We start from the raw sequence: 144,179 nt of genomic DNA, 5'->3' as shown, positions 1-144,179 counted from the left end.
TAAGAACAAATTTAAAATTGTTGAGTATTGTTTTTATTCCTGAGTGGCAGGGACTTCCGGTTTGGGGTAATGGTGAGACCATCGTGATCCGGAGCTCCGGACCATCCGAAGTGCTGTTTTTGGCTGGTGGGGTGCATTGATCGCCCACAGCCCCCTGATTTCAGTCAGAAATCAGGCTGGAATGCTTGAAGCCCCAAGAGTGAAGGGTCTCGGCGGGTGGGAGGCTCTGAATTAAGGGCTTTCCTCCCAAGCCTTGAGATCCTCCTCGGAGAAGGGTGGCTAAAATCTCTGCAGCAGCTTCTGGAATCATTAAATTGGCATAGGCTCATCGTACCCCAAGCCTCAGGAACAGAATTGGACAGAATTGGACGTTTGAAGCAGTGAGTACAATCCAAGATGTTTGTGTTAAGTAAAGATTACTATCTCCCCCAATGGACTGTTTTACTGAACAAAGACCGATTTTTAAAAAAAATGAAGAACTGAGATACTAAGCGGAAAAAGCATATTAAAGAACTGAGTTGTTTAATTTGAAGTTTGAGAGCGAGAAAGAGCTAAAAAGAGCAAAGAAAGAATATTGTTTTGCATACTTGCGGTTGGGGGAGATAGCGACGCGGAGGGAGGATCGTGGGAATCGGAAGAAGCGACGCGAGGCAGGAAGTGGTTACAGCAGAGTATAATAGATGGAGAGGAGACAGAGCGGCAAGGGAGAGGTCAGGAAGAGCCGGAAGAGCCAGAAGGAAAACAATGTTGGAAGAGGGAGTGAAGCGCCCACCATTGAAAGTAAGGGAAGAGGAAGAGGAAGTAAAGTGCCCACCATTGAAAGTAAGGGAAGATCATTGTGTTGTCATCATTACCATAGAGAAAGCTCGCCTGACATTTTATACCATAGAAAAACATCGCCCGACATCTTGAGGGTATGGGAAGCCTTAACCGCCATTTTAACTGAGGGTAGATGGCTGAAATTTTGACATAAAAGAATTGAGACGTGATTTAAAAGGAAGACAGTTAAGAAAGAGAGCAGATTCGTGGGGGTCCAAAGCAAGCCCGACGGCTTCAAAAAAAGAAAAGGATTGGCAAGCTGCTATGGAGAATTTGGACAAAAAAATAACGGAGGGAAATAAAGAGATTCGGGAGACTTTCCTAGTTCAAGTAGATTATAATTATGGAGTACAAATTAATTTCATGGAATGTTAATGGACTCAATTCACCCTCTAAACGAAAAGCTGTGTTACATTGGCTATCTAAACAAAGAAGTAATATGATCTGCTTACAAGAGACTCATATTAGAGATCAAGATGTTAAATATCTATTTAATAAGAAGTTAGGAAAACAATTTGTTTCAGCAACAAAACAAAAGAAGAGGGGAATTGTTATATATATTAAGGAAGAATTGCAGCCCAAATTAATAGTTTCTGATAAAAATGGAAGATACCTGGCTGTGGAATTTTTATGTAATGCCAAAAAAACATTGATACTTGGAGTATATGCACCGAATGGTTCTAAGGATTTATTTTTTAAAGACTTAAGAGAGCAAGTGGAACAATGGACTTATGATCATATAATTGTAGCTGGAGATATGAATGGAGCTGTGGATTTACAGTTGGATAAAAGCTCATCATCAAGTAAAGTAAGGGCAGGGAAATTACCAAAGTCATTTTTTGAAATTCAGGAACAAGAAAATTTAGAGGATATTTGGAGAAAATATAACCCTAAATTGAAGCAATATACTTTCTTCTCAACTAGCCATCAATCCTTTTCTAGAATAGATATGATCTGGGCATCTAAAGAATTGGCAGTATTTACTAAAGAGATTGATCTTTTACCGAAAATTAGCTCAGATCATAATCCTGTGATGTGGAGATTTGGAATAAGAAATAAGAAACGGAGATGGAGAATTAATGAGGACCTTTGGGGAGACCCAGAATGTGCGGAGGTGCTTAAAAAAGAAACAAAGTTTTTTATTCAATGTAATGTTGATAAAGGAGTGTCAACACATAAGGTCTGAGATACATATAAAGCAGTAATTAGAGGTGTGTTGATGGATTTAAATGGTAGAGACAAAATGAAAAAAGAAATGAAGTTAAAAGAGATTCAGGAAAAAATTATTCAAGTAGAACAGCAATTAAAAAAGAGGCCAGGTAAAAAGAAATTGTTTTATGAAATAAAGTTATTGCAAGAACAAATTAGGGTTATGGAAAATAAGGAAGTGGAGTGGGAATTGAAGAAAATGAAGCAAAAATCATTTGAAGGAGCCAATAAACCAGGGAGATATTTGGCGTGGCAATTGAAGAAAAAGAGAGAAAAAAGAACAATAAGTAAAATTATGGAAGAGGGGAAGGAATTATATGATCAAGGACTGATTGAGAGAGCATTCTATAAATATTATGCAAGACTATATCAAAAGAAAATAGTGGACTATGAAAAGATAAGAGACTATTTTGACATGATTGATTTACCTAAGGTGCCGGAGAAGCTGAAAGGGAAGCTTGGTGCTGAAATAACAACAATGGAAGTGGTGCACCGTGCAAGCAATACAAGCTACTACAGTTGGTAAAGCTCCGGGACCGGATGGAATTACAGCAAAATTTTATAAAGTGATGGTAGAGGATTTAAAACAATTGATGCAAAAAGTGATGAATGAGATATTGGAGGGGGCAGAGATGCCAGATACATGGAATGAGGCTAATATTACATTGATACCGAAGGAGACATTAGATTTAAGTAATGTTAAGAATTATAGACCAATATCTCTAACTAATAATGATTACAAAATATTTGCTAAGATATTAGCGGAAAGACTTAAGGTGTGGTTAGTGGAATTTATAGAAGAAGACCAAGCTGGTTTTTTACCAGAAAGGCAAATAAAAAATAACCTACGAGTGTTGCTGAATGCCACTGAGTATTATGATAAAAATCCAGGGAAGCAGGTTGGGTTTTTCTTTGTGGATGCGGAGAAGGTGGTTGACAATTTGAACTGGGATTTTATGTTTGCAACAATGGAGATGATGCAGTTGGGAGAGAAATTTATACAAGCAATAAAGGCAATATATAAAAACCAATCTGCAAATATAATTGTTAACTCGGATGTAACAAAAAAGCTGGAAATAAGAAAAGGAACAAGACAAGGGTGTCCGCTTTCCCCACTTCTGTTTGTAATGGTATTGGAGATTTTACTTAGGCAAATAAGAGAAGATAATTCAATAAGACGACTGAGGACAAAAGGATTTGAATATAAAGTGAGAGCTTTTGCTGATGATATAATGGTGATAGTGGAGGATCCAATAGAGTGCATGCCTAAACTGATGAAGAAAATGAAAGACTTTGAAGATTTAGCGGGATTTGTTATAAATAAGGTGAAGTCCAAAATATTGTGCAAAAATATGACTAAACAACAACAAAAGGAGTTGATGGATAAGGTAGAATGTGAAGTAGTGAACAAAGTTAAATATTTAGGAGTGGAAGTGACAGCGAAAAATATTGATCTATATAAGAATAACTATGACAAGTTATGGCAACAAATAGACAAAGATATGATTAAATGGAATAAAATGAATTTGTCATGGTTAGGTCGTATTGCAGTAATCAAGATGAATGTTCTTCCAAGAATGATGTTTCTACTACAGACAATACCTATTGTTAAAGATAGTAAACAATTTGAAAAGTGGCAGAGAATGATGTTAAACTTTGTTTGGGCTGGATAGAAACCCAGAGTTAAATTGAAAGTACTGTATGATGCAAAAGAAAGAGGAGGTTTACAATTACCAAACTTTAAATTATATCATGAAGTGGTATGTTTGGACTGGCTAAAGGAATGGTTGACATTGAAGCATTTGAAGCTGTTAGCATTGGAAGGATATAATAAACTATTCGGATGGCATGCATATCTATGGTATGACAAAGTAAAAGCAGACTCTATGTTTTTACATCATTATGTAAGAAGAAGCTTGTTTGCTGTATGGACTAAATACAAGAAATATATGGAAGAGACTATACCAATGTGGATTATCCCTGCGGAAGTAGTAAATCCAAGAACAGAATATGCAGGGGAAGAGTGGTTGACATATAAAGAAATTCTTGAGATAAATCAGAACAACTATTTGCTTAAAGACAATGATGAATTGCCATTCCAATATGGATGGTTTCAATACATGCAGATAAAAGATCAATATGAGAAGGACAAAAGGAAAAATGGTTTTAGGCTACAAAACTCTGAGATTGAGAACTGTTTGCTTCAGGGGGGGAAGAAAATGATTTCTAAAATATATAAGATATTATTGAAATGGTTCACAGAGGAGGAGGTTGTTAAAGTTCAGATGGTTAAATGGGCAATAAATTGTAATAGGGAAATCTCAGTGGAAGCTTGGGAAAAGGTATGGAAAAATACAGTTAAAATTTCAGCATGTACCACGGTGCGAGAAAATGTTTTTAAAATGATGTATAGATGGTATTTAACACCGAAGAAGTTGGCCAATGGTAATAGTCAGATGTCTGATAAATGTTGGAAATGTAAACAACATGAAGGTTCATTCTATCATATGTGGTGGACTTGTGATAAGGCAAAACAGTTCTGGGGGGATATAGTTAAGTTTATGTCGGATATTTTACAAAGGAATATAATTAAAACCCCGGAATTGTTGTTATTATGCATGAACCTAGAAGACTTTGATAAAATGGACAGAGTTATGGTATTTTATATGATTACGGCGGCCAGAATGTGTTATGCACAGTTGTGGAAGACTCAGGAGATACCATCTATGGAAGACTGGATTTTGAAAGTTCTGAATATGGCAGAAATGGACAAGTTAACGAGGAAATTGAAAGAGCAAGAAGTATTGGAATATACTTGAAGGGGAAATTGTGGTCTTTGGATAGTTGTTAAAGGGAGATAGAAACTTACTTAAGGTTAAAAGGGGGTATATTATTATATTTTATTGGATTAGTATAGAGTTATAGTATTATAGTATTATAAAGTTAAGAGTAAGATAGTATATTCATATGGGAAGGCATAAGATTGAATAATAAGGTTGTATAGGTAATAGGGAGCATATATGATATTTTAGTGATGTAATAGAAGTAATAGATTTATAATATAGACAATAGGTATTTAAGGAATAGTATATATATATATATATATATATATATTTTCTTTTAGCTAGTATATGTACCTACTATATACTTATATAATTTTTATACTCTTAATTTAGATAAGTATTATATTAAGATAGTTAATACAAGTAAATAGATTAGATTAGTATGTATTATATAGATATATATTATTTATATTATTATAGACTTTAAGAATTTATATGATATATTCTTTAGGTTAAGTTGGGTATGGAAAACTGTTGGGAGTCACTAGAAAAGGGGGGGGAAGGATGGGGAAAATGCAATGGGGTGGAAAATGATAATGATTTTTATGTTTATGTTTGTAAACCCATCCAATAAAAATTCTTTAAAAAAAAGCAAAACGCTCTAATCTAGATGCTAGCTGCAATGCAAGTGAGATAGAAGAAATGCCAAATACATCATGCAGCTTATACTTGGACTGCTTTGAACCAATCACAATGACAGATCTTAACAAGATCTTGATGTCTATGAAAACCGCTACTTGTGCGCTGGATCCTTGCCCATCCTGTCTGTTAACTGCAAGTAAGGACCACATAAGTGAGCCACTAACGTCTATTGTAAATCAATCACTAACTCAGGGCAGCTTTCCTCGACAGCTCAAACAGGCTCATCCCTTCAGCAGCAAATCAGTGGTGACTCCCTGCCACACCCACCTTCATCTACTCAAATGTGGCAGCTTCACCTCTTCAGCTGGACGCTGGAGGTAGGTGTTGTTCTGTGCTTGTGCAGACAATGCTATTAGGTGGGGGGTGTTTAACCCCCCCCCCTATGTATTTCCGGTGGTTTTCATATTTTTCTGCAACCTTCAGGTGTTCGCCAGGACTGCAGAAGCATCTACTTTGTAACCCAGTGTCTCTGATCCACAGGTTTAAGCATCTACAGTTCGGGGCCACTTGGATGGTCTATTAGCACTTGCATGAGATACATTTGTATGCCTGCTGGATTTTAGGCACCTTTTTTTTTTGCTGTTCTTAAGATAATGAGTTGGTATTCAGAGGTTTCAGAGACAAACAAACAGCATTAGCTGCCAGCATCAAGTGATTCTGATAATTTTGTGCCAAACCTTATCTAAGCTTCAGGATTTGGATGTGCAGCAACTGGCATGTGGCCTTTAAGATGGCATATGTATGTTGGCCCTTACATTTCCACTCAGCTATCACCAGTGTTTTCATGCTTGTCCTGATGCATTATCTGAATGTCAGACAAACAATATCTGTGGAGAACAGTGCTGATCATAAGTGATAAAACACCTCAGTTCATAGCTCCCGGCCTAACTTCATTTTAGAAAAGAGGGTCACCTTGCCCTATGAACAGCATTAGTTCAAGACAGGAAGAAAGCTACATTTTGCCTAACCGTTGTTGCTCCCCCCCCCCCACCCCCAGGGAAATGAATCTCCCTCATACACACATAAAAGAACATGTATCTGTTTGGACACATCCTTGCCTGGTTCTAACTGAAAAACTGAGTGGGTTTTTTTAATTCTTCCAATGCCTAGAATTCTATCTCTGTGTAATTCTGAAAACAATTTCCCCCTTATCTAATTGTTTCTACAGCTGACTAGCCAGCACACATGAAACAGTCTGGAGGGTGGGAATGGCAATTTCAGTGGCCAGGCAATTTTTATTACTTCTATATCTGTCATTGTTATCAAACAACTGTAGATGGTTTGAACTTCTGGCTTGATTATAATTTTTTATCTATAGGGTGCAGCTGAAGGAACTTAACCAAGTCTAACCTTGCTTTCTTTAGGCAACTTTGGACATTCCTCTGTCATTTTGAAGTCTGCCACTTCATATAAAGGGATGTTTTCTAGTGGTATGTTACTTTCAGTGTATTACTGGAAACAAGGATTTCTTATTTATTTATTTCATTTATAGTTTACCTTTCTTGCCAAGACATAAAGTGGATTACAAAATTAGAGAATGCACTAGAAAATGTATAATACATATGGTAAAATGTGACTCCAAAACTGAAGAACAAGAGTCCTCATAAAAACTGGACTTTTCAGTATAGCAAGTGAACATCTATGCTCACCCTAAATTGGAATATACAGGTGAGCAAAAGTGTATATAGGAAATCTAAAGTAAAACCCATGTAATGATCCATCTGGATGTTAGAGAAAATCCAGAACAGCTCTCTTCAGCTGCAGCTCAAGCCAAAAGAGTTGGCAGGTGTGGCAAATAGCACTGTTAAGAGAACTTGTCTTAATTCTTCTTTTCTCAATTTCTGTCTGAAAGCCAACAGTCTATTTCTGTTCCACTTTTAGGGAATTTGAGGTCTGTTTCTAATCAATTCTGTTTTGATCAAAGAGAAATTTGAAGAGAGGAGGAACAGGAATGGAGGTTCTGCAAAGAAAATTCAGAATTTTACTTAGTGATTTAAGTGAAATTTCGTTCAGAGAGTGAATTTTACTTATGGGTCTTCAATGTGGTGCCTATGGGTGTCATGGCTCATGCCAACATCTTTCCTGGTGCACGCAAAATATTTTTAGAAAGTGGGTGGAGCAAGGTGTGACTTTTACCTAGCAGGGCCTCTGATTGGAGATTTGATCATCTATGCAGATTTTTAAAAAGTTTCTTCAGCAGCAGCAGCAGCTACCTGCCACAGCACAAGGATCCTCACCCCATGACTGCAAGTAAACTGTGTATATGCAAGAAAATATTTTAAACATGATCATTTTAAAAGGTAGAAAAGAGCAAGAGTCCAATAGCAGCTATAAGACTAACAAAATTAGTGGTAAGGTATGAGCTTTTGTGAATCACAGCTCACTTCTTCAGATACAACTAGAATGTGAGTCCATCTGTCCTTATGTGTTGAAGAGTGGAATGATAGCAGAAGCTGAATGATAATAGTTATTGAATTGCAACTGATAACAAAGCTCAAGACAATGCATCCACCTCAACTGAATCAAGACATTGGCTTCCTGGCCCCATTACCAATGCTAATTTCCCCACACCGCTACCCCTCTGCATACCCTATTCAATCATGCCTGCCATTGTCATTCACTGGCTATTATTTGGCTTCTGTAATCACTCTATTCTCCAAGACATAAGTACAGATGGGCTCACATTGTAGCTGTATCTGAAGAAATGTGCTGTGGCTCACAAAAGCTAATACCCTACCACAAATTTTGTTAGTCTTATAGCTGCTATTGGACTCTTGCTCTTTTCTACTGCTACAGTCAGACTAGCACAGCTACCCATCTTGATCTATTTTAAAAGGTATCTTGTTAAACAGAGCTTCTGCCTGACATAGGAAGTTACTGTTAGTGTTATGACCTCAGACACTGATATTATGTGGTTGGCTTCACCTTCTGTGGCAGCTATTTTGTAGCTGCACCCACAACCCTGAGTCAGAATTTCAAAAGTGCCTGTAGGCTCAAAAAGGTTGCCCCGCCCCTGCTGTAGCTACTCAGAGGCAGAGACATCTTCCCAAACCTTCTATCCTATTATAGCACCTGTGGTGAGTAATATAAACCAGTTGCAAGAGATGAAAGTTAGCAAAGGGTACATTGATTTCTCTTCAAGGAGAAATGAAAACAGAAAAAAGCAAATAAGAAAAATCAATGTCTACATTAGAGATGGGCACGAACCGCATTATGAACTTCAAAAACCCACGAAAATGGCGATTGCGATCCGGCGGTTTGTTATCGGCCACGGCCAATGAACCAGCAGTCGGCAAAAGCCTAGTTCGGTGCATTTGGCCGCGGTTTGGGAAGCCAGACAGTCAGGCACCAGCAATCTATTCCCCTGGCAACGGAGCCAGGGGAATGCCTGAACTCTGTCTGCGCTCCTTCTGTCGCCCTGGAAACTCGAATAGAAGCCCAGCTTACCTTGATCGGCAGGTCTTCCTTCCAACCACGGAGCTGCAAAGCGGTTACAAGTTGGGAGAAGATACCCAGGGGAGGGAGGGGGAAGGGGGTGCCCAGTAGCCACAGGCACTCCAATCTCATCCCTGCAAACCCTGATAGGCAGCTCTGATGGCCAAACACAGACCTCCTGTGTTGCTCAATGGGACCACCTGTGCTTATAAATAGCCGTGGGCTTCCAGGCTGGGTTTCACTTTCAGCGAGCAGTGGAGTAGGACAGAGCTCTTGCTTGCTACTTGCTAGCCTTTCGGGAAAGAGACTAATTCAGCTTGGATTTGGGGGATAGGGATCTATCTCCTCTGGTTCCAGGGCTGCTGCCTGGCTCTGGGGCCAAGCTCAGTGGGCACCTCGGCTCACGGCTCACATTGATTATTGATCAGTGCCTGATTGGGTCAGGTCTGTGAGAGTGGTGGGCTAGGGCTCTAGTCCCTCCCTCCCTCTGGTGCCAGGGCTGCTACCAGGCCCTGGAGCCAAGCTCAGTGGGTATCTCGGCTGAGGGCTCACATTAGTGCCTGATCTGTTCAGGTCTGTGGGAGTGGTGGGCTAGGGCTCTAGTCCCTCCCTCCCTCTGGTGCCAGGGCTGCTGCCAGGCCCTGGGGCCAAGCTCGGTGGGTACCTTGGCTGAGGGCTCACATTAGTGCCTGATCCATTCAGGTCTGTGGGAGTGGTGGGCTAGGGCTCTAGTCCCTCCCTCCCTCTGGTGCCAGGACTGCTGCCAGGCCCTGGGGCCAAGCTTGGTGGGCACCTTGGCTGAGGGTTCACAGTGTCATCTCCGTTCTTCTTCTCAATTGTTGTTTGCTGGCATGATGAGGCTTTGAGTGGGGAACAAGAGTGGTCATAGGGGGAAGTGCAGAGATTGTCCCAGTTGCAGCATGGGAAACAGTGCTGTGCAGGACTCTGGAGCAGCAGAGACTCCCGATCCCCCAAAATCACCAGTTGCGGCTGTGGAGGAGGCTGAAGAGGTCTTGCTGGCGGCAGAAGAGGAACTTCTGAAAATTTTTGGGGAGGAGGAGGCTGAGGGATCCTTGGAGGAATGGTTGGGGTTCGAGGAAACATCCAGCCTGTCCCCATCCCAAACTATTGGTGGTGCTGTCCCTGCCTGCAGTCCACCCATCACTCCGTCTTCCATTTCCAGCTCCGTGGCACATCCAGCAGCAACCCTTCGTCCTCCCTCCCCTGGAACCATTAGTGGGCCACGGTTCAACAATATTTGGAGGCACTTTTGGTCCCTTCCTACTGATCCCCACGTGGTTTCCAAATTTGAAACTATATCATGAAACTATATCATGCTTAGTTTGGGTGAGGGATTGGATGTTTTTAGAAAATCATAAATTATTGATATTGGAAGGGTACAATAAAACCTTTGGATGGCATGCATATTTATGGTATGGAAAGAATAAGGCTGATGTGATGTTTTTGCATCACTTTGTGAGGCAGAGTCTATTTGCAGTATGGACTAAATACAAGCGATATTTGAATGAAAGAACACCAATGTGGATTATACCTGCAGAGGTTGTGAATCCAAAAACTGACTATGAAGGAGCGGAGTGGATGACATATCAGAACATTCTTAGAGTGGATCACAATTTATACAATATTAACAATAATGATGAATTGCCATTTCGATATGGGTGGTTTCAATATCTGCAGATAAAAGATTTGTATGACACTGATCAGAGGAATGTAGGGTTTAGAGTGGAAAATTCAGAATTGGAACAATGTCTACTGCAAGGGGGGGAATTGATATCTAAAGTGTATAAGATTTTGTTGAAATGGTTTACAGAAGATGAGACAGTTAAAGATCAAATGGTAAAGTGGGCAATAAATTGTAATAAAGATATATTGATGGAAGCTTGGGAGAAATTGTGGAAAAATACTATAAAGATATCAACATGTACCACGATAAGAGAAAATGTGTATAAAATGATTTATAGATGGTATTTCACGCCAAAAAAGCTAGCCAATGGAAATAGTCAGATGTCAGATAAATGTTGGAAATGTGGAAAGCATGAGGGCTCTTTTTATCATATGTGGTGGATGTATGAAAAAGCTAAGCATTTCTGGGGGGAAATAGTAGACGCTATGTCAGAGATATTGAAGAAAAAAGTTGTTAGAAACCCAGAATTGTTATTGTTATGTATGAACCTAGAAGACTTTGACAAAATGGACAGAATAATGGTATTTTATATGACTATGGCAGCTAGGATAATTTATGCACAGCTGTGGAAGACAAAAGAGATACCATCGGTGGAAGATTGGATTTTAAAAACATTGAGCTTGGCTGAAATGGATAAACTAACGAGGAAACTTCGAGAGGAAGATATGGAAGAGTATGTAACAAGTTGGGAGAAATTCAAGAACTATATAGAAAAAAAGTGGGACATTAAAGGGAAAGTGTGGTCTTTGGATACTTTCTGAGGGGAGGGTAGTGTTCTGTTACTTTGAATTAATATAGAGGTAGTAATCATTATATTATATTAGAGGTAAAAATCTAGTTTGTGATAATATACCATTTTATTGATATATGTAGGTACAATATGTTATAATTTACTAGGTTATAACATCATGAATTGGATAAAAATATAAAGGATATTAATAATTTTGAACATTATAGATATGATAGATATATGTAATAGTGCTATCTAAAGATATGCAATGGTATAAAATATATTACTATGACCCATTCTTAGAATGTAGTATATAGCTATTAATATAGGGGACATATTATATTGTAGGTTATTGGATATTATGGATAGATAGTACTAAAGGATATGGAATGTTAGATAATGGTATTTACCATTAGATAGGTATTATTATATTATATGTATTTTAGCTTGGTTAAGGTTTTATTTAAGAGGTAATAAAGGGAATGGAAAACTGTCGGAAGTCAACAGAAAAGGGGGGGAAAGGGTGGGGGGTAGTACAATATGATGGAAAGTTAACTGTGTATGTTTTTATATTTGTATAATGACCCATCCAATAATTTAAAAAAAAAACAAAACAAAACAATATTTGGAGGCACTTTCGGTCCCTTCCTACTGATCCCCGCGTTGTGTGGTACTGTGTGTGTGAGGGCCTGGTACGCAGGGGCAATGACCCAAAGCACCTGTCATCGACGGCCCTGACTCAGCACCTGAAGAGGCACCACCCGAGCCTGTGGTCTCTATTCTCGGCCAGCGTAACATACGTTGGGGGGAGACCGAGGGCCACCAGCTCGTCTGATCCAGGATCGATGGGAGGGTATCCGGAATGCATCCCGAGCAAGAAGCCTTGCCTCGAGGGTGCGGCTGGTGGGAGTGGAAGGGTCAGGCAGGCTGCCCTGGGGGAAGTTGTTCCATTGGGGTCAGGGGTGGCTCCACTGAAAAGGGTGAGGTCAAGGGCTCAGGAGGCAGGCATTCATGTGGTGGCTCAGACGATTGCCCTGCAAGGCTTCCCCCTATCAGTCATGGAGGGTGTGGGCTTCCAACTGCTGCTCCAGCACTTTGCCCCATGATTCTCTATGCCATCACGGCGCACCATTGGGCGCTGAGTTGTGCCCGCCCTGTACGAGGCAGTGTGAGACATGGTGCACAGAGACCTGTCGGCTGCCCAAGGCAGAACAGTGCACTTCACGGCCGACCTGTGGAGTGGCTGCCATCATGGGTACCTTGCCATCCCTGCCCACTCGTGGCAACCAGAGGACCTCCGCCTCCCCAGGCCAAGATCTGGCAGCCGTAAAAAGGTGCCCAGCTTGACACTGGGCTACAGAGCAGTTCTTCTTCAGGCCCGGGGGATGGATGAGGTCCACACCGGGAAGAACATTGCCACCACTGTCAAGGCGGCTCTGAGGGAGTGGACGTCTGAGGTGGGTTTGTCCATGGCTTCATGGTCATGGACGTGGGAGCCAACATGTTGGCAGCCCTCAAAGAGGCATCCCTCCCGGGCCTGGTGTGCATGGTGCACAAGCTGCACCTCGTGATGAGAGATGTGCTTGGGCTGGGGAGCAAGCCGACGGACAGCTGGCAAGAGGGAACCTTGCAGACATGCAATCTGCTGGACAGCTGCTGTTGCATCACTTCCCACTTTTCCTGCAGCATAAACTCTTCCTGCGAGCTGTTACAGAGGCAGGGGGAGGCAGGGGACCCCGAGCACCAACTCTTCCTGGACCTGCCCACCCGCTAGAACTCCACCTATGACATGATATGTTGTCTGGTGGAGCAGAAGGGCATGTTGGAAGATATCCTGTCCTCTTCGGATGTGCTGAGGAGGGGAGAGGAGTTGAGCCTCAGCTCCATGGAGTGGAGAGTCCTTGCCCAGATGTCCCGGATCCTGAAACCCTTCAAGGATGCCACTGAGCTCTTGTGCTCCTACCAGGCCAGCCTGGGTCAGGTCCTCCCTCTGTTCCATGGCCTCGACCAGTTTCTGGCCCAGGAGCTCCAGCAAGGGCAAGAGCTGCTCCCCATGGTCCAGGACTTTGTCTGTAGGATCAAGGCCTGCGTCTCTGAATGCCTGCATCCTCTACGCTGCGAGGCGCTGTACCAACTGACATTCCTCTGTGACCCCCGCATCAAGGGCAGCATCACCACACAGGCGGGTCAGATGCAGCACTGGAAAAAGGATCTCCACATAGCGGTGCTCTGTTTCCAGGGACAGAGGGCAGGAGAGAAGGAACTGGGCAGCGGCGAGAGGTAGGTGGTGGAGGAGGAGGAGGGGGAGGGGGAGGAGGTGGGAAGAAAGCCAGGCCAGGGAATAGCCACCCCAATGGACACATTTGATCTCTGGGCCTCATTGGTGGGCTGCGTGGTTGGCCGCTGCATGGCGGGTGCGTCCCTCTCAGTGGAGGACTCAGCAGGGGCCATGGTGCGCGAGTACCTTTCTGAGCCCACCGAGCTCCCCCATTCCAACCCGTTGCAGTATTGGGTGAGGAAATTGGACCAATGGCCGTACCTGTCCATCGTGGCAACAAACATCCTGTCCTGCCCTCCCACCAGTGTGCAGAGCGAGAGGGTGTTCTCCCACCTGGGAGACCTCCTACGTTCCCGCTGCGCACGTCTGCACCCGGACATGGTGGACATGTTGACATTCATCGAGGTGAACCTCAACCTACTGGGGCACCCTCCCGTGGACCTGGACCTACCCGGGCTCTGAGCCACCCTGGGGTTGTTGCCGGCCCAGCTCGTCCACAGCGGGCCCAAGCCTCCGTCAGTTCTCGGGGCTGCTTCCATGGCTGGTGACCCTTTGCCTTCCTCTCCCAGACAAGTTCCCGTTCCCTCTTCACACCTCTCCCTCTCTGGATCTGCTCAGATCCCTCCCAAGCTCTCCTGTCTTTCCCATCCCATCCCATCCTTTCCGCGAAGGCAGGAAGGTGTGGTGCTGCCAGCTTATGCCACTTTTGGGCACGAGGAACAGCTTTGCTGCTGTTGCCAATGTGAGAGTGGCACCGTACGGTACCCCCCCCTTCCATGGCACCTGGTGTGCCCACTGAGCAGGGGGAAATGGGTCCCTCCCACTCTTTCCATGAAGGCAGGAAGTTGGGTGCTATCTGCTGCCACCACTTTGGACCCTGAGGGGCAGCTCAGAAGCTTTTGCTGAGCTTGACAGGTTTGAGCTGCATGGTGCACCCCTATCCATATGTACCTGCTGTCCTCTCTGTGCATGAGGGAAATGGGACCCATGACCAGTCACGTGTCCTTTCCATGAAGGCAGGAAGGTGGTTGAGGTCTGCCGCTGCTGCTTTTAGGCACGAGGGGCAGCTCAGGAGCTGTTGCTGGTGTTAGTGTGGTGCCGCACGGTACCCCCCCTTTCTGTGGTCACCTGCTGCCCCCTCTGAGCAGGGGGGAATGGGTCCATCGCCCTCACACCCTTTCTGTGAAGGCCAGATGGTGGGTGCTGTATGATGCTTCGGTTTTGGGCCACGAGGGACAGATCAACTGCTGTCGCACATAAAATTGCACGTCACGGTGGCCCCTGCCAACAGCAGCGGTGGTCCCCTCTGGGCAGGGGTGAATGGGTAATGCCACCATGACCAGTCACGTCCTTTCCACGAAGGCAGGAAGGTGAGTGATGCTGGCGACAGCCTCCACTGTGACATAGGGGGAGCAGACAAGCCTCTGCCACAACAGTCTGCGCACTCCTTCAGGGTGGATGTGGGATCCCTCCATCTCGGTCCTGCTGCGCAATGCAGCCAGGAAGCCTCAGGCTTGGCCCTCCTCTCCCACACAAGTACACAGTCCCTCTTCTCACCCCGCCCTCTGCAGAACACTCAGTCCCCTCCCAACAACCTCTCCGGTCCTGTCCTATTCCATCCTTTCCACAAAGGCAAGAAGGTGGTTGATGCTGGCTGCTGCCTCAGAGTTCCTCAGTGGGATCCTCGGAGGAGGCCTCATGGCTGTTAGGATCTTATGACTTCACAGACCCTCTTTCAACCTGTCCTTCTCTGGAGCACTCTGACCCCTCCAAACGACATCTCCTCTCCCTCCCATCCTTCTATGGGGGGTGCCGCTGGTGAGCGGCCAGACCCCCCGCCCGCTAAAGTGGAGGTGGTTTGTTGCTGCACCCCCGTGGCCACCAGGCCCGGCAGTCACTGTCATCACCCGGCCTGCGCCGGGAATACCAGCGTGCTGCACTTTGGACTGGCGGTTGCAGGGGGATCTTCCCACTTACCCTCCACATGACAGGTCCTCTCCCTCCCATCCTTTCTGGCAAGGCAGGAAGGTGGGTACTGTTGGCTGCTACCACAGAGTAGCTCAGTGGGAGCTTCGGAGGAGGCCTTGCGGCTGTTGGTGGATCTTCCCACTTCTCCTCCAAATGACATCTCCTCTCCCACCCACGCCAGGAATACCAGCGCGCTCCTCTTTGGCCTGTCGGGCGGGCACATGGGGAGTGCCTTGGGCAAGCGGCCAGACCCCCCCATCCCCTAAAGGGGAGGTGGCTTGTGGGTGCTTCCCCGTGGCCGCCAGGCCCAGCGGCCACTGTCAACACTCACCTTCTGTATACTGGGCCAACATCAACCGGTGGCTCTAATTGTGTCGAGTGGGAGTTTCCTGGGGGCCTTGGATTGGAGAGGGTATAACTCCAACATCCCTTTTGCAATCTTGTCCACACTTGGGTGATGGCTGTAGGGGAGAGCCTGCAAAAGACTCCCCGGGAATATGGGCTGTGTAAGTGCCACTGGGGCTGTTCCGTGCCCAGCAAACCGCGAACCCGTTTTGTTACGGGAAATCTTCATTGCAGTTTGCGATCTCAGGATCGTCATCGGCACCGAACCATGAACCGCTGGTTTGTTAAATTTTTTTGGTTCACGCCCATGTCTAGTCTACTTCTGAAAAAAAGTGAATTTTTTGAAAAGAAAATCCCCTCCACATAACAACACTATTGATACTACTGAAAGGCAGAGTGGTAAATCAGACTCAGGTGGGGAAGACAAAAGTCTGTTGAATTGAAGGCTTATATTGTATGTGGCAGGGAACAACCCAGAGTAAAAGCAAGGCTGAAGGACATCCTGATGAGTGGTAATGATAATCGTTTCGTCACTAAAGAAGGTTAGGCAGGACCATTTCCTCTGTTTAATTAGAAATTCCTCTGCACACCTTAGTGTGAGGCCAGTATCAAAATAAATGGGAAATGGGAAGACTCTTCCTTAGTGAAGTACCATCTCTTAAGAAGTATTGTCAGGACCAGCTCTCTGACCAAGCTCCCTAAGTGATTACTTGGGTTTGCACAGGAAGAAGGCCACTGACAGCACAAGGGATTTGGTGACTCCCAGCCTTGTGAAATATTATGGGTAGGGAGACTTCCGGTTTGGGATCCATGGAGGTCTAATGCAGCTCAAAGTGCTGAGCTGACCGGGCAACCGTTTTAACGGCCGGTGGGGCAAATCAAGCTCGCGGCCAACTGTTCTCAGGCGGGGAACAGGCATAGAACGCTCAAGAACCTCAGGGCGCGTTGATCTCGGGCGAGGGGGGGTCCTGCGCAATGGACTCTCTCCCGTCCCTTGAGGTCCCATCCGAAGACAGGTCGGCTAAAATCTCTGCGGCAGTCCTGGAGCCAATGCGGTTGGCATAAGACCCCCATGCCCAAGCTTCAACAGGGGCAAGAAGAGTTGATGGGATTTTGAGATTGAAACAGCGATTACAACCCGTGAAAAGTGCTGGAGAAGGTAAAGATCACTATCTCTTGAAACGGGACAAATTACTTAAAACAAGGAAGTATTAAAGTAGACTTTTAAACTGCAACAGATTGATTATAAGGAGGGGAGGATCCGGCAAGAACTATATTAGAAAAAGGATTAAATTGAAAGGAGTTATAGAAGAAATTGGACTATTGTTTTGCATACCTGTGGTTGCAAGGAGATATCAGGCTGTGAGAAAGCTTTAGCATCGCGAGAGCTGTTTGTGGGAAGTCGGGAAACAGGAAGTTCGTAACAGTGATAGAGTTGCTGGAGAGAAGCGGCCCTTACCGGAAGACAGGAAGAAGGGAATCGCCATCTTTGAAAGGGGAAGAGCTGCTGCTTCAGCGGAAGAGGAAGTAAGCCATATTGGATTACAAAAACCATAGAGGAACCATAGAGAAAAGACGCCCGACATTTTGGACTCTTTAAACGCTTTTTTTTCTTTTTGCAAAAAGACCGGGACATTTAAAATAAAAGGACACTAAGCCAAGCGCCACGGAGTTAAGGAAGCGAGCGGATTCGTGGGAGCGAGGTAAAGCGAGCCCCACGATGTCGAAAAAAGAGTGGTAATCAGCCATAGAGAACTTAGATAAAAAGCTCTTAGAAGTGATTAAAGAACTCAGGGATATGAAACCTGAGCTGGTGAAAGAGGTTAAAGAGGTTAAAGAGACAGTAAAGAATGAGCTGACAGAAGTGAAGAAGGGAATGGAAACAATACAAAATGACCTGCAGACGACACAGCAAAGAGTCAATGTAGTGGAAAATGCGGTGGAGAACCTTGCAGACACGCAACGAACAGAGATGAGGGTGATGAGGGGAAGAATGGCAGTTGCGGAGAGCAAGCATATGGAGAAGCAGCTGAGGTTTCGCGGCTTGCCAGAGATAGAAGGAAAGACGGCCCAAGAACAGATCACTGAGGTGTTAGCTGAATACCTGGGAAAGGAGGAGGAGGAAACTGTGGCTATCCTAGATGTGGTGTATCGAATAAATTCAAGATTTGCGACCCAGAGGAAATTACCAAAAGACGTGATTGTGCAATTTACGACTAGAAACATAAGAGAAATGATTGTGAGCAAACAATTTCAAGAACCATTGGAGGTTGATGGCAAGATGGTTATTATTATGAAGGAGGTACCCAGATCGGTGTTGCTAGATCGGAAAAAATACAAAGTTTAATCCAGATTCTGAAGGACATGAAAATAAGGTATAGATGGGAACTACCGGAAGGAATAGCCTTTGAATTTGGAGGAGCGAAAAAGCGCATCAGATCTGAATTAGAAATGGAAAAGTTTTTGAGGGACAATGAAAAGGACTTACCAGCAACAAGGTTATGAATATGGAGTGTAAAGTTTTATCTTGGAATGTAAATGGACATAATTCACCGAATAAGAGAAAAAGTATTTTCCACTGGCTATTAAAACAGAAATGTGATATTGTGTGTTTGCAAGAGACTCATATTAGAAATCAGGATGTAAAATATCTTAAATTGAATAAATTGGGCAATGACTATGTAGCGGCCTCAAAGAAGAAAAAAAGGGGAGTGGTACTGTATATAAAAGAGGAGCTACAGCCAAAACTAGTGATGAGAGATGCGGAAGCCAGATTTATAGCAGTGGAATGTACATGGAATTTAAAGAGAGTGTTGGTGATTGGAATTTATGCACCTAATGGAGCAAAAGAAAGCTTCTTTGAGGACTTGAGGAAGCAATTAGATAAACTTTCTTATGACCAATTAATTCTTGCAGGAGACTTCAATGGAGTTACAAATTTGGAATTGGATAAAAAATCAGCAACTGTACAAAAGAAAAGAGGACTTTTACCAAAGACTTTTTTTGCACTAACGCAACAAGAAACCTTGGAAGATGTATGGAGAAGACAGAATCCAAAAGGTAGACAATATACGTTTTTCTCCGCGAGACATTCTACGTTATCATGAATTGATATGATCTGGGCCTCAAAAGACTTAGCGCTTTGGACTAAGGATGTGGAAATAATGCCTATGGTAGGCTCAGATCACAATCCAATTATGTGGAAGTTTGGAAAAAGAACTAAAAGGAAAGGATGGAGAATAAATGAGGACTTGTTACAAGAGGGAGAAAATATGGAGATGTTGAGAAAGGAAACTACGTTCTTCATACAACATAACATGAACAGAGAAGTACCAACCAATAAGGTCTGGGACACTTACAAAGCAGTAATTAGAGGCATACTAATGGACTTAAATGGAAGAGCCAGGAAAAAAAGAGAGGAGAAGAGACAGGAGATTATGGAGAAAATAAAAGCCAAAGAAACACAACTAAAGAAAAGACCAGGGAAAAAGAAAATATACCAGGATATTAAAATCCTTCAAGAACAGCTGACGGCAATGAATAATAAAGAACTGGAATGGAATCTTAAGAGAATGAACCAAAAGTCGTTTGAAGGTGCAAATAAACCTGGGAAATACCTGGCATGGCAACTGAAGAAGACAAAGGAGAAGAAGACAATAAATAAAACATGTGAAGACAATAAAGTACATCTGGAACAGACGGCTATTAGTAGAGCCTTTTACAAGTTTTATGCTAAATTGTATAACAAAAAAGAAGTGAACAAAGACTCAATAGAGACATATCTGGGGAAAATGAAGCTCCCAATAATTTCGGAAGGATGGAGAGATAAATTGAATAGCGAAGTAACGGAGGAAGAGATAAAGAAAGCAATACAGTCAACAAAGTTGGGAAAGGCGCCAGGACCTGATGGGATTACAGCTAAATTTTATAAGGTACTGGCCAATGAACTGGTGCCATTCCTAAAAGAAGTGATCAATGGTGTTTTGAAGGATCAAAGGATTCCAGATACTTGGAGTGAAGCCAATAGATCATTGATCCCTAAAGAAGGACAGGATTTGACTAATGTGAAAAACTACAGACCTATTTCGTTACTTAATAATGATTACAAAATCTTTGCGAAGATATTGGCGGAAAGAGTAAAGGGATGGCTTTCTGAAGTTATTGAGGAGGAACAAGCTGGTTTTTTACCAAATAGACAAATTAAAGATAACTTAAGGACAGTTATAAATGCTATTGAATATTATGATAAGCGTTGCGACAAGGAGGTTGGTTTCTTCTTTGTGGATGCTGAAAAGGCATTTGACAATTTGAACTGGGACTTTATGTTTGCCACCATGGAACAGCTACAAATGGGGGAAAGATTCATAAGAGCAGTGAAAGAAATTTACAGAGACCAGAGTGCAGCAATTGTGCGGAATGACGAGGTGACTAAGAAACTGACTATAGGTAAAGGTACAAGACAAGGTTGCCCGTTGTCTCCACTGTTGTTTATTTTGGTTTTGGAAATATTGATGATACAGATTCGAGAAGATAATGCAATCCGTGGAATAAAAATAAAAGACTTTTCCTATAAGGTCAGAGCATTTGCGGATGATATAATGTTAATTGTGGAAGATCCAATTGAGAACATGCCAAAGGTAATAGAGAAAATTAAGGAATTTGTAGATTTGGCAGGATTCTATATAAACAAAAAGAAGTCAAAGATTTTATGTAAGAATATGACTAAACAAAAACAACAGTTATTAATGGAAATAACAGACTGTGAAGTAACAAGCAAGGTGAAATATTTAGGAATTGAACTGACTACAAAGAATATAGATCTATTCAAGAATAACTATGAAAAATTGTGGACTCAGATAGAGCAAGACTTGATTAAATGGAATAGACTGAATTTGTCATGGTTGGGAAGAATTGCAGTAGTTAAGATGAATGTATTGCCAAGAGTGATGTTTCTGTTACAGACAATACCAATTATTCGGGACTCTAAGCAGTTTGAAAAATGGCAGAGGAAAATATCTGACTTTGTTTGGGCAGGCAAGAAGCCTCGAGTGAAAATGAAAGTATTACAGGATGCAAAAGAGAGAGGTGGAATGCAACTGCCCAATCTAAGACTTTATTATGATGCAATCTGTCTGGCGTGGTTGAAAGACTGGATGACGCTGAAAAATCGCAAATTGCTAGCCTTAGAAGGATATAAAAAAATATTTGGATGGCATGCATATCTGTGGTATGACAAAGTAAAAGCAGACTTTATGTTTTTACACCATTATATTCGGAGAAGCCTCTTCACAATTTGGAAGAAGTATAGAGATTACCTACAGGAAGGAATTCCCTCCTGGGTGGTTCCTTATGAAGTAATAGATCCGAGAACTGTCGATAATGAACAACAACGCTTAACGTACAAGGAGATAATACGAATAGAACTTTCTAAAGTAAGAATAAAGACGCAAGATGAGCTGTCTCCAAGTTACGATTGGTTTCAATATAGACAGATTAGAGATCTTTACAATTCGGACTGTGCGAAGGGAGGGGTAAGAATGGAGAATTCGGAATTAGAGGAGGTAATTCTACAAGAGGACAAAAAGGAAATTTCTAAGATTTATAAAGTGTTGCTAAAATGGTACACAGAAGATGAGATAGTCAAAGTGCAAATGGTGAAGTGGGCTATAAATTTTAATAAAGAAATAACAATGGAGGCGTGGGAATACTTGTGGAAAAATACATTGAAGATTACGACATGTACTAATATTAAAGAGAATGTCTACAAAATGATTTACCGTTGGTACTTGACACCAAAGAAAATTGTGCTAGGGAATTTGAACATGTCTAATAAATGCTGGAAATGTAAAAAGCATGAAGGATCGTTGTACCACATGTGGTGGACTTGTGAGGTAGCTAGGCAGTACTGGGGGGAAATAATAAGAGTGATAAGTGAGATTTTACAATTTCACGTTAATAAGAACCCAGAACTCCTGCTACTGAACTTGGGAATGGAGGATATTCCGGCACAACACAGGACATTGTTATTTTACATGACAGCAGCGGCTAGACTGTTGTATGCGCAAAAGTGGAAAGTACAAGAAGTGCCAACTATCGAGGACTGGATTTACAAATTGCTGTACATGGCGGAAATGGACAAAATGACAGGGAAACTGAGAGACCTTGATCCAGGACAGTTTAATATGGATTGGGAGAAGCTGAAACAATACTTGGTGAAAAAATGGGAGGTGGGAGGAGAACTGTGGCAGTTTGAAAATTACTGAAATACAACAAATGAAGAGGGAAGTGACTTTACCGGGGGTAGGAAAGTTAAAGGAGAAATTCTAAGCAATTATATTATCTGACTATTAAATATAGTATTAAGTAATAGAGGTGTTATTATAATAATTACAAAGAACTATAAGGATAGAAATTAATTAGTTTTATTTCTGGCAGATAACTGATTAACGGAGAAAGTATATAATTAAAATATAATCAAAATAGAATGAATATAAGAAAGGTGGAAAGAAATATATAGTAATATACTGAATAGGAGTTAAATTGTTTAACCTGTGCCGAATGTATATTGTGTTCATAGAAGTACTCAGAAATATGCAGTGTATGGATCAAATTGTTTGACCATTGCCGGAAGATAATTGTATAATGGAGAAATTATATAATTAAAATATAATGAACATAAGATAGGTAGAAGGAAGCAAAGAGTAACGTATAGAGTATAGGTTAAATTGATTGACTTATTCTGAATGTATATCATGCTTATAGAAGTACTTAAAGTCATGTAGAATGTGAGACAAATTGTTTGTCCCATATTGATGAGACTAGAATGTGTAAGATAGAGTATAGAATACAAAAAATAGATAAATGATTATTATTATTAAAGGTTATACGCCAGGAATGTAATGTCTAGTTGATAAGTTAAGTGGGAACAGAGATAGCACGGTGTTACAATAGATAAGCTTAGAAGAGAGTGAAAGTATATGTTTATTAGAATAAAATAAGTATGAAATGAGTAGGGGGAGAATGGATAAGGGGTTGGAAAAAACTGTTGGAAGTCAACAAAAGGGGGGGGAGGGAGGGGGTTAGAACTGGAATATTTAAAGGAAAAGGATTGTAATGAGTATAATACTGATCGATTTCTAATCCAATAAAAAATTTTCAAAAAAAAAAAGAAATATTATGGGTAGGCATAGCCTCCTAGGTCCATGCTATTCCCACTCAGTTCAGCTGGCAGCAGTTTAGGAGATGCCAATTTTTATAACTTGCTTGGAGACAACAAAATACTTGACCTGGTTGCGAGTGCTGTCACTGCCTTGAGTGAACCTGCCACTGAAATTTTCTTTTTTTTACAAACCAAAGATAATGGTGGACTTTTTGTTGTTGAGAAAGGAGTGACTTTTTAATATACATGAGTTTGAACATTCTCTCCCAACACATTTTTGAGACATTTCTGCAAACTCCTACACATTTTTCTATCACTCATTGTCTAAGTTGTGACTGCTCAACAGGTTTATTTAGTTGGTAATCTAGTTTTATTTATATATATATTTATTTATAATCTGCCTTTTTCACTGAGACTCAAGGTGGATTACATAGTGTAAGTAAATATGGTCAGTGATTGGTACATTCAATAAACAATACAATAGGGTAGGGATAGCAGTAATTTGAAAGCAAGCAAATACAGAGCTGGAAGAAATGCTGAAACATTTTTATTAAGCTACATAGTGCTATTTTGTAGGTTCATACTTACAGCAACAGGCAGTACACTGTAATATACAGAACCAGTTGTAAACTGCCTTGAACACTAAACATGATGGAGAGGTAGTATAGAATGTATTCATTTACATATATAAATAAGATATATAAATAAATAAACTTATTCCTTTACCAATTCATTTCTCTGAAATATTTCTTACAGCTCTCTGAAACATTTCCTAACTGCAGAGCCCTATTACTTCTGTAAGAAGACCTCCCTGAATAATTCAGTTTTGCACAGTTTGTAGAAAGCTCAGAGAATTCAAGCTTTTTAGACCTCTTCAGGAAGGCCATTCCATTAATGTGGGGGATACTGCAGAGAATGCACCTGTATGGGCAATTGTTAACATATTCATGAAACAAGACAAAGGAACAATCCATCAGTTATTTGGAAAGTAACATTTGAAATACAAATGTTTTAATCTATTGAGTCAGAAATATCTCTTAGTTAACAAATCAATTTATCTTTCTGTGTATTTTTAAAAACAAACTACTCTATATCACATTTCCGCTTCCAGTAAAATCAAAATATAGGATCTTCAGTTGAACTCTCAGGAACAGCTGATCAGATCCTGTAGTATCTTCACCAAGATTCAGGACCAAAATAGACAAGATGAGTCAAAATAGGGTTTCTTGACCTGACACTCATCATGTCACTGTCAAAACCAGGGGCCCAGTTGGGCTTGTGATTGTGATATGTGGTGAGAAGGGTCCCAGAGACATTTTCCGAAGCCAAAATGGCCCCAGGGGTTTTACTTGCTTCATTTTAGTATTCAGGGCACATGCAGCCTCAAATGGGGACACAAAAGAATCAATGCATACCGTTATAAAGTGCATTCCAGTACAAAGTGTCTAGAGCTTCTAATAAATAACTCAAAGTTCCCTATACTGATTGCATTATAACCACCCTGCCGGCCTGCCATGTAGGCTCAAAGTGCTGAGATGTGGGGTGCAATATGAGCTGCCTTTTATGTTTAATGCTGTACCTACATGATTGCTACCAATGTTTTTAATTGTTCTTAATTGTTTTTATGTATTTATGACGTAAATCCACTCTAAGCCCACTTGTGGGGAAAGCAGACTATAAATTGAATAAATAAATAAAACTTGGCACAGCCTCTTCCATCGAAATTCCTTCTCTGGGGCTTGTCTCCAAGCGTGATTCCCTGGGATCATGCACCCTCTGATCTCTTGCAAAGATCCAGTTGGAAAGGAGAATTGCCACTGCCCAGCCAATTCAGAGAATTGAAGAAAAACAAGATGTTTGGCCTTCTCCTGACAGTAAGCACCCGAACATGAAAAACAACATGGATGGGTGTGTGTGTGTTTTTCATAAGAATCCCAGACTTATTTTACCATTCCAGCCTGAAACAGTGATTTTGAATATATTTTCAGCTCAGGTATTTTGGAATGCCCACCCTTACACCTTTGCATGTCCATGGAAGGTATACGTCTGTTTAAAACAACACGGCCAATTTCCCTTATAAAACTGTACACATTTTCAACACTTTTTGTGTCAACAGCTCAGCATCATAGAAATGATGTACATATAAATTACATATTATTGCTGCACAAAATTTGTATACTATATGAACGAATCCAAGAGTGAAAAGCAGAAGAAGAAAAATGTTCACTAAACTAGAATTGAATGTAAAAAGAAATGAAACAGGGAACATTCAGTTGTCCCTAGACAAACCAGTGTGGCAACTAATTGTGTTTTAGGGTTTTAATATTTTCATACTTGATTTTGTTTTCTCCATTTCTCATGCCTGTAATTTGAATGTAATGCCTACATTTCCTAGAATGTAGACAATGTAGACAATATGACAATGTAGGCAATGTAGACTGTATGACAATACTGTCATATAATTGTGTGCAGGAGGCTAAATGCTTAGAATGGAATTTTTGAAAATGTCCTTTGGCAGAACAGTTTGAATATGCCCTAATCATCAGGGCCAGATAGCAGGTCAGCAACAATGGTTTTTACTTCACAAAATCTGCAAATTTATGTGCCTGCTGGAGAGTTACAAGAAATAAAAAAGCATGTCCCTTGTTTATATGATCTAATCTTGGCATAAATAGGATCCACATGACCACCACTTCTTCTGGGGCTGCCCTTGGTCATCTGATATGCCCGTATATGGACTCCCAATATTTGTCTAAATAGCCTGCTCCTCGACTATTTTAATGATTTTTAAAAAATTATTGTTGATTTTATGTTTTTGTGATTTTAATGTATTTTTAATGTTGTTAGCCGCCCTGAGCCCATTTGTGGGGAGGGCAGGGTATAAGTCGAATAAAATAAATAATAAATCTGCAGTAGCAACATTAATGGTACAAAGGCTGACAGTATCTGAGAACTATCTGATAACTACCTGTATCAGGGGAGAAACAGCAGCACTCTATGAAATATTGATAAAGGCTTTAAAATAAAATTGATGACTGTTAAAACAGTCATGAGAGGTATTACTATAGCTAACATGTCTTCTAGAGACCACCATTGCTCTCACGTACCAGAACATGGAAATTCTAAAGACAAAATACCCCCATAGAAGGCATTGAAATGCCATTTTCACCACAATTATTTACTTTCATTTGTAAAATTTTCTTATCTCACCCCACACATCTCTCTTCATGTAACTCTGAGACAGTAGTTATAAAATGTGTTCTTCATTCAAGTTAGAATAATGCAGCACCAGTTAGTGTAACTGTCAGTGAAAAACTTGAGTATAAAAGAGCTGGAAGATGGTATCTAATTGTGTGGCCCATAAGACATGTCCTAAACCAAAGCCTGGTTAATTTTTAGTTCTTTATAAGGATATACATTAATTTCCAAATATAAAAACAATCCCCTAAAGTCCCATACATTGCATTTATTTGGAGCACAAAAATGAAGGAAAATCATGATGAATGAACAAATATCTTCATTCATTTTATCTCATTTTGTCTTCTTCCTCTCAAACCACAGTACTTGCTCCTATGTACCATTATGGTACAGGTCTGACTATATTCTCCATGGCCACTCAGATATATCAGGAAACAATAGAGTACTGCAAGAAGTGAAGAGCAGGGAAAAAGAGATCCCGTTTCCATCTTCCCATATCTGTCAGCTAACTGGCCGAACGCCTGCTGGCTTACTACCATTGCCATCAGTTTGGAACTCCAGCAGAGGCAGCCCTGTGGGAGGACAGCAGTGGAGAACAATGCGGACCACATTCCCATTTACTTGAATACAAATGAAAATGAAAAAGTACATCTCTAAATTTTGTGAAGACAAAACTCTGAATATCAAACTATTCTTCCCTTGATCTCATATGTAGAATGACTAATGAAATGTCAGAATGTGTCAAATGTCCTGGTCAAGTCAGGAGAGCCATCTACATGTAAGTGATAAATATTTCTTATGCTTCTTCTTAACTTCTTTTTGTTCTTCTTGTCTCCATTACCTGCTATGCATGGTTTTTCTGGGCAATTATTAACATATATAAAAATTCTAAAGACACTTCAGAGATTTATTGTGCCATAAACTTTTGTGGATTTAATGAGGCCACAAAAGCTTCATGATATCATAAGACTCCTTTATGGATGTGAACTTGTTCTGACATTCTAACAGTTCAATCCTATGAAGTTCTCAATGAGCAGACTGTAGTAACTCTGCATAGGATTGCAATATAACTCAGCTAGTCATTTGTTATTTGCTTATAATAATGTTTATTATTATATTAATAGAATGTATGAGTCATGTTTAGAGAATTCAAAGTAAGCTTAACAGATCTCCCACTGCAGGAGGAGACATCCTGCCATCCACCCATTGTCCCTGCTACCACTCAGCTGGGGAAAAGGGGGGAGTTGTCATACAGGTGTCACATGGATTTTGTTCTTGTTTTTTTTTTATCACAACTAGTTATTTCTGTGATTTTGCTTTACTGTCATCATTCTTCACGCATGCTTTTATTTATTTGCTTAAGAGTTCTAGCCTGCTATGCTGCTCTAAAGGTTAACCATTTTAGGTAATTTCTGCCCCTCCTTTCTGTTTTGCCAAACAAAAAAATCACTTCCTGTCACAATTGAAATCTAGATTGTACAGCTTCACTATGTTCCTTAATTTCTCTAAACTGGCACAGGATCATCCAATACTGAATGTAAAGCCTGCACAAAATCTGGTCTACCAAGTTCTAGACAGTCCACCAGCCATGTATAGTGGCCAACCAGGGGGGTCAATAAACTGCCTGGTTTCATTGCCTGCCTGGAACAGCCAGAATAGGAGAGAGCTTGGCAGGTCACGGACTGTAAAGACCCATAATACAAACTTAATTTGATTGTGCCAGGACTGATGGGTGACCATGTTAGATTGTTCACAAAACTGTTCTTGAGAGCCTCTAGTTTACCAGCCATTTTAGGATAGGTCGTAATGTTGACTCTGTTGTTTCCCTCAGGAAGGATGTGGAACTAAGTATATTTCTGACCAGGAATCCCTAAAAGTGAATGTTGAATCTAAATTTAAAGTGCAATCCTATGATGAGATACGCCAGTCTAAGTCCATTGGACTTAGACTGAAGTAACTCTCCGTAGGATTGCACTGTTAGTGAAGTTACATTTTTAATGCATAAGTTGTCATTTTGGGAGAGAGGAAAACTTCACTTTTCACTTCCATTCATGTTTTCAATGTTTCTTTGCAGCAATTGTTTTCCTGATCTGCTGCTGCTTTTTAAATTTATTTTTATTTATTTTTACTTGTAAAGGCTCCTTTATGCACACTCAACCAGTTAGGGAATCCTATCATAAAATAATCACATCACATTACTGTGTAGCCAATCAGATTTGTCTATGTGACTATGTCAAGGAGATCTTCCCATTGTTATCAGTCTGAAAGGGAAAAAGGGAACTGGTCTCCATTGTCCATGGTTTTACATCCTATTGAAGTGACATAGTGCTGATGGATGGCATCTTCAGGAGAGTGTGCATGACCATCCATGTTCTCCTCCAACTGTCTCATTTATAATTTTTCAATTATGTGCTTATTTATTGAATATAATCAACCAAGTGTAACTGAACTGGAGTGAGAAAGCATTGGATCGGTTGCTTCAATAGAAGGAATATCTTCCCCTACCACGTACCCCCTTGCAGGCAGTTTTTTTTAAATGAAAGAACACCAAAAATTACTGAAAAGAGGTGGGGCATTTTGTGGGGGTGAAAACGTTTGCAAAATGCACCCTCTCGGATTGGTTCAACATTCCCTTAAACACATGAATCCTGATTGCTATATTGTCCCTCATACCTAAGTATACTTGCCAATAAAGTGCAGTAAGCTAAAAAGTGGCTAAAGCCAGATAGCTGAAGGGAAATAAATATAGACCATGCTATGAGCAGTGAACATCATGACTGTATACAAACAGAATTTGATCTAGTTCAACTATGGCCATTAATCAAGGACATCCACCCACCCACCTCCAAGCTCCACAGACCAACACAAATAATCCAGATCCCAGTGCGCCACTGAGACACTGTACAACAGAAATGTGTTAACATAGCATCTCTCCCTCTCTCCCTCTCTCTCTCTCAAACACACAAACACACAAAGAGAGAGAGAGAGAGTCATTATTGCAGTTAGTTAGGAGACTGCAAAGTGCTTAGTGGATATGGGTCCTTAATCCTATACTCAATAGCTTGCTTTGTAACTTTTGTATTTACAAACTGAAAATCATTAAGCAGCAGCACAGGTCAGATAGAAAGGAATGTTTTGGCTTGCTGGCTAACCAAGAAATCTAAAGATAACAAAGAAATATTAATGCAGAGAAGCAGATAGGATTTAATTCCCATTCCAAATATTTCAACCTTTTATTGAGGGTTACTTTCCTTATCAAAAAAAGGGGAAGGAGGGATAGGGAATGATGAGATTTTAATGTGAAGGTATAATAGTTTTATATTAAGCATTTATTAAATACAAATACAAAAGAACCAGTGGAGCTTTGTAAGTGGTAATTAAAAATAGCTGATGTGTGTCTAATGCCTTTCTTCAGAATCTTTTAAGCAGAAATGCATGATAATGTATGTTTAACTTTTCTGCCAGAGGTGCAGAAATGCATATCTCAGTGGCTTGTCAGCGATAGCTGCATTAAGATTAACCATCTAGTAGGCTGTCTTCCCAGAATCTAACACAGAGCGATAATGTCTGTTTAGTGATTCACTCAGTTGAAGAGGAAATATACAAGGTACAATTAACCAAAAATACATTCTATATATTGTATGCTTCTAAGATCATCAAAACATTAAACCAAAAGCAATCACTTAAAAGGAGAGATTTGTTTCCTTTTTGTTTTATTCTTTGTTGTAGATTGATACTTATGAATAAGATTTTTTGACGTAATGAATTATTCTCAATGTAGAAGTTAAACATCAGACATTTTATCCTTCACATTGCCACATCAAGCATCTGATACTGACAGAAATGAGAAATTTAAAATTAATTGCAATTCCAGTTTGTATTGGCTGTAGCAGCTACTCACTCCTCCATACCCCTTGCTACTCAAAGGCTTATGCTTTCTCCAACATAGGGGCTGCCAGGTCCCCTTTCCTTCTCAGTGGGAGCGGAGACCCAGCACTTACCTTTTCGATGCAGTGTAATGATGTCACTTCCAGGAGAGACATAATTGTGCAGGCCGTGGGAGTGGTCTCAGGCTTTGCACTGGGCCAATTTGGGCTCCCAAACATGCCAAATTGGCTGGCACAAAGCCCAGGAGCACTCCTGGGGCCTGCATGATGATATCACTCCTGGAGGTGACATTATCATGCCCACTGGGAATGCACCCAGGAGGTCCGTTCCTGCACCATTTCCCCTGCCAGCCAGGTGAGTGGTAGCAGGGGAAGGAGTTTGGGAGTGGGGAATCTCCCACCCCCACCAGAGAATGCAACCCTAGGAAAGGGGAAGATTTTCTAGATTTTCCCTACTCGGTCAAATAGGGAGAGTGAAGAGATCCCTAGTTGGGTGTGGTTGGAAACTGCTTGTGGAGACCTTCAGATTCAGTTAACAACTGAAAGAAAGCACTGCTGAGTGCAGAGAAGGGGGCTGAGGTACTAGAAAGTGGGTACCAGCATTCCTAACTCCCAAAGTGACAGAGAATACTAGAAGAAAGTATATTAGAGCATTGGGGGAAACCAAGGGAAGAAAAACCTCAAAACAAAAGTATTTTAAGTACCCACGGAGAGCATAAAAACTGAAATCTGTGCATGTTCTGATTTTATCTCAGAGATATATTTGTTGAATTACCTCATAAATTTTAAACCCCTAATTTACCTGATCTTTCACTTCTAAAATAAATAAACTAGTTAGTTTTTTGAATTTTAAAAATGCTTCTGGTGCCATTTCCGCTGTCTAAGGAGAAGGGAACATCATAGCTGCAAACAAGATAGACACATTGTGTAGGTACATTGTGTAGAATTGTTTTCAAAGGCAACATGTATTTGGTTCTACTCACACACACACATGCCCTGCCTCTGCAGAAAGCACTGTACGGTGGTCTATGAATAATTCAGTTCCTACCATGCATTGTGCTCTGTTGCCAGTTCTCACGAAAGGGGAAAAAATGAGGGGATGTATATGACTCTCCTTTTGGGTGGTTGATGTCATCAGACAATATAGTTTCCACCCATGAAAGGGTGGATCCAAGCACCAGACCTGGATGGACTAATGGTAGTGTATTACAAATGCTTGGAAGAAGAGTTAATAATTTGCCACTCCAAAAAGTGATGAACAAAATAAGCAAAAATAAGACCCTGCCCCAAACATGGCAAGAGGCACATATAACACTGCTTTACAAAAAGGGTAATGATCCAATGCTACCTTAATCTTCTAGGCCCATCTCTTTACTGAATGTGGATTACAAACTTTTTACTTTGGTAATGACAGAAAGGCTAAGAAAATGCATAACAAAAATAATTCATCCTGACCAGACTGGCTTTGTACCGAAGAGATTTATGAAGAAAAATGTTTGATTTATAATTGATGCAATGGAATTTGTGGAAGAAAACAAGACAAAAAGTGGAATTTATGCTTTTAGACACTGAAAAGGCATTTGACAATCTCTATTGGTCTTTTCTACAAAAACTATTACAATATTTAAATTGCAGGTCCAAATCTAAGAATTGGATACAAAGAATTTATATAAAGCAGAATGCAAAAAATTAATTAATGGAGTATTAACAGAAGGATTTCAAATTGGAAAGGGGACCAGAGTGTCCATTATCGCCACAGTTATTTATCCTTGCAATGGACATTTTTGCTTCTAAAATAAAATAAGACCCTTAGGTTGAAAGACTAAAAGTAGATGGAGAGGAATTTAAATTGAAAAGTTATGCTGATGACGTTGTTTTAACAATCTCCGATCCACATAAGTCACTACAACATATTATAGAACAAGCTGTAAGATTTGGATCTTTTTTGAAATTTAAAATTAATCGAAAACATAATTTCCATTTTTTTAACAAAGCAAGAAGAGGAAAGTATCAAAACAATTAGGGGATGTGAATTAACAACAAATCCAGTTAAATATCTAGACATAAATCTGACCAGGCAAAATGATACACCATTTAAGGACAACTATGATGCAGTCTGGAACAGAATAAAAGGACTTTAAAAGATGGTCTAAACTAAAACCATCTTGGCTGGGAAGAATTTCTCCAATAAAAATGAATATATTGCAAAAAATATTTTTTTATTTCAGATGATACCAATTAACATACAAAAGAAGACTCTGAAAGATTGGCAAAAGCAAATAAACACATTTATTTGGAATGGTAAAAAGCTAAGAATCAGATTCAAAGTGTTACAAGGTGAAAAAAAAAGAGAGACAGTCTAATGGTACTCAATATTTGGATCACAGATTGTATTAAAAATCCAAATGACAGATTAATGAAATTAGAAACTGCAGATTTGACTGAAGGGTTGTATATAGAAAAGAAGCATACGGCGGGGACTTACCCATGCCAGCGTTTGCTGGAGCCTCTCGGGGCAGGGAGAAAAGGCAGGCCGGCATCTCGGCTGGCCCAGCATCAAAGCCCAGCCCCAAAGCATGCTGGGCATTGTAGTCCAGCAGCCCCGCCGGCCAATCAGGGCTGCTGGCCGGCCCGGAGGGAACCTATCAGAGGGAGCCTGGCAATGCCCGACCTGAGAGGGGAGGGCTTCACCCAGGTCCTCCCTCTGGAGACTTAGGGCTGGGCCGGGCCTCCATTGCGCAGTTGGAATTGGAACAGCGATTCCCACCCACCCTCCGCTTGATCTACAGTTGGGGTATATGCATTCTTTGGAAGTTGTGTTTGGTATGCTGATGTTAGTAGACGGACGGTTAGAGTACAGTCATTTGTTAGCTTCGGTTATGATAATGGTTGAGTTTCTGAAACTAGCAGCGTTTCTCGTCACAACTTTTGGTGGGTGGTTTGTGCGTAGGGCACCGATCCCGTTGGGTAAAACAGGGCCTGCTGGCACTGTTTCCCCATAGAAGGGGATCCCCATAAGGGATCTTGGACCAGGCTTTGCAGTGGGAAGCCCAGCTCAGGGTGCTGACAGAACAGGCCTGCGTCCAGGTGACGGGGGAGCCACGCAGAGGCGACCACCCAGTGTGACTCCCTTAACTGTCATCCCGTGGTTTTCCCCCTGCAGCAGGCGTGCTGCAAGGGTGAGGAGTCATCGGTGGGCAGGCGGGCCTGCTGATGCTGGGATCCATGCCCTTACGCAGCCATAGCTCTTTAACTCTGTAACCAATAAAGTTGTGGCCAATATTTCTCCAAAAACAAGCGTCAGTGTGGTTTTTTCCTGCCTTACGAATCCCTTAGGGATGGCACAGCAATCCAGACTCAATATAAAAATCATGTAATTAGAGATAACCTGCTCAAAATCTGGGATTCTTTAAGAATGAGGATTAGTCTACCAACCTCACCAGTAATGTCACCAATAGATGCATTCTGTGATAAATATGTGAAGAAAACCAAAATTTTTATAATTTATCAAGACACAATAAATCCACAAGGAGAAATCAAATTGTGGCAAACAATTAATGAAGAAGGAAAGAAGATACAATAGTTGGTATAGTTCCAATTAACTTTTAGACTTAAAGAAGCTGCTCACACTTATAGCGGTCAAATAAGAGACTTAACTGATTTTGAAATGGAAAGACCATTTATTGGGATGAATTTACAAACTTTTACTTCAATATAACAGAACAAGTTAAAATGTGTATGCTGAAATGGATTCAAAAATTTGGAGAAAAGGTAAAATTTCAACAGTGGAAAAACTTATGGATGAAAGACATAAAATTCACTGCAGGTCAAGCATTAAGAGAAAATTAGTAAGATGTTTTACTAATGGTTCATGACTCTGAAAGATATTGAAAATATGGATTAAAAGTATATAGGGACATGCTAGAAGTGCAATGAAGCAGAAGGTACATTTTACCACATGTTGTGAACATGTACAAAGATTTTTAAAAATTGGAAATACATACTTGTTGAGATTCAGAAAATTTTAAAAACTGACTTTGCTATGAAACCTGAGACTATGCTGTTGGTTAATTTTGCCAGATAACACTGAAAGAACATTACACAAACTGTTTAGATGTGTGGTTGTTGTGGGTTTTCCGGGCTGTATTGCCGTGGTCTTGGCATTGTAGTTCCTGACGTTTCGCCAGCAGCTGTGGCTGGCATCTTCAGAGGTGTAGCACCAAAAGACAGAGATCTCTCAGTGTCTCAGTGTGTGACACTGAGAGATCTCTGTCTTTTGGTGCTACACCTCTGAAGATGCCAGCCACAGCTGCTGGCGAAACGTCAGGAACTACAATGCCAAGACCACGGCAATACAGCCCGGAAAACCCACAACAACCATCGTTCTCCGGCCGTGAAAGCCTTCGACAATACATGTTTAGATGTATGCCTATGGCAGCCAGAGTAGTAATGGCAACCAAATGGAAAGCAGAGGAATGCCCAACTAGTGAAAACTGGAAAGATAAAATGGCAGAATATGCTGCAATGGCCAAAATTATCAAATTACATAAACAAAAGACTGAGTAAGGAATTTGAAAGGAAATGGGAAAGTTATTACACCCATTTAGATGAAGATGGGAGATAAGTAACATAAACTACTTCTATTGGTTTTGATCTGTATGAATTTATTGAAATGCTGATTTCTGTAGATTTTAATATAGTTTTAGTTAGTTATGTATATTAGTTAATTGATTAATATAATTATAATTACAAATATTTTATGATATAAATATTTTTTAGATAATCAGTTTTTAGATCTAAGTTTAGATTATTATTATAGCTTTTTGAAATATCTTTAAAATGCAGCACTCGCCTCTTTTAATTGTAGCAATTATATTTTATAGAAGTGTTAATGTTCTAAAATCATCCAAGTATTAATATATTGTCATGTTGACTTCAAATATTCAATATGTGATAGTTAATGTTTCCAAGCCTCTTTCTTGGCCCAGTATTCCAAGGGATCAGTCTCGGGCAATTTGCAGGGCTCTGCAATGTACCCCCCAACCTCTGTCTAATCCTCCCTTCTGTGCCTCCAGTTCCCTTTGGACCCATGAGCCTGCCCAAAGGCATTCAGGAGGAATGCCCATGAGGCAGGGGTGGGGGAAATCTCATCCTGGGAAAGAGGATGCTGCACGTTGGCTGCAAAGTTCCACACCTTCCTCCTCCTCCTCCTCAACCCTGGGGAGAACACTCTTTGCTGCCTGCATTTGCCTCACCTCCTTGCAGAGTATACTTCTCCACTGGGAGAGATCATTTGTTGCAAGGGCAAACACACCCTTGAAGGGTCACACATGGTTGCCAGAATGTAGACACTGTCTGTTGTCAGAGAATGGAATTGGTGCTTGATGCTCTCTTTCAGCCTTCTCACCAGGCCATGCACTGAAGGAGGTAGCGGAGCACAGTTTTCACTAGGGAAACAGAACTCATGTAGGTTCCCTTGGAGCTCCTTCACCAAGGAAATGACATGATCCAAGGTACTTGTGTCAGTGCAGAGTGTCTTGGTGAAGGCCCTGAAGAGCTTCAGGACTAATAGCATTTGGGGAAGTTTTCCACTGTGCAGCGGACAGGTTCATCCCCAACTGCGTGATGCCAGTCTCACCAGACAACTCATGCAGGGCATTCCTTTTCTCCATCAGACGCTCAAACACGGCATAGGTGAATGAGGCAGTGCCCTGGCACACCCCAATTCTCCTGCTTTTCACAATGTTTGTTGGTGGCCTTCACACTGCATGAGAAGTAGCCTGAAATCTTCTGGCAAAGGAGGATGAAGTGGTGGAAGGCCACAACACCCATGTTGGGATTTGTCTGCTTTTCCAAGCAGAGGGCATCTTTCATGACAAGGTGAAGGAGATGGACCACACAGTACATTTGAGTGAGTCCCAAATCACTGACTGCTGCTCATCTGTCACCACAAATCCAGAGGTAACATCACTGCCTAGCCATTCCTCTATGCTCTTTTTGAGGGCAGCAGAGATGTTGCCTGTCATGTGGTCCTTGTCTATGACCTGAGTGAGGAGGAGAGCCTGCCAGTAGCCGGCCCAGTGGGACCTCTCAATCTCTGTAACTGCAGTAGGCACCGCCTGAAGGTCTGGATTGCCACCAATGTGCAGTTAGTGAAACCTATACTACCTATACTGCACATTGGAACTGGTCCATAGGTCTGATGTAAAATGCACAGTTCTCCCTGAAGCTCAGAACAACTGTGTTTTCACATACTCCCTGGCTGCCTTAGAAAGGGAAAGCACAACAGTCTTGCTCAGCCTAGTGCAAGAAGGGATCTTGTACAAGGGGTATGCATCATGGAGCAGCAGTTGGATACCAATGTCCTTCACTATACTGAAGGGTCTGCTATCCAGAACCAATTGTCTGGGCAATGAGCCGAGTGACCCTCTTGCATGCTTGTCTGAGTCCACCCAGAGGCACTCTACTGCCTGCATCACCAAACATCTCAATCAGTGATGTCTGTCTCCCCCTGTCTAGCAAAGTTGACCCACAGGAAAGAGAAATTGAGGTTAAGATTGGGGGGGTCATCCTCCATGTGGCTAGAGGCAGAACATCCACTTGACCACCAGGATGCCTCTTTCCCTGAAGAAGCACTGCATTGTGATGCTTCTTCAAATGGCTCATCAACCCAGAATGAAGAGATGAGCAAGATCATTTCTCCGGCTCACCCTCGATCGGCAGAGGTGGCACTGGGCATAGAAGGGCTTTTCCGTTTTCTGAAAATATTTCTATACAACAGAGGTCAAAGTGTGCCCCCCTCACTCACTTGTGTAGAAAGGCTTCTGTGGAGCTTCAAGTTGTGATGTGGCATTGTAAGTAGTTGGCCTCGGCCATATTTAATAGCTGTTTGATAACTGCCTATGATATAAAAATCACAGGGCTCTTGGATTAATGCAGACTGATCTGCAGCAGGGGAATTCCAGCCAGAGTTGCTGAGTCCCACCTAGAAGATTAAGGCATGAATAGAATGCCATGCCAATGCAGAGGACTGAGGTGATCTGATGTACTGCCTCCCCAGCTGCAGGCGTGAGCTGTGATAAGAAAGGGTCTCATTGTATCACCCACTTAGCACATTCTGATGCCTTCCTTCCATGATGAAATCCTCACCCCACGATTGATGATCAATCAATCAGCACTGATAAGTTTATAATTTGTTCCTGGGGAGATTCTATCCCTATTTAAATTCATCAACTCAGCTCTGGGGGAATTCATTAGCAAACTGCCCCTTTGTGAGGCAGCAGGAGAGACTTTGCATTTCCTTTCACACACCCTGGCAGCAAGTAATTAAAGTAATCAAACCTTTGTAATTCCCAGGAACTGACCTTTAAGGCCTTTGTTCCAATGGCTGAGAGGGCTCCCCAGCCTCAAGACATGTTTTGCCCTATACGATCCAGGGCTCTTGCCCCATTTAAACTGTGCATGCTTACTGGATCCAAGCACTGCTCCCTTCGGGCCACTTTCCTAAGTTTCTCTCTGGCCGAGAACACTGGACATTTGAAGCTCTCTTCCTCCACGGACTACTCTACTCTCCAAGATTGGCAAATATGCTTCCATTCCCTGACTCTATTCCAATTTCTGGCTAACTTCCTAGGACTCTGTGTGTGCGTGTGTGTGTGTGTGTGTGTGTACACGTACATGTACCAACCATTAGTTGCCTCTTGTGTATATGTTGGTTTTTCCTCTTTAAATAAAAATACTCTTTGACCTTAAAGCACCTGCTACCTTGGGGAAACAACCTCGTAAATACTGGTGGAGTTATCCTGTGTTACCCCTATCACATAGCCTTTCTCCTTGCTGCTAATTCCCCCCACTTACTCACAAGGAGCCCTATTCCGGGTAACAGCGTGGGAAAAGACAGCTTGTGTGATAGTGACATGAGGTTTTGCCGGGGTGCGGTTTGAAGTGTGACTCCTGAAGGAACAGCACAACCTCTTCCTCTTCCACATGGCCATGGCTCCCCTCCCTCCCCATCTCTAGACTGCTGGACCCCACAGTAACTTAATAAGGGGTGTCAGTGACACTTCCTCTCTTCAGCCCCTCTGTAAGCCTCTGCATCACTGTGATGACTGCTGGCTTGACTTCCTCCATGTCAGCACTAAGCAACACGCCATTCAATCACTCCCCCAGTCCTCTAGCAGCTGCTAACAACAGACAACAGAGGTACTGGAGAAGCAGCAGCAGGCCCATGCCCAGTCTCACCAGCTGCCCATTGAACCATAACAGGTGACTCAGTTGCAGGCATGGTTAAGCTTGTCACAGGGGTGCCTGCAGGCTGCTTTGCTGCCAACCTATGCAAAGGGGGGCGGTAGAAAACCACAGGCCTACCCCCACTCCTCCATAAAGCTATTCTTTTCATTCTCTTAGGCCTCTTCAGTACTTGCTGCACTCCAGGGCCCTTCTTAAGTGGCCTACCACTCATAGTGTCACAGAGTAGGCTATGTAGAATCATTTCAGTTTGATTGAACCAAGTCCTCCTAGTAGTATGTCACAGGACAAAGTGTCCAAGGACTAGTACACAGTCCTACATGCACTTCAAACACAGCCAATTAAAACACTCCTACTTCACACTCTCTAGTTCACCACAGGAGTTAAAGCCAAGAGTTCTGGTCAAAACCCAACTGAACCTATGGTTCCACACTTTCTTTCAGTGTCAGGCAGGCCTTCAGAGCAAGAGAAAAAAATGTTATTCCCACAGACACACACACACACACAATCCAGAGCCCAAGTCTACGGCCCGCTGCTGTCAGAGACAGTAGACCTTGTCTTCCAGCCTCTTGTCTGGAGCCCAGATCTACCAAGCCTGACTTCCAACAGAGGTCTACTGCCCCCATTGCCATCCATGGAGGTAGAGCTGGCCTCTGAACTCCCATACAACAGGCTAACTTGCCATTGCTCTCCATACAGATATACTTGTCCTTGGGGCTTCTTTTGGCCCATGCTTGGAAAGGGAATTTTCCACCCCAAGGGGCAGGCTTCCATTGAGACCCCAGGCACGAAACACCCTTTTCTATCACTTTCCCATTCCTGCAGCAACCTCTTGCCCAGGCTTAATTTTCAACCCTGCCCACCCTCCACAGCAGTGCTCCCTCTCTTCCCAGAGTTAATGCTCATCCCATCTCCCCCCCCCCCCAGGCTGATTCTTCCTTTCTGCAGCCCGGACTCTATTTCCCAGTATTATTAGGCCTGGCCCCTTCCAGGAAGTTAGACGAGCCATCCCACAGGGGTAATCTTAAGACAACAAACAACAGTACCACTGAAGAAAATGGCTGCTTTGGCAGCTTCTCACAGGGCAAGCCAGCAACTTTGCTGATTCCCTGAATTTCCATTGACTGAAACAAAATGCTGTTGCCTTGGAACCAGAAAAAAAAAGTTAGGCTTCCCCCCTCCTCTCCAAGCCAATGGACTGGAAGGAGTAGAGTGGCAGTTCTCCCCTGATTTTCCATTGGCTGCTGTTGCCTGGGAAGCAGCCAAAAATTAAAAAGGTTCACCTTCCCCCGCTCCCCTCCAACAGATGATTTTGTTTTCAGTTGCTTTATTCCCCTTTCCTCCACAGTGACACTGGCCTGCCTGCTGCCCAGCCCACTGGTAATAACCAAACAAAAACACACAAAAGCACACAAAGAGATCATGTTTATGTGTGTTCCAGATTCAGAATTCCAGAATCTGCTATAATGAGCCAAACCAGCAAAATTAGTTTGTAATTTTTGCTTGTTTTTCCTGTTACACACACCTGTAAGGATCTGCCAGTTGAATCTCAATAACTTCACTGCAAGAGTCCAAGACTGCATGAGTTAAAGATTTATTGATAATCCCTAGTTCAGAATCCAAAAACATTCTTTGTTAGGAATAAAGTCTGGTTCTCAGTACCCAGCATATATAGACATTTAAGCACAGCCCCATTCTCCCCTTCTATCTACAGCAAAACTATCTACAGCAAATGGAAAGGAATCTAACTACAGTAGATATCTACAGGAATGTGAGCTAAGAGGATGTTTTTATAAAGTCAAGGCTATGTATCTATGGCAAAGGCTCTTTTCTGGCTAAAAGTTCAACATAGACAGATAACATAGTCTCTGCTGTGACAGCTAACCCAAGAACCCAGGATGGGTTCTTGTGTGTAATCCTTTACACACAAGATTTTACACAGCATGTCAATGAATATCAAGCCCCAACATAATAGTTAACATTAAGTCCCTAAAGTATGTCAGGGGCTGCTAGACCATGAAGCTTGTAAAGTATAGCTTATGGCAGGGGCCATGACCCTGACATCCTGCCCCCCCCAAAAAACTTAACTTCCCCCCAGCTTGTCCGGGTATTTTTGTGAAATGCTTTCACCAATTTATCAGCATTAACATCAGTAGATTTGACCCATTCTGCTTGACTTTTATCAAACTGTTTCTATTGAATCAGGTAAAACAACATGCCTCCCTTCCATTTAGAGTCCAATATCTGGTCAACCTCATGGTGAGGTTGGCCCTCAATCATGATAGGTGGCAGAGGCACTGGTTCTTGATCCCACTTGTCGGGTCCAGAGTCTTTCTTCAGAAGGCTGAAATGAAACACTGGATGAACATGCTTTAGGTTCTTTGGCAGGTCCAGTTCCACTGTCATATCATAAATTAATCTGATCAGCCTGAAAGGTCCTAAATACTTCCAACCTACCTTCTTGCTTGGTTGTTCTCCCCTGAAGTTCTTAGTTGACATGTACACTTTGTCACCAGGTTTCAGTTCCCAGAGGCTGGAGCTTTCTTTATCCACCTGGATCATATAGTCCTGCTTAGCCTTCTCCAAGGCTTGTTTCACCAGCTCCCATTGATCAGTTATTTTAGTCCACCATTCCCTCAAATCTCCCTCCCCTCCCGGGGATTTATTCTCCAACATAAGTATCAGTTTGCCCTCAAAACCTTGTGTTACTTGGAAGGGACATGTTCCAGTAGAACTATGAATACTGTTGTTATAGCAATACTCTGAGTACAGCAGGTAGTCTACCAAATCATCTTGCTGATGGTTAATGTAGCACCTCAGGAACTGTTCCAAGATCTGATTAGTGCATTCCAACTGTCCATCAGTTTCCAGCTGATAGGAGGAGCTAAGCACTTGCTCAATTCCGGTCACTTTCAGAAGCTCCCACCAAAACTTGGCAACAAATTGACTTCCTCTATCTGAGATCACTTTATCAGTGAAAGAGTGCAGGTGCACCACATTTTGCATAAACAGGGTAGCAAGCTTCTTTGCTGTGGGCAGCTTAGAACATGGCACAAAGTGGGCTTGCTTTGAAAATAAATCTACCACCACCAGGATCACAGTCTTCCCCTTGCTGGGAGGAAGGTTAAGGGGTTTCTAGTGGTTGCAATAGTCCTGGAGATTCCCCCCTTCCCCTGTTTTTTCCCCATTAAGCAAATTGGGCAAGTCATCACATATTGAGAAATGTCTTTCCTCATCCCTGGCCACCAAAATTGTCTCTGAACTAAAATTAAGGTCTTGACGAACCCGAAATGACCAGCCAGTTTATCATCATGACATTTTCTTAACACTTCCCCACGAAGTCCTTCCGGTATGTATAGTTTGCCATTTCTGTACCAGCATCCATCCCTCTCTTCCATGAGCAGATCTGGAGAGCCTGCCCCCCTTCTCTTCCCAACTCCGCTTCAATGTTTTCTAACCAGGGGTTAGGCGGGATTAAAAGGAGTTTGCACACCTGCTGTCACATTACTAAATCCCCTCCAAGCTGTGCTGGTGTGAACATCGTGTCTACAATCTCCTGTTTGCTGTCATGTTGTGGGAGGTAGAACAGAGTGTCTACTAGGAAATTTGATGTCCTGTGGAGGTGTTTAAGCAAAAATTGAAACTTTGAAAAGAACTCTGCCCACCGGAGCTGTTTCGCACCCAACCGTTGGGGTGTTCTGAGAGCTTACAAGTTATTGTGGTCCGTCCACACCTCGAATGGTACCTTTGCCTCCTCAAGCCAATGTCTCTAATTCAATAGGACTAACTTAATGGCTACTGCTTTCTTGTCCTACACAGACCAGTGTTTCTCCGTTTCTGAAAATTTGCATGAGCCATAAGCACAGGGGTGAAGCCTCCCATCTTCCCCTTCCTTTAATATCACTCATCCATTGCAGTATCACTGGCATCCACGTGCACAATGAACTTTCTGTTTTCATCAGGGTGACACAGGATGGGTTCTAATTTAAACAGGGTTTTTAACCTGTCAGATGCTTCCTGATACTCAGTAGACCAGGTCACTTTAGCACTCGGCTTCACTCCATCTAGCCCCTTTCCTTTAGTCTTTAGTAGATCAGTTAACGGCAGGTCTGGGCAAAAAAATTTATGAATGGTCTGTAAAAGATTGCAAAGCCCGGGAATGATTGAAGCTGCCATCTTGTTGCAGGGGTTTCCCACACCAACACATCCTGCACCTTGGCCAGGTCCATTCCCAAGCCCTTTGGGGAGACCCTATATTCTAGAAAGTCTAGCTCCTCCTTACAGAACTCACACTTGGACAATTTAGCATACAGCGTATTCACATAAAGAACACTCAGCACTTCTCTGAACGGTTTCACATGCTATTCATAGATATCTGTGTAGATCAAAATGTCATCAAGATAAACTACCACCCGTTTGTACAAGAACTTGTGTGCAATACCTCATTGATCAGGTTCAAGAAAACTCCTAGTGCTCTCTGAAGCCCAAACAGCATTACTAAATACTCAAATTACTAAATACTAAATACAAATTACTAAATACTCAAATACAAAATATTCAGAGCTAAATCACCTGGGGTTAGGCAAGAGCACATGGTGGTGAGCTGCTACTAGAAGGTAAGGTTTTTTTGTCTTTCTGCCTTTTGCCTTTCCTAGCTACTGTGTGAGAAGCTGAGGGTGAGTGGGTTCTGTGTAGCTTGCTAGAGAGTGGTTCTAGTAAAGTTCTGTGGGGGGCTGTTGGGGGCTGAGTGAATTACTGTTGTTTGCTGCTGGTTGCTGTTGCTCTTGGTTACAGGCCCCGCCTCCTACTGTCCTGGGGCTCTGCTGGGCTAGGCAGGAAGTGACCTTTTGAAACAAAAGGTCACCAGAGGAGAGCTAAAGGGCTCTTGGCCTGTGGCTCTTAGCCTGGGGATCTGCTTGAGGGAACCGAAACTCTGCTGAGAGTACTCTGGGTATATATTTGGAAGGCAATCATGTCTACTGAAGCCCTCTTTGCAGTCACCTGCATGGAGTGTGCCATGTTTGTTTTCCTCCCAGAAAAGGAGTTCACTTGCCAGAACTGTAAGCTAGTTAGACTTTTGGAAGAAAAGGTTCAGAGCCTGGAGGAGAGGATCACCACCCTTCAGGAAATCAAAGAAGGGGAGGATTTTATTGACAAGAGCCTAGGGGCTCTGCACAGCCCAGAAGAGGCAAGTCAAGGAGAAGAAGAAAGTGTCGATCTCCCTTCTAAGTCTCCTTTCAGATCTACGATACAAACCCGAAGACATCAACGAAAAAGACGCTCTGGTCCACTTGAGCTCAAGAATCGTTTTGAAGTGCGGATTTCCGGTTTGGGATTAATGGCGATCTGACGTAGCCTAGGGAGCTGGGCTATCCGAGATACTGTTTTGGGGAAGTGAGGTGCTTGAACGCCTGCTACCATCCTCCCTTCAGGGAGAAGGGGGTCCAGAATGCTACACGACCCCAACAGTGTGTGATCTCGGTGGTGGAGGGGGTTCTGAATCAAGGATTCTCCCCATCACCTTGAGGTCCCCTCAGAGAAGGGTGAGCTACTAACTCTGCAGTACCTCTGGAGTCATTAATTTGGCATAAGACCATCAGAAACCAAGCTTCAATACCAGCTTTGACCATCTATAAATGGAGGAAACAACACAGACAACCCAAAAAAGCAATCTAAGGTAAAGATTGTTATCGGACTTTTTAAATGAAAATGGAGAAAAAAGACCCAAAACCGAAGTATTATAAAGACTTAATTAAAGAGAGGAAACAATAAGGAATAATTATTGAGTAAGAAATTTTCCAATTTGGCAAGTTTTTAACGACAAAAAGAGTGATAAATAGTATTGTTCACGCATACTTGCAGTTTGAAGAGAGATAACTGGTGCGAGAGTGGAGGAGGGAGCTGGGAAACAGCGTATGAAATATTGCGAGACGAGACGAGACTGAAAGAGGTGGAGACAACTTGTGGCCAGAGGGGACAAGAAAACAGGAAGCAGGAAGAACCACAAGAAGAAAGAAGACGTGGAAGCAAAATAAAGAAAATATTGGAGGAAACTGGGATTAAAGGAACAGGAACAGGAAGCACACCATTTTAACTGAGGGAAGAAGTGATTCCAGATACCATAGAGAAATTGCGCCCAACATTTTGGGACTAAACTGAAAAATTCTTTTTTTAGCGAGGCCAGTAAAAGTGAATTATATTAAGAGGGATAAAAGAAAAGAAGGCAAAACGGATCTAAGAAAGAGAGCAGATACGTGGGGTGGCACCAAGCCGAGTCCAAGTATGATGAAAAAAATAGATAAAGAATGGCAAGCCACAGTAGACGCAGCAATTGAAGGATTGGGGGGGAAAGTCACAGAAGGTTATAAAGAATTGAATCAATCAATACAAAAGATGCATGAAACTTTAGTAAAGGATTTAAAAGATATAATTAAAACTGAAGTAGCGGAACTGGCCAAGAACATGGATGGAATTAAAAATGAATTACAAGCAACAAACAATAAGGTGCAAGAAGTGGAACAGAGAACCAATGATCTAGCTACAAAGGTAAAGGCGGAAAATCAAGTATTACAGGAAAGGATGGCAGTGATGGAATGCAAGACAACGGAAAGACAACTAAGATTTAGGGGTGTGCCAGAATCGACTACACAAAGTGTGCAAGAACAGATAACAGATATTCTAGCTGAATTTTTGAACAAGCAACCAGAAGAAATCATAGTAAATTTGGATCTAGTGTATAGGGTCAATTCCACCTACGCACAACAAAAGAATTTACCAAGAGATATTATTGTGCAGTTAATAATGAAAAGAATGAAAGAAGAAATTATTAAAAGGCACTTTGAAAATCCCTTATCACTGGAGGGGAGCAGGATCAAGATAATGAAAGAGACACCTAGAAGAATTCTCCAAGAGAGGAAAAAATATAGAGAATTGACTCAAAAGCTGAGAGAGAAAGATATCAGATATAGATGGGAATTACCAGAAGGGCTGAGTTTTCAATTTAAGGGTTTGAGAGTTACAATCAAATCAAGACATGAAATGGAGCTGTTCCTTTTTGAAAATGCTAATGACTTTCCTAGATCAGTAAGAAAATAACATGATGGAGTACAAATTAATATTGTGGAATGTAAATGGACTAAACTCACCACAAAAAAGAAGGACTATTTTTCATTGGTTAAAGAAACAAAATTGTAATATAATTTGTCTACAAGAAACACATATTAAAGACCAAGATGTTAAGTTCTTAAAAAATAGACAATTAGGAAGAGAATTTATAGCTTCGGCAAAACAAAAGAAAAAAGGAGTAGTAATGTATATTAAGGAGGATCTGGACTCTAAATTAACTCTCCGGGACCAAAATGGAAGATATCTTGCTGTAGAAATTAATGTAAGTGGCAAGAAAACCTTAATAATAGGTATATATGCACCCAATGGAGCAAAAGATCAATTCTACAGGGAAATAATAGACAAGATCAAGATTTATATGATCAGATCGTAATGGTGGGAGATTTTAATGGGGTTGTGGACTTGCAAATGGACAGGAAAATAAAGGGAGGCAAACAGAAATCAGGAAAACTACCAAAATCTTTTTTTGAACTAATAGAACAAGAAAAATTGGAGGATATTTGGAGGAAGGAAAATCCTAAAGGTAAAGACTATACGTACTGCTCTGCGAGACATCAATCATTTTCAAGAATTGATATGATTTGGACTACAAAAGAATTAGCTGTACGGACAAAAAAAAAAGAAATAATGCCGAGAGTGAGTTCAGACCACAATCCACTGTTGTGGAAAGCTACAATGGGACAGAAGAAATTACGATGGAGAATAAACAAAGATTTGTTGCAGATTCATGAAAATATGGAATATATGCAGAAAGAAACAAAATATTTTTTCCAAACCAACAAAAACAATGAAGTTTCAACCCAGATGGTATGGGACACATATAAAGCAGTGATAAGAGGAATATTAATTACATTAAACAATAGAGACAAAAAAAGGAAGCAGGAAAAATGTCAAGAGATACAAGAGAAACTACGTAATAAAAAGCAGGAATTAAAGAAGAAACCAGGGAAAAAATCAATAGTACAAGAAATCAAAATATTACAGGAGCAAATAAGAGCAATTGAAAACAAAGAACTAGAATGGAAATTGAGGACATTACAACAAAAATCATTTGAAGGAGCCAACAAGCCTGGAAACTATCTAGCCTGGCAACTGAAGAAAAAAAGAGAAAAGAAAATAATTAGTAGAATAATCGAAGAAGGGAAAGAACTAAAAGACCAGCAAACAATTAAACGAGCTTTCTACAAATATTATGCAAAATTATTTCAAAGGAAAGCAATAGCCCAAGAGAATATAGACCAATATCTACAGGGAATAGAATTACCAACTATACCAACCAATATGAAGGAGAAGCTAAATGCTCCAATAACAGAAGAAGAAATTAAGCAAGCTATAGATGTGGCAAAGACAGGTAAAGCACCCGGGCCAGATGGAATTACAGCAAAGTTCTATAAAGCAATGAAGGAAGACCTTGTATCAGTATTACGAGTTGTAATGAATGATATATTGAAAGGAGAAGGTCTTCCTGATACATGGAATGAAGCAAATATTGCCTTGATACCAAAGGAGACACAGGGATTAACTGACGTCAAAAATTATAGACCAATTTTGTTAATAAATAATGACTACAAAATATTTGCAAGAATATTAGCAGATAGACTTAAAATATGGCTAATGGATTTTGTAGGAGAAGATCAGGCTGGGTTTTTGCCAAACAGACAATTAAAGGACAATCTGAGGGTGGTCATAAACGCCATTAAGTACTATGACAAGTGTCCAGATAAAGAAGTTGGGTTTTTCTTTGCAGATGCAGAGAAAGCCTTTGACAACTTGAATTGGGATTTCATGTTTGCATTGATGGAAAGGATGGATTTAGGTAAAGAATTTATAGAGGCAATAAAGACGATTTATAAGAATCGAAGAGCGGCAATTTGTGTCAATGATGACCTGACAGAGAAATTTGAAATAAGAAAACGAATAAGACAAGGTTGCCCACTGTCGCCGTTATTATTTGTTATGGTCTTAGAAATATTATTAAGGCAGATAAGAGATGATGAGAATATAAAAGGAATAAAATCAAAAGGGTTTTCATATAAGTTAAGAGCATTTGCTGATGATGTGATGTTTATAGTGGAAGACTCAGTACAAATTCTGCCAAGACTGTTAGGTAAGATCAAAGAGTTTGGAGATTTGGCAGGTTTTTATATAAACAAAAAGAAGTCAAAAATAATAACTAAAAATATGACTAAGAAGAAACAACAAGAATTGATGGAAGTAACGAACTGCGAGGTGGTACAAAAAAACAAAGTATTTGGGAATAGAGCTGACAGCCAAAAATATTGATTTAAGAACAATTATGAAAAGCTCTGGATACAAATTGAAAGAGATATGTCAAAATGGAATAAATTGAATTTATCATGGTTAGGTCGAATTGCCCCAATTAAAATGAATATATTGCCTAGAGTTATGTTCTTGATGCAAACGATACCAATTGTTAAAGATAAAAAACAATTTGGAAAATGGCAGAGGAAGATATCGGAATTTGTGTGGGCAGGAAGAAAACCCAGAGTCAAAATGAAAGTGCTCTGTGATGCCAAAGAAAGAGGAGGTATGCAATTACCTGATCTCCGTTTGTACCATGAAGCAATATGTCTAGTATGAATAAAAGAATGGGTGTCTTTATCTAATCATAAACTGTTAACACTGGAAGGCTATAACAAACTTTTTGGATGGCATGCATATCTATGGTATGACAAACACAAAATGGACGCAATGTTCCAGCACCACTATTTGAGAAGAAATTTATTTCTAACCTGGCTAAAATACAAAAAGTTTATAGAACAAGAGAAACCAATGTGGATTGTTCCAGAGGAGGTGGTTAATCCGAATCTGGAATATAAGGGAGAAGAATGGCTGACCTATAAAGAATTAATAAAAACTGAAAATAATGAATTTAAAGTTAGACTGAATGAGGAAATACCATTTAAGTATGGCTGGTTACAATATCGACAAATTAAAAACTTATTTGAATCAGATCAAAGGAAGACAGGCTTTAGGAACAAAAATTCAGAGTTAGAAGAACTTTTACTGGGGGATAATAACAAAATAATTTCTAAAATGTACAAGTTACTGTTAAAATGGTATACAGAAGATGAGACAGTTAAAGTTCAAATGGTAAAATGGGCGATAAACTGCAATAATGAGATAACGATGGAAGCATGGGAACAATTGTGGAAAAATACTTTAAAAATTTCAACATGTACCAGTATCAAAGAGAATTGCTATAAAATGATATATAGATGGTATTTAACACCGAAAAAATTAGCCAATGCTAACAAACAGCTATCCAACAAGTGTTGAAAATGTAAGGAACATGAATGCTCTCTGTTTCATATGTGGTGGACTTGTGGCAAGGCTAGAGACTTCTGGTCTAAAATGTGTGCTGAAATGTCGTCAATACTTCAAAATAATGTTGCTAAGAATCCAGAAATGTTATTACCGTCTTTACATTTAGAGGACATTAATAGAAAAGACAAAGTATTATTGTACTATATGATAACAGTGGCAAGAACTTTGTATGCACAATATTGGAAGAAAGAAGAAATACCAGAGATTGAAGAGTGGATACAGAAATTGTTTTACATGGCGGAAATGGACAAATTGACAAGAAAATTGAGAGATCAAGATCCAAAAGAATTTTTTGAGGATTGGGGGAAATTGAGAAAATATTTAGAGAAAAGATGGGACGTTAAAGGACAATTATGGTCTTTTGAAAGTTATTAAATAAGATAAAGTATAATTTAAATCTTTACCTATAATATTAAAATGACAAATAGGAGACAGAATTAGTGATAAGAAACGGGGGGTTGTGGTGTTGTTGGAAGTCAATAAAAGAAAGGGGGAGGGGAGGGGTGGGAAGCATATAGTAGGTATATGGGGAATAAGTAAAATGTAGTAATATTTATATGTATGTTAACCATCCAATAAAAAAATTATTCACAACAAGAATCATTTTGAAGTGCTAGAGATGGTGACGGAGATGAGAGTGGAATGAGAACCACAAAGACCTGGAAGAGGGTGTGTAGAGGACATGGGGCCACACGGAAGTGGAAAAAAATGGAAGGTGGTAGTCATTGGCGACTTTCTGCTCAGGGGTATGGAATGCTATGTCTCTGGGCCAGATCCCATATTCTGAGAGATGTGTTGCTTGCCGGGGGCCAGAATTCAGGATATTACCGACCAACTGCCGAAACTCATGAAGCCTGCTGATAAGTACCCATTTGTGCTGATTCATGTGGGAACGAATGACATGGCTGCGAATACTATCGCAAGAATTAAAGAGGATTATGGAGCTCTTGGAAGGCAGTTGAAGGCATTGGGGGCACAGGTGGTATTCTCTTCTATCCTTCCAGTCATAGGAAGAGAAACGCGTAGGGAGCGGACCATACTTGAAGTGAATCATTGGCTGAGATGGTGGTGCCAGCAGGAGTGCTTTGGGTTCTGGGACCATGGGATAGGTTTTCTTAGAGAAGGCCTTCGAGCACATGATGAGCTTCACCTCTCAAGGGCAGGGAAGAAAACATTTGGAATGAACCTGGAGAACTTCATCAGGATAGCTTTAAATTGATGCCACAAGGGGAAGGGGACGAACGACATGGGGATTTCAATGATGAAGTGAAAACAGTGGGGACCCACCTGGGTAGGACAGGTCAAACAAGGGTACAAGGCTACAAGTGTCTATATACCAATGCCCAAAGTATGGGTAATAAGAAAGAAGAGCTTGAGCTTCTATTGCAAACAGAGGGCTACGATATAGTAGGAATTACTGAGACTTGGTGGGATGATTCCAATGACTGGAATGTGCTAGTGGATGGGTATGAGTTGTTCAAGAAAAACCAGAAGGGTAGAAGAGGAGTTGGAGTGGCGTTGTATGTGAGGAGAGGGCTTGATTGTCGAGAAGTTATGGAGAATGGGGTGGACAGCCCAGTGGAAAGCATATGGGTAGAAATAAGGGGAGGAAGGACAAAGGATATTATTGTTGGAGTCTGCTACAGACCACCTAACCAGTGAGAAGAAATGGATGCAGCCCTCTTTGAACAGATTGGTAGAATATCCAGACATCAGAACCTTCTATTATGGGTGACTTCAACTTCCCCGATGTGTGCTGGGAGACAGGCTCAGCAAAGCATCATAAATCATGCAATTTCCTGACCTGCCTGGCCTATAACTTCTTTTTTCAAAAGGTGGAGGAAGCTACAAGGGGCTCGGCCATACTAGACATTAACCAACAGGGAAGAATTGGTAGATGAGGTGAAGGTGGTGGGGACCTTAGGGGGAAGTGACCATGTCCTCCTTGAATTCCAGTTTCTGTGGGGGGGCCAAGGAAGTTCGTGGCCAGACTCATAGGTTAGATTTTCGTAGGGCCAACTTCGATAAACTCAGAGGCTTGATGAGAGTCATTCCGTGGGGGAGTGTGATGGAAGGGAAAGGAGTGAGTGAAGGGTGGGCCCCTCTCAAACACGAGCTTTTCCAAGCTCAAGCCCTCACTATCCCAGCAAGACGGAAACATGGTAAAGGCTCCAAGAAATCGATGTGGATGCACAGAGAGCTCCAGAATAAGCTAAGGGAGAAAAAGGAAATGTTCAGGAAATGGAGAGAAGGACAGACCTCTAAAGAGGAGTATATGAGGGTTACTAGGTACTGCAGATCAGCCATCGGAGAAGCCAAAGCTCAGTACGAGCTGGGTCTGGCCAGGAGGACTCGCTACAATAAGAAAAACTTCTACAGATATGTGAGAAGCAAACGCAAGGTAAAAGATGCAATTGGACTGCTGTTGGGAGTAGATGGAAAAAATCTGATGCAGGACAGAGAAAAAGCAGACAGGCTTAATGTCTTTTTTTGCCTCTGTTTTCTCCCTGAAGAACTCAGGCACATCTAGAGATAGTAGAAAATATGACAGGACACCTGAGTGGCTAGTTCAAGTCAAGTCAAGTTAGCCTTTATTGGCATATAGCAGCAATTCAAGTTATCCACTTACAAAAGGAAAGAACAAAGTTAAAAGATTGCTGTATTACAAATACAAAAATACATTTAGAGCTTAACTCCGTGATATCCTTTGACGCAACTTCAAGGCAGAATGGAGAAACTCAGCCACCTTCTCGGTTACATCATGAAGGGAATCGTTCAACAGTCTATAGACTTTGAGTGAGTCAGAACAATCCATCATACTAGTTAAGACAGCTTTTAAGTATGTTTGACGTATACCAGCGTACAAATGACAGTGCAAAAGGACATGAGTAACTGACTCAACACATTTTTGTTCACATAGACAGCATCTAGCTGAATAGTCTATCCTGTTAAATCTGCCATGTAGAATAGCTGAAGGCATAGCATTGCACCTAGCCAAAGAAAAAGCTCTACGAAGTTGGGGCACCTGCAGGGAGGATAAATATGGAGCCATTCTCCCTACAGTGAGGGGAACTTCAAAGCTCAGAGGAGAGCAGGTTTTAGTAGCCAAGCTATATAACTTCTGGCGCTCGATATCTAGCAACCTACTCTTAATTTGATGAAATGCCGCATTTGATGTTAACATAGACAGTGAGTCCACAGATATACCCATGCCTTCCATTTTTTCCATGATATACGCTGACCAGTTTGACACATTGGACTCTGAAAGCATTTGATATGTAAAGCTCCCAGGGTCAGAATTATAATGTAACCGTAGCCAGTATTTAAATGTCATAAGCCATGCCTCGTTTCCACTAAAATTAAGCCAGTTTCTAAGCAAATGACTGCATATGGAACACACTTCGGTAGGCCCAGGATTTTTCTCAGAAATTTAGATTGGACACGTTCAATGACCCGGTCAAAGGCCCTAATCCAAATCGGAATGCCATACAATAGTTGTGGAATCACTTTGGACTTAAAAATTTTGGAAGCAGCTGGTACAAATTGATTACCTCTGGTGAAAAAAAAACGTGCTATAGCTGAAGTACTAATGTCAGCTGTCTTCGCTGCAGACTTGCGGTGGGTGGACCAAGTCGCATTATATTGAAAATAGATACCTAGATATTTGTAATATTTAACTTGTTCTATCTCCTTCCCATCCATGGCCCATTTATATGGTCTCCAAGTTTTAGAGAAGACTATGACTTTTGACTTGTCATAGTTCAGCTGAAGCTTGTTTTTAGCAAAGAAGTCGATACAGCGAGTCAGCAAGCGTCTTAAGCCAATTCTAGAGCAAGACATCAAAACTGTATCATCAGCGTATAGAAGCAGAGGCACATGGGTCACACCAAGTTTTGGGCTATGACAGTCAGCATCAGAGAGGTGTCCAGCAAGGTCACTGAGAAAAAGATTAAATAAAAAGGGAGCTAAAATACAACCTTGTTTGACACCCTTGTCAACAGGAATCTTTGGAGTCAGTGTGCCTGCTAATGAGCACTTAATCTGGCAGGTGTTTGAGGTATATAATTTCTTAATAAGCATAAGAAGTCTTTTGTCCATATTTAACTGCTCTAATTTGGTCCAAAGAAGATCCCTGTTAACTGAGTCAAATGCCACGAATAATTTCAGATTAGTTCCCACGGTGTACTTATTAATTAGATGGGATAGGGTGATACAGTGGTCAAACGTGGTCTTCCCTTTACAAAAGCCCAGCTGTTCAGGGCCTAAAATACGCTTCTGTGTCATCCAGAAATTAAGCTTGGCCAATAAGTGCTTAGTGTATAGCTTGCCCATTATGGAGAGTAGGCTAATTGGCCTATAATTGGCAGGGTTAGTATGGTCGCCCTTTTTATATAATGGGACAACTATTGTGTTCAGCCACACCATAGGAATTATGCCTGTTCTGTCTACTATTGTAAACAGAGATGCAAGGGGGGCAGCCCACCAGTCCGGGTCTAATTTTAAAATTTCAGAGGGGATGGCATCAGGGCCAGGGGCCTTTCCCGATTTCAGTTGCAGGATTAATTCTTTGATTTCCTCTGGTGCCACTGGTGGCCAGTCAGGTAAATCAATTAAAGAAGACTCAGATGGATCAGCAGTACAAATTTGCTCTTGAGAGAATAATGATGAAAAATACTGGAACCAAACATAAGAGGAAATGGCAGACATAGAGGGATCGTCAGCACAAAATGCACCCGAGACTATAGCCCAAATTTTTTTGAGTTCTTTAAGGTCGAGGCATAATATAGCTCGTCCCATTGAGTCTTAATGTATTCATACCTCTTTTTTTTTTGGTAAGCTGATGCAGTTGATTCTTAAGGTTAAAATATTCAGGCGGCAGAGTTGGGGCCTTTGAGTCACGATAATGACTATAGACACTACGTAACAGAGTTTTTACTTCCCTGCATTCTCTGTCAAACCATGAGTTTACAGGATTTACCTGTTTAATCATCCCCCTGTTCAGGGTTCCAGGTCTCACACATAAAGATTCAGATATATGAGATATTAGGGAGTTGTAGGCTGACACGGATACTATAGGATCAGTTGCACTTATTAGAGAAGACCTATACTCCAAAAGAGGACCTGATTTTAAAAGTTGCTGAGTTTCCCATTCTATGCAGCCATTCCAGAATATTCTAGGAAATAAATCAGTCTCAGAAAGTTCTAGAACAGGATTACCAAGAGAGTTTGTGAAGGAGTTGACCTGAAGAGTCAAAATAAGAGGAAGATGGTCACTAATAATAAAATCACCCAGGGTGAAGTCTTTAACATAAGGTTTCAGTGAGGGGGAGACCAAGACGTAGTCAATTACACTACCGCCCCTTCTTGAAACAAAAGTAAATTCTCCAGAATTTGGAAAGGTAGCTAGACCATTTAGCCAGATTCTATTATATTGTGTACAGAATTTGGCGAAATAAATACCTGCGGAATTTAAGAGGCTGTCCTTGGAATATCTTGTATGGCAGAAAATAGGTGGGAGAATGTCATCTTGGTTAATTCCAAAAACTTTGAAAAAAATTCTACAATCTTTGCCTACTCTTGCATTAAAATCACCCGCTAAAATAATCTCAGTAGAAGGAAATTTCCTTTCCAATTCCTCCATAAGTATGGCCAATCGTTCCCAATGTTGGGAAAGGGACAAATTTCCTAGAGATGAAGGTACATATATATTTACAACAATTAATGAAAATTTGTCAAAGACAAGCTTAATAACCTGCTCCATAGAGCTATTCTTCTGTAAAATAATAGGTTCTGAGTTTAGATGTAAAGAAACCAGTACAGAGAGACCAACTTGGAATCAACCTCTTGCATTAGTCCTAAAAGCTGGAAGGCAGTAAGACCTAAAGCCTTCCAGCTGAACTTGGCCTTGAGACCACGTTTCTTGAAGTAATATGACATCAAAACCCTTAAGGTAACTTATAAATTCAGCATCTTTGGCCTTGTTCCACCAGCCAGCCACATTCCAAGAGACAATTTTGATATCCGGGGCAGTAGAGAACTTTGATGGTGGTGGTGAATAAGGATTTGTGAGTCAATCTCTTTCAGATAGTTGTTCTAAGGAGCCATTGGTGTCATAGAATACACACCCGTTGTCCAAACCTCTTGATATATTCTTGATTAATTGGCATGTACTTGGCCAAACAATCTCTCCTTTGCTACTCAGAAGGGGACTCTTAGCCATTGCTGGTGGCATGTGGATTTCACTACACGTCACCATCTGTGAGTTCCCCTTGGGTTCTAATTGGGGTTTTGTAGGAGAGGTCAAATCAATCAGTGCGGAAGAGGAATTATGACAGGATCTGTCTGAGATGTTCCCATGAAGGCTTGTTCTTATAGCATCCAGTCTATTCACAATCGCTTCTTGTTCAGATCTGGGAAGATCAATAAAGGAGTTCAAGACTTCCTTATCCAGAGTTTCAATGTCTATGGAAAAGTCCTTGTTTAGTAGAACCGCCTTCTGAGGTGGGCTCTTGTTCTCTTGTGGGTCTTCCAAACTATTATTCTTTGTTTCTGCGTCCACAGAGATTTCATAATTGCCTGAGGTTGGAACAATAACAGGTTGGCTAATCTGAGCCTCCATGCTCTCAACATATGAACGAGAGTTTCCGGTACAGTCAGGTTGGTCAGTCAGACCAGTCAGCTTGGTCTGCATCTCACTCAAGTCAGGGTCTTCTCCCTGACAGGGGGCAGCTTTCCCGTTTAAAGGTGACTCAGCCAATAGTGCTGCCGTTCGTACATTTAGAAACGATCGCACTGGGAAGACCCCCTTTGACCACAGACGTTCTTTGACTCTTAAAATCAAAGCTGGAATGTTCAAGGTTCTGAAGGTGAGTAGGATCTTTTGCGATTGTGACCTACTATTGAGATGCTCAACCAACTCCAAGTCAATATCATGGTATTTTAACTGTAGGAGCTCTTTAAGATGCACTTTCACCAGGTATTTGGTTCCCAGGCTTATCCATCTCCCTCTATAAGGGCAGATTGTCAGGCACACCTTATTTGATTGGAGGACCAGTTGTTGGATATTCTTCTTGTGCATAGCCACACCCTCTGGGCCTGAATTCTCCCCCAAAGGCTTTAGAGTCTTACCACTAAGTGGGGAAGCCTGTTGCAGGCTTGCAGGACATTTCAATGGAGCATTCCCCCACTGAACCTGTTGCAGCTTATCTAGCCTCATTGATAGCAACTTTATTTCTGAGGTAAGGTCATGGACTTTCCCTGCCAAACTTTCCATATTCTTGAAGAGACGTTCAACTGTATTGGCAATTAAGTCAAGAAGGGAATATACAGCAGATGGAGATGCCTCTTCATTTGAAACATTCAGCTGCTGGCTTTGCTGGCTTTGCTGTATCTTTAAGGACCCTGCCTCTATTGTGGGCTCAGCGTCTTCTACATTCCCCTTGTAAGGTGGACATATTGGGTCCCCATCTCCTTCAGGGGGAGTATGTCTTTCCAAAGGAGAGAAGCGGTTAGATGTTTCAATAGTAAATTCAGGATAAGCCAGCTCAAATTTGTTTCTTAGAGGGAAATAATCTCCTATCTTCATCTGTTTGTTACTAGGCAAAAGGGGCGACTCCCCCGTATCTCTTGGCCGTTTGCCTGAAGCCATTAAGCCCAAGAATTCTTTGGAGCACTGAATAACACCCTTCAGATACAAGTGCTGTTTGGAATATCTTAGAAGGCCTTTAAAATCTGGCAGTCTGCAAAACTCCTAAACAGCTGACAATAAAATTCCGAGTCCACACACAGCAGCCCTGCCAGCTATCCAGATTAGCTCCCAAGGACAAGCTGCCAGACTTATATACCCAGGAGACTCAATTAAAACAATAAAATAGAAAAAAATAGGTAAAATAGGTAAATACAGAGATAAAATCCACGGAGCTCCGGGTTACGCGTCTGGACTGGTCGCCATCTTCCTCCTAATCGAGTGGCTAGTTGACATTGACAGAGAGGTTGTGGAGAGGCATCTGGCTGCACTGGATGAATACAAATCCCCTGGGCTGGATGGAGTGCACACAACAGTGCTGAAAGTACTTTCTAGAGACCTTGCAGAACCCCTGTCCATCATCTTCAAGGCCTTCTGGAGGTCTGAGGATGTGCCACAAGATTGGAGAAGAGCTAATGTTATCCCAGTCTTTAAGAAAGGGAAGAAGGACAACCCAGGAAACTACAGGCCGGTCAGTCTGACTTCTGTCGCTGGGAAGATATTAGAACAGATTTTAAAGGGATCAATCTGTAAGCATCTGAAGGACCACTCAGTGATCTGAGGAAGTCAGCATGGTTTTGTCCCTAACAGATCTTGCCAGACCAACCTGGTTTCCTTCTTTGATCGAGTGACCAGCTTACTGGATCGGGGGAACTCTGTTGACGTGATTTATCTGGATTTCAGTAAAGTTTTTGATAAGGTCCCCCATGACATTCTGATGGGCAAACTGGAAGACTGTGGACTGGACTATAGGACAGTTCGGTGGATAGGGAACTGGTTACTGGACTGCACCCAAAGAGTGGTGGTCAACAGTGTTTCATCAGATTGGAGGGAGGTGTCCAGTGGGGTGCCACAGGGTTTGGTTTTGGGCCTGATACTTTTCAATATTTTTATCAATCATCTGGATGAAGGAATGGAAGGGCTGCTCATTAAATTTGCTGATGATACCAAATTGGGAGGAGTAGCAAACACCCAAGAAGATAGAATTAAAATTCAACAAGACTTGAATACTCTGGAGAAGTGGGCAGCTGTGAATAGGATGCAATCCAACAAAGACAAGTGCACAGTATTACAACTGGGACACAAAAATGGGAAGCACAAATACTGGATGGGGGATACACTTCTGGGCAGTAGTATATGTGAAAGAGATCTTGGGGTAAGAGTGGCCTGTAAACTAAATATGAGCAGTCAGTGTTATGAGGTGGCAAAAAAGGCCAATTCAGTCCTGGGTTATATCAAAGGGGCATAGTGTCAAAATCGCAGGAGGTCATAGCCACTCTCTATACTGCCTTGATCAGGCCACACCTGGAGTATTGTGTACAGTTCTGGAGGCCTCACTTCAAAAAGGATATGGACAAAATCAAGAGGGTGCAGAGGACAGTGACGAGGATGATCAAGGGTCTGGAGACTGAGCCCTACAAGGAAAGGCTGAGGGCCTTGGGAATGTTTAGTTTGGAGAAGAGGAGATTGAGGGCAGACATGATTGCTTTCTTTAAGTATTTGAAAGGCTGTCAATTGGAGGAGGGCAGGGAGCTGTTCCAGTTGGCAGCAGAGCGTAGGACCCAAAAAAATGGGCTTAAATTACATGCACAAAGGTACCGGCTGGATATTAGAAAGAACCTTTTCACGATCAGAGTAGTTCAGAAGTGGAATCAGCTGCCTAGGGAAGTGTTGAGCTCCCCTTCACTGACAGTTTTGAAGAAGAGGCTGGATGAACATTTGTCAGAGATGCTTTACGCTGATCCTGCACTGGGCAGGGGGTTGGACTAGATGGTCTGTATGGCCCCTTCCAACTCTATGATTCTATGATTCTATGAATTGCCCAAGGGGGTTATTGAAGGCGGTTTTCCACTCATCCCCCTCCTTGATGCGGACTCTGAAGTAAGCATCTCTTAAGTCCAACTTAGTAAAGATTTTCCCCTTGGCAACAACTTCCAACAAGTCTCTGATGAGGGGGAGTAGGTAAGCATTGGACATGGAAACAGCAGTGATCCCTCTGTAATTAGTACACAGTCTTAAGCTTCCATACTTTTTCTTCCATAACAACAACGGGGCTGCATGAGGGGAGCTTGCAGGCCTGATAAAACCTCTCGCCAGGTTTTTATAAATGAATTTGCGGAGCTCCTCGCATTCTGCTGGGCTCATGGAATACAGCTTCCCCTTGGAAAGGGTCTCTCCAGGAATCAGCTCAATGGTGCAATCTGTGGCCCGATGAGGGGGGAGCTCATCATCCTCCCCTTCCTCAAACACTTGTCTCAAGTCCTGATACTTGGGAGGAATGTCCTTAATTTCCTCCTGGTTGAGGCACACAGCCTCAGGCATCATAGGGGGGGTGAGGCCCAAACTTAAAGTCCCACACATGCTGTTTACAATCTTCCACCAGGAAACACATTTGCCCCACTTTCCACTGGATGTACGGTTCATGCTCCTGGAGCTAACACACTCCTAACACCACTAGGAACTTAGTGGCTGGACTCACTATAAAAACCCTTTCCTCCCAATGACTTCCCATCCCCAGCAGGGTTAACTCAGTCTCATAAGTGGGAGTGGCTCCCTTCGTGAGAGTTCCATCCCTCTGTTCAAACCTAATAGACTCTAGTAACTTCACCAGGTTAAGTCCCAACCCTGTTACTAGAGCAGGAGTAATTAAGTCTCTGCTGCATCCCGAGTCTATTAAGGCCCGGATCCTGATATGAGTCCCCTTCTTTGGGTTTACTAAGGTCATAGGGATGAAAAACAAAACTCTTTGTGGTCTCACCATTTGCTGCACTGGCTTCTCTGTGACCTGCAGTTTGGTGCCCTTCAAAGCAGGTCTCCGCCATTTCTCGCCATTGGTGCCTATTCCCCGTTGTGGCTGATTGAGGTCTCGGTCCCTCCATCCACTCTGGCCACCACCTCCTCCTCATGGGGTCACTTTGTTGCTCCACCGGGTTTCAGGCAGTCTGACGATTCTCACTTGGAACTCCGTTCCTTCTCAGGAAGGGCTCTTTTCTCACCAGGGCATTCCTCAGCAAAGTGACCAGCAGCCCTATATTGCAGGCAGAATCCTTGCCTCCTCCTCTGCTCCTTTTCTGTCAAGGATGTTGGCACTCGTGGGTGCTGTTCCTCCCGCCATCGGTAGTCCATTGCCCCTCACTCTAGTACCACCTGATGCTGGAGATGGAGCAATTTCACCACTTGCTCTCAGTTTTCAATCTCATACGCTAACTGGATCCACCCAAGTAGGGTACATGGGTCATCTTGGATCATGGATTTAGCCACCAAATCTGAGTTCAAGCTGGCATGGAAGAATCCCACCTTCACCAACTCATTCCAATCTTGCGCTTTGGTTGCATGCACTCTAAAATCCGTTGCAAATTCTCACACTGACCGATTCTCTTGCCTCATGCTCTTCAGTTTGAGGTGTCTTCATATTGTACCTTAAGTGCGCATAGGAAAGCTCTCACACTCTGCTGTTCTTGCGCTCTGGCCTTGTAGAGCATGACATACAACAACAACAACATTCAATTTATATACCACCCTTCAGGACAACTTAATGCACACTCAGAGCAGTTTACAAAGTACGCCATTATTATCCTCACAAGAAAACACCCTGTGTGGTGGATGGGGCTGAGGGAGCTCTGAAAGAGCTGTGACTAGCCCAAGGTCACCCATCTGGCTTTAAGTGGAGGAGTGGGGAATCAAACACGGCTCTCCAGATTAGAGTCCCATGGTCTTAACCACTACACCATTTTGCTGCTGCTCCCCCCAACCGGGAACTTAGAGCCAAAACAGATGTGACGAGATACCTAGGTTCAACTCATGTTGTCTTACCTCAAGGTTTGTAGGGAAGTGTAGGTGTCCTTGCAGCTTAAAGTTTAGCATTTACAGATCAGCAGGGAGGGAAGTGCAGGCGTGGGGTGCCTTTCCTCCCGCTCTCGAGGTGCATCACAGCATTTTCCCTTCCCCACTTACATGGAGTATAGCTTCATCTCCCCCCCCTTCACCCGCCTGGCCCCTGCAGAGCAATGCCTGGCTGCACCAGGAGAGCCGGGAGGAAAGGTGCCCAGAGTATCTCCCCACTCGCTCACCTGGCCCCTACCCAAAGCCACATGGCCCAGAGATGCATAGCCTGGCGTGCTCTGCCTTTACCCTGATCGCATGGACCGTCACTCCACCCAGCCCTTGCCCAGACCCTACAGAGCGACGGCGAGCTATGCAGCTTTAAGCCATGTGGCTTCAGGTGGGGGTCAGGCGAGCGGGGGGGGGGAGATGCAGCAATGCTCTGGGCACCTTTCCTCCTGCTCTCCCTGTGCAGCCTGGCATCGCTCTGCGGGGGCTGGGCAAGGGCATCACTGCATCTTCCCCCTCGCTCACCTGGCCCCCACCTAAAGCCGCGCGGCTCAGAGCTGCATAAACTTTAACCTGCAAGGGCACCTACACTTCCCGACAAACCTTGAGGTAAGAGAACACGAGTTGAACTTAGGTATCTCATCACATCTGTTTCGGCTCTTAGATAACTCACCCAGCTGGCTTCATCATGGAAGGTGTGGCCTCATTCTCTCAGGAACTCTACCCCTTGCACTAAGAATTACCCCATATTCTTCAAGGTCTCCTTCAAAGTGAGCTTCCAGTTTGCATAGCTCTAACGGCTGTTGCAACGGCAGTCCCAGCGTCTCTCAGGGTGGCTGTACAGGGACCCCTCCCTACGGCTGTATTGGGAACTCTCCCGGTGGCTAGACTGGGATTCCTCCCTGTGGCCCTCCACCAGGCGCAATAGGCAGCAGTAGCAACTGTACTGGCCCTGGGCCTCCTGGCCCCATTGGAAGTGTGGGCTCTCCTTGCCTGTCTGAGGAAGCAGGCGGGGTGTGCTGCTGGTCTCCCAGTGGGTGGACAGCTTGTCCTGGTGGGACAGCAGCTATTAGTTGCCATTGTATACTTTGTATGCACGTATTCATGTGAATGAGGCTTCGCAATGATGCACACACATCATTCCTCAGTATTCCCACCTCAGCCTGAAGTCCTTGTATTTCTTCCCTGGAGGTCACCCTCAGCCACTCCTCCATCTCTGGTTCCTGGTCCAGGTCCTCCTTTCCCTTGAGGATACCTTCTATCCGCTGCTTTAAAAGAGACTGAAAAGCCTCTTTCTTATTTTCAGCTCTTGGCCTTGCTGGGAAGGTTGTTGGGTAAGGGTACCTTCTTTCCTTCACCCCACCCAACTGCAGTCTCAGGGCATTGCCTGGCTCTGGGGCCTAGTTTGATTGAGGCCTACCTTTTTTTTCTTTTGCTTATATTCTTATTTAGAGCATTTGTTCTTGCTGGCTTATTGGGTGAGGGTGGGTAGAGGAGAGCCTGCTGAAGTCTCCCTGCGAGTTTGGCATCTCTGGGTTTGAAGGGGGCCATTGAAGTGCCCTGGGTTCTGATGGATCATGAAACTAATGAATTGTTTTGTGAAACAGGACAATTTCATGAAAGTTCGTGATTTGTGATATGTGAGGAAACACGAAATGCTCATTTCGTTTTTTCCCATTCCGTGCCCATCTCTAATCTACAGGAATGTGGACTAAGAGAATGTTTTTATAAAGTCAAGATTATGTATCTATGGCAATGGCTGTTTTCTTGCTAAAAGTTCAACATAGTCAGGTAACAGTATCCTTTACACACAAGATTTTACACAGCATGTCAATGAATATCAAGCCCCAGCATAATAGTCAACATTAAGTCCCTAAAGAATGGCAGGGGCTGCTAGACCATGAGGCTTGTAAAGTATAGCTTATGGCAGGGGCCATGACCCTGACAACACCCCTAATATGGTCTTAATAACTTAAATACTTCCTGCCAATATATTTTTTCAGTGATCAATAATTATGTCCTAGGGGCATATATCACTCTTCTGCAAGAAGTTTGGTCAGTTTTCAAGTACCATCTTATTATAAATGAAGTTACTCTTGGAAGATATTTGCATGCAGTTGAAGGAGATACCAGTTCATCATCACCAGAGGAAGGTGACTAGGCAACATTTTGTGATACAGACATGAAAGAAACAGGGCTTCTGGACTGTTTGGTGTCACTTCCACTGTCATCTGCCTCACTTATACTCATGAAAGATTTTTTAATGTCTGCTGGGAATTTTCAACATGTTAGGGTGTTTGGTTATCCTGGTAGCATTTGGAAATGCTTATTTCATTTGACAGTATTTGCACAGCCAAGGTTTTCCCCCAGAAGGATTTGAGAAAAAAGGTCAAAAAAGGATAAATAATGACGCCATGCATACATGAACACTATAGAGCTGAGGCAGCATGTCACCGTTTTTGCAAATAGAGCCTCACCATTAAGATTGACTGTGAACTCCTCTCAGACTTTACTGCTAAAAGTCAGGAATGGTTTGAAAGTACTAAAGTAGTAAATTAAATTACAAATTACATAAATTATGTATTACCAAACTACAATGATTAAATAATGAGTATAGTTTTATTTTGAATTCACAGTAAATTGAGACCCTTACCTTTCAATAATAGTATCTTCACAGCTAGATGCTGTCTTCTTCCTTCTGTGACTACTGGTAAGAGAGAGCTCAGTTTTCAATGAAATTTTCAGAGTTTTCCACTGAGTCATTGGTTCCATTTCTGTCCCAACTCCTTCTGATCTCTTTCCCCCCTTCAGCAAGGTAGGGAAATAAACTACTTGTTGTTACCCAATCTATGGGTATATGTGTTGCAGTGGTGTGTGAGAAAGGAGAAAAGGTCAATCATAAAGGATGAGTCAAGTCAAAAGGTCAATAGTGAAAGCTCTACATGCTCCTCTGATGAAGTTTAGGTATTGCTCTAGGCGCAGAAATGCATCTTGGATTTAAGAGCTATATATGTCTGCAGCATGCCTGCCTTTTCTGTGAAAGCATTTCACTCATACCAAAAAGAAAATATTTCATTGGAGTTTTTTGCAGTACTTTCCCAAATTTCCAGTTTTTCCATTGGAAAAATAAATAATTTTTTAAAAAACTCCTTGGGAAAACAGCCCCCCCCCCCCGCACACACACAGAATTTAAAACTTTCTTTCAGGTTTTTCCGGGCCTTCACATCTGTTAGACCCCGCCCCGCCCGCCGCTGCTTCCTCACCCTCTGCTGTCCTCCCGGGCGCCAAAGGGGGAGAGTTCCCTCCACCTCAGACTGTGGCAGTGATGGTGGTTGTGCCACCTGGGTCCATCCCCTGCCAGCTGGACTGTGAGCCTGCGGTCTCTCTCTCCCTCTCTGATCAAGTCCAACTCCTCCTCCCCAGCTTCACCGGGACTCTTCCCCTTTATAGTGCCTCCCCATCCCGCCTCCCTTGTCCTCCACCATTCCCCCCTGGCTTCCCCTTCCCCAGCTCATTTTCCCCCTGACTTCCCCCCCTGATTGGTTCTCGTCCCTACCCTTCCCCACGTGCTGGCTCTTGCCCTTCTTTCCCTGTCCCATCCTCTTCCTCCACCTGGCTAGTGGCTCCCCTGGGTGGCTGAGTCTCCGCCTGCCCGTCAAACTGGGGTGTCCTCCCTGGCACCTCCCAGCCAACCCAAAGGATGGGTGGGTGGCTCGCTGGCCCAGCTTGCTCCCGGGGCTTCCAGGCCTGCCCACCACTCGGCGTTGGCCTTGGTTGGCCGCTGCCCAGCACCTGCCGCACTTGCCTGGGGTTTGACCTGGCATTCGCCCTCCCCGGGGCTGGGCTCGTGGCTCGGGCTGCTTCCCCTGGCATCCTGCTACCTGGCGGCGCTGCTGGGCTCTCCCCCACATGCCCTCCAAGGCCCAGTGGTGGCCTTGTGCTGCTCGGGTGTTTTGCAGGCTCTTCCACCAGCCTGCAGCCCCGCCAGTGTGTCTCCCTGCTACTCCAGCCCCAGAGGGCTACTTGGCCGGCCGGCGAGTGCAGCGGGGTCCTTGGGGCTTCTCACCCCAGCAGCAGGGGGTGGGTGGGAGGGGGTCAGCTTCGGCCCAGTCCGAGGCAGGGGGGTTCTGCCTCGGACAACATCTCTAATTGATACTGATGCCGTGTTCATTGAGTGGTGAGAATTTCCAGTGGATAGTGCTATCCAGAGATGGTTTACTTTGAGGAGAAGTTACTGCAGACTTATTGCCTTATGTAGTACCTGCTTTGTTTAAAATATACAGGTAGAGCACAAGTGGAGGGGGCAAAGAAGTAGGCCAACTGGGCTGCAGATCCACTACCCCACATCAGATCCAGATGGAGGGAGACAGTCAGATATTCTGTGTGTCTCAGGTACTTCTGCCAACTCAGAGCAGAGAAGCTTTGTGCTTTTCTCTCTCTTTCACTTCTAAAACTACACTTCAATTTTTACACAGACTCCCATCTATTCCCTCTTTCCAGCTAGGTAGAAAGCTTATCTCTTCCAAACCCTGATGAGCACTTGAACAGAACTGTTTCCTGACACTCAAGGCCCATCAAGGAGATATCTATAGTCATTAAGCCATATTTCTTTTGTTGTATAAGATAGACTGATCCACAGAGATCAGGAGCCAAGCCCACAACAATATTACAAACTGATGTTATCATGACAGTGAATGTTTTTCTCCTAAAATATCAAAAAGGGCCTGCAAATTCCGGGAAAGATCCCTTTGGATTTTTTGAATCCATCTCGTCTCTCTTTCTCTTTTAGCATTCTGTCTGCATAAGCACACTTGCTTCTGCATTACATCTCATCAGAAAGATCCAGAGAGCCCTCATTCATTTATTCCTATGGATAAGTGGTTAAATAGCAAGAAAGAGGGTTGGCAACACCAAATGAGTGTAAGATTTTCAAAGTGAGAATGCAAGGTAGTTGAAGTGCTTAAATGTCAGCAATTAGAACAATAATCAAGGGATGAAATGGGCTATTTTTTGAGTGCAAAGGGAGACACTAATCTACTTTTTCCTCTCCGGAGGTTCTTTTTAAAAAAAATGTACACATACAAAGGACAAAATGAACACCTGCGGAATGCTTTCAGCTCAGATTGACTTTAATGAGAGTTGCAGGTGCTCAGCATCTCTCTGAGGTTGGCCAAAAGAAACTATAAACATTTTAATCTTGGTCCCATGACAGCCTTGCTGCTTCCCATCACAGCAAGAAAGGTGGTTGATTACCATTGCATAAAACATTTAGTGCGAAAGGCAGCAGTTGGAGAAGGCAAACAACCTTTGGGAGAGAGACCATATTTCTTCCTTCTGCTTGTATCACTGGAAATGATTCACCGTTCCTTTCTTGGTAGCTCTCCTTATCTTGCCACTTCAAATAATCACTATCATAAAAGGAATTTTCAAAGCAATATCATCTATCTATCTATCTATCTATCTATCTATCTATCTATCTATCTATCTATCTATCTATCTATCTATCTATCTATCTATCTATCTATCTATCTATCTATCTATCTATCTATCTATCTATCTATCTATCTATCTATCTATCTATCTATCTATGTAGGAAGAGGGAGTAACATCTTGCTTGTCTCTTGCATTTGTATATCAGTGTATCTAATTCTCAATGTGATACTGTCTGTAGATACATAAATCAGGAGCCAGGAGTCATGAAATGCAAACAATGCAAACCGAATTATTCAAAAAGACTTTTTACCCAGATATGTGGATTGTATTGTTAGGAGGGGATCTCAGATGCTTGGCTAATGAGTTAGTGATGACAGACTTCACCACTATGTTGCCTTACGTACTACCAATTTACTTTAAATATGTGTCCCTATGTGATACCTGTGTTTCATGTTGTCTAGTATCAGTCCCAGAATTGCTTATGTTCTGTTTCAGCTTTCTTCAACTCTGTATCAGATTCTTGCTAATGCTATGTTTTTGTAAACTTGTATTCGTTTAACCTATGGCACTGTTTATGGAACTGTCCTTGATAATGACTGTACTAATCTCACACTGTGTAATCTTCTTGAATTTTAGTAAGGAAGGAGGACTATAAAAGACAAAAATAAATTTAAAAAATAAAAAATACATCTTTCTATAGATTTGAGAAAAACCCTAGTTTTGCAGAAAAATCTGAAATCTATAAAAAATACATCAGGATGTTTTAAAAAACCAAAACAATAGAAGCAGTGCCTGTACCTTTAAGAAATGAATACCCTCTGTATTGGTCATTGTGGGGGTTAATAGACAATCACAACAATATTTCCAGCATTCAAGCCTTGGGTTTTCTCATCAAAGGGCCGGGGAGGGGTCCTTTCCAGACCTGTTTTGGCCTTTGAGAAGGACTTATTGAGGACAAGCCCAGCAGTAACCACTGGCAGAGCCAGTAGTTCACTATTATTCAACTGCAGCAACTGCTCAAAACCCAGATGGTGTTTCAGGTTAGTGTTTCAGGTGGTGTTTCAGGTTTCAGATGGTGTTTCAGGTTAGTGTTTCAGGTTAGGACCAGTTCAAACCCCCATTCTGTCATGGAAGCTCACTGGGTGACTTTGGGTCAGCTGTTAGCAGAGATGCACAGTAAGCAGAGAAATGTGGCGTGAGGGAGCCTGCATTGCACAGTGTGTGTGGGAGAGAGAAACAAACTTAGACTCAGAACCTTAAATAAGATTCAGAAAATAAATAAGAATTCTTTATTATAAGAACTTCATACAGGATAGGAAAGATGAGATATAGATTTCTATTTAGCTATCTAACCTAATGATGCCAGTAGACTGCAGGACAGATTGTCCTGCTTCCATGGTCCCAAGATGGAGAAGAAAGAGGAGAGTGTGGCAAAGAGAGGAAGATGAGGTGTCACAAAAAGGAAGTCCCTGGGAATAGCAGTTTGCACATCAAAGTATAGTGCCAGGGAAGTAAAGGTTGAAGGGTTAACCTATCCCTGACCTCTCTGTCTTTCTAGATCTTTGGTTTGTCCCCCTCTGAAACCTGAGTAAGGGACAGCATTCATCCTCTTCTTATGCCAGTCACATACTCCCAGCCTAACCAACTTGTTGGGAGAATAAAATGGGCTATTGCCCGTGGGAGCATGTCTGCGCTTCATTTGGGGCTAATTTGGGACCCAAATGGGCTGAATTGGCCCCGTGCAGAGTGCAGGAGTGCTCGCGCAGCCAGCGTGGTGATGTCACTTCTGGAAGTGATGTCATCACACCAGCTCTGTGATATTTGTTATATTGGCAATAGCGGCTGGAACCACACAATTAGCTATGGCCTAGCTCAGCAGCCAGCACTGCATATTTGTTTGTTTGTTATATTTATTTTAGTCTGCCTTAACAAAAAGGCTCAGTATTGCAAGTGACATAATTTAAAAACAATATCACTCAGAAAAATAAATATAAATCGAGGATACTGTAGCACAGTATTACTATGTTACACTGAATGTGACATGACAATCACGTAATTAAACTATTGATTGTAGAAGCACTCTAATAAAATGTTATGTGGGGATCAGTTGTGTGCAAGAACTTCTTGCATCCTCAGCATTTCTAATTCTCTGAAACCATTAATCACTTGTTTGAGGGAAGCTGCTGGGGTGCTGATGGACACAGATTTCATCCCTCCCAGCAGACATTTGCATGTGCTCAGATCCCCTAAGGAGTATAAGTGAGCACTCAGTAATCTTGCCTGCATTGCTTTTCTTTTATCAGATTGACTGTAGGGTTTTTAAAAAATTTTTTTACACTAGTTATACAAGCTCTCAAGGGTGTGATTTTAATTTTTAAAAAGAATGTAATGGTATGGAAAGAAAGAAAAACGGAATTCTAAAGAAACATATATTCACTCCATTTATAGAATAGCAAAGTTGCTCGGAACAAGGAGAGAGATACTAAGAATTAAATGAACAACAAGGACAATGGGATGTCTTCTTTCAGTTGTTTGAGGCCGGCTGATTGCAACATACTAATATTTTCTAAGCTACAATCTATTTTGCAGAACTTCACATGCTCTCCAACCATGGCCAGTCTTCAAAATGAAAAGTACTTGTGGCAGAACAATGGTGGCAAAGAAGATCAGATCACTCAAACTGCCCATTAGCTGCAGCCTCACCGTGGGACAACAGCAAAGCTGCCAGGAAAATTGCTTGAGTCATCAGCCAAAATGTGAGATGCTGCTTTTGACAAAGGAAGGGAGAAAATATGTCACACTGCTGTTAGTTAGGTGGTATTTACTTCTTGGAGAAAGGGAAACAGTATAACAAGAAGCTTTATCGGTACTCAATCATGGACAGATGTGTTAGTTCATAGAATTATAGTCTTACATTCATGAACTTTTAAAAAAATGCATTCTATTCTTATCTGCTTGTAATGACTGAGTGAGGTTTTCTTGCTGCTGGAAAATCAGCTTCTCTGCTTCCTCACCTAATACCTTTTACATTTTTTTTTAAAAAAAATACTTTTTATAGGTTTCCAGAAGGAGGCGCTATTTCTACCAAGAGAGGCTGTTAATAGTTTGAAGGCTTAGATAATTTGCTGGTTTATGTTAAAAAAAAAAAAAAACACCAACAGCTGTCAAAAATGTTTTCTATTTAAGATCTGAATAAAGCCAGCTGTAGTCCCTGTGGCACCATCCAAACTGCTTGCATAGAAGAAGCAATGGTTGACTTTAAAGACTCAAGGGTGAGATTGAATATGTAGTTCTACCTGAAAAGATTTGCAAGTAAACTGTATTATTAATATCCATCTTTATATCACGATACTGTAGCATCTACCAGATATTAACTGACAGTGAAAGAGATTTTTTAATATTCAGAATCCAGGGATACAATTGTAGGCTTCAGAATCCTGTATTGTTGTTGTCAGTGTCCAAGTATTATTCAAGCACACATTCTATGGTATCAGATCCCTTCCACACACACCCCCCCCAAATGCTAATAGTACTACATCTCTTGCATATACATTATAGAGAGAGACTGGTTGTGATGAAATTCTGAACAGAAGTTAGTTTTAAATCCTATTTACCTCATCCCATGTTATCACTACAACCTTATTTCATAGACACAGTGAAATAAATACACGCAATAAATGATATAAATAAAGCAGTATTCAGCAGATTTTACAATGCAAGCAGAATTCACTAAATACCTATTTTAAAGATGTACACAGAAATTCTATTTGGGTGTGGAGTAGGATTACTTTGTTCACTATTAGTCTTTCGAGTTGTTGCTCTATTCCAATGACATCCATATTGAAATGAAGAGGAAACACATTTTTGCCTGTAACTTTTAAAACAACAAGGCTGACACAAGGGCTGCAGCCAACACACAAAAGATCTTCCTCCCCGTGTTTCAGAAGGCAGGACAAAGTCTCTCCAGCCTAGAAACAATGAAAACAATCGCTTGCTGATTAGGCTAGAAAGAATACAAAAATGGTTCAAACTGCCAAGCATTCAGTGTATTTGAGTTAGGAAGGGGAAGAGGGTTTTCCTTCTCCTCACCTGTGTGATCTGCTTGTAAAAAAGAAAAAGTCTTGTTCTAAATATGCTCTATATAGTGCCTATTGTGTTTCTGTCACAGCTGCTTGTTTTATCTGTAATTTAAGAAAACATCTGAGAAATCTCAGATTCTGTGACAGAAAGACCTGGGGCGAAGCTACAAGTGACGAATGACACTTGAACGGCAAGTGTATTCCTCCCTGTTCACTTGTGCTCCACTCAATCCACTTGCCGTTCAAGTGTCATGTGTCACTTGTAGCTTGGCCCCTGGTCCTTCATAATCACTGAGGCTGCTCTCATTTTTCTATTTGTTTATTCAGAAGGAATTGATTTCAATGGGCTTAGACTGGAGTAATCCTGTATAGGCTTGCACTATTAGTTGGTTCAGATCAAAACTAGAGTAAAAAGGGGGAAAAACCCGAGGAGGCCCGTGAGGAATAGTGGTAGGTGAAAACATTTAGAAATCCCTTCTCTGCCTCCAAAGCCATATTCTTCTGCATACCTGGGGAGTCCCTGAGTATGCAGACACCTCTGCCTTGTCTATCGTTAGCCTTGTAGTGCAGCCTTTAGCATCTACACAGGAGCCAGCCAGTTGTACTGTCAGATATAGCGATTTCATTTAGATTAGTTATCCTTCCAGGATTAATGATTAGAGAATGCTTAGCTTGGAATTTGAATAGTTACTTTCTGAACACACCCTGCCCCCCTAATGAAGCAGAGTTTCATCTAGGGAAACTGTTAACAGATGCATCTGTGCCGGCAAAGCAGCTGGCATTTGTTGCCTGGTCTGTGGAATGCTGACAGTCCATGGGCAAAATCTCATTTAACACTGAAATATAGATTATAACTTCTGTAAGAAATGGTGCTTGATTATTAGTATAGCTCAGCAATACACGCTGGGGGAAAAAACCCATATTTCAAAGTTGGAAATTACAAATTTCAGTGAATCATTAGTCTTCTGGACTTGTTTATATTGTATTTCCAAAATCTGCTTAAAGGAAGGGCATGATTTCTGGGCTGATTCCCAGGTTGTTGTGCATCCTGCACCTGATGGGCCTCCCCTATCACCCCATTCCATGCACACTGCACTGTTGCTTATTTGGTATCCAAGTAAAGCAATTAGCTGGACCTTCTGCGGGTGTCACCCTGCACATGGACAAAATCAACAGCTGCCTGTACACATGCATTCTCTGTGGTGCCCCCCATTCACTTTGTGGAATGGTCTACCTGGGGAGGTTAGGAAGTTTCTACTCTCCTGGTCTTCAACAAATAATGTAAAACTGAAGGGCTTTTTACTCAGGTTGTACTCTAAGGAAGTGTTCTCATAGAGATCCATCGGTAAAGGGCTAGGGAGGGACCACAGACTTTACTATTATTGCTGTAAATATTAATGGACCATAGACTCTACTACTATTGCTATAAGTATGATCCTACTGAGTAGTTCCCATTTTGTTTAATATGTCAGTCTTAGAATTGCTTATGCTCTGTTTCAGCATGTCTTCAGCTCTGTATTGGGGTTCTGCAGATTTTTAAAAAAATCTTTGCAAATTTGCACGTATATACCCATTACATGTTTTATTGATGTGTTTTTGATATTGAGTGTACTGACTCACACTGTGTAATCCACCTTGAGTCTCAGTAAGAAAGGCAGACTATAAATAACAAATAAATAACAAATAAAAAATGTGACTGTGAGGGAAACCTGAAGCCCAGATTAGGCTTCAGAAATCAGGCTTCTCTTGCCATTCCATCTCCCATGTACCAGCCTTAACAGAAATGGGATCTTAAGTTTAAGCATTCTTACTTAAAGGACCAGGACACCCCTTTCCTCATCTGTCAGAAGGAGAAAAAAGGACTGATCCTTCAGCTCATGGAGAAGTCTTTAGATGTGTTTGTTGAAAGCTGGGAAGCTTTCAACAAGCTGGGAAGCTTTCATCGGGCTTCAGAGACCAGGTTCCCCCCTGCTTCCCTGGCTCCCATCCTGAATCCAAAGTCTTCAGGGCAGTGTCTGCAAGTGAGGTTGCATTTATTAATATCTGGAAATTAATATTAATATTTGTAATGATTTTAAGTGTGTGTGTGTGTGTGTGTGTGTGTGTGTGTCTTTAAATGCTTGGTGTGGTACAGATGAAGAGTGGGGGTGAAAGAGAGGGATGAGTAAGTGATATGATTGGTTGATGACTGAGAGTCTGGGCAAAGTAGGCAAGCTGTGTGGAGCCTGAGGGTGTCCATGCATTTATGAGAGAAATATTGAGTCTGGGCAGAGCAGGCAACCTGTGTGGAAGCTGAGGGGATTCTCATTCTAGTTCATTTTGGCAACCGGTGTGGAAGCCTGAACAGTGTGTATATCTGTCTAAAGCAGGCAAACTATGTGTGCGCCTGAGAGAGAAAGTCTATGTGTATTTGAGTGAGAAATTGATATCTGAAGCAGGCAAATTGTGTGTCAGCCTGAGAGAGTGTTTTATATATATATATATATATATATATATATATATATATATATATATATATATATATATATATATATATATATATATATCTGTGTGACTGAGCCTATATAAGGTAACTTTAAGAACTGAGAACTATCTTTGAAACCATCAAGCTTATGTAATGGTATGAAACTGATATGCTTCTTGTAAAAATAAAAGTTTATTTTTATTTTATTTTTTTATCCCAGAGTATCTGTTATTCCTATATCCTATTCCTTTCCTCAAGGCCACATAGTCCCACGAAGGAGTCTGACGCTTGGGCATGTTATTAAAAGGGAAATTTAAATTACTTATTTTGGAATATAATTCCTGGTGGCAGCAATCTACCCAGTGGGTGTAAGAAGAGGGTTAAAGGAGAAATCTAACTGGGAAAGAAAAGGGGTCGTAACAATATTAATATCTGGAAATTAGAAGAACAATCATGAATGTTTATGAAAATAAATATCAAAATGTAGCTGAGGTCTCGCCTACACATGATAGAACAAACCAGCAGACTTCTGAGGTGGTATTAGACTTACCAGCCTTCCATCAGGCTAACAGCATGATATCACTTCCAGGAAAAACCTGGATGTGACATTAGTCCTCCTTAGGGATCACTGGAATTCCTAGAGAGGTGTGATGTCACTTCTGGGTTTTCCTGGAAGTGACCATATATGCCATCGCTGCCAGCTCCTCCCATGTCTACACACTCTCAGGTCTCCTGCTGGTTGTCAGGTCATATCTGGCAACCCTAGGTAGTACAATTGATTGTACCACTTTCAGAACATAGGCAGGAGTGTTATTTTTAAATGTTCCCCTGAGTAAAAACTCCCTGCAAATAAAAACAAAAACTGGCATAGCAGACAGAAAGGAGAAAGGTTTTAGTCCAAACCAAATCCTACTGTGCTTCAAGGAAATATTTTTTTTCAATGAGAAATATTTAATAATTCCACACCTGCATTCTGAAGTGGTACAATCCATTTTATCAATTCCAGTGTCTGCTATATAATTCTATTGCATGAGTATACCAGATGTCACTTGTTAGTGATGGTAACAGTGTGATAGAGAAATAGAGATATTTTCTCTACCATTTAGTGCTTCATCCTGTAGATTTAAAGGACAGTACATGATGAAACCCAGCAAAGTAGCTCATTTTCATTTCACGTTCAACTCTCCATTCTCCCTCAGAGGTTCTTGTAAATCTTTTTAAGTAGACAGTTCTGGGACTATTAAAAGCATCTTGTTATCTCCTTTTAAAAGGCACTGATGAATTGGTTGACTGGGAATCTATTGCTAAATTAAGAATAAGTGAAGTTAGTATTGGAAGTGTTGGGGAAGTAAGTGTGAGGACATCGAATTTACTGTCATCAGCAACAAACTGTACAAAAGGTAATAAATGTTTGAAATACTAGAAATCTAGAATCACTACCCTGGAAAGCGCCTCTACAGTTAGGCCATTAAAACTATTGCATTATGGCATGATTATCTCACTGCCTGTAAACAGCCAACACCATATGTCCATATGATTTCTTCTATCTGTATCTCGCCCTGTAGTACTATAGTGGAGTCCTTATGGTCATCATCATCTTGACCATCTGATGATGCTAATACAAATGCTAATTTGGTAGAAGTAACAAACAAATCATTCTTAAGCAAACATAACAATTAACATTTTGGAAATGAATAGCCACGTAAGTTTAAGCTGATACTGACATCCAAAAATGGCTGTTTTTCTAAGTGTAAAGAACAGAAAGACTTTGGCTGTTAACACCCTCCCCCTCTTTCAACCCTACAGCGCTAAACTGAAATGTCCAAGACGAAGCTCTAGAAAATCCCAGAAGGAGACCCGGGGGGGGGGGGGGAATACAATGTCCAGCAGTTCTTCAACAGATATCAACATGGCTGCAGATCATCCATACCTCTCGCTCAGGAACTGAAAGCTGCAGCTGACGTGGACCTGGCTGAGAGTTGCCACAATTGTTCAAGAACGCCTTATGTGTAATGGTGGTGTGTTAGAATGCAGATTGCCACCAAATTCCTATGAACTGTATATTGAGGATGGGGTATCGAAAGAACCGAACTAACTGAGGGATGATAAATAGTTTCCCTGACCACACTCTCTAGTTGTTTTTGTTCTGTGGGACTGTGTGTGTTATGTGCCATCAAGTCGCCTCTGACCTATGGTGACCCTATGAATGAAAGACCTCCAAAACGTCCTATTGTTAACAGACTTGCTCAGATCTTGCAAACTGGAGGATGTAGCTTCTTTTATTGAGTCAAGCCATCTCGTTTAGGTCTTCCTCTTTTCCTACTGCCTTCTGCTTTTCCTAGCATTATTGACTTTTCCAAAGAATCTTGTCTTCTCATAATGTGACTAAAGTACAATAGCCTCAGTTTTATCATTTTAGCTTCTAGGGAGAATTCAGGCTTGATTCCAAAAAGAAAGGGATGCCAAAGAGTGCAGCAGCCATTGGACTATTTCGTTAATTTCCCATGCAAGCAAAGTAATGCTCAAGATTCTACAGCAAAGACTTACCATTTATAGAACAAGAAATGCCAGATGTTTACGCTGGATTCAAGGAAGGAAGAGGCACTAGACATCACATTGCAAATTTATGATGGCTAATGGAATGCACCAGGGAATTTCAGAAGGAAACCAGCAAGTGTTTTATAGATTACAGCAAAACGTTTGATTGTGTGGATCATGAAAAGCTATGGATAGTGTTAAAAGAAATGGGGGTGCCACAACATCTGATTGTTTTGATGCTCAACCTGTACTCTGGACAAGATGCTGTGGGACTATGAGAGTACAAATAACCTCAAAAACAAAACCAAAATGGAGGAAGGGAAAGTAGTTTAGGGCAGAAGATCTCACACTTTTTGAACCAGGACCCAGTTTGAAATGTATTCTACTTTTGGTGGCCTGTTTGTAAAGTAGCCACATGGTTCTTGCCCCTTCCCCAAAATAAAATGCAAGAATCTTGGGTCCGTTAACATCCCACAAGTGTCCTGTTCTGGATGACTCTGGTCAGGCCTGATTTAGATACAGGCATGCACTTAAGAAGCCCTGAATGTCTACTTAGCTTTCCTGTATCAAATCATTTACCTCCTGGCTAGAGGTGCACCGCAGATAACGTCTTAGGTTTGTTACCCAGTATTGTACACAAGTAATACAATCATGGAGTCTCTGCTTTCATTTTAAGCCTTTATTATTACAAAATAACTATTCACTGTTCTTGAGATCAATTCAATCAACATAAATTCATGCCATCCATTATAACTACATAGATCATTAAAAGAAAACAATTACATGAATCTAAAAAAAGTATCTTACCTAAAGATATGAAGGCCACAAGCAAGGAGTCCCTTCAAACAAAAGCTCTCTTTCAGATCAGCTTGTCATATTTATAGGGTTTCTGAACTTTTTCTTAACACTACCTGTTTCAGAGACTTAAATTCTTGGCTAACTTATTATCTTTATGATTTCATACGCCAAACAAGATTATCCCTATTTGAAACATCTTCTTGAAACATATAACAATAGTTAGTTCATTCTTTCTATTTTTTTATTAGTGATTGCAGGTTTCTCATACATTTGAATATCTTTTAGCCCTCCACCAATGTAACTATCCTCAAATAATGTTGCCAGCCTCTATGAAGCTATACATTCCTGCCATTCTCAGATACTTCCTGCACCTGGTACATAGTATGCATTAATATGAGTTAGATGGTCTTCTAATCTACACATGGTGATACAGCTGTGTAACTCTATTGTTTTATGCCCCTCTCCAAGGTTGTTCTATTTTAGGCCTATAGACTCCATTAGTAGCCTTGAGCCAGGCTAGCTCTGTTTCTGTGTGCATAGGTGCCTTGAATAACTTACTTGGTCATTTTCAGCAATTATTCCCCTATAGTTCTAACTATATCCATGATATGATGTTCTATTTTTCATTTTTAATATTTATAAATATTCAGCAATGTTTAGAATTAAGCCAAACAAAGCTCCAGATTTGACTTATCACAGTAAAATTTAATTCATTGATACTCGTTCAGATTTGAGAGAGCCATACATACTGAGATTTGTGCAGTTCTAAAATCTGGTGGATTAACACAAGCTCAGAGTTGGTTTTAGTCATCCTCTCTTCAGTATCTCCACAGAGAACATCCCCAACTCCATCCCCAGTCTCACAGCCTTATCTCTCACTTGAGATATTCAACTCCCCCTCCCCCCAAGGCTAACTAAAATGCTGTAATTTTCTAGCTTTAGCAACTTTTGCCACCTATTTATCTCACTTATTTCAGGAGCCATGTATCTGGTCCACCTACACTCTTTCACATTCAAAGACAAATAATTTACAAGTGCCAATCTTGGCACACCATAATCTCCAGCTGTGTGCACACCCCTGGAGTACGGAGACTTACCTGGAGTACAGGTGTTCCAACTGGAGCATCCATCTTCTGTGCACCTATAAGAAAAATACTAAAGGAAAAAGAGACTGCATGATTCTTAAAATGTTGTGGATTGATATTGACTGTGTACTTACAGCCAACAATTAGGAGACATTGTTGTTGAATTAACATATGTGTATCTTTGATTGTAATGTGATTGATCATTTTTGTAATGTTGATTGGAATTTATAGAATTGTTTACATACTAGTATTTATATAAGCACATAGTCACTTTATACACTGAATTTTTGATATTTATAAATTCATATTTATTATTGACACCAGTGATATTTCCATTCCCTCAACTGTGGGTTGAACTTGCACTGTGCTTGAGTACTGTACTGGGGGAGCCTCTTTGTCAAATGTAGCCCAAATAGGCTGAATCAGCTGGTGCAAATCCCAGGAACACCCCCAGGGCCTGCACTCCTAGGAATGATGTCATCGTGCTGCACTGGGAGCACGCCCTGGGAAGCCTGTTCCTGTACCATTTTCCCTGCTGGCCATGTGAGGGGTGGCAGGGGGAAGAGTCTGGAAGTGGGGGATCCCCTGCCCCCAATCAGGTGTTGCCTGGAACCCCCCCCTCACATGGACTTTATATATGGACCGTGCATAACTTGGTACTGAGGCCAATATCAAGTATGAAGAAGGGAGCGGCATGGGACTGGCAGGACGACACCGTGATCAGCACCCACAAGCCACCCTCTGTGCAAACACTCTGGTCACACTGCACCCAGATAAATGGGCCTGCTTGCCAAGATGCCAGCCCCTGCTGAGATTCCTGCAGGAACCAGGACTAGCAGTGAAAGAGAGAAAAGCCATTTTCCCAGAGACAGTTTTAAAACGACAACTATTTTTCATGTGGAAACCCCGTCATGTCTGCTTCTCATCATGAACCATTTTCCAGATGGGCCTCTTGATAGGGAGATGCTAGGAACAAAAGGCACTTCAGGATCTCCTGGTAATCCCACTATCAAGATAATCGCTTCCACCCATCAAGCAATGGACAATCATAAAATGCAGATCACTCTTCATCCGCTCCTCCCCTCTGCCCTTTCTTCCCTCTGGAAGTGTCGTCATGGACTATCATAAAAATCAGTCACCCCTCATTCTCTCTTCCTCCTGTCCCTTTTGTTATTCTTGCGGTGTCACAAACACAAACATTAAGACTCCAAAGTACCCAGTCCAGATCTCCTTTATCCCACCTGAGTGGTACATTATTTACCAAAAGGAAATAATGTGCCAGTCAGGTGGGATAAAGGAGATCTGGACTGGGTACTTTGGTTCCTGAGAACCATTTGACAGGGCATATACCCACTCTAGGTCTAGCCCAAGGGCTGAAATTGGCTATATAAGGGAGATGCTCAAACTCCCCAGGACTCCTCCTACCCCACCCACTTAGTGCGCTACTGGCATCTCACTAGGCATTCTGCCCATTGCTGCTGGATCTCTGCTCTCACCAGGACAGGTGTGTATTGCCCACCAAGGATATTCTTGCTAATGCAACCATCTCTATTTTTCTCATATTTTATTTCCTAGTCTTGTAATGAATGTGTGTGTGAGTCTCAAGTACATTTTACTCAAGGTTATTAAGTAAAGTCTTCAATTCATTGAAATATTAGTCTCCTCTCTTATTGGGCATGTCTCAGGAACTCTGACCCTGGTATATATAGGTCTTCATCCCTTAATAATAGCCTGCTGCTTATTAATTCCCCATCTTTAAGGCAGTTTGGCTAACACAGGGGAACAGCAATCCTAGTCACCATGGGAACTGTGTTGCCTTAGCTAGACCTAGGAGGTCCAGAGGTCTCTCAGAACTCTGTGAAACTGGGAATAGAGTTGGGAACTTTCCAGGCCCTGGGCTCCATGACATTGTTGGCAAAGCACATACAGACTGCAAATTATGCATCCCTGTGCTAACCTTTAGGAGGAGGAGGAAGTGGGAGGAAGAAAGCAAAATGCTGAAACCTACCTGAAATAGTTGTGGCTGACTCCACAGTTTCAGAAGCAGTGATTTAGAGAAAGTGAAGAAAGGAGTCAGCATTCCCCACTGTTCATCACTTCTGTACTTTAACTTGTTCCCATCCCTTACCTGTGTCATAACTAAGTATGTGGAATGAATCTATAACCCTTATTCTGTCATGTATAGCTGGAAACACTCAAGTAACCCTAGGGTAGCAGAAACTCAGGTGCTTTTGCCAGCACTGAGGGAGAACTTTGATTAATGTAGTGTATTGTGTTTGTGGATCATGCCCATTTTTCTAATCCAAATCTAGCATTGTGTGTGTAAATGGATATATGCCAAATTCCCAGAGTTATCTCTCAGGTAAAGAATAGGAAGAATAGGCTTGGCAAGGCTGTTTGGGAAGGAAATTTATTTAAAGTCTAGCCAAGGACATTGATTCACATCTGTATCAGGCCCCAGTGAATTGTGTTTGCTGCTTTTCAAACAACAAAAGGACAGCTGCATTCAAAATGAAGGTCAGCATCGTCCAAGATTACATATATCAATTCCACTTAATTGACTACTTATGTGTTTCACATTTTTGTTATGTTAACCAATTAACAGCTTTTCCAAACCATTCTTGCTATATACTCTTGAGCGTATGAAACAGCTTGTAGTCCCTTTGTATTGTTTTGAGATGGTTAGCTTTTGAGATGCAATTCCCCCTTTGAAATGTACAATATCTTTTCCCCAGGAGACAAAGCACTTCAATATATGCTATTGTGGGGCTTATGGAGTCCTGTGTCAAAATGACTTGATACATGTGAGTCAATATTTGAAAACATCAATGAGAGTTTATGGTCTGCAATTTACAACACGCATAATCTTCAAATTAAAAATAATGGCCTAGCCCTAACCTTTTTGCTGTGCTACTGATAACAAGATACATGTGGATAAAGTCAATGTTAGAGACAATGGTTATAGCAAAGAAGACTCTGGAACAGAGAATGGGCAACAAAGGGGATTAGTTGAAAACCATTGTTGAAGCTATTGTTGAAGAAGTTTGTTTCTTGCTTGTTAAACTTCTTATTACTGCTCACCCATTCATTCTTTCTTAAATGTGCAAGATTTTATCACACTTCCCTTTCCCTGCACACCAAAATAAAAAACCACTAGTTTACCTACACATATCCTCAGTGAGTCTCATGCTACATTAAACAGTGTGGCTGGAAAACTGCTTTGTGGACAGAAACATCCTGGGCAAGCAGTAGGAGAGAAACAACACATCTGAAGCACTCTGAAGTCCGTTCCTGGGGAAGGTCATTCTTTTGGCCATTGGTTGCAACAGCAATGGCAGGCGCAGCTCACAAATGGCCTTTCTAAAAAAGTACCTCAGCAACTGTTGAGAAACATCTAGGTGGCATTACCATCAAAGGGAATGTATGAGAGGGGTGGGGGGTGAGAGGAGGAGCATGGCCAGGGGGAAAAAAAGAAATAAATGCAACTTCAGTCAAAAACACAGCAACGCAAGCAAGTCCTGTAAAAACCACCAAGGAGCCCAGAAGACCCAAAGCTATTTAGAAGGCTCCAGAAAAGCAGCCTCCCCACCTCAGAAATTAGGGGAGCAGCTTCAAAACAACAGAAAGATCCAAGCAGCTCACTATCTCCCACTCACCCCCACACCATTGCAAAATCCAGCCTCCCCATTGTTTGCCTCTTCCTATCAATTGGCAAGGGGAGAAGGGGAGAGATAGGAAACAGTTTTGCTGCAGCAGAAAACATTGCTTAATGTGTTTTGAAGTCACCCAAAGGTGCCCTCAACTACCTACTTAGAAGGAAAAGGAGGATGACGATGGAGCCTGCTGCTGCTATGCTTGGGAATAAGGTATACAAGCATTCTGCTTTCCTGGCACTCAGGTGCCCCTGCAGTTGAAGTATTGCTTGCTACTGACTGCAAGCTGGCTGGCTTGCTGGCTTTCTATGCCTCCCCTGCCTTAGAGATTCAATGTGCATTCAGCTGGACACTAGGCAAGCAGAGTAATAAAATGACCACCATAAGATAACAAGAGCCTGCTACCCACCTCTGCATGCTTGGCAACCCACTAATGGACTAACAAACACCACACTTGCCCATAGGGAATAATGGTGACCACGCTTGCCTGTAGGGAATAATGGACAGTGATTGCCAATAAATAATAGATTATTGCCAATAGACAATGCAATACAAACTTTTGAGTGGGACCCACAGGTTGGGAAATACTGTGCTAGATGATGTAAATGTGTTTGTTAGTAGACCATTCTTTTGATGATGAGGTATGTTTAGATTCAGACTTAGCATTCCAATTAAAAAGTTAAACCATACTCTTGTTTTTTAAATTTTTTTAAAACATTTATTAAAATTGATTTTAACTTCTTATAAACAATGATAGCATCAAAGATAAACAACAATAACATTAAAGATAACAATAAAACCAGCTGCTGCAAGGTTCGATATTGACATTTCTATGTTACATGTCTGTTGAGTCAATAATTCGGTTAGGTTATCTGCGTGGATTCTTTTGATGTTACATGAGATCGAAAGCTTTATTTTGTTATCAATTGTTCAGGAGAATAAGATGTATCATGATGAATCAAATGATTGAATAAGTCGTTTGCGCATGTCATTTGTTGTTGTGCAAGGTCCGACTAAGGATGTATAGTCATGAGTGTTCATAGATTTGAAATTTTCATAATAGCATCGTTTGGTACACTGGATTTTTGGTTGTATGTCGTTCTTGGCTATATGTTTAATGAAGGGGAGCCATTTTTCTGTAAAATCCATTGTTCTGGGGTATATTTCAGCTTGAAGGAGGCCATCTGTGATTTTCTCTATAATGTAGTTGTCCCATAACTTAGACTACCAATTTGCTAGTGTAGGAGGTTTCTGTGATTTTCACTTTGAAACTATTGCAGTTTTCACTGCCACCAAGAAGATCCTTATGAGATCACACCTGATATGTGATATAGCTGAGTTCTGCCACTGATCCAGAAAGATTATTTCGGGACTTATTGTGAGCGTATAGCCAATTATGTGGGTTATTTGTTCCAAGGTTTCTTTCTAGAATTTTTCAATGTGTTTGCACTCCCACGAGCAGTGGGCATAGGTGCCCATTTCTCCACATCCTTTCCAACATAGGAGGGATTTTGCTGAAGATATTGTGGACAATTTTTTAGGTGTGCAGTACCAACGATGAAGAGCCCTGTGGCGCAGAGCGGTAAGCTGCAGTACTGCAGTCCAAGCTCTGCTCACGACCTGAGTTTGATCCCAGCGGAAGCCGGGTTCAGGTAGCTGGCTCAAGGTTGACTTAGCCTTCCATCCTTCCGAGGTTGGTAAAATGAGTACCCAGTTTCCTGGGGGTAAAGTGTAGATGACTAGGGAAGGCGATGGCAAACCACCCAGTAAAAAGTCTGCCAAGAAAATGTTGTGATACAACGTCCCCCATGGGTCAGTAATTACTCGGTGCTTGCACAGGGGACTACCTTTACCATTACCTTTACCAACAATGTATTATTTTGTAAGTGTGTAGCTTGGTGTTAACCACTGGCGAATTGAGAAGTTTTGAGGTCCATATAGACATCCACTGATCATTTGAGTTCAGATGTGTGCATTCCTGCTGCCATTTAACTTGCCATGTTAGAACTTTATTGTTACCGGTAAGGAGGATTGCATTTTAAACTTTTGAAATTAAGCTTTGGATTATCTAAGATTTACTGAAATTCTGATTTAGGTTTGGCCAGTTTGTCTGTTGTTTTAATCTCTGTGGTCACATGTTTGACCTGTAGATAAGAGTATCATGGGATCTTTTTTTGTATTTTCCTTTCTAGTTCTGATTTTTCAAGCATCCCTTTATCCTGACCTGGTGGAAACCAAATTTGAGCTGCGAATGTGGAAATCAGGGTATTTCTGGCACTAATTTGCTTCTGTGAATATCCCACACTTTAAGAGTGGATGCCAGGGTGGTATTTTGATTGATCATCAGGGGACATAAATTTGCTTTGCTCTAGATCAGCTCTTTTATGGATAGAGGGTGATGGAGTGGCTGTAATGTTTTGATCCAATCCAGATGATCACCCATCTGCATCATCAGCACTATGTTTGCTGTTTTTATTGATTTGGTATAAATATCAACATCTGGATAGTTGAAATCTCCATGTGTCTTTTTTAGCTTCAGAGTAGAAAATGCAATCTGTGGAAATTTATGTTGCCATAGGAAATTATTGAGGGTAGTCTGCCAATTTTTAAATAAGATTGCAGATAATTCGATGGGTAAAGTTTGAAAGAGGAAGATTAATTTTGGAAGTACAAAGGACTTGATGAGATGATAATGCTCATACCAAGATAGTTGTTGGTTCCATTTGAATAAATCTTGCTTTACTTCCTTGAATTTTAGAATATGATTGATCTTAATTAAGTTGTTTAAGGTGGAAAGAATCAAGATCCCCAGGTAAGGTAGATTATTGTCAGTCCATTGAAATTTAAATTGTTGATGAATTAATGTCACTGTTTTGGGAGACAGATTAATAGAAAGTAATTCAGATTTCATTTGATTAACTTTCAGTCTTGATATATATCCAAATGGCTTTGCAGCGAGGAGCAAAGTGGTGAAGAGCGGGGCAGCAGCTACTTAAATGTGCAGCTGCCGGACCAGGGGGAAGACAGCCTGCTTGAGGTCCGGCAGCAAGCCCCGCCCCCCTGGATGCTGCTGATTGGGCGGCCTGGATTTGAACCCATTGGCCGCTGGCTCGCCCAAGGGACGCTGGGCGAGCCAACATGGCGGCCGCCATGCTCTTCCTCGCCTCCCTGCCCGCGGCAGCAAACCGCCCGCCTGGTAAGTCGGGCATTCGTGCATATTGTAGCAAGGCATATAGATATGGGATTTCCAAGGAGTCAAATGCCTGATTGGATTATTTAGACCTCACACATTTTTTTTTAAAAAAAAATTTTTTATTGGATTAGAGACATTTAATATCCATTACAATCAATTTCCTTTAAATTCTAATATTCCAGTTCTAACCCCCTCCCTTTCCCCCCCTTTTATTGACTTCCAACAGTTTTCCAACCCTTCGTCTATTTTCCCCCTACTCATTTCAAACTTATTTTATCTATTAAACATATATTTTCACTCTCTTCTAAGCTTATCTATTATAACACAATGCTATCTCTATTTCCCTTCCCTTTTAACTTATCAACTAAATAATACATTCCTGGCATATATTCTTCAATAGTCATTTTAGTAGCCTGTACTTTATCTTACTCATTCTAGTCTCGTCTATATGGTACAAACAATTTGTCCCTCATTATACATAACTTTAAGTACATTATAAGCATTGCATACATTCAATATAAGTCAATCAATTTGACCCATACTCCATATGTTACTCTTTACTTCCTTCTACATATCTTATCTTCATACTATTTTAGTTATCTAATTTCTCCATTATACAACTATCAACCAAAAATAGTCAATCATTTTAACCCATATACACATTCAGCATGAGTCAATCAATTTAACCCATATTCTGTATGCTACTATATATTTTCCCCCCTTTCTTGCATTCATTCATTTTGATTATATAAATTCTCCATTATACAATTATCTGCCAGTGATGAAATTAATTAATTTCTATCCTTATAGATCTTATAATAACACCTCTATTACTTAATACTATGTATAGTAGTCAAATAGAATAATTGCTTAGAAATTTTCAATTAACTCTCCACCCCCCGGTATAGTCACTTCCCTCTTCTTTTGTTATATTTCAGTAATTTTCAAACTGCCACAGTTCTCTTCCCACCTCCCATTTTTTCACCAAATACTGTTTCAGCTTCTCCCAATCCGTGTTAAACTGTCCTGGATCAAGGTCTCTCTGTTTTCTTGTCATTTTATCCATCTCCGCCATGTACAGCAATTTGTAAATCCAGTCCTCAATAGTTGGCACTTCTTGTACTTTCCACTTTTGCGCGTACAAAAGTCTGGCCGCTGCTGTCATATAAAATAGCAACGTCCTGTATTGTGCTGGAACGTCCTCAATTCCCAAGTTCAGTAGCAGGAGTTCTGGGTTCTTATTAACTTGAAATTGTAAAATCTCACTTATTACTCTTATTACTTCCCCCCAGTACTGCCTAGCTACTTCGCAAGTCCACCACATATGATACAAAGATCCTTCATGTTTTTTACATTTCCAGCACTTATTAGACGTATTCAAGTTCCCTAGCGCAATTTTCTTTGGTGTCAAATACCAACGATAAATCATTTTATAGACATTCTCTTTAATATTGGTGCATGTCGTGATCTTCAACGTATTTTTCCATAGACCTCACACATTAAGAGAGGTTATGTTAAGGTTTAAATGCATTATCAGAGAACTTTAAGAATGTACCTTGACAGCAGCTTAGTTATATAACTTGATGCAGAATAACAACCACTAATATTACAAGCTTTGTTTTAAAGTACAATAGATAAGCTATACAGCAATCCAGTATCAGTAGTGAAAAATAACCAACAGTAACTTAATACAGGGTTATAACTTATCAATATCCAATATCTAGCATTTAGAAGTTAGAACACACCTTTTCCCACCTTCAGTCAATTAGATTTGTCCTGTGCTGGATCTGTTCCAGGTTTGTTATAATTAGGTGAAAACATCCCGACATTCCCCAACATTACCCAGAATATATTACCTTATATTCTCCAACAGAATATATTCTGTTATGAAGATATTGATACATTTGGCTTTAATAGAGGTAAATATTTTATAATCTACGTTTAACAGGGAGATTAGTCTGTATGGAGGCCTTTTTCATACAGTAAGTATCCACCAAAGTAAGGTAGACTACAAAGTAAAATGATGACCGAAGGAGAAATCTACTCTTGTTTTATAGGAGGTCTTAGCTAATTTTGCAATGTTGGGTGAGCCTTTAGCTGCCGTTCAGCCAGAAATATCCTGTTTCCACAGAAACTTGATCATAAAAGTGGTCTCTCTCTCTCTCTCTCTCTCTGTATTTATTTATTTGATTTGATTTATACCTCGCCCTTCCCACAAATGGGCTCAGGGCAGCTAACAACCTTCATAAAACACAGTGAATCAATCAAAACCATAAAATCAATAATAATCTTTAAAAGTCATTAAAATAGTCCAGATGCAGGCTATTTAAATAAATATTTGGGAGTCCAGATATGGGCATAGCAGATGGCCGAGAGCAGCCCCAGAAAAAGTGGCGGTCTTTGATGGAAGAAAGGGGACACACGCTGGCACTCAGCTGAAGGCCTGGTGGAACATCTCCATTTTACAGGCCCTGCAGAACTGTAACAGGTCCCACAGGGCCTGGATCTCCAATGGGAGAGCATTCTACCAGGCCAGGGCCAGGGCAGAAAAAGCCCTGGCCCTGGCTGAGGCCAGACAGCTGTCCTTTGGGCCAGAGACCACCAGGAGTTGCTTGTCTGCAGAGCGCAACGCCCTGCAGGGGACATAATGGAAGAGGTGGTCCCGCAGGTATGCAGGTGAAGGACTTTAAAACACCAAGGTTAACACCTTGAACCGGATCCGGGTAGGGGGAAACTCTATTTCCCTTGGAGCTTTATATAAGATCACAGTTAATAGCGTATATAAAAGTATAACAGTGTGCATGTTCGATTTAAGATTAGCTGGTTAAATAGTTGTATGATCTTGAAGCTGTTGTATCTGTTTACTATCCTTATTTATTCGTGTTTGATTCATGTTCAGAAAAAAAATCATTTCTGTGCATGACTGAGCTGTGTAAATCTAGTTAAATGCTTAACAAACCTTGAGGAACTTAATTCATATGACACACTTCACTTTGCTTTCCTTTGAAAGCTTTGTTTTCACATTGGCTTTTCAGACAGGCATTAAATTCCAAGTTTGTCTTTAAGTTACAATACTTTTGATCACTTTGTTCATTGTCCATTAGGTAAGTATTTCTTAATTAAAATCGGAGACATTTGTCCCATCCAACTAGCTTTTAAAAAATCTCCTAAGAAAAGAACATTGTATGGATTTGCAATGTCAGGTGGATGGTGCCCCCAAAACTTGCAGTAATTATTTCATTTTATTTAATTCTTCATATTTAAGCTTTCATTTTTTAAAAAAATATTTTGAGTCATCTCAGTTTATACTGTTACTTTGTCATATAATTATTATATTAATTGTTCTGGTTTAAACTAGGGATGCATCTGATCCCACCCCCACCCCACCCGCATTCAAGTTACTATCCAGATTTTGGCATTCAAAATTATCTGGTCTTGTTCCTGAAGCAGAACTAATGCAGGATATTCCAACAACTTGGAGAAAACAAGAATCTTAAGGGGATACTATTTACTAGGTTATGTTATTTACCTCGCCGGGCCTGCAAGACGGAGCTGTTCCGCCAGGCATATGGGCAGTGCTAGGCGGAGCCCCCCTGGCCGGTTGATGATGGATTGGGCCCTCCCCACCACCAATACCCGTTTAAAAATCTTTTTACTGCGAAGATGCTCTGAGGATGATATAAGTTTGATCAGTGGAACTTTGCTGCTATGTTGATGTTTATATATGTATTTTAAACTGTGTAGATTTGGATGTTTTTATGGTTGCTAATTGAAAATAACTGTTTTATGTATTTTAACCTTTAAGTATCTCTAATCTGTCCTGAGCCTTCTGGAAATGTGGGAAGGGAGGAATAAAAATTGAAAATAAATAAAATAAATAAAATACCCGAATGCTGTGAAATTCTTCACTTGCACATTTCCACACATTAAGCCTCAAGGACTTTTTTTCTCCAGGCTGCTAGCAAACTTAATGCAGTAGGAACCCTCATTTGTGCTCTTTTTTATTTCCACATTTGGGACAGAGTGCTATGAACTGAGTTTGTCATAGCTTGAAAATTATTCACATCTTGGGCTACCTGTACATTAATGTGGTGTACATGCACATTATAAAGGTGAAGGGGCAGTCTTTATATGATTTTCCAATTGTTATACAAAGATTATTTTGCTTGGTATTTTATCAATATCCAGGAATGCTTATTCATACCAGTAAAACACCACAAAGACATGTTCTTTGAAGTGGTTATCTATACCATCACATTAGGGCTGCCTTCTTCTTGCAGTATTTTACCAGTGCGCGTGTAATGAAAAGGGCAAAACCTGCTAATGAATTGAAGGAATTAACAGTGGGATCAAGTGGTACATACTGCAATTAATTTAACATTTTACTAGTTCAAGAGGAGTAAAATTCAGAGTGAGCCCACAGAGGAATAAAGAAACAAAGTGGGTTTGGGGTGGAATCTGCTTATCATCAATGTAAATAAACATCAGAACATGTTTCTATTTTTTTAAATTAAATTTGATTGAGAGTTGAATTTGGATATGAAAGTCTAAGCTCAGCTATGAAATTCTGAGTTGCCTTCAATAAACTACCTACTTAGAAAGGTGTCTTGAGAATTAAGGGTAACAAGAATATAACATGCTGGGTACCATACACAAAAGCCCTTTGCACGCACACGCTCCCAGGACCACGTGATGACATCACTTCCAGGAAGTGATGTCATCATGCAGGCTGTGGCTGCCTCAAGAGCACTCCTGTGCATCACAGGGGGGCAGATTTGGGCCCAAATCAGCCTACAACGCACTACTGCCACACAGGAGAGCACTCCCCTGCCTGCGAGCGGCCCGATCCAGGCCATTTTGGGCCCAAATTGGGCTGAAACAGGCCTGAAATGGCCTGGATCAGACCTGAATTGGCCTGGAATGGGGGAACCTTCCCCCCACCTAGCAGTGGCCCGCTCCTGGCCATTTCATGACCGAATTGGGTCGAAACAGACCCAAAATGGCCAAAACAGGCCTGAAGTGGCTCAGATCAGGCTTGAATCAGCCTACAATGGGCTGACACCGCACAGCTGACACCTCCCCCCAGCATTGGCCTGATCTTGGCCATTTTGGGCCCGAATTGGGCTGAAACAGGACCAAAATGCCTGAAATGGACCCCAAACAGCCCAGATCGGGCCCAAATCAGCCTGGAATGGGCCGCTGCCACATGGGGAACCCTCCCCTCCTGGCAGCAGCCCAATCCTCGCTGTTTTGGGCCAGAATTGAGCCAAAGTCCACAAATGGCCAAAATAGGCCCCCAAATGGCTTGGATCAGGCCAGAATTGGCCTGGAACAGGCTGCTGCCACACAGAGGAACCCTCCCCTGCCAGGTAGCAGCCCAATCCTGGATGTTTCTGGCCTGAATACCTACCAATCACAGAGATATTTTTAAGATGTGCTGGAACACAGTTCTACTGCGTTCCGGCTGAAAAAAAGCCCTGGTCCAGCTCCATATTTTCATGTTTGACACCTGGCTGGTAACCTACCAGTTATCTTTGTAGTTGTGGCCATAGCTGCTGATAGTGCAGTTGGTGGCTCAAAACAAACAAAAAATCAAACATGGTTGTGCCTCTTTCCTACTAATATCTTAAGTCAATGCTGTGACTGAAAGGAGAGAATTTGGTGGGACTTGTCTGTGTTGCAGAAGAAAAGTTCTTTCTGGACTGTACTTAGTCAGGAAATTAGGAGGTCGCTGGTTCCTTCTTCATCAGTGCATAGTAGACATTACAGAAGCCAATCAAGAGACATAATAAAGGAGTATGTGCTGAAATGTACTGCGAGGAGAGTTACACCCTGGGCTTAAAAGGGTATAATTCTTCTTAGGATTGTAGATCACAGAATCACCTGTGCAATGTTTAAACTAGGCTTTCTGTGAATCAAGTAGACAAAACCAAATGATATTGCAGAGAAAGACAAATCAGAAAGACACAGGCCCAAGAGTGCTGCCTAACAACATGACGAGAAATTCCTTCAGCTCAGCTAACTAAGCTCAACAGAAAGTCAATATTTGTTTTCTCCTTGGGGATTGGAGAAGACATTCTCAAAGTGACATAGTGCAATAAAGCTTGCTTATTCTTATCCACGTTACCTTGGATCTCAGATGTATAGTAAATGTTGACATTTGCCTATAACGTGTACAGATGGAAATATCAGAAAATAGTGAATGCCACCATAAGAATAAAGCATCATAGGCAACTGTAAATATCTAATCCAGATCTCATTCTCATTTCTATTATATACACGTAACTGAATATGCCATGGCCAGCAGTTTTGGCATACCTATGGAGAAATCCTAAACAGAATTATAACTTTCTAATCAATGGTATGTGCATGCACTTGTAAATGTGTAAAGATCCCCAACAACTACTTTCTGTAGGATTGGAAATCCTGAAAAGGCTGGATTCCTTATTGCAGAAAGAAGGTCATTTATGTATTCACTTGTATGAACTTAGGACTTTTACAGACATTCAGGGGCATGCATATACATTGGGGGTAGACCTCCAGTGTGCTCCCTCCTTGGGTCTGCATAGATACATTGTTGAAAGGGCTTATCTGTCTTTCTCTTCTGTGCTCCTTCCTTCTTCTCTGTGCTCATATATACATATATATATATACATATATATACATATACATGCATACGCACACACACACACACACACACCCATAAGGTTAGAGTTTCTGTGTGTGTCTCTCTCACACACACATCTTCCCTCTTCTCAGTAATACATATGAGACTTCTTTGACGTTCCTTTCATGAACCTCTGTCTTGTGGGACCTATGATATATGGGGGTAAAGGTAAACTGATTTTCTTTTTCATCTACCTGCACTGAAGGAAATTATAATTAGTAAAATATTCAGATGGAACATCCTATTGAGAAAAGTACTGTGTTCTCCCCGCCCCGCTCCCAGCACTTGTCTTCATAAAATGCAGGTAATCAATTATGTTCTTCTCATCAGGAACTGCTTCTTCATACAGAACAAATACCAGAAACCTGAAGACCAGTTTACTACAAATAAAAACAGGGCTATGTTTGCAGAAGAAAGGCTTTAGTGGCACTGGGGAACCAAAATGATAGTTTAATGCTGCAGCTGTATTATAATAATGCTGTAACTTTAAAGTAATTAATATTGCAATATATTACAACAGTACAATAAAGCAGTATTAATATATATATAACATGGGTACAATGTTACCACAGTGGGCAACAATTCAAATTAATTGAGAAAAATGATCATGCTCCCAGCATTCCTCTTGCTCCCAACAGTCAACTCTCCAATATGATCCACTAGTCATGATATATAGGTTACATAGGAATTAGTAGAAAACTAATTATACATTCCGTGTAAATTATACAAATCAACTAAATGTATATAGATGTGCTGATTTTGCATAAACAAACAGTTTGCATGCTGGGTTCACTTAATAATTAATTTTTTTAGCATTTGTCATTTAGGGTGGTAAATATCAGTATGCTGATGGAGTGATTGGAATTGGAGTGGACACTATGAATAAATATATGACCAGGCAACATGACTGGTAGTAAAAGGAACTATCTTATAAAGCAGAAGTTCAGAAACTGTTGCCTAGCTGTCTGAAACCAGTTAATGGAAAGGTAATTTTAACCTGGAGAAAATGGCTCTGATAACAGTGGGAAACCATAACATGTAGAGGGGTGTCTTATAATATGTCCACCACGACCTCTAGCTTCATGTTTTCTTTCCAACTTGATTTCTAAATTGCAGTCTCAAAGAACAGAAGGACCAAAAGTTTGGTGATCCTCCTTTTATAAGTCACACTAGCTTTATATCCATGCTTCACTATGGTATTTAACTACTTTAAATCCAATTATAATACTTATAGCTATGTAACATTTTTTGGTGGTGGGGGGGGGGGGTTAGTTGGTTTTGTAGTATAATAGTATAATACCCAAACTTCACAAAGGTGTTTGAATAAAACAAAGCATGTTGAGGGGATGAGGTGTGGAATGTTGTGAGCCCCAATTGGCCTGCATATGCAAATGACCTTGAAAGGCTGGCCCAATCAGGGAAGAGTGGCCGAGTTGGCAGTGGGATGGAGAGCAAGCAGGCAGCAGCCTGCCAGCAACACAGGGATGCTGTATCCCTATGGGAAAACACATTTTACCCCTTTTTACCCCCTTAGGGGGCAAATTTCTTAAAATCCCTTTTTAGTGGGTGTTTACATCATGAAAGGAATGTTCTTCCCAAATTTCATGTTTCTTGGTCCAGCAGTTTGGGCTGGGCATTGATGAGTCAGTCAGGACACCTGTCTTTATATATATAGACTAGCTTGATGCCCGTGCTTTGCTATGATATTTAACTACTTTAAATCCAGTTATAATATTTATGGGCATGTAACATTGGGGGGGGGGGCGGGTTGAGTTGGTTTTGTAGTATAATAGCATAGTACCCAAGTTTCGAAATGTAACATTTATTGAAGAGATTTTTAAAAGGAAAAGATTGTAGTGCAATAAACAAAGTGAAAAATATGTACAACCTTTTCTTTTCTATTGAAGCACCTCTTTGTAGACCTCATGGTTGGTTTTCCCTTCAGGATCACCAGGCTGCTGGGTGAGCTCACTCTGGAGCAGGCCACATAGAACTGCCCATGTGAGAAGCAGTCCTCCCTCTAATCAATTCCTGCCACCTTCAGTATCTGCCCCTGGGACTTGTTGATCGTCATAGCAAAGCAGACCTTGAGGGGGAACTGCAGTTTCTTGAACGCAAAGAGGTTATCTGATGGTATGAATGGTATGCATGGTATGAACACCAACTCCCCCCGAGCACTGCTGGTGAACAATGTGGAGGGCTTTCACTTGTATTCTGGTGCCATTGCAGAGTTTGGGTGAGCTGCGGTTCTGGAGCAGCATCACTGGAGCCCCCACTTTGAGGAGAAGCTTGTGGGTTGGGAAGCCAGGAGGGTTGAGCATGTTGAGGAACTCCACAGGGTAGTGGACCACATCATCCATTTGCACCACTGAGTCCACAGATCTGTATTCCATTTCTGCCCCTTTGAGGGAGTTGTGTTTCATTAATGATGGCAGCCTTGTTGTTCTTGGGGGTCAGAATGGCACACTTGCACAGCCCGTCCATGGACTACTCCCTGATAGTGGCAATATCAGGGTATATCATGGTTGTTAGGTCTGCTAGGGTCGTCACTACTGTCACAGGCCTGCAAGGATAGTCAAAGCTTGAGGGTTGGGAAGCCAGGAGGGTTGAGCACGTTGAGGAACTCCGCAGGGTATTTATGGGTATGTAACATTTTTTGGTTGGGGAGGGTGAGTTGATTTTGTAGTATAATAGCATAGTACTCAAGCTGTTTGAATAAAGCGAAGCATGTTGATGCCTAAAACCGATGAAGTAAATTTTGAAATATAACATTTATTGAAGAGATTTTTACAAGGAAAAGATTATAGTGCAATAAATAAAGTGAAAAATACATACAACCTTTTTTTTCTACTGAAGGACCTCTTTGTAGACCCCATGGGTGGTTTTCTGCCCCCATTTTGAGGAGAGGCTTGTGGACTGCATCATCCATTTGCACCACTGAGTCCATAGATCTGTACTCCATTTCTGCCCCTTCGAGGGGATTAAGTTGTGTTTCATTAACAATAGCAGCCTTGGAATGTTTCCTCCCCGTAGAGGTGTTCGATGTATTGTCGAAGGCTTTCACAGCCGGAGAACAATGGTTGTTGTGGGTTTTCTGGGCTGTATTGCCGTGGTCTTGGGACTGTAGTTCCTGACGTTTCGCCAGCAGCTGTGGCTGGCATCTTCAGAGGTGTAGCACCAAAAGACAGAGATCTCTCAGTGTCACAGTCACTGTGACACTGAGAGATCTCTGTCTTTTGGTGCTACACCTCTGAAGATGCCAGCCACAGCTGCTGGCAAAATGTCAGGAACTACAATGCCAAGACCACGGCAATACAGCCCGGAAAACCCACAACAACCATCAATAGCAGCCTTGTCGTTCTTGGGCGTCAGAATGGCATGCTTGCACAGCCCGTCTAGGGACTCCTTTGTGATAGTGATGATATCAGGGTATATTGTGGCTGTTAGATCTGCTAGGATCGTCACTACTGTGCCCAGGCCCACAGGGATGGCCACCTTTCCCTTGGATTCAGGTCTTGCTGGCACTTGGCCACTGCTGCTCAGTGCACTGCAGGCGTACGATGTGCATATTTCTTTACTGCATCTCTAAGTTGCTTCCTCCTTTTGTCATCGGTATATCTTGCACAACATCTGCCAGGAGGCTTCTTGGTGGCAGTAAGAGGTGATGGCTGCAAGAGGTGTGAGGTGGAGTTGGACTGAGGGAGAGATGGTGTGGTGGGCACATCAGCAGGTTCATGTGAGAGGTTTGCATTGAAATGGCCCTCAGAAAAGTCATGCACCATCTCCCCATGAACATTTAAAAACTTAGTTGCCATACGGACTTCTATATAAAATCCCTTTTCAGGAATCTTGAAGTGTCTTTCTTCAATTGCCTGCAATTTCCTTTGCCTGATTTTTACCTCAGAACACAGAGTTCCACAGCTGACTCATCAGCCTCCCAGCCACACAGAAAAGCCAGGCCCCACAGGGAGATTGGCAACCCTAGACTGGGAGGTGTATTTTTACCTCAGGATACATTCAGTGACTCCCAATAGCAAGTATATACTCTTTAGAATGTTGGAGAGATGAGCAATCAAGGCCACATATGCAAATGACCTCAGGGAAGAGTGGCAGTTAGGGGGGCGGGGAGCACCCTGCCAGCCACACAAGTAAGCTGTATCCCTATGGGAAAACCCTTTTTACCCCCTTAGGGGGCAAATTTCTTAAAATCCCTTCTTAGTGATCCCCTACATCACAAAAGGAACGTCCTGTTCAAATTTCACGTTTCTAGGTCCAGGGGTTTGGGTTGGGCATTGATGAGTAAGTCAGTTCATCCATGTTGTACATTTTCTGTTTCATCATATTAGAACTTAATACAGACTTCAAGAGTTACAGTGTGTTTCTTATGCTCACAAACAATCCCAAAGAGACCAAGGGGATTAGAAACCAAAGCAGAGTTAAAGCATATTTTGTAACTGTTGGTTTTTGTGTGCAAACTGCAGACCTTTAAAATGAGAAGCCTAAGTGTATAACTTCTGTCTTCTCTTTTGGGCTTAGCAACAGTGAAATTGCAAAAGATTGCAATTTAATCTTAGCTACAAACTCATGGAACTATATGTAGGTTTCCTAGACCATATAAATTGATTTGGGGTGAATGCTTCAGCAGTGCAAAGGTAGATAGATTTTTATTCAAGTTTAAATAGAATAAGACTGATAAGATACTAAACCACCTTGCCTTCCATGAACAGAAAGAACTTCTGTTAATGTTCAGATAGATAAATGATGCTAAAATAAAATCAGCGTACCCTATTTCTTAACACTCAAATCAATAATAGCTTGAGTGCAGTGCTGCAATCTATCCTGGCACCATTAATGAATTTTGGATTTTCAAAATAACTTTCATGTTTAAAATGAACTAAACAAATAAGCTTATAATCCTCACACAGAATTAACCCAAAGCCTGCCTCCAACATAAGGACTATTTTCTTTCAATATAGGAACTTTTTTCTTTTTGTATTCATATTTTTAACAGTTTCTGTTTTCTATACTTTGATGTTGGAGGGGGGTTGTACATTCATTTGTATTGTGTATTTATTTATTTTATTTATTTATTACATTTCTAGACTTCCCTCCCCGTCAGACGGGCTCAGGGCAGTGTAACAACACACAATTTATAACAAAGTTTAAAACAATAAAAACATTATAAATAAACATTTAAAAACATTATCCATGTGCAATAAAATTTCTCAGATGGCAGACATAAATATGTGTCACACCTTATGAACTCCTGCATGAGTGGTAGATGGTCTTCAGTGGTATAGCCGACAAGAGGACAGCCTAGCCCCCACCAAATGCCTGGCGGAACATCTCCATCTTGCAGGCCCGGTGGAAAGATAACAAATCCTGCCGGGCCCTAGTCTCCTCAAACAGAGAGTTCCACCAGGTCGGAACCAGGACTGAAAAGGCCCTGGCTCTGGTAGAGGCCAGACGGACCTCCCTGGGGCCAGGGACCATCAGCAACTGCTTATTAGCTGATCGAAGCCACCTCCGGGGAACATATGGGGAGAGACGGTCCCGAAGGTATGCTGGACCCAGTCTGCATAGGGCTTTATAGGTCAACACCAAAACCTTGAACCGGACCCGGTACTCAACTGGTAACTAGTGCAGTTGACGGAGGATGGATGTTATATGTGCCAGGACTGGAGCTCTGGCAACCATTCGTGCAGCTGCATTCTGAACCAGCAGCAGTTTCCGGATCAAGCCCAAGGCAAGCCCCACGTAGAGCGAGTTACAGTAGTCTAATCTGGAGGTGACTGTTGCCTGGATCACTGTCATAAGGTCATGGGTCGACAAGTAAGGGACAAGTTGCCGAGCCTGTCTTAGGTAGAAAAATGAGGATTGAACAACCACTGCGACCTGTGCCGCCATAGACAGGGAAGCATCTAGGATCACCCCCAGGCTCCTAACTCTTGACACCGGGGTTAGTGGCGCTCCGTCGAGAGCAGGGAGCCGGAGTCCCACACCCATGGACCCCAGATCCACATGCAGGACCTCCATCTTCATGAGATTCAATCTCAGCCGGCTCTGCTTCAACCATCCAGTCACAGCTTCGAAGGCACGTTCCAGGACATCTGGGACAGAGTCAGGCTGGCCATCCATCATCAGATACAGTTGGGTGTCATCTGCATATTGATGGCACCCAAGTCCGAAACTCTGTACTAGCTGGGCAAGAGGGCGCATATATATGTTAAATAGCAAGGGGGAGAGTATTGCCCCTTGAGGGACACTACACACCAGCAGATGGCGGGATGACAACTTCTCCCCCAATGCCACCCTCTGTCCCCGACTGTGGAGAAAAGAGACAAATCACTGCAAGGCCATACCTCTTATCCCCACATCGGCAAGGCGGTGGGTCAACAGGTCATGATTGATCATATTGAATGCTGCTGATAGATCTAACAGTATCAGCGGCGCCAACCCGCCTTGATCCAGCTGTCTATAGAGATCGTCCATCAGGGCGACTAGTAATGTCTCCGTCCCATGTCCAGGAAGGAAGCCAGATTGGAAGGGATCTAGGGATGAGGAATCATTCAGGAAGACCTGCAGCTGCTCTACCACTGCATTGTATATTGTGTTGCTTTTATTTACACAGAGAATATATAATTTATAACATACATAGAATATCAAAATAATTATTAATGTGTATGGTTTTAATTTAAAATTGTGTCCTTGACTACATAGGAAAAGTGGGGTATAAACATTTTAATTAACAGACAAACAAAACAGCATCTGTCTTAGAGGTCTACTCTAGTTTTATCTTTGAATAATATATATTAATTAAATAAGTCAGACAAATGCAGTAAGCTTTCTGGCCCATGCAGGCTAAAGTGATAAGTAGTTGAATCTATATAGCGAATCAACTTGCATTGGCTTAACAAGGTGGAAGTCACTCAACTAAAAATAACAGGAGTTTAACAATACAGTCCTATGAAGACTTTCCTGGGAGTAAGCCCCATTGAATAGGATTCTGAGTAGAACTGCTTAGGATTTCATTGTATATTAAACTCCTACTGCAGATCCTTGCATAAATGAATGTAGACATGTCTCCTTGGAGCTTTTGTGCTTCCCTGGAGTTTCCCCAATCAATAGCCCCTTCTGCACCAGGGACATAATCCCTCACTATCCCAGAGGCTGAAAGGCATGGAATCAGCTTGTATGTGGCTGTTCTCAGCTCCAACCAGCCATGCCAGGACATATGCTGCAAGTGATGATCAGACAATCAAACCAGAAATGCTGTTCCCCACCCCGGTTCAGCTGTCATGGTTCCTTGGCATCAATGTTGCCAAGATTTCTTCAATAGTCTCTTCTGAGCACTTTCTATCTAGTGGCCCTGTGGTGATGTTCTCCCCACCCCCAGCCATGCCAAGCATACAATGATGACAGGGCTTGATTCCTGGCAGTGTCAAAACACTAGTGCCTTACAACCCTGGATGTTAATGTTTGCTTTTTCCCCCATCACAGCTGCTGCACAGTGAACAATGCCAGAACCTTCCCCCCAAAGATGGCAGGAGATGGAGGAGAAGGCCGAAGAAGAGTGGGCTGGATGGAGCCTCTGAGGAGGGTCCAGTGGAGGAGATGTCCCCTACCCCTATGGAAGGCGACCGCTCTACAGCTGAAGGTTAGTGGTGTGGAAGGATTGCTTTCTCCACTTCCAGTGAACTAAAGCAGTGTTATTGGTATTTTTTCCCACCCATTAGGTGCTACAAAACAGAATACGTGCCTTCCGAGGCTGGAGGAGGAAGAGGAGGCCACCCCAGTTTCAGGTGGGGTACAGAGCTGGGGAAGGAGGTCAATATTCCCCTGGAGGACAACCCTTCTCCAGTGGTGGGTAAGAGAGGCTTCTGTTTGGGGCGACAAGCATCAATCTACAGCAGCTAGATACTCTCCTTGTATCAGGCAGTATGAGCACTTAAGTGATTCTTGTTCCCCATGCAGGGCCCTCAGGACTGCAATCCTCTACTTGACAATCATTGACAATCTAAAATTAAAAAATACCTTGTGGATCACAGTGAAGTTCATGGGATGGAGTCAAAGCCTGAACATCTGGCAAAGTGGCCCAAGATCCAACACGCACCTGATATCTGTCCCCTTAAATGAAGACAGATTTAGTGGTTCTTGCAGATATATTCACCCATGGATGCAGACAGTGTTATAGAGGCTGGTAGAAAATCCCAGCATGTGGGGCATGTGTGGGATTCTCCAGCTTGAGAGTAAAAGCCTAACCAGAAGGGAGAAGGTTTTTTTCCTCTGCCACATTTTGGGGGTGCTATAAACAGGCCTCCACTCTCAGGCACATATGGAGATTCTCCCACTGGAGAGTGCAGGCTCCCTGTTTCCACACACACACACACACACACACACACACACACACACACACACACACACACACACACACACACAAGTGTGGCAGAGAAAAAACTGTTATACGAATGAAATATAATAATAGTGTTATGTAAGCTGTTCTGCTAAAAAAAAAAAACTGCAGCTATAATTTTACATCTGCTTCTTAGAAAACCTGGCCTTTCTCCAGGATGGCACAATGCCATCCTGACAGAAGGAGACAAGTAAAGGTCTGCCATCTTTCCTGAAAATAAATAGTTAGTGCTGCAGTTGAGGTTCCAGGCAGAGATGGTAAAGAAAACAGCAGTCATCTTAACCTGACTTTCTTTTCTTTATGTGATTTATGTTCTCTGGTTTTCCATTTCAAGCTTAGGGATGGATTAGGGTTTAAAAAAAAAGATCTTGTCTCCTCACTAAAGATATTAGTTTGTTCTCTTGGCATCCATCCAGACTAGACTTTCTGTAGCATTTCCTTTCATTTTTGTCTCTAACACTTTCCCAGCACTATTCATTGCACAAGTTTCAAATAAGCAGAAGTGCAATTCCAGAGGAGTAAGAGCATTTGATATCTGAAGACAACTCCATCCCCTTTCTGGGGTGCTACCTTGCTGGCATACCAACCAAGAATCCTTCTCTTTTTCCTTCGCTTGGTTTGTACAAACAGAAAATTCTGGTAGCTTAGAGGTGACAAAGGAAGGAAAATAATAGGAATTATTTTGAATTTCTGTTTTCTGATGTTTCTACCTGAAAAATCTTTGTTTCTATTCCACTTTTCCCATATGCGAATCTGCCATGCAATTATTTCTGTACCATTCTCTGTTACTGCACTCCAAATTTTCCCCATAAAATATAAACATGTTCATTGCTATTAGTGTTACTATTTATTTATTTTGATTTGTTAAAAGCTCCATCTCTAGAAAGCTGCTCAAGATGGCTTGCAAAATAAAAATAATAAAAACAAAACATAAAAGATATAAATTAAAATCCAGCATTGGGGTGGGGCGGGCACACAGTATAAACACAGGCCATTTTTACAAAAAGAATCACAGAGACAATGATTTCCTCTACACGGTTTTACACGTGAGCAAGTTTAAGGATGACATCTTTGCACAGCGGGACCTTTTAAGAAAGGAAGTGTGGTAGATTTACAAATTAGGCTCTGAAGAACCACATGGACTTAACATCAATTGTGATCTGTCAGCTTACCTTTGAGGACTTCTACTGGGACTCTGGCCCTTTAAGGAAATTAACTATTGGCTGCCAAATGGTTTACAAGTATATGATTTAAGGACTCTGATGTACTGAGACTATTGCGTACGCCGATGAGCGAGCCGCTACTATGCAGATGTATGGGCTGTGATTTTTTCTGAGATATTGTGTGTAAGTATATCTTGTGATATTTGTATTGAGTGAATATTCTTTCAGAAAGATTTACTTGAATTATTTATTTTTTACAGTTGTAACTGCTTTGAAGAAGGGGCAACCGGAAACGGGACCTCTTGCTAGTGAACCCGTTAGCGGTTACAGTGTAAATATTTACCTTATAAAACATTTTTACATTACAAGGGGTTTCACTTGTTTTGTATTGATCAGCTATTCTGGCACTGTAAATGTACTATGGATGTACTGTACTTGGATAAACATTGCAGTTTCTGTTAAATGTGACTTATATACATTGTATCCATGCCCTAAATGTGGTAACCTTTTGGAATTCTATATGAGCTTTTCAGCCTTTTTATTTGATTTATACTCCGTGGACACTATGTTGAGTTGGTGGCTAGGGCGTTCCCCCCTCCCCCTTTTTTGGGGTGTTTGGGAGATTCGTCTTACCACAGCTTTCCCGAAGCTTTTATGCCTTGTGGTCCGCTTAGAGTTTGATATTTTTCACTATTAAATAATTTTGTACTTTTGCATACAATTTCTTTTGAATTGGTTATTACAAGACTTTATTAGTTAGTTGGTTACGGTTTTCTCATTTCTGCTAGCAGCTCAAGCCAGGCAGGCACAGACCCCAAACTACCAAAGGAGCCACTGAGGAGGATTCAGAAGCAGCAGGGGTGAGCCAGGCAGAAAGCAGATCAAATGCCCTGCCCTAGGCTGGGAAGGAGTGGGTGGGGCTGGGCAATTGCAGAATCTACCCAACCCTCCCTTCAGATAGGTTGGGAGCAGGGCCAGTCAAGGAGTCTGGGTGGAGATTGGGTGAGGCTCCATGGAGGTGGGGCAAAAGGAGGCCTTTAAAATCAGGTTCCTATGAAGGCTGAGGAGGAAGTAAAGGGAGAGGCAGCTGAAGAGTGCTGTGACTCCCAGGGCAGGAGAAGGAACAAGGTGGCACAACCTCCTTCCCTGCCCATCTGAGGCTGGAGGACACCTGCTGGGGAGAGTTGGCAGGATGGTATACCATCAGAGGAGGGTACCAGTGAGGGAGGACCCTCACAGCTGGATTATTGGCCAAAGCTGAAAAAAGGCACTACATGCCACAGAGGTGATCTGAGACTACAACTGTAGGCCAAGATCCAGCCATAACCTCAAGCTACATACATGTTCTTTCAGGGGGACTACCTCCCCCTCCAGGGCAGGCTGACTCCTCAGTCCTTGAGCAACTTCATCATTAACAAGCAACACCTCAGTCTTGTCATACATATAGAAAAACCGCATTTTTAGTAAAAAAAAAATTAAACGTGTACAATTCTAACAACAAAATCAAGAATAAAAAGCAGAGAATTTCAACAGTTGACAAAAATACGAATGAACAGAAGAAACAAAATACAGAACATTTTCTCATCTCTGTGGAAAAAGGAATGTGGCTGCAGAGGGAGACACGGGGAAAAACAGGGTGATAAAGGAAAGGCCGTTGTATCAGTGAAGAGGAGGAAGAACATTGTGGAGTGGTTACTTCTGCCTTACAGCTTCTTGAGAATTCTCAAATGTACAGTTACTGACAAATCGCATTGCTATAGAAGAAACTAGGATCATGTCAGTTTATCAAGAGTTTATGGATTACACAGTAAATATGGATTTAGAGACTATTATGACTATATATGGAGATTCTACAGGGAATCCTCCTTTCCAGTAACGTATGCTTAACATCTTATAAAAAATGGATTGAGGTTCATCTTTTAAAGTCTCGTTAACCGTACCTAAAACAAAGAAATTCTAAATGAAGCTTCTCAGCAGCTTCCCTCAGTATTTGTGTATCTGCAAGAAAAATGACTAGTTCTATTCATGATTAAATAACTGTGCAGAGGAATATAAATGACACTATTAAAAGGTAATTTAGATTAGCCTCAGCTGAGCATTTTGCTTGATTGGACTGTTATATTTCATTGTATATTTTAGATAATGGTGTAATCAGATAAAAAGCACAACTGAGGATATTGCACAAATTATATTTTTCAGGGGTCCAAAAGCCCATGAAGTTACAGGGTAGAATTACAGAGTCAATAATACCAAAGTTTGCCCATATTTGTAACAAAGTGCTAAGGTTATTGGTAGTGTCCTGAGGACCAGCTTGGCTTGCTGGACACGCAGCTAGCTTGTTCTGTCAATAATTGCATCTTCTTGCTGGCAGACAGCTGTTCTTCTCACATGGCATTCCAAGTATGTGTGTACTATAAACTCTTTAATAGCTGTTTAAAAGATGCCTAAGGAAAAAATATGCAGAGGCACATTGCCCTGTTGGATGTATGATGTTAACATTTTGGATACTTCCTAATGAAGTGATGCTGAGGAAAAGGGGAAAAAACATTGATTCAACACTTGCCTTCTGTTCCACAAGCATTTATGTTCAGGACTCTTGCAGTCTTAGGTAAACAGCACTGTATGAAGCTTCTAATTTTGTAATACCCAAGCCCTCCTTACAATGCATTTATAACATGTTCTTTTAACTAATGCCAAAAGATTTCCAATAGCAACAAATGTGTAACAATCAAATCTAATTTCTGTAAGGACATTCATCTCTATGGAAAAGCATACACATAGAGAGAGTATAATATTTTCTTGCTGGGCATATAAAACATTTAGGAAACAGGACTGCCAAGAGCCACAATGGGCCTCTGAACAAAGATTCCATCTGGGCCCCCCATATGACCCTTATTTAAACCAAATATCTTAACAAAACAAATCACTTGGCTTTATGATACCATGAATAGAATAATAGTTGTTCATTAGGCAAGGAACAATAAAGGGGAAAGGACAGGATTACTAAAAACTAGATTTTATTTATACTGTGCAGATAGCAATTGGATAGAGAACAAAGCTAACAAATTAAAAAACAAGCATTATCAGAAAGATTCCTCAGCCAGAATACTTAGTGAAGTGCACTATAAAATAAAAATACAGATAAGACACAAGTTACCTGGGAATGTCCCATTGTATGAAGAGAGACATCAGTTTCTCTCAAAACATATTCAACTAAAAACTTTTAGAAATTTCCACCCAAAACAGAAAAAAGCAAGCTCACAATAACATAAAGATGTTTAATGGCAAAGGAGAGTTGAGATGTGAAAAGTTGGCTGTATGCTCCACAGAATGGAGATACATTAGCTAAGTCCCCAGATGGTGGTATTAATTTTTATGGTAACACAAGATTCCTTTTTGGTTTTTCCACAACAGACTAACATGGCTACCCATATAGAATCTGTCTCTACTAGTGTTATCCTTCACACTACTTACTCAGTTTATGCCAAGATTTCACAGGGGTTTAGCCCAAGAGTTTGTTTTCAACACAGGCTGAGTCCTAGAAGAAAAATACTTTTGGACATACACAGAATGCCTTCCGCTCAACAACGGAAAACTGCAGTCTGTTTTTTGCCCATCTCCTCTAACAATTCAATAGCATATTTAAAGATGCAAGGGAAGCAGTGGGATCACTAAAATATATATTTTTAAACCCCTCTGTAAAAATAAGGATAAGGTAGCTTTCATAAGAATGTAGCTTTCATAGGAATAAAATAAGAGACGTGCAGGTACAACCAAAGTCCAGTTTAACACCCTGCTTCCCACACTGGCCAGACAGATGCTTCTGGGGATTCCACTAGCAGGGAATAAAGGCAACACCCACCCTCTCACAGGTGCCTCCAACAACTGACATCCAGATGTATACTGCCTCTGAATATTTAGCTATCATAACTAATAGCTGCTGTGTTAGTAGTCAGACCTGCCCTCACGTTAATAAAAGGCTTATGAATATGGCAATATCATAAGCCCCTCTCCTAATGTGCTTTAGGCCAAATCCACACGCACTCACCATCAGCTTATCTTGCACAGTCACGGCACTTGGGTTCATTCCGCTACCATTCTGTGCATCATCACATTCACCCTCCCAGTGCGTCTTCATGGCGCAATCAGTTCTCCACACGCCACTGAATAAAGTGTTATAGTGGGCAGTTCCCTCCTCTGTCGTCAGCGTTGACGGCACACATCACTTCTTGTTTTTTTTTTAAGTTAATTTTGTGCTATACTGATATTCCGACTCTTATATAGACAGAGCCAGGGAAAAGCCAGAGTATTTATAGGGGGAACCAGGTTTCATTCAATGCCGAGAGCGGAAAGTAACTGATGATAAGATAAAGGACCATCATCTGTTTCTTTTCCTGTGCAAACTGCTGCTCACTAAAGTAGGTTTTGCCGTATACCGACCTTTCTTTATTGTGGAAATGCGCCACAAAAGCCCTTTAAAAAAAAAAAAAGGCTGGGCAAAAACAGATTTCCGCCATTATCACGTGGTACAGAAAGGAGGCGCAATTGTGGCGCAGTAATGGCGGGGAACATGCTGAATGAGAAAGCATGTGAGTATCTACTTGAACCGCGCCACGGTTGCGAAGAAAGCGCAGAAACAAAAAGGAAGTGTGGATTCGACCTTAAAGAAATGCTGCCTAGCAAGTTAGGAAATGGCTGCCAGATGGAAAATTACTGGCATGTGAGTCACCAGGCAAGACTAGCTTTCAACCCCATGCCCCCAGAGATGTGCAAAGATCCTAAGACAATTGAGTCTTCCCGGAGTTCTTGAATTAATCATCCCCATTCCCTGACAATCTCTTATCCATTCTCCCATTCTGGGCTATTCATAGCAGGTAATCAGTAGTCATTGATAGCTTTCCAGTTTCGTTGTCTCACATCAGAGACAATAATTATTGGTTTGGGGCAGAAGATGCAATCCTGACCCAGGGAACATTCCACAATATAATTGGCAACCCTTCCGCACAGTTGTGTGCATGCTTTCGGATCCAGCATCCACCCTCAGACCCTCATCTGAACCTCTCATTTTTCTGGTTGCTCAATGCTACTCTCTCACTGATGCCCCTTTCGCTTCTGGATTGGTAACTATCACCTGACCTTACAACTCTTTCCAGCTTTCATTCCTGTTTTTCTAGTTAGCTCTGTGTGTGTGTGTGTGTGTGTGTGTGCGCGTGCGCGTGCGCGCGCGCTGTATGGTTTGTGTACAATTGACCTTTATTATTTTATAAATGAAAACTTTTTTTTGATTGAACATCCGCTTGTTTATTAATAGAGCTCTAGAGGAACAATCCATATATACACAGGTAGATATCTCACTTGTTGCCCCCTCTTGCTGCCTTGCATGCTGTCATGCCTCAGGTGGGGTGAACTACCTTACGCGGCCACCACTCTGGGATTTAGGGTCCCTTGGGAAGGCCCAGAGTACCCTCCTAACCCTTCTAACCTCTGTAGCTTGGCCAATAAACAGGCATGAGGACCCAGCCAAGTAACAACAAACAAAAACATTTATTTACAAGGAGGTCAGTTAATAACAAACAAGCAAGGTGCATTACCAACAATAGATGGGTGAAAGCAAAATAAACCAAAGGCTCTAGCACGACTGAACTCACTGTCCCTCTGTCTGCCAGGCTTGTCTTCTCACCCTATTGGGATGAGGGCCTCTTCCTCTAGCAGAAACCAACTCTGGCCTGCTCCCTGGGAGAAAAGAACACAGGCTTTTTTTCCCTCCCAGACTTATATAGCATTAGGCCAAAAAGGGCACCAAAACAGCCCAGGGGCTCTTGGGAATTGTAGGCAGGCCTACTCTCACTGCTAACAGGCTTCTGAGGCCTTGGTAGGCCTTCCTGGCACAGCCAGATCATGACACATGCTAATGCCCCCATTTCGCAGGTAGTCCTCCATTTGGGTAACAACTGATGGACCTGTTCACCTGCATAAATCTGCCCAATGCCTTTCTAAAGTTTTCTGAACCAAACTATATTCTTTCTTATAGCACTTTATTCAATAAATTAATTATGCAGCATGTGATGCCGTACTTCCTTTTGCTGTCCTGAACATGCAGCCAGTCAAGTTCACTATAGATGAACTGTAGTAGTTAGGCAGGAAAACAAATTCTCACTCTTCACTTTCTTCACATCATTCATTAGTTTATAAGTTTATCTATATAAGTCTGCATAATTATTTAAAAGAAGGAGGAACAGCTTTCCTTACCTCTTTCTTACCAAGATGATCCTGCTTATCTGTTAAAAGATTCTGGAATTTCCTATGCTTTCCTTGTATCAGCCCCTGTTTATGCTCACATGGACATCTACTCAGTTTGTGCTGTCTGTCTCTATCAATTTTTCTCTCTATAGTATGATTTAGTAATTTTATATTTACACACACATATGTCTACCAATATAGGATATACTTCTGACATCTGGTGACATGGGCTTTAATTCACAAAAAAACTTCGTCATAATCTTTAGTAAGTAAATCAGTAAGAAATCTATCTTAGTGAATTTACCTGTGTACCTTTATCTAGCACAAAGCCTGGGGCAAAACAGAGTACTGTTTATATAGTGGTGCTGAATGAGAAGCACTGGAATCAATGGGATTGATTTTACTGACATATCTTTTTAAAAGATAAACAGTAAAATCCTAAGCAGAGTTACTTCAGTCTAAGCCCATTGAAATCAATGATTTTAGACTGGAGTAACTCTGCTTGGGATTTCACTGTAGGTCATTTGTCATGTAAGATTAAGTTTAATGCCTGCAATCACAAATTACATTTATAAAAGGCCAAGTATCAGATGTCCAACCAATAAAATAATAAACATTGATTGCTTGAACAATATTTAAAATGAAACTAAATCATTTTATACTAAATTATTTATAATGATTTTATACTAAATCATTTATAATGATTTATAAACGAAATCATTTATAATAGTTTTACTACTAATCTCATACTTCATCTATGTTTTAACTAAGTTGAAAACAAGTTCTATTAAAAAACCACAAACACAAATTATAATCATATACTTTGGCTACAATGTTGTCTCTATGTGTTGTTTGATCCAGAAAAACATTTTCTATTCCATATTTATAACCACTAACACGGATTAATACGGATCATGATATACGTAAGAGTGAAAGGACAGAAAAATCACCATTTCACTAGTTCAGTACATATATACCCCTTTTAGTACCCCAAGCCCTCTCTCTGCACACACTAGTGCTGCATATACCCTAACTGAGAGCGGGACCACAAGTGACGCCTGACACAGGTTGGACACTAGTCAGCTTCCCTCAAGTTTTGATGGGAAATGTAGGCATCCTGGTCTTGCAGCTTGACTCTCTGACTGCTGTCCAATGGACTTTTCAACTGTCACTTGTCCAACATTCCGCAAAGCTGCCTACATTTCCCATCAAAACTTGAGGGAAGCTGGCAAGTGTCCAACCTGTGTCAGGCGTCACTTGTGGTCCCGCTCTGAATCTGGAAGTCTCCACAGGCTGTTATCCACCACACTCAACCAGGGATTTCTCCTCTCTCTTTTTTTTTTTGAATTTTTTTTTATTTTTAATATCTAAAACAAAAACCTACAAAAAAACCCCTACAAAAGTACTAGGAAAGGGGAGAAGGGAAAGAAGAAAGAAAAGGGGAAGGAGGGCTGGAAAAGGGGGGGAGGTTACATACAAACAATAAACACTACACTACAATGTTTTCCCTTCATACTGCCATAGTTAAAAATTTAAACCTTCATAAAGTAATGATGGAGTGGTTGACCTTGCAAAATACAAAATACAACCCATATTAAATTTTCTTCTTCCCCCCCCCGGGCCTCGGACGCAGTTCTCTCTGAGCAGCTACAGCCACTGCGCTCACTGCCTCCCCCCGCCCTTCAGGCTTCGAGTCTTCTTCATTTTGCATGGTATCTTGACCGAATTCTTGATTTTTGTCCACAAAATCCCTTAGCTGATCCTCTGAGTTTATCTTGTAGGCTTGATCTTTATAATTAAACCAAATTCCTTCCGGAAATAGCCATTTATACTTTATCCCTTGTTCCCTCAGGAGAGCTGCGAGCTTTTTGTACTTAAATCTTCTTTTCCGAACTAGAAATGGAACGTCCTTCAGCATCTTGACTTTATTTCCCAGAACGTCCAAGTCCGCATTATATGAGTTAAATAGGATAGTGTCTCGGACCTTCCTAGATGAAAACTCAATAAAAATCTCACGAGGCAGCTGACGCTTCATTGCATATTTTGAAGAAGCTCGACGGACTTCCAAAATGGCGCTTTTTACCTCTTCCTTAGTTGCCCTCGCGGGTGACGCCAATAATTCCGAGGGAAGCTCCCTTAGATCCTCATTTTCCTCCTCTTTAACATTCTGGAGACGCAAAACAGTCTGTGTTCGTTCCACTTGAAGCCCGATCAGCTGGTTTTCCACCAGCTTTAGCTCCTTGTTCGTTGCTCTCATGAGTGACGCATTTTCCCGAGCAGACTTCTCTGCCCCCCCCCACTGCTTCCTTAATGGCTTTCACATCGCTCTCAATTAAGCCCACCCTTTGATCTGTTTCATTCAGCTTGTCAACAAAGGGTTTTATGGCTTCGATGACCAACCTTTTCACCAATTCCTCGAGCGACTCCGCTTTTCCCTGCAGGGCAGCCGAAATTGACTTGCCCAAAGCGGGACTCTGCTTTTTTGCTGCCATTTTAGGGGGAGGGGGGACCGCCAACCTTCTGAAACTCAGCGAGGGGGAAGAAATCCGAGTCTTCTTAACTTCAGATCCCACCACTCCTTCGCATACGCTTGTAATAACAGAAGGGATTCGCTTACTTACAGGCTTCCGCCTAGTCCTGTTGTTTGCCGTTTTCCGTGGCCCGGCAGCACGCAAGGTGCCGCGCAAGTCTGCCGGCCTCCATGGGGACAAACGGGCAATTTACCCCCTGCCTCAATTTGCCAGAGGGCTCTTCCCACAGCGTCCCGGACCCTGACTCCCTCCCTGGGAGTCCTGGGGGCTAATCTTTGCAGATCAGCCGCCTGGTCAGGCTGCACGGACGTTTCCTCTCGGACCCGCGAAGAGGAGCGTCCAACATGGCCGCGAAAACCGAATCCCAGGGATTTCTCCTCTCTAGAGTTCCCTGTTTAACTGCAAAGGGGCAATCTCCTTTCCTTTAGAAGATCTACCCCTTTCTTTTTGGCTGATTTGGGAGTCTGCACTAGGGATGTGAATTCAGGTTTGAAATTCAGCAAAAATACTGAATTTTACCTGATTCAGTAAAATTTGGTATTACCAAACTTAAGTATGTATTACTGAATAAATTTGGTAATACCAAATTTAAGTTTAGCAAATTTATTTGGTAAAATTCAGTAAACTTTGGTAAGCATAGCAGCTCTGTCCCTTGCTGTTCCTTTGCTAAGGACATACAAACCAGGAGGAGAAAACCTCTAAGGAGACCAAAAACAATCTAGCATAATTTTGCTTAATTTTTATTATCATTATCAAAGTGCAAGTGCTCAAGTGCAAACTAATTAAAGCGCAATTGTCAATATTGCACATACCATGTAAGTTTTGATCACATTCAGTCAGGGTAGAAATAATCAAAATTCAATGTATGGTAGGTCCATATAATCGGTGATATGTCAGTGATATGTCAGTGATATACAGAGCCTTTCCTTTCCGTTGCCAAGTTTCTTTACTAAGGAACAGCAAAGAAACATTGCTTTCCACCTTTTCTAATCAGATGGGAGGAGGAGTGTGAGTGGCCAATCCTTGCAGCAGCTCTCCTTCTCTGGCCAGCGGAATTCTGAAGAAGGAGAGTGCCTTTTTTAAAATGTAAAGAGTCCAGTAGCATCTTTAAGACTAACCAACTTTAATATAGCATAAGTTTTTGAGAACCACAGTTCTCTTCATCAGATGCATGGAGGGTATGAAGAAACTGGCCAAATATATATAGGTGGTGAGGGGAGGGGAGAGGAGATGCAAATCAGTTTGCTTCTGATAATGAGATCAGTTACTTCTGATAATGAGATAACCATTCATAGTCTCTATTCAATCCAAGTCTGACTGAGTCAAATTTACATATGGGCCGTCGTCACACGGGCTTAAAATTAGCGCGAAAATTGCGCAATCTACCGCAAAATTCCCACCTTATTCTGGCACTGTTGCGAGTCTGAGATTTCTCCTCTGGTCTCAATTTTCGCGCTATAATCTGCTTCCGTGTGACCATCCGGCATCGATTTCTATCCCATAATGACGGAATTTTCCCTTTCTTATCTTGACCTGTTATCCCAGACGCCCTTTCGCGCTCTCCTGCAGCGAGCTCCTTTTTTTTTTTTTAAAAAAAACGTCCTTATATCGCTATAACGTCATAATATTATAAAAATACAAAGCAATGAAAGAGTGTTCTTTCTATGCTGCTCGAGCAGCATAGACCGAAAAAGTCTTTCCGCTGCCCTTTGCCTCCGACGGAGGGATCGCAGGTGTGCATGGCACAGAGTGAACGTGCTCTGAACCATCAAAACAACCAGTTGGGCCACCAGAACTACAAGTTCACTCGGTGGAGCCATGGTTGAGTCTTCGGCGATGGGGATCACGTCAGACAGGGGTTTTTCTCAGAACAAGAGTATATTTATGGATGTTCAAATTAGGAAGAAAAACAATCTTAGCCAATGTTCAAGCTGCTTCCAGGGCGGGAAAACTTGGCCAACCTATCCTGCTCTTTTGGGGTTGGGCTAACGTTTGGTTATAACGATGTAATGTCGTTATAACGCAATAAAGCGGAAAAAAATTTTTTTAAAAAGGGGGGAGGAGTTTTTTCTGTGCCCGTTCAAAATGACGGCACAGAGCGCTACAGTGTGAACAACTCGAAGCGGGAGGAGACGGTATTTGACAAAAGATTGCGTCATGGCGCCGATAGGAACAATAGCGCCACATAATGGAAATTTGACGGAATAAACGCCCGTGTGACGACGGCCATGAATTCCCATTCAGTAGCTTCCCGTTGGATTTTGTTTTTGAAAGGTTTCTGTTGATCTATGGTAACCTTTAAGTCGATGGAATGTCCTGGTAGATGGAAGTGTTCTCCCACTGGTTTCTGGATGTTGCCATTTTTAATGTCAGATTTGTGTTCATTTATTATTTGTGCAGAGGTTGGCTGGTTTGTTCAATGAACAGAGCAGATGGACATTGTTGGCACATGAGGGCATATATCACATTGGAGGATGAGCAGCTGTAAGAGCCAGAGATAATGTAGTTGACACCATTGGGTCCTGTAATTGTATTTCCTGGGTAGATATGAGGGCAGAGTTGGCATCTGGGTCTATTGCAGGTTCTGGTACCTGTGTTGGTGACTCTGCTAGCCGATTCATGGTTGTAAGTGAGAAGTTGTTTAAGGTTGGGGGGCTGTCTGTAGGCAAGGAGAGGTCTTCCACCCAGGGCTTGTGAGAGAGAGGCATTGTTTTTCAGGATGGGCTGTAGATCACTGATGACACATTGGATGGGTTTGAGCTGGGAACTATAGGTGGCAACCAGTGGTGTTCTGTTGTTAGTTCCTTTATGTTTGTCCTGGAGCAGGCTGTTTCTGGGTACTAGTCTAGCCCTGTCAATTTGTTTCTTCACCTCATTTGGTGGGTACTGTAGCCCTAAAATTGCTTGTTGTAAATCTCTTAAGTGGGAGTCCCAATCAAGAGCATTGGAGCAGATACGATTGTAACATAAGGCTTGGCTGTAGACAATCGATCAAGTGGTATGTTTGGGGTGGTAGCTGGAGGCATGTAGATATGAGTATCAGTCAGTGGGTTTCTGGTATAAGGTGGTATTTATCTGTCCATTATGTAGTTGTACAGCAATGTCCAGGAAGTGTACCTGTTGTATAGAGTGGTCTAGGCTCAGGTTGATCGTAGGGTGAAAGTTGTTGAAGTCTTGACATTGGGGAAAACACCCAACCACTATGTTTATGCACTTTCTTAGAACTGCAAGTTCAGAGAGAACCTTTGACAGTAAGTGAACAGAAATGGGTTGCCTGCAGCTAGATTTGTAGACACAGCCCACCACTTAAGAAAGGGTTCAATCAAAGATTGCAACAAGATATATGACCCCTACTTTATCTGAAACAAAACACCTAAAATCAAAGGATGTGAAGAACAGATTACTGAAACTCCTATCAAGGGGATACTGAGAATGAAATAAAGCATACTGCTGTATTAGGCAGTATAACAGAAGGCAATAGAAAGGGAGATTTCCAAAATATATTGCTGTGTCCTTGAGGAAAGAAAAACCCTGGGCTAGTGATAAAAATCTCTTTGACAGCACTCCCTTCTCCTTGTTGGATGAAATGTGTGTGGTAGGAATAATATAAAATTGTGAAAATTCTAAAAAGTGTCAAAGGTCAGTCTGGGGAAGGGTGTGTCGTCTAAGGGGTTGTTTCTAAAGCTTAAAGTTGCAATGAAAATGTAAATCCAAGCAAAGTCTTCTCAATCAAATTTAAATTTTGAAATAACGATATGAAGATGATAATCTTGGTTTATAGCATTTATACAACTAAATTGCTTCACAATGCTTCTCATTTATCTTCCACCCTGTAAAGTAGGTTTATTAATTTTCAGATGTTACAAATACATGTCTGAAGCCATGATGCAGCAAGGTCAAATAGAGGCAAGGGAGCAAGTGAAAAAGAAATCTCATAAAGTAAAAATATTGTAACTATAGGGGGGCCTATTTTTACTCTCATTCCGTACAGGTTTCAATCAACCCTGGAAAGCCATTAAAAAGATAATACAAGGAATTTATCAGGCAAAACAAAAGCATGTATTACATTAATTTGGACTGAACCCTGCACAGGTGTTCTGATAATATTAATCTGCTTTTAAAAAAAATAAAAATTTTTAAAATATGGAAAAACTGCAGCTTTCTGACATAACACCTACAGAACGGCAAAAGACGGCATTACTTAGAACAGCGTATATATTACACCTATACCTGGCTGATACTTAGGTCTCTGGTGGAAACTTGTATCAGCTCAGCAAGGCCAATCAGTGATAAAATGTGATCTCTATTTATTATTGATTGTGTTGCATGTAATTCAAATGATGATGATGATAAAATTTCTGCATAGGGATGCCAGCCTCCTATTGGGAGCAAGGAATCCCCCACCCTCACTTTTAACCTTCCCCCCCAGGCCTGCTCACCTAGCAGCCCAGGAGCCACTGGAGTTCATAATGAAATGGTGTGCATGCGCCAGAGGCCCCAATGATGCAATTCCAGTTGAAAACTGGAAGCTAAGGAGCCTCCACTGAGACTCCTAGCTTCTGGCTTTCAACCTGAAGTGACATGATTAGGGCCTCCAGAATGTACATGCATGAGGAAGAACAATCAGGACCCCTCATCTGCCTAGTGTTCCCCACTTTGATGGAAAGTTGGGGCTGGCAATCCTACTTCTACAATATTAATCAGGCCAAAACAGCACAAAACCTTCCAAGTATATATTGAAACTATCTAAAGGACTGACTGTTCCTTTATGTCCCCATAGATTTCTCCATCCACAGCAGCCATTATCTCCTAGGGAACTGATCCTTGTAGTCTGGACATCAGTTGCAATTCTGGGAGATCTGCATGCCCCTCCTAGAGGTTAGCAACTCCACTGTCAGAGAAAACAAATACAGTTGCTCTCCCCATAAGACGCCTCTTTTCCTAGCAGAACTCCACTGTCAGGTCAAACACCAACTTGTCACCTTCTTGGTGTTCTCTCCCTAAAGGTATCCCATCTGACCTTGACTAGGTCCTATACTTTCTGTTTGGTCTCTCCCACTTTATAGAGCAGATGAGGGTGGTCTTGTCCTTAAAAACTTTCAAGAGGTGATGTCAGGCTGTTTTTAATGGAGTATATATTATAGGCATTTAATTAGCTGGGGGTGAACTAGGGTTTTTATTGTTACTGGATGTTGATAAATATGTATTATAAACTACCTTGAGCCATGATGAAAGGTGGCATATAAATGTTTTAATTAATAAATAGCACATAACAATAATGGTCAACAATCAAGAAAAACCTGTCTGAAAAGGGCCAATTCCACACGGCTTACCTGAAGCCAGGACGTTGCGGATCATGCTGGAAAAAATGCGGAATATCTCACTCTCTCACGCAACTTTTGCGCGACATCGCGCAAAACTTGCATGAGAAAACGCAATCTTCCATGTTTTTTCCGGCATGATCCGCAATGTTCCACAACATCCTGGCTTCAGGTAAGCCGTGTGGAATCAGCCAAGGTTTCTGAAAAAGCTCTCTTAAATAGTCTGCCCTCCAAAGGACCCATTTCATCCAGGGGAACTGATTGCTGTAGTTTGAAGAGCAGGTGTAAATTCCTGGAGAACTCCAGACCCAACACTGAGGTCAGTAATCCTACTGAGGTAATTAACTCCTGTTAGCTTATCGAGATGCATTTTATATAAGATGAAGCTTCTGAGCTGACTTCTAGGCCACCCCACATAGAACACATTATAATAACGCAGCTTCATTGTTACAGTAGCATAGATCACTGTGACTAAATTGGCCACTACAACTCCCCCACTCCCATGAATATCCAGCAGTGTCCTCCCTTTGGACAAAATACTACTTTTATGCTTACTCAGAAGTAAGTCATACTCTGTAAAGTTTCTCCTTTTCCTTACAATGTTCCTTGGTTTGAAAGCCTAATTTATGATTTCAGTGTCAGCTATTCTATCACACCATTTTTGGTATTTAACTGCTGTTGTATTTTGGAGAAGGAAAGGGATTAAGGGATGCTGGGTTAGTTTAGAGTCAAACTAGATGTGCAGGTTTTTACAGAGTTGGGTTCTGGTTTCTGAGACCCAACTTAGGTTCCCCTCTCCCATACAGCAGCTGTGACACATGGCTGTTAAAAAATGAAGGAGAGCCCAAATGGTCTCAGAACACAACTGCCAGAGAAAGAAGAGCTCCTGCCTTCCCCTCAACCCATTTCCCCATGTCAAAATAGCATGAGGAGAAGATATTTCTCTGTTTCTACTGCTCCATGTACAAAGAATATTCCACATGGAGGAACAAAAACAGAAGAAACGCCCCTCCCCCACGGTGGCATTCTGAGGCTATATGGGGGGTCTCCTTTATTTTTAATAGCCATTCTCCACAGCTGCTGTGTGGCTGCAGGGAATCTGAGTTGGGTCTGTGGAACCTGAACATGACTCTTTAAAAACCTGCATATCTAGTTTGACCCTTATTTGCAGTGTGGAGATGGAAGACTTAGGGTTTGGGGCAACAGAATTAACAGCACAAATCGGCTCACATTTGAAAAAAATAGATAATGAAAACACACCTCCACTCCACTGACATCAGTAAGCAGTAGGAAGGGTCAGAACTATAAGCAGAACAGAACCACTTCCTGTGTGGATAGGAACATTCAAGCCATGAATTGTTTAAAAAGCACAATATCCAACATCACATGGATTCTCCATTGTAATTCCCCATTCAGGTAATGCCAGAATAGCATTGATTGGTTTACAGAGAACAGCTCCAGTGTGGAACCAGCCACTGAGTAAATGAACCATGGCAATTCTAGACTAAACATCTTGTATTTATCTGCAACCATTTCATGATCTTTTGAACTTTCCCCTTGTTATTGGAAGTGGTCTCCTTGCAATAAATAATTTGTGGGGGAAATAGCAAGCAAGGAGGATGGCTATGCAAGAGGCTGGTAACCGTGTGGATCAATCACCTGTGTCTACAGAGTCCCCTCTCCAAATTAGCAAAGGAGGCTGGTTCTTAACAACAGACAATAACTTTTATTACAGAACAAGGCTTCATGCACATACACACAAAATTGCTGGGGAAAATACTTACACACTCGCACAGAGTCCTAGGAAGCTTAGCCAGAAATTGGGGATAGAGAGAGAAGGAGCAAGTATATCTACCTGTCCTAAAGAGCAGTCCAGTCCACGGTGGAGAGAGAGAAAAGCTTCAAACATCCAGCATCCTCGGCCAAGAGAGCAAGAGACTCAGAGCAAACCTCAAGGGAACAGAGCTTGTGGATCCAATAAGCATGAATGATTTGAATGAGGCCAGAGCTATACCTTTATAAGTAAAATGTGCCCTGAGGTGGAAGAGCCCACCTAGCCGTTAGAACAAAGTCTCCAATGGTTAGTTCCTGGGTTAGACAAAAGGCTTGAGCACCTTGATTGGTAGCTGCTGGGGTGTGTAAAAGCAAATGCAAAACGTATTCTAGTGCTGCACAAAATGGATCATTAGTTAGTGAATTCCACCAGAGCTAAGTTGATGGATTTTACGTGGGGACTGTACTTTTCCCAGGAACATCTGTATATACTTACGAATATCATTTGATTAGCTCCTCAGTCAAGGACAGGAAATCTCATCACAGAAGGAGGGAAAGGAATGTGTTAAGTGGGGATGACTCTGCGAGGCCTTTGTTGCACTGGGCACCTGTGGGACTGGAGAGATAGTAAATCCAATTGCCACTTAATCACTCCGCATTCCTGTGCAGCATTCCATTCATGCCATGTTCTCCTGGGCGGGATTCAGCAACTGCTAGAGGCTCTCTGGTGGCAATACAGCAGCCATTTTAACTCCCAAGGCCTGAACATCTTTAATATCATAAACAGCCGTATTAAAATGGCTATTAAAATGGTGGAGGCCAGGCCGACTGCTTACACCCTGCCTGAAATATGTGGCATGTTATTTTATATTTTTTGAATAAATTTTATGATCACAAGTTGTGTGGTCTTGTAGTACACATTCCCTGAGTACTAATTTGGCCTTTTCAATCTTTTTACCTCACTGGGTTCATAAAGCAGGTTGCAGAATCCCTATTGTTCCTCAAGTATCTATCCCTATTTGAGGAATTAGAGCAAACATGGTTGAATTGCAGATCTTGTCGGGGGATAATGGATCATGCAAAGAAATGTGGGTGTATCTGTAGCTAAGGAGATAAAAGAATAGTTTTCCCTTTAGTCCCATAAAGATGAATAGGACTCAACAGTTTTAAATTTTGTTTTTCAGCTTAGATTCTTGGAAGGTCAAGCAAATCAAGTTATTGGTAGTTCCTTATATATTGGGCTTGAAAATGCCTTATGGTGGTACACAGGCATAATAAATATGCTATTTCAAGATCTGTGGTATCCCCTCTCCACTCCCCAAACATGAAACCTCTTTAGATTGAAGTAGCTGGCATGTTACAAAGTGCCTGGGACAGAGCAAGCTCTCTTTTGGGAATAGACTTTTTACTACAAAGGTAATGGTCTCATTCTCCTGAGATAAGCAGCCTACTTGCCTGTATTGATTTTTATTGAGCTCTGGTAAGCAGATCAGGCAATAGAACTGGTGGTATTTACCTTGTGGAATTACACTTTAGCTGGACAGCAAAAAGGGACAGTCCATTATGAATTGCACTCAGTTCACTTTTATAATGGTCTTACTGTAAATACTGTGGGGAACACTTAGTTTTCTTCTTGAAAAGAGCAAGGAGCTGTTGGAGCAGTGGTGTAGCACGGGGAGGGCCAGGGGGCAGCCAACTTGGGCACAAAATTTTGAGGGGGCACCACATCCACACACACTCCTGCTCACCTCCCTGCCCCTTCGGTGCCCAGCGTGCTGGGTGCCCCGGCAGCACAGCAGGCAGCGCAGCAGGCAGCCTGCCTCCCCACTCATCTCCTGACACTCTCTGCTCCCATAGTTTGGGCCACTTGCATCCTCCACCCCTTACCTCTTTACCGCAGCAGCTCACACCGCTGCTGTCAGCTCAGCACCCAGCAGTGGCGCGGGCAGCTGCAGCGAAGAGTTAAGGGGTGGTGAGGTGAGCAGCCTGAACCACAGGAGTGCTCTGGAGGAGTGGGGGCATGCCCCTGCGGCCCACCTCCCTGCTCCTTCACTGCAGCTACCCGCGCCACTGCCACCAGCTCAGCACCCAGCGAGCTGGGCACCCTGGCAGCGCAGCAGAGTGCTCCTGCAGTTTGGGCCACACTTGCCTCCCCGCCCCTTACCTCTTCGCCACAGCTGCCCATGCCACTGTCATCAGCTCAGTGCCCAGCTGTGGCACAGGGAGCTGTGGCGCAGGGAGAGGTAAGGGGCAGGGAGGCAAGCCACTCAAACCACGAGAGCGCTCTTTGGCGGGTGGGGGAGCCTGGAGCACACGCATGCAAAGTGTGCATGTATAGGGACAAGGGCACCACTTCCTGCCCCAGGCACCGCTAATCCACACTACGCTGCTCTGTTGGAGTAAATATGGGGAGAGAGTTAATGTGATAATCAGAAATACAGATAAAAATTATTAAATCTCCAAATTAGACTATGTAGTGGGAGGCTGACTCTCAAAGAACCTAATTTCAAATATATTATGAATAGAACCCACTTTTGAGAAAACAACTCTGATTTGCTAACACCCAGGGCCGGCGCGCCTATTGAGGCCAGGTAGACGGTGGCTGCAGGCGCGGGGTGCCGGAGGGAGCGCCGGAGGAGGCGCAGCGGGCGGGAGCGCGTGCCACAAAGGACCAGCTTCCTATCCCTCCCACCCCGCGCTGCTGCCGCCGCCAGCACAAGCCCCCGGCCAGTCGCAGCCACCGCGGGCAGGCATCTGCAGCGGCGCAGGCAACCGAGCGGGAGAGCTTGGAGGCCACCCGCCGCAGCAATCGGGCCGGCGGTGGCGCGTGCACTCCCATCATGACGTCACATGTGACATCATCACGCAGGCTGGTGCGTGCGCGCATGGGGGCGCCCGGCCAGCCGTCCGCGAGCAAGGTAAACCCTTGCACCGCCCCTGCTAACACCTTGGATAATTTAGAGGTGATTTACCTTAATTCTGTCAACTCAGATCTGAAGATACCATGGGCTAGTAAATGGAGCTCTTAGATTTTTGCACTGCTAAGTTACTACTAAGAAGATGGTAGTCTTTGTACTCTTCTTTCTATCATACTTTTCAGATCTCTTGATTTTAACCCCACTCATTGTGTGTCTTGTTCATTCCTTGTGTTTGGAGCTGGCATATGCTTAATTATTCATGTTTTCACATTCTGATAGGCAGGTACTTCAACACCTTATCCCAGCTCACACACTTCAGATCATACAGCTATTAAAGGGTATTGAAAGAAGGGAGCTTTGATTCTCGAAAGCTTATACACTGGCAATCTTGTTGGTCTCCAAGGTGCCACTGAACTCAAATCCTGCTGTTCTTTGACCCTCATCAGCAGCCAGAGGTACAGATTCTGCTTCTAATTTTAGGATTGCTTGTATAAAAGAAAAACACTTGCAAATTTAGGAATTGATATGTAAATACTTGGGTACATCTGATCAGAACAGGTGTTAGTCTGATGGATGAATGTCTATACACGTGCAAATCTTTGCAGCTGTTTAAGTTTGCAGCTGAGCATTTAAAGTGTGCTATTTTAAAATGGCCCAATTTGACACCCTGTCAATATCTTTCCAAAGCAAGCATAGTTTACATATTTTACACATTTTCTAGCAATTATCCATCTCAAACAGAAGACTACACTCCAAAAGCCCAGAAAGTGCGAAAGATCATACAGACTGTTTTTGAGCAGTGACAGTGGCAATAAAATGGTCATCTCTTTCCACCGTTCATGATGCTTGAAAGAATCTAAAGAGAATAAAAACTGATGAAACATATGATAGACAAGGAAAAGCTGACAGAAATGTTGAATTATTTCCTTCTGCCCTATCAGTGCAGAGCTAACCAGATTTATACCCTCATAAGGGGAACAGACTTTAATGGATTAAGATGCATATAACTCTACTTAGGATTGCACTGGCAATGTTGTTCTTGGAATCTGCAACAATAACTAGCATTCTAACAAATGCTAGATAAATCCAGTGCCAAATGGAAAGTTAGATGTACCTGCATCTTACATGTAACTCCACATTTAACACACATACCACAGTTGTTTTCCTTCGAATGTCACTGAACATGCTGATGCATATTCACCTCCTCAGCCACACCCATTCCTTGACAGTATTCTTTTCTGTTACTGCTTGCGAAATAAATATTCCCAAAGCAGCCATTGTATCTGGGATCATTCATACATAACACAGGACCTCATACTTACCTTTATTAATTTTCATCACATTTATTTCTGCCTATTATACCAAATTGTTGAGATCATCTTGAATTATATTCTTATTATCCAAAGTGCTTGCAATCCCTTCAAATTTCATTAGCTACACATTTTAGAACTGCACTTTCTGTTCCATTTGCATGTAACAAATGAAGACATTTAAACAGTACGGGATGGACAGTGGAGTATTATTTTACCCCACTTGAGACATCACTCCATGCAGATGCTGAATCATTTACTGCTCTTTATGTATAATTTTCAAAATACTGGTAGATTAGATTAGATTTGAGAGAGAGAGAAAGAGAGAGTCAACCAGACTATCTAGGACCAATTATAATAGATTAACAGTGCAATCTTGAACAAATTGCATACGTACATACCATCAAGTCACAACCGATTTAACAGTGACCCCACAAGGGACATTCTAGGCAAGTGAACAGCAGAGGTAGTTTACCTTGCCTTCCTCTGCAGGGCTTTCCTTGTTGCTCCTCCATCCAAGTATGGGCACTGTTTAGTTTCCAAGAAGATAGGGCTATGCCATGCTGCGTTCTCTTTGCTAAACACCAAACAGAGTTACACCCTTCTAAAGCAATTGTCTTCAATGTACAGTGCAAACCTTCCTATGTCCACTTGTCGGAGGACTTAGAATGGTTTAGCTGTGTTAAGGATTGCACTGTTAGACCTTTAGAGAGATTGGGGGAGGTCACTTTACATGCAAAGGAACCTCTTTATGTTATAACATCAAACAACTGCTGCAGCATGCCTTCTTTACATCATGCCAGTGTGACGTGAGAAGCCCTGGGTCATGTCAAAAGAGCCATGAACAGCCCTTTCTCATGCTATTTCCCAACCTGAAAATTAGGAGAACATTAGTGTGGAGAAGAGTTACAGCCTTTCTTCCCAGTGGGGCTCCAAAGCAGCTTACGTCCTCTCCTCCATGTTATCCTCACAACAAGGTGGGTCTTAAACACGATGAAAAGTAGTTATGCTGCAGAATTTCACATAGCACCAGCACAACATTCTGAGACTACAAACACAATATGAAAAGCTAGAACTTCTTGTCTCGTTTGTCTGGAAGGAGAGGCCCAGGAATCATATACATCCATAATGCAAAGCTGCAAGCTATCCATTCGTTTTATGGTGTTAAACTAGTAGTACTAATATAATGGATGCTTAAGAACTTTGTACTGAACAGTAAGGGTGTGCACCAAGAAAATTTCCATTTCAGTTTCAGTTCCGGAGAGGTTTTGGAATAATTCCTTTCTATTCCTGTTTGTTCTGGCTGGGGCGGTGTTGGCTTGAATCTGATCTGTTCTTTTTTTTCCTCTCATTTTCATGAGTTTCAGTCCTTTTGCATGTGCAGGGCAAGCATTAGCCATGCATACCAAGGTGGGTGTTAGCTGCTCATGCAGAAACACATACTGTTCTTTTCAAGGGGAGTGGGAAAACAAGGCTCTGTGGCAGTTGCTTTTGCACACAATGGCACCAAACACAGTCCTCCCTCTAAACCATCGACCCACTGAGTTTGGGAGCATGCAACAACAGAGTTCCATGGATCCCAAATAACGTGAGAGTTGGCAGGCACACACAATGGTGGGAAACTTACTGGCAAAGCAGTGCCGGCACATCACCCTGAATGCATGCAAACAGTAAAGCACTTCACTGCCAACCAGCACAGTACAGTGATTTTTTTTAAAAAAATGGCTTCATTGTGATAGTCACAAAGCCAATAAATTATTATTTTTTAAGTCCTACTGTTATGCCATGTTTCCCTGTGCCTTGTATGGGCGAATATGTGGTTGAATCCTCCTTACTCGAATCTACTTTGCAGCAAGCCAGGACTCCCTGTTTAAACCCACCGGCCGCTGGTCTATCCTTGTACTGTGTGTAAATGTGCACAGAAAGGGAAGGCTAGATGTGGTTTTTGCCTTCATGGGAAGGGAAGTAGAGAGAAGATGGCCCTCTTCCCCCTCCCACTATTTTTTACTAGTAAAGGTAGGAGACTGGACCGGTTTCTGGCTGCCTGTCTGCCTTTCCAACTAAAACCGTTAACCTAGAGTTGAATGAAAATGAAGAAGAAACAATGGAGGAAGCAGTTGAGGGAGAGTCCCTCGCTGCACCCTAAAATAAAAAAAATCTGACCAGATTGGACCTTAGACATGGAATACCGATCAGGAAAGACTTCACGCGTGTGTGTACGAGTGTACAATGCATGCCCTCTACTTTCCCATCTTTTAATGCTCGGTTAACAGTTTTAATCAGAAAAGCCCCCAAAGCCATAAGGCTTTCTGGGCAGGATGAAATTCCTCCTGTTGCTTCTTGACCCACTATCTTTGAAGGACATCTTTAGTCACAGTGGTGGCCCTGGCACCATGGCACATAAGTGAAGGACAGCAGCAGCAGAAAGCCACTGAATTAGCATGAACCAGCTCCACGTGCCTAGGACCTCCCTTAATAATTGTTTTTTCTTTCCAATTTTCACTCTTATCTGCGGAACATGAGTCTTTGCTCTGAGGCTGAAGAATACCCCTCCTTTTTCAAATCCACATGTGCACACCCATGTGGATGTTGCCAGGCTGGCCTTTCCAGGCTGGCCTTGCAAGGAAAGTGATGATGGTGCTGCTGACACCATACCATCTGATACTCCTTGGTGCAAACCAAACCTTTGATCCCTATGAGCTGCTCAGTGTCAATGCCATAACCCCATTGCCCAGGAAGCACTGAAGAAAAAATGTACTCATGTGGACCATGTACATCCCTTTCCAGCTGAGTTAACACTAACGTTCAGTTTCTCCCTTTGGAGCCAATTAGTTGCATGATGATTGGAGACAGACTTGTCGTTAAGGAAAACAAGGTGCTGCTGGACAGTCCACCTCACTGCCTGGCCTGCCTGCACAGCCTGTGTGCAGTAAGAACCAAACTTAAAAACACAAACTTTTTGGTAGGTGTAGGGGAATCATTACAGCCTCGTGTCCTGGATTCAGTGTTCTGACAGCTACTTTAATGATTTCTTTGTCTATTTTTGGCCTTTTTTTTGTTATATACACTCCTACTAAACAGGCTTGATAGACAAAACACAGTGAGGTGGATCGGCCATTCTCCAAGTGGCCTTCTTTCAGCCTAAGGAGACTTCCTCTAACCTAAATGGTTTTCCCTAGGACATAAGTTGGAGGAAGGCTTCACACTTGAACCAAAAAGAAATGTGTGGCTGTAAAGAAACTCATTTACTCAATTTGTTTCTTTTTTAGTTTAAACATCTTGGTTCAGGCTTTTGAGATTTCTTTTGGGAGACTGGGACTGGTCAGCACTGTCTGTTCTGGTCAGATAAGAGGCCTTGAGCCACAGCTGCAAACCAGAAAGAACTTTCAAAGACAAAACTTGATAAAGGTTGGCACTGGCCTCCTGGCTTGTTAGCACATAACATTATGGGGGTGGGGTGATGACTTCTTTCCCCCCTCCCTTACCTGTGAAGACTGGCTACTGCCAGAATTGTCATCAGAGGTTTTTGGCCATTTTGATTGGCTAGCCTGGTTGTAGGCAGCTGGTCACAAAAAGAACTGTCTCTCGGTCCATTCCCACCTGCTGCTATTCCTGCTCCTTGGAAACACATCTTCCTGGAGGACCTTTTTGCTCCTGCTCCTGAATGGTATACAACTGGTGGATTCCTGTGCTAGCAACCTTTCTGCTTTTATCTTTTGGATTTCTGGACTTAATAGCTAAAGCTCCCATTTGAACTCTGAAACTTGCTGAAGGTAACATCTGGAACAAGTTTAGGGGTTTCTAGTGTATGTATTCTAACTTAAATAGCCTGTGTTTTTGTGCTTCTCCTTCACACTTCTCGGGGTTTTTTTTTTGTCTTTGCAATTTTATTGAATAAATTACTTACTCTTATATTGGTGTGGCGTTATTAAGAGTTATGGCTTGAATTCAAATCCAGCACCTTGGCCAATTTGCTACAAGCTACCAAATTAGTTGTGGTTTTGAATCAAGCCTGCAACATGGCTATCTTGCAGGACTCGTTTTGTCTGTTAGCACCCGAGGGCTTGACACTGGCCTCTTGACCTTAAGCTATGGGTTAAAAGAGGCTGGTGGCAGCTCGTTACCCTGGCAGTGAGGCTTCACTTGCCAGTCCTTTTTTAAAAAAATTGTCTTCTGACACCAGTAAAAGTGACTGGCAGCCCCTGAAGATTGAGGCAGGATTGCTGAGAATCTGTACAGGGGTATAAATATGTTAATAAATATAATAAACTTTGCTCAATGGAAAGGTAAAAGGGTACCAAAATTAGCTAAATGATTATTATCAAAAGAAAATATGCCAAGAATGTATTATTTAGTTGTGTATTATTTAGTTGTTAAAGTAAGTAGGAAGACAGAAGGAGCACTGTGTTATATAGATAAGCTTAGAAGAAAGTGAAAGTTTATGTTTGACAGATAGAATAAATTTAAAATGAGTAAGGGAAAAGGGACAAGGGGTTGGAAAACTGTTGGAAGTCAACAAAAGGGGGGGAAAGGGAGGGGGTTAGAATTGGAAAAATTAAAGGAACTGATTGTAATGTATAATTTAATGACATCTAATCCAATAAAAAAAAAATTTTTAAAAAAAGGAAAGGTAAAAGGGTAGAATCAACCTCAACGTTCTCAACAGTAACATGCAGATGTGAGCCAAGCTCTGGATCTCCTCATTTCCCTACTATCCAATTTGAGCAACTGCCACACAGATTTGTGGCTGGCTGCACAGTAGCTGTGGGTCCTAACTAGAGACGGGCCCGAACCAGAAAAAAAATGAACCATGTGGTTCGTGGTTCGTCAAAGTTCACAAACCTGCCCCTGGTTTGCGAACTGGTTCATTTGGTTCGTGAAAATGTCACATCCAGGTCAGAAAATCATCACTTCCGGGTCAGCAGAAGGTCACTTCTGGGCCAGCAGAAGTTCATTTCCGGGTCAGCAGACGGTCTGCAGGAAGTCCATCCCCAGTTGCCTAGAAAACTGATTGATTGGCACCAGGCTGTCTGCAGTGACGAACCAAAAAATGAACCAAATGAACCAGCCTAAAGTTTGTGGCAGTTCATCAGAAATGGGATCTGAGAAACCACTGGTTTGCAAACCACGAACTGGCCTGGTTCGTGTTTAATTTTGGTTCGTATTTCAGTTTGTGCCCATCTCTAGTCCTAACTTTGGTTTTTGTATATCCATACCACAGCTTCTGTCCCTGATCAGGGTTCTTGCTTTTTAAATATCTTTTTTTCTTGTTTGGGTGGTTCTCAGTGTGCAATAAATGTTGAATTTAAAAGCTATCAACTGGAAGAAATATTTTTAAAGACATGTTGTGGGGGGCTGAAAATTACAATCTCCTGTGGGCTTTGGAAAATGTACAGGCATGAAATATTGCTGATCCAAATAGATTGGCCAAGATTAACCTCACTATGTATGGACATCACATTCGCTTACTCACTGGCCAGCCCACCTGCCTACAATGCTACCACCTACCTGTCTGACGAGGTGGGCAGGGCTGGGTGCTCCAGTTCCTACTCCTCCCTTCCCCATTGCTTGTAGTGCCTCCATGCCTTTCTCACTCTTTCCTTCCTTTATGCTTCACTTGCTCATTGAGCCACCTCTCCCTTCCTTAATACCTCTATGGCTGCCACTACCACTCTTTTTTTTTTTAATTTTTATTGGTGAGTTTGAATTTTCAAATTTGATACATACGTTCCCTTCATATCTAATTAGTTCTGTTCCCCACCCTTTTCCTCCCCCCTCCCTATTGACTTCCAACAGCTTTCCAACCCTTACCCCCTTTTATTGCTTAATTCTATTTCACTTATATTTTCCTGCAACACATAGATCATAATATCTCTTACTCTAAGCATGTTCTAGTTCTTTTATGCATATTCTCTATCAGATATAGTATCAATATAGTATTTGTTATTATCAATTTTACTTTTCCTTTGTTAAACTATATATTCTAAATCAAATTTTCTTAATCATAAAATTAGCTTAGATTGTTATAATTAAATTTCCCCCTTAATGGTAAAGTCACTTCTCTCCTCCATTTACAACACCGCTCTTTAGAAGTTCTCAAACTGCCACAGTTCTTCTTTCACATCCCATTTTTTCTCTAAATATTGTTTCAATTTCCCCCAATCAGCAATATATTGTCCTAGGTCAAGATCTTTAAGCTTCCTTGTCATTTTGTCCATTTCTGCCATGTACATCAATTTGTAAATCCAGTCTTCTATGGTTGGTATTTCTTGTACTTTCCACTTCTGCACGTACAAAAGTCTTGCCGCTGTAGTCATGTAGAATAGCAATGTTCTGTACTGCATTGGAACAACTTCCATCCCCAAGTTCAGTAGCAACAATTCTGGGTTCTTATTTATTTGAATTTGTAAAATCTCATTAATTACTTCAGTTATATCTCCCCCAATATTGCTTAGCTACTTCACAAGTCCACCACATATGGTACAATGATCCTTCATGCTTTTTGCATTTCCAGCATTTGTCTGACATATTCGTATTCCCTAGCGCAATTTTCTTTGGTGTTAAGTACCATCTGTAGATCATTTTGTATACATTCTCTTTAATATTCGTACAAGTTGAAATCTTCAGTGTATTTTTCCACAGGTGTTCCCACGCCTCCATTGTTATTTCTTTATGAAAGTTTATTGCCCACTTCACCATCTGGATTTTAACTGTTTCATCCTCCGTATGCCATTTCAGAAGTAGTTTATAAATCTTAGATATTTCTTTCTTGCCTTCTTGTAACATCACTTCTTCTAGTTCAGAATTTTCCATTCTTATACCTCCTTTTAAGCAGTCCGAGTTATAAAGATCTCTGATCTGTCTATATTGAAACCATCCATAACAAGGAGACAACTCTTCTTCTGTTTTTATTCTTAGGATTGAATGTTGTATTTGTGTTATCTCCTTGTAGGTTAGACGTTGCTGCTCATTGTCGACAGTTCTCGGATATATTACTTCATACGGAACCACCCATGAAGGAATTCCATCTTCCATGTAAACCTTATATTTTTTCCAGACTGTGAAGAGGCTTCTCCAAATATAATGGTGCAAAAACATCGAGTCTGCTTTTACTTTATCATACCACATGTATGCATGCCATCCAAATATTTTTATGTCCCTCCAAGGCCAGCAATTTACGATTTTTTAACGTTATCCAATCTTTTAACCATACCAGGCATATTGCTTCATAATATAGTCTTATATTGGGCAGTTGCAAGCCACCTCTTTCCTTCGCATCCTGTAATACTTTCATTTTCACGCGTGGTTTCTTGCCTGCCCACACAAAGTCTGAAATTTTCCTTTGCCATTTATCAAACTGTTTTGAGTCTCGAATAATTGGAATTGTTTGCAGCAAGAACATCACTCGTGGTAAAACATTCATCTTTACTGCTGCTATTCTTCCCAACCATGATAAATTCAATTTATTCCATTTTATCAAGTCTCTCTCTATTTGTATCCACAATTTCTCATAGTTGTTTTTGAATAAATCTATATTTTTCGCAGTCAGTTCAATACCCAGATATTTTACTTTATTAGTTACCTCACAGTCCGTTATCACCATTAGTTCTTGTTGCTTCTGTTTAGTCATATTCTTGCATAATATTTTTGACTTCTTTTTATTCACATAAAATCCAGCTAGATCCCCAAACTGCTTTATTTTCTCTATTACCTTTGGCATGTTTTCAATTGGATCTTCTACTATTAACATTATGTCATCCGCAAATGCTCTGACCTTGTAGGAAAATTCCTTTATTTTTATACCTCGGATTGTATCATCCTCTCGTATTTGAACCATCAATATTTCCAAAACCAGAATAAACAACAATGGAGACAGAGGGCAACCCTACCTTGTTCCTTTGCTTATTTTCAATTTTTTAGTTAAGTCCTCATTCACTACAATCGCTGCACTTTGGTCTCTGTAAATTTCTCTGACCGCTTGTATGAACCTTTCTCCCATTTGCAGCTTTTCCATAGTGGCAAACATAAAGTCCCAGTTCAGATTATCATATGCTTTTTCTGCATCCACGAAAAAGAAACCAACTTCCCTATCACAATGCTTGTCATAATATTCAATAGCGTTTATTACTGTCCTTAAATTGTCTTTGATTTGTCTGTTAGGTAAAAATCCTGCCTGTTCCTCTGCAATGGATTCCACCAGCAATCCTTTTATTCTCTCTGCCAAAACTTTTGCAAATATGTTATAGTCATTGTTCAATAACGAAATTGGCCTATAATTTTTAACATTAGTCAAGTCCAGTCCATCTTTCGGAATCAGTGATATGTTAGCTTCATTCCATGAATCAGGAATTTTTTGGCCTTGCATAGTTTCATTCATTACCTCTCTCAGAAAAGGTGCCAATTCGTTAGCCATCACTTTATAGAACTTTGCTGTTAGTCCATCCGGTCCCGGTGCTTTCTCCAATTTTGTTTTTTGTTTTTTTTTGAAAAATTTTTATTGGGTTAGAATCCATTATTTCCACATTTACATTCAATTTTCCCCAATTTTTTCATCTCTAACCCCCTCCCTTTCCCCCCCCTTTTTGTTGACTTCCAACAGCTTTCCAACCCTTTGTCCCCTTTCCCTTACTTTTATTAGCTTCCTCTATCTAAAACAAATATATATTCTCCATTATTCTAAGCAGTACATCCTTAACTATTTTTAACATTATATGCCCAAACTGTAAGCCTTTGTTTCCATCTTAGATAAACAATTTATCCCAATTTTTCAATTTCAGGTATTTCTATATATCATAAACCATATAGATCATACATTCGTACTTTCTCCAATTTTGTTGATTGGATGGCCTCTTTTATTTCTTCCTCTGTCACTTCTCTGTTTAATTTTTCTTTCCATTCCTCCGACATCGTTGGTAGTTTCATTTTCTCCAGGTATTCCTCTATTGAACCCCTATCACATCTTTTTCTGGTACAGTTTTGCATAAAATTTATAGAAGGCTTTACTGATGGCTGTTTGGTCCAATAATATTCTATCTTCCTCTCGGATTTTAATTATAGTTTTCTTCTCTTTTTTCTTTTTCAATTGCCAAGCTAGGTATTTGCCAGGTTTATTTGCACCTTCAAATATCTTTTGGTTCATTTTTTTCAAGTTCCACTCCAATTCTTTGTTGTTCATTGCCGTCAATTGCTCCTGCAATATTTTTATATCCTGATATATTCGCTTCTTCCCTGGTCTTTTCTTAAGTTGCATCTCTTTGGCTCTAATTTTTTCCATTATTTCCTTTCTTTTTTCTTCTTTTCTCCTTCTATCTCTTCCGTTTAAGTCCATCAGTATTCCTCTAATTACCGCTTTGTAGGTGTCCCATACCTTGTAAGTTGACACATCCTTATTTATGTTGCATTGTATAAAGAACTTGGTCTCCTTTCGCAGCAACGCCATATTGTAGGTGTCCCATACCTTGTAAGTTGACACATCCTTATTTATGTTGCATTGTATAAAGAACTTGGTCTCCTTTCACAGCAACGCCATATTGTCTTCTATCTGCAGCAAGTCTTCATTTATCCTCCATCCTCTTTTTTTGATATTTTTTCCAAATCTCCACATAATTGGGTTATGATCTGAGCTTACTTTAGGCATAATCTCCACATCTCTAGTCCACAATGTCAATTCTTTGGAAGCCCAGATCATATCAATTCTTGATAGTGTAAAATGTCTTGCAGAGTAAAAAGTATATTGTCTATTTTTAGGATTTTGTCTCCTCCATACATCCTCCAGACTTTCTTGCTCTTTGATCACAAAAAAAGACTTTGGCAAAAGTCCTCTTTTTTTCTGTGCAATTTTAGATTTCTTGTCTTCTTCCAAGCTTGTAACTCCGTTAAAGTCGCCCGCCATAATTATTTGATCATAAGTCAACTCTTCTAGTTGTCCTTGCAAGTCCTTAAAAAAGTTTTCTTTTGCGCCGTTCGGTGCATAAATTCCAATCACCAAAATCTTTTTTGAGTTCCAAATTATTTCCACCGCTAGATATCTGGCTTCTACATTGCTTAAAACTAGTTTTGGCTGCAGCTCCTCCTTTATGTACAGTGCAACTCCTCTCTTCTTCTTTTTGGAGGCAGCTGCAAATTCATTTCCCAGTTTTGCCAATTTTAAATACTTTAAGTCCTGTTTTCTAATATGTGTCTCTTGCAAGCATACTATATTACATTTTTGTTTTAGAAGCCAATGGAAAATAGCCTTACGTTTACAAGGTGAATTTAGTCCATTTACATTCCAAGATATAATTTTACACTCCATGGTTACATTCTTGTACTTTTTGGTAAGTCCTTTTCATTGTCCCTAATAAAAACTTCCATCTCATGGCCAGATCTAATGTTCTTCCTTGTTCCACCAAATTCAAATGCCAGTCCTTCCGGTATTTCCCATCTATATCTAATTTTCAACTCCTTTAACATTTGGACCAGCTCTCTGTATTTCTTCCGCTCCACCAACACTGATCTGGGCAATTCTTTCATGATTCTCACCACCTCCCCATCGACTTCTAGTGGTTCTTGGAATTGTTTGCTTACAATTGTCTCTCTTATACTTCTGGTCGTAAATTGCACAATCATATCTCTTGGTAACTTCCTCTGTGCTGCAAATTTTGAATTAATTCTGTATGCCACGTCCAGGAGAGCTGCAATCTCCTCTTCCTCTCTTCCCAGGTAGCCTGCCAAAATTTCTGAAATCTGTTCTTGGGCTGATTTTTCTGTAATCTCTGGAATTCCGCACATTTTAAGTTGTTTTTCCATTTGTTTACATTCAGCTACGGCCATTCTTCCCTTCATTCCTCTCATCTGTGTTCTCTGCACGTCTGCTAAAGTGTCAACTGTATTCTCTACAACATTTACTCTCTGCTGTGTAGCTTGCAGTTCGTTCTGTACTTGATCAATTTTCTTTGTGAGTTCTGCCATCTCCAATTTGAGTGCCTCTTTAAAATCTTTAAAGTTCTCTTGCATCATTTCTTTAAGCTCTTTATTTCCTTCTGAAACTTTTTTGTCCAAGTTTTCCAGCGCAGTTTGCCACTCCTGCTTTGACATCGTGGGGCTAGATCTACCTCGCTCCCACGAGTCCGCTCTTTTCCTCAACTCCGTGGCACTAATTTACTCCTTTCTGTTAATTTTAAATGTCCCAATTCAGCTTATTTTTTAAAAGTTAATGCTTACACGGTCCAAAATGTCGGGCGTCTTTTCTCTATGGTTTTATATTGAAATAATCACCCTTGCCCTCATCCAAGATGGCCTACTTCCATTTTCTTTGAAGCCACAGCTTTGCCCTTCTTCAAAATGGCGGCTTTCTACTTCCGCTTTTAGCAAACCGCTTCTCACCGGTCTCTCTATGATTTTGACGCACTTCCTGTTCCTCCTTTCTTCACGGCAGTTCTCGCGATGTTAAAACTTTCTCACAGTTCGTTATCTCCTCTTAGCCGCAGGTATGTAAACAATAATCAGTTTTCCGCATTTATTTCTCTTTATAATGTCACTTTTTAAAAAATTTAACTTGCCGGAGTTCTCTCCTATATATAACAAGTCCCTTGCAGTTTTTAAATCGTCTTTATCTCTTTACTCCTTTTTATAATCTGTCCCATACTGAGAGATAGCAATCTTTACCTTCTTAGACGTTTCTCTTGGGTTGTAATCACTGCTTCAATTATCCGATCAATTCCAATTCCCTTCCTGGTTTACTGAAGCTTGGACATGTAGGTCTTATGCCAGAAACTGACTCCAGAGCCGTTGCAGAGATTTTAGCAAACCTTTCTTCGGGTGGGACCTCAAGGGTGGAAGGGGGCTCATTGTGTAGAACCCCCCTCACACCCGAGATCAACGTGCCCTCAGGTTCTTGAGCATACTTGCCTTTTCCCCACCTGGGAACAGGGGGCTGCGGGCAGTTTGCGCCCCTCCAGCCTCCACAAACAATGGCACGGATAGCCCAGCTCTTTGACCTATGTTAGACCTCCATGAATCCCAAACCAGAAGTCGCTGCCACTGCCACTCTTGCTTGATTGGCGTATCACCCTCCCCCCATCTCTTCTGTGTCAAGTTGGTGTCTCCCTTCACCTCCAAGTGCCTGCCTCCCTCCAGCTGCCAGCTGTCAGATTCAGCAACAGAGGCTGTATTTATGGGTCAAGTTAGACATGCAGATTTTTAAAGAGCAGCCACACAGTGACTGTGGGGAATGGTTGTTTTAAAATAAAGGAAGTTCCAAATGGCCTCAGAACACCACCGTGGGGGGAAGAAGGGCTCCTGCCTTTCTCCCTGAGCCATTTTCAAAAATATTGAGCAGGAAGGGAGTCTCTGTTTTTGCTACTCTATGTAGAATAATCTATGCACATGGAGCAGTAAAAATGGGGAAAATAACATGTATTATTTTGGTGTGGGGAAATGGTTTGGTGGGGGGGAGGCAGGAGCTCTTCATTCCCTTGTGGTGAAGTTCTGAGGCCATTTGGGCTCTCCTTAACAGCCGTTCCCCACAGCTGCTGTTTGGCTGCAGGGAACCTGAGTTGGGTCTAGGGAAACCAGACTGAACTTCTTTAATAATCTGCATGTCTAGCTTGACCATAAATTGTATTTCTGGAAGCATAAGTATCACTTCTCTGATTAGTGGTTTTGTAAAAAATTCCTGATTTTTATTTTAAAGATTCTTCTGCAAGCCTGGGGATTTCTTTAAGTTTTGAGAAAGAATATTGTTCTCTGTATATGACCCTAATCTGTGGGTTTAATAATTCACACCTATAGAAACATCATAATTTAGATATGACAAGAGGGGACCCCTCAAGGACATGTGGGGGAAAATCTCATTTCCTCTCCCTATTTCCTCTTTCCCTCCCTGACAGCCCCATAGCCTCTCCCACTTTCCTGCTTCATTCTCTCTTTCCCACCCACCAACTAACCTACCTTCATCTTCTCCCATGTCTTCAGCATTTCCTCCTTCTCTTCCCCTGGTATCCTTTCTCCAGGAAAATTCTATGCAGTGTTGGCAGCCAGGCTGGGCCCAGTTGTGTGATGCTGGCTGTGTGCCACTGATCCCAAATGCATAGTGGCTGTAGCTGCCAGTCCCACATGTGTGGTGCAGATTGGGCCTACTGCATGGTGCCAGGCTAAGAAATGTGGTGCTTGCCAGGCCCACTTAGGTGATGGGGAACCAGCAAAGGCTCATTTTCTCCTGTATCCCCCTACCCACACTATTTCTTCTTTACCACCTCTTGGCAGCACTCACATCCTTACATTTCCTGCTTTCTTCTCTGCTCTCCACCCACCAGCCAGCATACCTTTTATTTGTCTACCATCTTCCTCTATATTTTATGTACTTCATTTTTACCCCACCGTTCTCCACAATGGGGACCCAAAGCAGCTTACATCATTCCTTCTAAACCATAGGTGTAAACTACGGGGGGGCTGAAGGGCTCGAGCCCCCCGGATTTGGACAGAGGGGGCTGAGCCCCCACGGGCAGCCAGTGAACTACATGGGGGCTAAGGAGCTCAAGCCCCCTCAGATCTCACATGAGGGTCTCAGTTACAATAGTCGATGAAGCACAGGATTGTCCCTCCCCCCTTCCTGTTATATCATATTATAATTTCTATGATTCTTTGGGGCTTTGTTCCTGTTTTTTGCTTGTATGTATTAGTGTGTTTATTAAGAATTTATCATTTTTAAAGGTATTGCGGTTTGTATAAACAATTTACAAATAAATGTTACAGGAGAATTAAGAGACTCTGATAGAAGATATTTGATTTTGAAAATCAGGCTCCTGGAAGGCAAAATTTATACACTAGCAACAATATAGGCACCAAACAATGCAAGAGAAAGTTTTTATGAAAATGCTTTCCAATCCATTTTCAATTTTCAAGAAGATAATGATCTTGGGAGACATGAATGGGGTAATGGATCTAAGAAAAAGGTGGGGGGAAAAACAAAGAAGGCAAACTTCCCCAAAATGTGCTCTCTTCCCTCCTATCAAGAAACTATTTTTTGAAGTAAGATCTTAAATAGTATATGATGGCTTCAGTGGGTTAAATGTCTAAAAGATTTTTGATCCTACAAAGGGAACACAACGCTTACAAACTATCAACCAAGCTTGTGTCTCTTTTACATTGTGGGCAACAGAAGCGGTTTACATAAATAAAAGAAAGGACCAGAGAGCATGTGAGATTTTGACAGCCATAAATCCAAAGAGCATTTACCTCTTCACTTCCCCCCATCTTCTCCAAAATGTGTTTAATTATACGGAAATGTTACAATTGGAAGATGCTTGTAGGATCAAAAATCTGAATATTGGAGACTATACTTTCTTTTCTGACAGACACCAAACACATTCAAGGATTGATATGTGCTGGATATAAAAAACATGAGTTATTTATATTGTTTGTTATATTATGTTTACTCTTTTTCTTTTGACATCATTATAATTGTTCTATTGTTTTTATTTTCTTTTTTCTGTTCTGCTTGTATTTATAAAAATAAATTTTATATAAAAAAGAATTTATACACTGACTTAAAATACCTTTGACTATGACACACTAATTAGCTTAGTCCTTAACCCTGGCTGGCTCCACCCATTTTCAATGTAGCAACAGTCAGATTGCAAGACCTCTTTTGGATATAAGCGCAATATAAGTGCATGGCTACAATTTATATTCAGGGAATGTTAGAAGATTCCACTTCTAATGCTGTCCCATTCCTCAGGTTTCAGAGGGGGAGAAACGAGAGTTAGAAAGATAGACAGGTCAGAGCATCTGTTTACTGTTTATTCCTTTACTGCCCTTTGATGTGTAGATTACTACTCAGGAGTAGAGATGGGCACGAACCTAAATATGACCCAAAAAACCCCATGAACCAGGCTGGTTCGGGGCTCGCAAACCAGGGTTCATGGAAGCTCCTTTCCACGGAACTTCCACAAACTGTATGCTGGTTCGTTGGGTCGTATTTACAGGGGCAGTTTAAATGGCCATTTCCCCAGTTAAATGGCCATTTAAACTGCCCCTTTAAGGGCCCTGCTGCAGCAGGTTGTTTCCCCCTGCCGCCTGCCAGCTGATAGTTTAAAGGGACCTGCCTGGCAGGGCCTTCTAAACTGCCCAAACCCCAGCGGCCTTCCTGCCCTTCAAGAGGCTGAAAACGGCCTTCCTGCCCTTCAAATCGCTGCTGCAACAGCCATTTGAAGGGCAGGAAGGCCGTTTTCAGCCTCTTCCATCACCCTGCAGGCCCTCAGAGAGGTGGAAGAGGCCAAAAACAGCCTTCCTGCCTCTCCTGGGAGGAGAGGAAGGATGCTGCACTGCAGGATAAGGTAAGTGTGGGGCTGGGCTGGGGCTGGGGGGGGGTAGGGGGCTGGGGTTTGGGCAGTTTAAAAGGCCCTGCCAGGCAGGTCCCTTGAAACTATCAGCTGGCAGGCTGCAGAGGGGGGATCCCCCCTGCCACCTGCCAGCTGATAGTTTAAAGGGAGCTGCAGTTTGCAAGGCAGGAAAGGGCCCTTTAAACTGTTAAAGGCCCCTTTCCCTGCCACTGTTAAGGCCAGAAAGGGGCATTTAAACCCCACAAACCACGAACTGGTTTGTAACTGGTCCAGTTCCGTGGTTCGTGGTTTGTGAAACCCACAAATCATGAACCTGCTGGTACATTGGGTTTTTTTGTTCCATGTCCATGTCTACTCATGAGGACTTCCTCCTCAGAACAGATCTGTAAGTAGGAAGTTCTCTTCACTTTCCTATCAGAGTATGGAGTTTCTATAATAAAGAACTCTGACTTCTTTTTTAAAACTAAATTTTTTGTAAAACTGCTTCCCTTTTAAAATTTATACACTCACACTAGCCAGCACGCTCCAGCCACCCAGCATCATGTTTTCTCTGCAGTCAATGCTACTCTGTTAAGGACCAGTTTCTATTCCTTTTAACAGGGGGAAAAAGTGAGTATTTTACTTTCCAGTAACCTTATCATTACATTGTATTTTGGAAATGGAACACTTGGAAAGGGTAGGCCTTATGTTTCCTTGTTGAAATAGCTTTGTTGGTTTGTTTGTGGGGGGTTTTTTGCTGGGTATGGGAGAACAGTTAGTTTTTTTCATGGTAATGTAAACTCCTCTTTCAATTTCCATTCCATGTTTAAATGGAGAGGCGGTATCTATTGCAGAAAAGGACAATTCCTAAAAATGAGTGCTGTCTCTCTGAAGCAATGAGAAGCCCTATCTGCATGAACAAGATTGGAAGGGGGGGTGCACATCAGAGGCCTTTTCAAAATTTCCTTTTGCCCTGAGTCCAGGCTGTGATTTGGTTAATAGTGTCTTGTAAGGTGGAGTTTAAGCAGTGTGCTAAGAAAGCAAGGTTTATAAAATCCTAGGTAGTATAACTGCGAGTTTTCTTTGGGGTCGTCATGACTAGCACTGTTCTGAATTGCCTCAAAATGTGCTTGTACTCACTTATAAGATATGAGTTTGAAGTGAGAAGATGGGAGTTTGCTACTACTTTGCACTCTGTACACTGCTCAGAAATCGAGCGCACGGCAACTGTTTTGTATTCTGCCCTGGTTCAGACTTCAACCATGCATTTACCAAACGAAGGCATCTGCAATGCGATAATTTAGTAAATTTCAGTGCTAAGTCACCCTTATGAATAAGGCAGAATCAAGACTCCTGTAAATGAACATCCAGGAAAACTTTAAAAATGTTCCCTTACAAGCTTTTCTGTGTTGCCTTTCTTAGTGTCAAATTTGTGGCCATTAGTTTGTCCTGTACACATGGTATGTATAATTATAGATCATAAAGTGACTACCCTAAAAGTGAATTTCAAAAACAGGACACAGCAAGAGATCGCTAAGATAGCGCTATAACCACTGACCAACTCCCACATTTTCCTAGGTTTGGCCCAGCTCAGGGGCATTGTTAGGGGGTACCCATGGGTGCCTGGGTCCCCCTAAATTTGTGCAGAGCCCCTCCCTAAATCTCCCATGGCCCTGCCTTCATAGATGGTGGCAATGGAAGCCCCTCCCTGTGATGTCATTGGCTCCTCCCTGTGATGTCACTGGCATAGCAATACCTCTGGCCCGGCCCCAGCCCCCACCCGGGAAATTGGAAAGTCTACGCCCCTGTTCTAAACCTCAATGGCAACAAGCCATTTTACAGTCTGTCCAGGCTAGTGACAGAGCAGCTGATAAAGTTGAGAAGTGTAACATTCACATAGGTCTAGAATCCTTCAGGCTCAAAAAACCCCACTTCTTATAAAGGTTTGTAGTAGCTAAGGAGATACTTTACAAATATTTACCTATTTGTAATGTTCAGCAGTAGGGTTGCCAGGTTCCCTAGGGTGCAAAGTGTGTCGGGGGGGGGGGCAGCCAGCTATGCTGGGGTGCAAGAGCAGCAGGGTACTCGTCTCCCATGCTCCCCCATCATGCCAGAAAATAACATCATGTTCTGGTGCAATGAGGGACTGTAGGAGCATGTATGCTCCCCCAGTGCCTCCCCCCTCTGCCAGCCAGGTGAGTGAGGGTGGGAGGTGGCAAGTGGAGGCTGGCTGTTAAGTCTCCAATGTAGATACACACTAACACAATATTCAGACATCAGACTTAACTGCAGTTAAGTTAGAATGAGAACCTACCAAAGTTGTTGTGGGTTTATATATGCACCTTGCTCTTTCCTCTTCCCTTCTCAAACAAAAAAATTTGAAACCAGTCTCTAGTTACCCGTGACAGAGGCATGCAGGCAAGCAGATGGAGTTAGTCTCCCTAGAAATGGTTGGTATCCCAAATCCTGTCATTTAGAATTCTAGTTATTGAGGGATATGTTAACTGGGAGTAATCTACATGCCTGTATTAGCACATCAACAAGTTTTAGTTTTTCAAATTAATTCTCATGAAGAAAGAAAAGAAGGAAGAACACAAGTTCATGAACCCAACAAGCCAGAGTCACATGTATTTTAACTTAACTGTAAATAATTACATCTGAATATAACCTAGTATTTTTAGAGTATTTGATAGGATCAAAGAGATATGCAAGGTTTATGATTTACATTTCTACAGTCTTAATTCTTATTTTTAATTGCTTTAACTTGTTTAATTGCTGTATATTTGATATTTTCCCTTTAACTCTTTTGAGATCACTGGTACAAATATTTACACTGCACATGAGAATCTTCTGACATCCTTTACCTCAGAAGACTCAAAGAACTGTTCAGAATTGCATTGAAGATAAATGTATACATTAACAGGATATTGGAGAACTGCACTGGGGATAAATATGTACATTAACAACAGTGCTCTTACAGTGCAATCCTGAACAATGTTATATCATTCTAAAACCCACTGATCTCAATAGATCTGAAGGGTAAAACTGTTTTAGGATTGCACTGTCCTCTACTGTACTTTGATGTAACTCCAGATGGCAGCTTCATACTTGGGTCTTTGTGACATCAACTTCTCAGTGTGCAAGGTGATTATATTACAAAAAGAAAATAACAGTTGAACAATTATCTCTCAATTACACATGTCTATTGAGTATCTAGGGAATCATCACTAGCCACTTCCTGCTCAGTTAGCTCAGTTATTAGCTGTAAAGTACCACATGCAGGATTTCAAGTATAGATCAATTTGGAGAAAATGGCAGCCTGGAGTTCCATAATTTTTCCCCCCATTGGTGATCTTCACTTTAGAAATGTAGCCAACTTACAAATGAAAGCCATTTTTCTTTTCTGCTTCCTGTCTCCATTGCTGATCAGAAGCAGGAAGAATCAGGAGGTGACATTTTAGCTGACAACTGCTTGCAGCAGAAGAGGATAGAATTGTAGTTTTGTAGTGATTTTGGCTCCTTGGTAATAACAACAGTGGAATATAAGTTAGAGCTTGAGCCTTTGCCTTTATGAATTTTGCATGGGGACAGGACAGGTACCTGTACAGGACAGGTAGCTGCTGAGTATTACATGAAACATATAAGAACTCACTGCTTCAGTAAGAGTACAAAGGGATACAAGGATAGGATGGAAGGGGAGACTGTTTTCCTGTTTGCCTCACACATGGCTGTCTAGAGTCACATCACATACATTTTTGACAGACCCTGTGATTTTATGGACACGATACTGATACTTCTGTTGGGCGCTTAGCTCTGTGTAAGACAACATGAATGGTAGGGTACCAGTAATGTGAGATGGTTGACTTACTGGATTTTTCATTTCATTTTTTTATTTTTATCTCATCCTTCTTCCAAGAAGGTCACCATGGTATTATATGTCCTCACAACAAACTCGTGAAGTAGTTAGGCTAAGAGAACGTGACAAGGCTAAGGACACTGAGTGATCTGGTGCTGAATGATTCTAAAGAAGGGAGCTCTAACTCTTGAAAGCTTTTCCTCTGAAAATCTTGTTGGTCTCTAAGGTGCCACTGGACTGCAGTCCTACTGTTCTATAGCAGACCAATGCAGCTACCCAGCTAAAACCAGTGAGCTGCATGGTTGAATGGGGATTTGAATTCAGGTCTTCCTAGACTATCTCAGAATTTGAATCACACTAGCTCCAACATTAAATGTTAAAATATACAAAATATTGAGTAGCAGATATAATCAAGAAAATACAGTATGTATCTAATATGGAATGTAATATACTAGTTTTCTCAATCTGTATTAGCCATCAACTAATCAATGTGAAATCTAGGTTTCTAGCAATGAAATAATCTAGCAATGAGTAATCTAGCAATAAATCTAGCAATGAAATAATGACTGTCAAACTACAAGTTACCAAAAAGCAACAACATTTATGAAAAAAACTTCAAACATTGACAGTCTAATATAAGCTACTAATTTCCAGTTCAGCAGATTAAAGACTAAATGGCAAACATCAAACACAGTGCCAAACAGCAAATACCAAATGTGCTTAATCCAGGATGGCAGTACAACACAAGCATGCTTTTGCTCAGAGACTGGGCAGTGTTGTCGTTTGTAACTTTGTATTGGATAGTCACTCTGGAATATATAGAGGAGGATTTGCAGCCATATGAGTAAGGGGCCATTTGATTCAGCTCTGCTTATTTCTGGATCATAATTTCTTTCCTTCCCAGGTACTCAGTGACCTGCTGATTTTATTACGCTTGCATCTGATTCTGCCGTGAAGCTGCTTACGAGGCAATAACTGACAGCAGCGCCAAGCAGGCTGAAGAAGACCTGCCTGGCTTTAACCATGTGGTAACTTTGCAAGTCATCTTTGCCTTAGTCTTGCAAATTTTGTGAAACATTCTGAAAATGAATCAGCAAATTGCTCTGGGATCATTATAAAACATACATCTGAAAAGAACCAGAGAGAAATTCAATAATAGAACTGTGAGAAGAAAACAGACATGAACATAGGTTTATAATAAGTGGAACAGAAGATATTTTTTTTAAAAAAAAAACTCTTTTAAGAAGTGAAAAGCATAAACCAGAAATCACTGCACAGAATTTATTCTTGTATTACATTTTACTCTTTTTCATATTCATTCAGCCTCTGTTTTGTAAACCAAAGAATTCTTCCTTTTAGAAGGCATATCTTCTCTCTCTTTCTCCTTTAGCAGCCCAGAAAGAAAACTTAACCCATCCTCCCTGCCCCCAGGCCAATCAGCTTCCTAAAACTGCTAATTCTGAAAGCAGCTAAAGAGTTTTACCTGGTGGGACAGTCAGCTTCCTAAGTGTAAATTTGGGCCATCTTCAGCATTCTTTGGGTACTGAACAGATTATGTTCCATTGCAATGGAATTAAAACAGGAAAACTATAGAGGCTTTTGCTTCTTACAGGTCCCTATGCTGTTAATGTTAGATATCTCCTGCAGATTTTCTTCCTTGCTGATCCTAGGCTTTCTGCTGGAAACTTCCATCACAAGTCCCTCTTGAGCCTGTTTCTCCCCAGCTTTTTTCCAATGATGCATATAAAGGAACACTAAAGGGGACTGAAGGTCATCTTGGCCAGCCATATCAGTCAGGTATGGTCTCTTTATTTAACATCCCTAAATTATTTGAATTTGAGCACTATAGGCAACAAACAAAACTTAATGTGGGATGGAGCACCTATAGGATACATTTGATCAAATTCTTGCAGATGGGACCTTGCTTGTTTTTTCAAGTGTATGCTGTCGCCTTCCTCTTAAGGAAAGGCAGGCAGGGCTGGCTCTCTGCATACCTGTGCATTGCCACTGAGTAGTTTCAGATATCAGGTAAGCACGATCATAGTTGCTAGTTCAAAGCTTTCTATTGGTGTTCAGACTGGAGAAATCAATAAGGTTCATTCAAGGGAGATAATATTCCAATCGATAAAAAGTAGCACACACAAAGGGGAAATAATTGCTTGCATTTTCACTTGGAAAGATGGTTGTGGAAGTCCAGAAATGTTGTTGGCAAGACATGGCAGAATGTGAGCAAGAAAAAGGTCTTGATACTTACTCATGACCGCAATTCTTATGAATATGATCAGAGGTATATTTTTATGCCCCTGAAGAGGGGCTTCATAAGCATCTTTCCTTTTTGATTTACAAGCTACTATCTTGTCAGGACCTTCTTAGATCTCTATTAGGTACAACTGGAATTCTTACATGTTTTTCTATTTCTTCTAATGGATCCCCCCCACACACCATAATACACGTCCATTTTTTCTGTATTCATTGTTGGGAAGTTCTTGCTAGTCCATATACACCAGCAGAGTTCCATCTGGGCTCAGTTGATTTTCTCCTCTGCTTGCAAGTTTTTTTCCAGGGCATAGCCAGAGGCAAAAGCTATCCACGCCAATCAATAAGACCCCTCTCAGAATTTGTTTTGTTAACATAAATTATACTGTTTAGATTGTTTTGGAAATTTCTGTACGCTGCTTTGAATATCTTTGGGGAGAAAAGCAGCATATGTATCTATAGAAGTAGCGAAGAACTGAAATGGTTGTCATACATATAAATGAATATAAAATGAAATCTTGGACCAATCATACTTTCTCAGATTGACCTACCACACAGGGTTGTTGTGAGGAAAAAGAGGAGAGTCAAACAGAATGATTCTGCAACTACAAGCAAACGTTTTGTATTTCTCAACATGGAAATATTTCTATATGCTACTATATTTTGCTAGAATATTGACATAAAGGTCTGATTAGTTAGTTACTTGCAAATATTTTACATAAATATTTTTAGACCCCACCAAAATTCAGACATTGTGTGTGCAAATGCTATTCTAAGGCTATTTTTTTGTAACTCACAGAACACCTTCTCAAATGTGAAATGCCTAATTAAGATGTCCTTTCTAGCTAGAGATATGATGACCTGTCCAAAAATTTTAAAGAGATGGGGAAAATGTTCTCCTTGATTTAAAAACAGGAACAAAATGCTGACTAAGATGTGATATGTAATGTAATTAGTATGCCTGCATTACATATAAATCATTGCCTATAGTTCAGATACTGTAATTTTAAAGAGAGACCTCTGTTTAAATATTTATTAGTTTAACATTAGAAAGCATTGTGAAAAACTGATGGCTATAACAACAGCAATAATGTTCCTCTAAATTATGTTACTTTATGTTTTTCTCTCTGTGAAGCGAGACAAAAGTATGACATATAATGTTGCTTTTCCTAATTTATCTGCTAAATCCCAGTTGTTTTTTTCAGCTGCTGGGGCGGGAGAAAAACACCAAAAATAAATCAGTTTCCTACCAAAACTTTGGATTTTGTTCATATAGGTTTCCTTTGGCTGATTTGCAGGGCAATCGTAGGCAGTTAAACCTCTTTAAGCACATTGAAGCATGGGAGTATATGAAGCTGAGTACTCTCTTTCTTCCTCCAGTTTTTCACCTGTTGGAATCTTGGGAGGTAAATATCACATGAATCAGATCATGAACAAAGTCTTTCATGCCTGGTCAGAGTATTTCAGAGCAATTAATTAGGAAGTCCTTTGCTGAAACGAACTGCTGTGCACAGATGAATCCTTTGGAGTTCATTTCCTATTACAGTCCTATTACATTCTGTGCATGGTCAGCAGCACAGAAACACCTTTGCTCCAAGACGGTTGACAACAGGGCACAGTATCTTATTCCAGGACACCAAAATACTGGACAACACTTCCAACTACTTTGTCAGACTGCACAGGGAAGCCATTGAAATTCACAAGCATAAGCAAAACTTCAACAGGAAAGAAGAAACCTTAAGAATGAACACAGCATGGTTTCCAGTTCTGAAAAACACCAGGCTAACAAAACATTCTATCCCCGACAATAGCCCTGCAGAGAAGATTAGCACATCAAGTACCAATCCATATGCAAAAGAACCTCCTCAGGATACAGTGAAGCCTCCCGCCATTAGCATTCCACACCCTGGGAAACTCTTACAGGATGACTCAGCTCAACCCCACCCCTCCTGAGTAGATACAAATGACCTACATCTTTTCCACACTGTGACACTGAGAGATCTCAGTGTAGCACCAAAAGATCTCTGTCTTTTGGTGCTACACCTCTGAAGATGCCAGCCACAGCTGCTGGCGAAACGTCAGGAACTACAATGCCAAGACCGCGGCAATACAGCCCGGAAAACCCACAACAGCCACCAGTTAATTTTGTTGTAAAAATCAAGGGTGTAGTAGGTTTATGTGAAAGGGTGCAATTGTTCAGTGTTTTTTATTCTTCAACAATAGAACAGGGGATAGGTTTTGCAGATTCCCCCTCCCACTGTAAACTGCACACTATGTTCCTGAGGATGCTCTGTCTCCCAGTAGCATCACTGCAGAGAGCTCATTGGGCTGCAGCAGGAGGGATGTGGGAAAGTTCTATTCCACTAGCAGAAGTGCCTTCAGTTTGCAGAAAATGACCTTTGGACTCAGCAGTCTATAAGCTGTTTCATCAGATTCCTCTTCACCCATTACAGTACACATGGGGTGGGGTGGGGGGGTTGAGTCATCAGATGTCATATAATCATATGAATTGTGGGTTCTCCTCAAGTGCACAAGTCAGCACCATAGGTTTCAGCCTTCTTCCCTGAAACACTCCTGGGGAGGGGTGTGTGTGCTGTTTTGGGAAACCCACATTCCCTTGGATGCATATGGGTTTCCCCACCCAGCCCAACAACACTCTCTCTGGGATTCTTT

This window comes from Eublepharis macularius, chromosome 8 (genome assembly GCF_028583425.1).
Source record: "Eublepharis macularius isolate TG4126 chromosome 8, MPM_Emac_v1.0, whole genome shotgun sequence".
Lineage (NCBI taxonomy): Eukaryota > Metazoa > Chordata > Lepidosauria > Squamata > Eublepharidae > Eublepharis > Eublepharis macularius.
The sequence above is the reverse complement of the archived record's forward strand: the minus strand, read 5'-3'. Positions refer to the sequence as shown.